General features: G+C 41.6%; 3 protein-coding genes across 5 annotated transcripts; 2 read left to right on the plus strand and 1 right to left on the minus strand.

The window, feature by feature from the left end:
• Nucleotides 1-13,866: 13,866 nt before the first annotated feature.
• ATP23 (ATP23 metallopeptidase and ATP synthase assembly factor homolog) lies at nt 13,867-30,891 on the minus strand. Its single transcript, XM_077833798.1, has 6 exons — nt 30,563-30,891; nt 27,952-27,997; nt 27,305-27,386; nt 23,313-23,450; nt 21,181-21,264; nt 13,867-18,423 (listed from the first exon to the last, which is right to left on the minus strand). Exons 1-6 carry the CDS (start codon nt 30,729-30,731, stop codon nt 18,220-18,222), a joined length of 723 nt encoding a protein of 240 aa, XP_077689924.1. The 5' UTR covers nt 30,732-30,891; the 3' UTR covers nt 13,867-18,219.
• Nucleotides 30,874-80,467, plus strand: RPAP3 (RNA polymerase II associated protein 3). Of its 3 annotated transcripts, none has more exons than XM_077833778.1 (17): nt 30,874-30,910; nt 41,592-41,750; nt 46,237-46,377; nt 49,482-49,604; nt 53,504-53,631; nt 55,816-55,937; nt 56,379-56,449; nt 57,809-57,943; nt 62,903-63,030; nt 65,240-65,361; nt 68,375-68,445; nt 68,574-68,690; nt 70,573-70,784; nt 73,868-74,063; nt 74,865-74,962; nt 76,634-76,734; nt 79,251-80,467. In XM_077833778.1, the coding sequence occupies exons 2-17, from the start codon at nt 41,598-41,600 to the stop codon at nt 79,340-79,342; spliced, it is 2,010 nt and encodes a 669-aa protein (XP_077689904.1). In that variant the 5' UTR covers nt 30,874-30,910; nt 41,592-41,597; the 3' UTR covers nt 79,343-80,467. The 3 variants fall into 3 exon arrangements, with proteins under 3 accessions (XP_077689904.1, XP_077689897.1, XP_077689911.1); XM_077833771.1 differs by lacking the exon at nt 30,874-30,910 and adding an exon at nt 30,940-31,081; XM_077833785.1 differs by lacking the exon at nt 30,874-30,910 and adding an exon at nt 32,151-32,311.
• LOC144259508 (zinc finger MYM-type protein 1-like) lies at nt 34,102-36,042 on the plus strand. Its single transcript, XM_077807759.1, has one exon. It carries the CDS (start codon nt 34,280-34,282, stop codon nt 35,633-35,635), a length of 1,356 nt encoding a protein of 451 aa, XP_077663885.1. The 5' UTR covers nt 34,102-34,279; the 3' UTR covers nt 35,636-36,042.
• Nucleotides 80,468-144,179: the final 63,712 nt, after the last annotated feature.

Raw genomic sequence — 144,179 nt, forward strand, 5'->3', positions numbered from 1 at the left:
AAATTAAACAATTGTGAATATTTAACCATTGGACTGCTAGGACTTCTTTTAAAAAGGAAAATATTATGTTTCCAATACTTAGACAGCTTAAGAACAAAGAATATGGACTTCCATGTAAGGCTTATCTGTATTTTAAACTATACTGAGTAACAGCAAATGTGTTTTTCCAAAGAGTATAAAGTATTCAGTCTGTTTTTAGGATACAGTGGGCCAGATTCTTGCATTCCCAAGCATCCAAAAACCTGCTTTAACTGAGCAAGCAAGGATTATCCCTGACACAAGGAATACTCAGATGGTGTAAGTCTATTCCACTGACTATTCTCCATCTAGGGGGTGTTTCAGGAGCAGGGAGAGGGCATCAAGGGCAGGAGAGGAGGTGTGGACCTCTTGATGCTCCACTAGAGCCTTGATCTTCTGGGACCACTTCAGAGCTGGTGTAATTTAGAGCAGACATTGCAGGGGACTGTGTGCGTTTCAATGTAGAATCAAAGTCAAACGGTGAGCTTCAATGGTGAACAGCCAGTATGTTAAAGGGTAAGTAGTGTTAAACCTAGTTCAGTGAATTGTTCATAAGTGATAAACGATTTACTTGGCAAACAATTGCCATTTTTAAGAATTATGTTTGCTGTTTGAAATTGTTCAAGGAATGTATTTTGCAAACAAAATTTCAGCCTCTGAGTTGCTCATGAACTATTCCCTACAAATATTCCTGTAAGTGTTTGTTTGATATTTATGATTCAATATCTGAACTGTGTGATTGGTCACCTAAATCACATTGTATTACTTTCCTTCCCTTATTGGATGACCTAACCTTCCAACACTGCTTCTACCCAAAATGTGTCTTGTTTCACAGTGTTACAGGCCTGAAATTCACTTTCCACAGACTATATGAATAAAATATTGTTTGCAAAAAGAGTACAAAAGGGAGTGTGAACACAGTCAAAGCAAAAATCTGTTTAGAAATCACCAAAATGTCTGCAAATATCTTTTCTTACTATTGGCCCAGCTCTTGTCATTCTACTGATTTTTTAAAATATATTCTACAGTCTAAAATTCACATATCTATCATTTTTGTAACTATGGATCTTTGGGAAATGTCCATTATTTTAAGATACCCAAAGCATAAATCAGTAATTAGCACAATGAGAAGGTAACCATTCTTAATAATGCCTGTGTTATTCCTTCCACTGAGTTTAGATTTAAACTGTTATACTGAAATCGGCTTCAGAAAAGTTGACTTAGGCTAACTTATTTATAGTCATGATGTGGAAAACACAATTTGCTATCAGTAGCCTATTATTTCCTCTTCTGCTCAGTAATTTCTGACCTGAATGAATAAAGCCTATAGCTTTAATAGGATGAGGAAGTTACTAAGATTTGTGAGAGCAGTGAGACTATCACTATTTCTCCTTCCAAGTAGATAAGTAACAATGATGATCTTACATTTATACAGTAGCTTTCATGCCAAAGGATCCCAAGTGCTTTACAAATGTAACAAATTTGCAGTGATCTTTTCATCCAGTACGGAAATTCAGCAACCTCTGTTGTGAATCAGTATTTAACAGTTTTCAGAGTAGCAGCCGTGTTAGTCGGTATTCGCAAAAAGAAAAGTAGTACTTGCCCTTGAATGCATCCGATGAGGTGAGCTGTAGCTCATGAAAGCTTATGCTCAAATCAATTGGTTAGTCTCTAAGGTGCCACAAGTCCTCCTTTTCTTTTTGCGAGTATTTAACAGTGTACAGCAAAACTCTGCGTCTCTTTAGGACAGGAAATGAATTCCTCCTCCAAAACGCAGGGAGAATATCAGAAAGCAGATTAACTATTCAAATGGGAATTCAGCAGGACATGAGGATTAACACCCCTCTTCTGAGAAAGTGCGTCACGGGATATTTAATGATGCTGCTTTTATGCTTCATCACAAGGACAGAGAGGTCAATAGTTCAGTGCAATGACTGCTATCTCCTAAAGCACTTAGGGTTCAGTCCTACATGGTGCTGAGCATTCCAGCTCTGATCCAGCAAAGCTCTGGAAAGTCATTCTAATGAGGTGCATAAACTTAAGCATGTGGTTAAGATCTCAGCCAGAGTACTTGAAACCTTGCAAATTCAAGCCTCATGCCCATGACCAATGGAAATATAACAGATTGTCCTAAAATAAGAGCCTTTTATCTTTTAAGACTTATAACTCCTCCTCCTCGTAGCAGTGGCTTAACAACTACCTCTCTAGAGCTGGGAGCTCCAGTCAGAGTAGGAGGCACTGACAAAGACCACAGGGGAGTTTGGTCTGAGTGGGAGTTTGCGGGAGAGAAAAGGCAACTTAATTAGTTGAATATAGCTCGTAAAAAATATGGTAAATTACAGCAACACCTAAGATACCATAGATTCTAACTTAAAGGGAAACATAGTACAGCCTAATAGGCAATCAATGAGATAAAAACCTGTTGCACTACACAGAAAGTCAGGAGATTAATTTGGTGGAGAATACCCTATTTACTGCACAAAGTGCAGAATGTGCAGCTACTTATGCACCTGATGAAAACTTCTTGTGCAGCTTATAGCGACCTAATTATTCCAGTGTCTACACTACAGCCTTTCTCCCGCCAACGTCAGTGCCCTACTACACTGACATACTAACTTCACCTCCGCAACAGACGTAAGGCTTATGTCAGTGTAGTTAGGGCAACGCAGTGTCCGTGTAGACACAGTGTCCCTTACGTGTACTGTTGACGGTCTTGTCAGTTTTCATGGCAGGACCATGACCAATCCTCCAACAGAGGTGGAGGAGGTAACTCCGTCCTCCCCCTTTAATCAGGTCATGCCACAAGATGGGGTTACAGTTGTGAAATGTAGAAAACTGTGCTCATAGGAGATTTGGTCATTGGAGAAATTGATAGCTGAGTAAGCTGTGAAAGTGAGAATCATTGGGTTATTTGCAAAGGTTGCAGGATCTCATGAATATGTTTTTAGACAATTTTCTAGTGAGTTTTGTGGAGGAGTCCGTAATCATGGTACATATTAATATAAATGATATAGAGAGCACCTGGAAGTTATATTTATATGACTAGCTAAAGGCTTAGGTCTAAGGCCAAGGTAGCTTTCTTGGAGATGGTTTTAGTTCCATGTGCAGAGCCAGCTAGACAGTAGGAACTTCAGTCTCAATGCATTGATGAGAAGATGGTGTAAAGAAAGGATATTTAAATATATTAAGCACTGGGGACCTTCTGGGGAAAGGGAGAGCAAATACATAAGGGATGAGGTAAATTCCAGAAAAAAGTAGGAGGGTGTCAGACAAAAGAGTAAAATAAAAATTGCCACATAGCAAAACATAAACCTATAAATGGCTATATACAAATATGAGAATGGTAAAAGCAAAAATAGAATGTCTGACAATGAAATAGGACTTTGCATAATAGATATTACTGGAATATGCTGGAGTGACATTAATATGATGCTATAACATCTGCTTGTAAACTATACAGGTAGGCCAAATTGGATGTGGGGAAGTAGCACTGTTTTTAAAAGATTCCACGGAGTCTAATGAGATATTTCTGAGTGGAGAGGTCTAGACAGTAGAATCTGTATGGGTACAAATCCCAAGTCATAAAAATATAAATGTACTAAAAGGATTATGCTACCGGGCTCCTCATGAGGAAAGGATATTGAGTGCACAACGTTGAGGCACAGGAAAGCATTAGCAAAGTCTAACAACAGTAATTACAGCTTATTTCTACTATTCACATCTAATTGATGTTTGTGTTGGTGCTGTAGCCATGTTGGTCCTGGGATATTACAGAGACAAGGTGGGTGAGGTAATATCTTTTATCGGTTTGTCTCTCTCACCAACAGAATTTGGTCCAGTGAAAGATATTACCTCACCCCCTTATCTCTTTAGTCACATCTAAATTAGTCAAACATCAAAATGGGACGCGGTTTAGAGAAGTAATTTATTGACACTTTAAATTACTTTCTGGGTCAGCTAGTTGTAGAAGAGAAGCTATTTTCTGCTTAGTCCTAAGTAACATACAGGAGTTGGTCTAGAAATAACTGTAGTTGAGCCACTAAGTAAGAATGACCACAGTATACTTACATTTCACATATCCAGAGGTGAAGGAGGAAATCATATAAAAAACTAGCACCATGACACTAAAATTCAGAAAGGGGAATTATTAAAAAAAACAAAAAGGAAGCTAGTCAAAAAGATCCTGAAATCCAAGTGAGGAAAATTAAAATCCTTAGCCCCAGCATGGAGGCTACTTAAGCTTGCCATGATGGATTCACAGGAGGCATGTGTATCACTAAACATCATAAAAGGTTAAATGGCAAAGCCCAGGAAGTTTCAGCCAAGCAGGTAGGTATCCTTCAGAAAACAGAAATCCAACCACAGTGAGGCAGGTAGAAAGGAGCACGTAATGTGGATTCAAATCACAGCAGAAGTAGAGAGAGCTTGGAGCTAAAACACCCCCCACAAGCAGGAGCTTCTGATGCCTTATGCATTTCCCACCATCAGCATTTGCACAGAACCAGCTGTGCTGGCCAGTGCAAGATGGGATATCCCCAACCACTCTCTGGGAAAGCTAGTGCCAGCAGCAACACTAGCTTGAGGCAATCATTGCACTCAGGGAAGGGCAATGTGTGCTTAGTTTCTGCCTGGGTTCATTAGGTGGGGAAGCACCAGGGGTGCTCTGCTTCCATTGTGCTTCTCACAGAAACAGACATAATCAAGTCCTTTAACCTTGAGTAACCTCAAGTAACTTACCAAAGTGCAATAAAGTAGGGGGGGCGGGACATAGTCCACTTGAACAAACACTGCCATTAATATTCAAGTGTCTTCTAAAAAAAATCATTTTTAGTATTTTTTGTTTGCAATTGACTTTAGTTACTTACACTTGCAGTCACTCTCTTCTATAAAATAATTGTGGGGACCCCCCACCCCCAAACCTCCTTATGGTATCTCTGACATGTCCCCATGCAACTGAGAAGCGAATAACAAGAAACCCTCCAGTAGTACATTTTTGCAAGAAAAATGTCAGTGAGCTATATGTCAGATCACTCCTTTACAAAGCAACACAAAACTGCTCAAAAATTATTCTTTAGATCCCTGGCTATTTGAACAAATACTCTCTCAAGACATCCTTTCTTTTTGTTCACCTAGCAAGTGAATGAATGAAATAGCACGTGCAAGTGTGTCTCAAAAAGAAGAATGCCTGTTTCCCCAGGACAGAGATGTAGGAGGTTCATATGCTTTTACACAGAGTTTAGTCCTAATAAAATCCATATATGCTTGAAACTTTTTATCCCAAAATCCTGAATCATTCAAAAATGAGAGGAAAAAGTATTACTGTAATTGCATTTTAGTCATGACGAATAAGGGATTAAGTAATATGTGACATGAACTCATAGATTGATGATTCTCAGCAAAAGATCTTTGTAACCAGAGGGCTTCGTACTGCAATTCGCACCCCAGCAGTTTCCCTACTTTTTTCACTGCCCCCTCAAACACATTCACACTTCAAAATGCTACAGATGGCAAAATATATTCCATTTTCATCCTCCACACGATTCGGGGAAAGTAAATATTCCATTTTGAACCATATAGGAGCTGAACAATGTAAGGGAAATGTGTTTAATTTCTCATCTATTTTAACATTAGAGTTATGTAAATTTGATTAAAATAGAGATTTAAATAAAAATGGAATTGCACAATGAACTACATATCATCTTCACCATTCTACTTCTATCTGCCTGTGCAGATCAGCAATACTCCAGCTCCCTCTGCTGTTTAGTTGATTGCCTTAATATTTCAGATTTGCAATGTTTTTTACTGTATTTTTAATCATCTCTGTGTTTTGCTGAGAAAAAATGATGCAGATTAAAATTGCACCTTAAGCAATGAAATGATTGATTGAATTGATAAACAGAGTGTGCAAAGTTTCGTATAATTACTGTCCCTTGTCTTTTCAGGGACTAGCAAAAAGCCCTAGTCTTCTGATTGCTTTTCAATGACTTTGCAGTGCATATTTTGTCATTATATTTTGAGTCTGATTTGGAGTAACAGGAATTTATCAGTAGCTTAGGCTGGCACCACATTACCTTGTTATGCAAATTCTCACTGATTATTTTTAATAATTGTTCCTTCCTGTACTTTGTACTATTTTATTCCCAAGTGTCACTTTTGGCTGTATCTCTGGAATACTTTACCTCTTAATGCTTTACAGTGTTCAGCCACGAAACATGCTAAATAAAATCCAATGAGCAGTTTGCATACCTGTCTGTCATTGTTTCTGCATTTCTAAATAGGTTCTACAGCTTCCCTTTTACCAGCCCCCCCGTCAGAATACAGCAGTAGACACTCAAAACAGTGTATGTTGCTGTCAAAGTGCAATATTAAAATATACTTATCACAACAGAACTATGTTAAATAAGGTGTAAAATGAAGGGAAGGAATTACTGGAATAAATACATGTTATATGCAATATGAAAAATGCAGCATCACACTGAGTAAAATAGGGATTTGAAAAAGAAGCAAAGGTTAAGGGAGTATTAGCACACAAGATTATGCTGTTCCAAGGCATCTGTGATCCACAGGGGATTTTAGAAAATGCAGAAGGTCTAGTTAGATTACATCAAAGAAGGAAAGCTTAGAATTCAATGTGTAATTTTCTCCATAGGAGTATAGGCATTATGTCCTTTCTTTAACCATTTTATTCTGCTGGATATTCAGCCACTATGCAACCTGTGGCTATGCAACAGCAAGTCACTGATAGAATTACTCAAAGAAAATAAGATTAGTAGCTCTCCATATGAAATTCTGAAAAATTATTGAAAACACAGGTTTTGGGGAGCCTTGGACTAGATGATACCGTCTCCAAGAGAGCTAGGATGTGATCGCAAAAGGACTGCATTAATGGGCAACCCCAGCAGCAATGTTACCAACTAACCAAGTATGCGGCCTTTGAGAATGTAGGGCAGCTTCTCATCACACTTGTACAGACCAAAAACTTAAATAAAACCTCTTTGACATTCCAATGCCATTTTAACCTGCTCCATTGTTCCTCTGGGGCAGCACTGACCATGTCTGTGGCCCACAGTCTCTGAATTCTGCCCTCCAAACGCTTTGTTGCTCAGGTTAAAAAAAAAAAAAAGGCCTAGATGGTACAGAATCTGCTCCTGCTAACTGGTGAAGTTGCTATCTTCTCTAAATGCTTATTACTGCAACCTGTTCTCACACTAAGTAATACTTACTTGTGGGAGTAGTCCCACTGAAGTTGATGGGACTACTCACACAAGTGAATGTTACTCAATGTAAAAGTTGTAGAATTAGTCCATAAGTGATTAACTGGATGATTAATGATGAACTTTCTAAGTTGAAGTGAATTGGGATCTGTAGCACAGATTTGATTCTTAGCAGTTAATCTGAAGAGTTTTCTGTGGAAAACACATTTGACCAACTGGTCAATAGCCTTGCATCCTGCATCAGTCAGGAGACTGATTCTCCACTGCCTTGCCCCTGTGTAGTCATTTACACTTATGAAGTGCATGCAAAACAGGCATCAAACACTACTAAGACCTCTACTTTGCATAAGTGTAAATGACTAAACTGATTGGAAGGCAGTTGGGAATCAGGCTCAAGCAGTGGTGAGCTGGAGCCGGTTCGCACCAGTTCATGCGAACCGGTTGTTAAATTTTGAAGCCAGTTTAGAACCGGTTGTTAAAGGGGTGGGGAAGCTCAGGCGGGACAGACAGGATGTGGCCCGCGGGACCAGCCTGTCCGAGCTCTCGGCTGGGGAGGCTCCCATGTGAATTTTTACTGACCCGGCGGCACTCCGAGCCTTCGGCGGCACTTCGGTGGCGGGTCCTTCACTCGCTCCGGGTCTTCGGCGGTATTTCGGCGGCGGGGCCTTGAGTGCCGCCGAAGACCCGGAGCGAGTGAAGGAACCAGTTCTTGAGCTTCTGGCAGCTCATCACTGGGCTCAAGGTATGATGGTCCACATAGACTACAGTGATGGCATCTCTCTTGTGGTTGAAAAAAAATGCTATCTTTAAATTTAAGAGGTTATTACTTTGTGTGTGTGTCATATTTACTGCAAGAAAACTAGTTTGCAGAGATGTTTTCAATTTAGTTTTAAATACTGTGAAGCCTGTGGTTTTTTTCACATCTTGTGACAGAAAGTTCCATGGCTAGGTCCAGATCCTGCGAAAATTCTGTAGCTGCTGCTCACAGGTCTCCTACTATCAAGCAATAGTGCCACTAGCTATGGGAGTACAGAGAAGTGATCTTTCAGGCCCTGATTCAGGACAGCACTTAAACATATGCTTGACTTCCATTGATGCTTTCCTGAATTGAGGTCTTACGTAGTCTGAGCTTATCCCACACAGGCCTTGAAAGCCAGGAAGAAGACCTAACAGATCACAATTGGCCAGTGGCCCAAAGGGAGTAAATACAACACCCCCTTCTAATGGTTAAGGCCCCAAAATTGAGAGTTATTACTACTTAAGAACTGCCTTGGAATCAAGGCTTATAGAAAAGACAGGACAGGGAGCTCAGAGAATAAAAAAAAGCAACTCTTAATGGCAAGGTTTCTTCACTTTCCAAATAGCATAAGGAAACTCATAGTTTCAGCAGCCTTTCACAAGTGTACTGTTGACATAGCTAACGAGACTTCTTTCCCCCCCGCCCCCATGTGTGAAATAATGAATTAGAATATAGCTATTGTGACAAAGTTCCTCCTCTACCTTGGTGGGTCTTGCGCTTATTGGCAGATTTGCTCGCCTTGGAGCTTTACGGCAGCCCTCAGCTTGGCCGTTTTTCTGAAACCACCACAGTCCAGGTCGACTCCTCCTGTGTCTGACCAGGAGTTGGGAGGATTTGGGGGGAACCCGGGCCCGCCCTCTACTCCGGGTTCCAGCCCAGGGGCCTGTGGAATGCAGCTGTCTAGAGTGCCTCCTGGAACAGTTGTGCGACAGCTACAACTCCCTGGGCTTCTTCCCCATGGCCTCCTCCCAACACCTTCTTTATTCTCACTGTAGGACCTTCCTCCTGGTGTCTGATAATGCTTGTACTCCTCAGTCCTCCAACAGTCCGCGTTCTCACTCTCAGCTCCTAGTGCCTCTTGTTCCTAGCTCCTCACACACATACCACAAACTGAAGTGAACTCCTTTTTAAACCCAGGTGCCCTGATTAGCCTGCCTTATTTGATTCTAGCAGCTTCTTGATTGGCTGTAGGTGTTCTAATCAGCCTGTCTTAGAATCATAGAATATCAGGGTTGGAAGGGACCTCAGGAGGTCATCTAGTCCAACCCTCTTCTCAAAGCAGGACCGATCCCCAATTAAATCATCCCAGCCAGGGCTTTGTCAAGCCTGACCTTAAAAACTTCTAAGGAAGGAGATTCCACCACCTCCCTAGGTAACGCATTCCAGTGTTTCACCACCCTCCTAGTGAAAAAGTTTTTCCTAATATCCAACCTAAACCTTCCCCACTGCAACTTGAGACCACTACTCCTTGTTCTGTCATCTGCTACCACTGAGAACAGTCTAGAGCCATCCTCTTTGGAACCCCCTTTCAGGTAGTTGAAAGCAGCTATCAAATCCCCCCTCATTCTTCTCTTCCGCAGACTAAACAATCCCAGTTCCCTCAGCCTCTCCTCATAAGTCATGTGTTCCAGTCCCCTAATCATTTTTGTTGCCCTCTGCTGGACTCTTTCCGATTTTTCCACATCCTTCTTGTAGTGTGGGGCCCAAAACTGGACACAGTACTCCAGATGAGGTCTCACCAGTGTCGAATAGAGGGGAACGATCACGTCCCTCGATCTGCTGGCAATGCCCCTACTTATACATCCCAAAATGCCATTGGCCTTCTTGGCAACAAGGGCACACTGTTGACTCATATCCAACTTCTCGTCCACTGTAACCCCTAGGTCCTTTTCTGCAGAACTGCTGCCGAGCCATTCGGTCCCTAGTCTGTAGCGGTGCATTGGATTCTTCCGTCCTAAGTGCAGGACTCTGCACTTGTCCTTGTTGAACCTCATCAGATTTCTTTTGGCCCAATCCTCCAATTTGTCTAGGGCCCTCTGTGTCCTATCCCTACACTCCAGCGTATCTACCTCTCCTTCCAGTTTAGTGTCATCCGCAAACTTGCTGAGGGTGGAATCCACACCATCCTCCAGATCATTTATGAAGATATTGAACAGAACCGGCCCCAGGACCGACCCTTGGGGCACTCCACTTGATACCAGCTGCCAACTAGACATGGAGCCATTGATCACTACCCGTTGAGCCCGACAATCTAGCCAGCTTTCTATCCACCTTATAGTCCATTCATCCAGCCCATACTTCTTTAACTTGCTGGCAAGAATACTGTGGGAGACCATGTCAAAAGCTTTGCTAAAGTCAAGGAACAACACGTCCACTGCTTTCCCTTCATCCACAGAGTCAGTTATCTCGTCATAGAAGGCAATTAGATTAGTCAGGCATGACTTGCCCTTGGTGAATACATGCTGACTGTTCCTGATCACTTTCCTCTCCTCTAAGTGCTTCAGAATTGATTCCTTGAGGACCTGCTCCATGATTTTTCCAGGGACTGAGGTGAGACTGAATGGCCTGTAGTTCCCAGGTTCCTCCTCCTTCCCTTTTTAAAAGATGGGCACTACATTAGCCTTTTTCCAGTCGTCCGGGACTTCCCCCGATCGCCATGAGTTTTCAAAGATAATGGACAATGGCTCTGCAATCACATCCGCCAACTCCTTTAGCACTCTCGGATGCAGTGATCCGGCCCCATCCGACCTTCTTAATTGTCTCCGGAAGGTTCCTGATTGTTCTGGAACCTTCCCTGTTACCTTACCCAGGGAAAAGCGACCTACTTAACCTGGAGCTAATATATCTGCCTTCTATTACTCTCCTGTAGCTCCGTGTGCAGGTGGCGGAGTTCCGCTCGGTGCGCCAGAGCTTGATCCTGGCAGAAGTCACGAGAGTCGGAGACCTCCTGGACTACGAGCGGGGAGACTGGCTGGATCCCCTGACGCTCACTCGGCGCATGGGGCTCTCCAGACCTCGCACCCCCCGGCGCGTACTTCAGGAGGTGAAGGCTGCTTTGCCGCCCGCTGCTCGAGCTTACCTCGACCGGGTCCTGCTCGAGGGCACGCCCCGCCCACCCTCTACCCCAGGCCCGCCGGACCTTTTAATTGGACCCCTGCCCCGTAGACCCAATCAACCCTCTCACCTCTTTACTGCGAGCCGGCTGCAATATGCTTCCAAACCGCTCCAAGGAAACATCTATACACGCTCGTGCTCCATACCCTTCACGCCCTCACCCTAGTGTCCCGCCCCGACACAAAGTGGCGAGATCTTCTGCCACCTTTAGAGGGTGAGCAGCCCCGGTGGGCCAGCCTATATTCCACCTTGGTTCTGAGGCCCGTCAGGGACATCAGTTGGCGGCTCCTTCACGGAGCTGTGAGCATGGGCATGTACTGGGTGCGGCTCACCCCCATCCCAGATACTTGTCCCTTTTGCGGTGTGAGGGAAACCCTGGCGCACGTATATTTGGAGTGCGCCAGGCTGCAGCCCCTGTTCCAGCTCCTCACAAATCTTCTATTACGTTTCTGGTTGCATTTTTCCCCTCACATTTTATTTATGCACTCCCCATCCATGGCCTCACAAAGTCGCGGGATCTCCTAGTTAACCTCCTTCTGGCCCTGGCTAAAACGGCCATCTATAAAACCGGAGAGAGGAGGTTGGCCGATGGAGTTTCCTGTGACTGTGGGGCCGTTTTCCGATCCTTGGTCTGTTCACGTATCCGGGTGAAGTTCCTCTGGGCGGCGTCCACCGACTCCCTTGATTCTTTTGAGGAGCGGTGGGCGCTGTCCGAGGTTCTCTGCTCAGTGTCCCTGTCCGGGTCCCTTTGTTTGACCCTTTGATTGGGGGAGAGAGTAAGGGACCCCAGCCCCAGCTATTGCTGCTGTGGACACCACCTTAGACGGGTCCTTTCACACGTGGGCGCACGTGCCCCCCCCCCCCCGATTGTCCATCCCACAGCCTGCCCCTTTTGTTGGGTGCTTTCAAAGGAGGGAATTGTTGGTGACACTGGGCGTGGCGCCAGGTAACTCGAGGGGGTGGCAGACTTGAGAGTCGATGAAGCCCCCTCGCTCTGGGCCACCAGGTAACTTGGAAGGGTGGAAGACCACAAGAGTCGAGGAAGCCCCCTGCTCTGGGCCCAGGCAAGCTTGAACACTTCCCTCGCCTGAAGTTAATGAGAAAACAATTGTGATTGGTTGCTGTGTTACACATTGCATATGCTGTTGTTTTTGCTTTGTAAGTGTGTTATGCAAATAAAAACACCTTTTTTGCTTCAAAAAAAATTTACTCTCCTGTAGCTCCGTGTGCAGGTGGTGGAGTCCCGCTCGGTGTGCCAGAGCTTGATCCTGGCAGAACTCACGAGAGTCGGAGACCTCTTGGACTACGACCGGGGAGACTGGCTGGATCCCGTGACACTCGCTCGGCGCATGGGGCTCTCCAGACCTCGCACCCCCGGTGTGTACTTCAGGAGGTGAAGGCCGCTTTGCCGCCCGCTGCTCGAGCTTACCTCGACCGGGTCCTGCTCGAGGGCATGCCCCGCCCACCCTCTACCCCAGGCCCACCGGACCTTTTAATTGGGCCCCTACCCCGTGGACCCAACCGACCCTCTCACCCCTTTACTGTGAGCTGGCTGCACAAGATGCAGCCAGTCTGCTTCCAAACCGCGCCAAGGAAACATCTATACACGCTCGTGCTCCACACCCTTCACGCCTTCACCCTTGTGTCCCGCCCCGATACAAAATGGCAGGACCTCCTGCCACCTTTGGAGGGTGAGGAGCCCCAGTGGGCCAGCCTCTATTCTACCTTGGTCCCGAGGCCCGCTGGGGATATCAGTTGGCGGCTCCTTCACAGAGCCGTGAGCACGGGCGTGTTCTTGGCGCGGTTCACCTCCATCCCAGACACCTGCCCCTTTTGCGGCGTGAGGGAAACCCTGGCACACATATATTGGGAGTGTGCCAGGCTGCAGCCCCTATTCCGGCTCCTCACAAATATTTTATTACGTTTTTGGTTGCACTTTTCCCCTCACCTTCTTATTTATGCACTCCCTATCCGTGGCCCCACAAAGTCACAGGATCTCCTGGTCAACCTCCTCCTGGCCCTACCTAAAATGGCCATCTATAAAACCAGAGTGAGGAGGTTGGCCAATGGAGTCTCCTGTGACTGTGGGGCCTATTTCTTATCCTCGGTTCGTTCACGTATCCGGGCAGAGTTCCTCTGGGCAGTATCCACTGATTCCCTTGATGCCTTTGAGGAGCAGTGGGCGCTGTCTGGGGTTCTCTGCTCGGTGTCCCCATCCTGTTCCCTTCGTTTGACCCTTTGACCACACTCCCATCCCTGTTATTTCATTAGTTGTCCCCCGGATTTATTTGGTATCCAGGTCCTGTGGATCCCCCTCTTAGGCTGGGGGAGGATTCTTTAGCAGTGGACGGGCTTCGCCCGCCCACTTCCCAGATCCCAATAGGATTACTCTCCTGTAGCCATCCAGCCTGTCACACTATCAAATATTAAGATACTATATTATATTGCCAGATAAAATAGTGGGGACAGGTGAATAGGGAACCAGATTGAATCAACTATTGTGATTAAATAAAAGTTATGTTTTAAAATGGAAGTTGGCTACAAGTGATAGAATGTAGGGCAGCTTCTTATCACACTCGTACAGAACAAAAAACAGGTTGGGGCAAAATATTGCGAACTTTAATGACAGGGTTTACCTCTTGGGCAATCCTGTTAAGGAAAGTAGCAGGTTGCATTCATATTGAGTTATTTTAGTGTAGCGATAAAGTGAAGAAGCAACGCTAATATTTGCAATCAAGCATGTTTATGCTATAAATTGGTGAAATACACATGTGCTGAAAAAAGCAATAAATAAAAAGGACTGAAACCAAATAGCATCTTATAAGGACACAATGAGAGTGGAATAATCAAAAATATTTGGTCAATAATGTAGAGATCCAGCTCAGTTATGCATAAAAAGGTTCCTAGAATTATTAAAACAAGGAGCACAGAAATGGAAGATTTATACACCTGTTCCAGCCTGCTGGAGAACAGCAGTTCTTGAAGTGACTTTGCATTGCATAATGGACTGTTTAAAACAAGTTTAAAAAGCATCAAAGAATGCACTGGAACTTTATAAATTATATGAACTTTAAACTTCACATTTCACCAGCTAGTAGAGTGCTGATGGAGAAACTGCACCTTGAACAAGCATAGCCTACGAAGCTGGCCAAGGGACGCACCACAGCAAAGCGAATTGCAGAAATAAATTACTGACTAGCGCAACCCAGCCCATGCTCAATGTTTATCCCAAGATGGTTGTACCACCAGCTATGGCCTAACTGGTCTTATACAAGCTGGTATGACAAGATGTTTTGTATGAAGAGACTGGGAAATTTTCAGCCCCAGTTGCAAAAGCTCAAAGGTGATGCCTACATTCCCTGATTAGACAGTGAGAGGACAACTCTCATTTTGACTGAATATTTCAAATCTTTGGCAGAAGTATGAGTTATCATCTAATTGGTCCACAGCAGCACTCCAACCAGAGGAGCCAAGCTGGACCACTCAACTGGAATGGGATAAAACAGCTCCTTCAACGCATCACTTCCTGAAAGCTGAAGACACCTGGAAGGGAGAAGACTGAGCTGGCCACCTAAGTACTCAATGTCATCGGCTATCTTGGATAGACGCATTTAACTGTCTTATTTTCCAGGAATTCAGATTGCCTGCTAGCACATCAGGACAAGACTATAGTCAGGTCCATCCTTTGCTCTGCCTGTATTTGCAGCATCAACTCCTGCTGTGAACAGTGACTGAGCTGAAAACTGACAGCTGAGCAAAGGTCTGTTGATAAGTAACACACACTTTCTCTTGGTGACAACCCAAATTACTCAACTGACTACTTCCTGAAACTGGGTACTTAATTAAGGGCACATCCATGCTTGTGAACGTGCTTTAAAGACGGTCACAGAGTTAGGCTTTGTCTACTCTGGCAATTGAACAACAAAACTTTTGTCTTTCAGAGGTGTTATCCTGAACGACAGAAGTTTTGCCGCAAGAAGTGCCAGTGTAAACAGCACACTGTCGGCAGGGAAAACACAAACAGTGCTCATTGGGAGTGGAAGTTTTTTGTTGACAGGAGAGCCGACAAACAGCAGCTACACTGCACAACTTTTAGCGGCACGGCAGTATGTGTCCTTGTTTTGTAACAGTATGAGGTTCCAACCAAAATTGTTGTAAAATTGAACAAGTTTGAAATTGAACAAGTTACTGTTTCTGACTAAGATTGTGAAGCAGTCTGCATGTGTCTATTATAGTTAGGTTTGAAAAGGATTAGATTTGTATTGGTAAATGTCAATAAATGTTGATTTCATCATACTTGCACAAACTGACAATATTTCCATTGATGACTGAATTTACAGAAAGGCCAAGAAAGAAAATTCTGCTTGAAATTATTAGAGTTTGATTTAAGACTATTTACTTTGTATGTTTTGACATATGATGTTGACATTTGTTTTAATCGTTACAAAGCTTTAATTTTTTAAATCTCAGTGTCACCAAATAAGTGTGACCCACCCACAATTTTCTGCAATTGTGAAAATTTAAATAAAAAACAGAAAAAAAAATTAACCCAATTTCCCACAGCTGTGAAAATTTAAATTGATAAAAATAAAAAAATGCTTAACAAGCATGTTATCCATCAAAATTATAAAAATAAAATAAAAATTGAATTTAGCCAAGCCTAACTTCAGTTAATGATTTCACACTGGCTTTCAAGTTCTAAGTGTATACAAATGTAAAAGAAGATCACATATGAAAGTAGGAGTTTTAGTCAGGAGTGTTAATAAGATCCTGGGGCTAATATAATTTATGTGGAAGCAGGTTAAGAGCTGACTACTATAGATCTGTTGGGAAGGAGACCTGGGCAGAGGAGGGGAGTAGGGTGCAAGTAATTGACCAAACTGTCTTGTTTTAACTTGGGTGGTGGTTCCTCTGTGGTAAGACCTCCCAGTTGATAACCAATTGGCAAAAGCGAGTTCGTATTCTGAGGGACTGAGTCAAACTCTAACCAAAGTCACCTTCCCAAGACAGTGATTGAGTATCATTGTTGTTTTTCATTGTGGTTGCGTTGATTCTGAAAACCTGGATGTACTGTATTAATCAATCAATTTTCTAGCCCGTGTTAGCAAAATCATAGTCCATTACTACTTTTACCTTATATCCTATGCTATTAGTTGATGTTGTTAAGGATAGTTAATAAAACTCTAAAGAAAAACCAACTCAGGGTTTTTTTTTATAGTTAAGCAATTGAAATTCAAATAATGCTAAGAAAAGCAGTACAGGTAACCAGTTTACTTAATATTTGTTTTAGACCTTATCTTTCTGACACCCTTTACATGATGCTGTTTGTGACTTAAGGCTTAGCTATGTCGACAAGGCAGAGCCTGTAGCAGCGCAACTATGCCACCAGAACCCCCTAGCGCAGAAGCAGCACACAGTGAGAGGAGGAGTTTTTCTGCTGGTGCAGGAACATCTTGTCCCCCAATGATGTTAGCTCTTCCAACAGAAACAATCTTCTGTTGGCATTGCAGTGTCTACATTGGTGGTTTTGCTGGCATAGCTATGTCTCTAGGGGATATGGGGGTTTTCATACCCCTGACTGACACAGTTATGCCATAAGAAGTTTTAAAAGTGTACGACAACCTTTAGGTTACGATTCAGTAATTTAATATGGGCAGATGTAGGTGTTTATCTGAGAAGAGCCCCACAAGTCACGGCATGGAGCACCCTGCATGGGAGAAGGGCCAAAACTGTATATTTGTAAGTAGCCACCTTAGATGAAAGGGTATCTCACTGTCCCTCTTTAAACATTCAAAAGAAAAAGTCACTATTTTTAAACAACCACTAACAGCATAAAACAGACTGGCTAAGATTTTTAGAAGTGGGTGCCTTAGCTTAAGTTAAATACATGGTTAAATGTGCAAAAACTGAATGCCTAGAAGTTCCCACTGAAGTCAAGGGGAGCTTCTGTGCTCATTTGAAAATCTAGTCATTTATTTAGGGCTTGGATCGTCAAAGGAGTTTAAGGGTTTGTCTACATGGCACATTATTGCCCACCAGCTAGGGTGTAAATTCTAGCATGCACAAGTGAGTTGTGTACTAACTGATGCATGTGGACCCTGCTGCGTGTTGACATAGTCATGTTTCAAGTAGGACTCTGTCAGTGTGCTCTAGGTAACTTTTAGTGCACGCAGCAGGGTCCAGACTGTGTGCAACATGCTGGTACACACTAGAATTTACACGCTTTCTGGTTCTACACTAACGTACCATGTAGACAAGCCCGAAAGGGAAGATTCACAAAGGAGACTTAGGCTCCGTGTTTCAGCACCTAACTCGGTGGAATCACACCACCACTACTGTTTTGTATGGAGCCTAATCTGGTAGGCATCGCCTAAGGTGGCCTCTGAGCACTACCACTGCATCAGCGAGTTAGGCAGGGGAATGCCTAATTTGTGAATCCTGCCAGGGCTTAGGTGTTGAGTGTCAAAATTTGGGGATAGACACTGCTGCCTACCAGCAAAAATGTAGGTGCCTAGGAAATGTAGTCACCTACAGGGTTTGGCAGCAGCTCAACAGAGGTTTTGAGGATCTAAATATTGGACTTAGGCACCTGAAGCAGCATTAAGCACCTAAATCCTTTGTGGACCTAGCCTTAAGTGCCCATATGTGGATTTAAGATCCTGACTTTAGGTACCCACTTTGAAAAAGGAATGCTCAGTTTTCAATATCCTATACAGACATATCTACACAACACATAATTTGTAAAAATCTGAACATCTTAAATCACTTTATTCAGGAAAGATAAAAGACATTTTGAAAATAATTCTTAATTGGACTGAGCAGATTTACACATTAATTGAAACGAGTGGATTAAACATCTGATATGTCAAAAGAAACACTGAAAAACAGGTAAGGAAATACATGGTTTACAGCTCTTGTTCATTTACTCAGATTATTTCTAACTCATCAGTGGAATTTGGCTTTTATGTAAGCTTTCCATACAAAATTGTAGTTTACTTGTCAGAATTTCCTCTCTCCACCAGCACCCTCCTAAGTTTTCAGTTTGACAGTACTGCTAATGATTAACAGTCACCTTTACAAATTTGCATAATATCGATCCCGGTTCTGAAAGTTTCTGTAAGCATACTTGGCATCTGATCTACTGTGTGGGACTCTTCCGAATGGTTCATGATCATTAAAACAGGAGTCAAAAACTCCATCCACAGCTTTTTCTGCTGTTTCTTTGCTTACTTTTCTAACAGCCAAAATGGAGCGAATGGCTCGGTCTCGTACACAGGTCTGAAAGAAATGGGGGGAAAAAATTGTAGCTACGATTTGAGGTCACAAGTTACAAACCATTTTGTACAGATCTATCTAAATGTTAGTTCCTATTGCATGTGCGTCAACATTAAGGTTACAGTTAATTATGTATCACAGAAAACTGACACCATTCCAAATAGACAGATCTCAAAAACAAACTTGTGATCATTTAAATGTATTTTTCTTTAATCTAAAATTAACTATTTAATTTTCATTATGCACCTAAATCTTCATGTAATAAGAAGAAATGCTATTTTTCTTTGAGTAGCAATAATTCAAATGCAGTTTAAAACTCTGGCTTTATGTAAAAAAAAAAAAGTGTACAACTTAGACATTCACACAAGAGAAAACCTGCTCCAAGTTGAACAGCCATGTGTCAGTTAGCCTTTTTCAACTATCATCAAATAGAAGATCTAGAGGGCTTGACTCCTCTGCCATCACTCTCCCCTCCTGTGGTTACTTTCCCTGATCCCACCTTTCTGTAGCAACTGCTACCTATTGGGCTTTTCCTCTAAAAAGAAGAAAAGGATACACAAGATCCCCAAGCCACTGTCAGTAATTGCTGCTCTAGATCAGCCAGGAATAGATTTATTCAAGTTCAGTCCTGTGATCTGTACTTAAGTAAAAGTCCCACTGAAGTCTTGGGGAGCCTTTCCTGACTAAGGGGCTGCATGTCTGACTCTATACTAAATTTATATTCTGAACTGGCTTTTGAGTCTTTCCATACATAGGAAACAAAAATTAAAGCTTCAGAAAAAATCCAATTCAGAAGACACTTCTGGTCAACCCTAGTCACTCTTATTCTGTTCTTACTGACTACCCATTGTAATTAATTTATTAAGCAGTAGTTCGAGCTGGAAAAACCACAAGCTCCTAATTTAGCTTTTTTTAAAAAATGCATTGATTCTACCAATGCAAAAATCTTATTTTTTGCGGGAATTTTTCTTCTAAAAAAAAATGTAACCCTTTGGAAAGTGTCTTAAAAGATATGTTAAGCTTGATCTTGAAGGTTCTTCTCCTTTCAGTTTTATCCTTCATTTAGAGCCCTTCCATCTTCAATGGCACAGCTCTGGAATCTGTTTTCAGGGCCAGATGCTCCCTACCCAAATTAGAATGATAGAGGAAAACAAATGCTGGTAGAAAATGGACAGAGAAGATGCAAAGGTAGCTGAGGGAAGGGAGCAAATCCCTGGTATGTTCTCAACCTCTGAGCAAGAGAAGCTTCTTGCACAATCACTGGGTGGTCAGGACTCCATGGCTCAGGGCATTCCAGGGACTGGAGTAGAGACCCAGTAGCATTCCACACCAATGGCCAGTGAATGTAAAATGATACCAAATGAGAATGATATAACTTTGCACAGGTGTGCATGACTAGGCAAAGAGTGGGACAACAGAATCCAGGCTTAATTATAGGGACAACCTGTCTCTGGCAGCTTTCAAGGTAGGGTGGAGGGAATCAACAACGTATTTGTCTCCTGAACATTTGGCTGGCTAGAAAGGGAAGGAGCAAGGATAGCAGAAGGGAGAGAACAGACAGGCTGCTGCTTCGTGAAGCAGCATTCAGCCAGCTCTCCTCTTCCTGCCAGCTGCCATTTAGCTCCTGCACAGAGTAGGAGTCTCACTGGAGCCTACTGCCAGAAGGAGCCGTTTTATCCTTCTGACAAGGCAGGAGAGGCTGCAGCCAGCTCAGCTCCATCCCGGCCCACCTATGCCCCTCCCCTGAAAGGGCCTGGGAGCAATAGAAGCAGGGGGACAAAGAGGAGTCACTACCAAATCAGGTTACCATCCAGCAGCAGGTTCTTCTCTCCCTCCTCCTTAGGAGACAGATATAAGGGAGGAGAGGAGCCAGGTACAAGGAGAAACTGTGAAGAGGGCAATGGAGTGAGGAGACACTGGGGGCATGTCTGTATTAAAAACTTAAGTCAACCTATGTTAGGTTGACTTACAGCCACCGCAGTAACTATTGTGATGGTTAATGTCCACACAATCCTCCTTCTGTCAGCGGTGTGCATTCTCACAAGGAGCGCTTCCATTTACTTTAGAAGGGCAGTGTGTGTGGGGGGGCGGGGGAGGAGGCACAAGAGCCCAGACTCTCAGCTCCACATGCAGCTCCCCACCAAGAGCCTGGCTGCCCCCCCCCCCCCCCATCAGCTACCAGCTCCCCACCTGGGCTATCAGCTCCCTGCGCTCTTGACTCCCCACCAGGAGCCCGGTGCGCCCCCCTCCCCACAGCTCTCAGCTCCCCACTCGTTGGTGCAGGAGCCCCGACTCACCCTGGCTTCAGTTCCAGATGGAACCATGAAATTGACAAGAATGACAGCCAACACCTCAGATACAGGGGTGAGCGGAGGGAGATGGGTGGGAGAGCTGGGGAGTGTGGGGCAGTGGTATGGAGGCAATTTAGAAAAACAGAGAGGTAGGGATGACTTGAGGAAGGGGAAGCTAGGAGAGGCAGAAAGGAAAAGGACTGAAGGTGAGAGAGCTAGAGGGGAAAATTTAGGTTTTGGGAAGTGGCAGGCGAAAGTCAGATATGGATGGGTAGGTGGGCAATATAAAATTATACAAAATTTACAATGATTTCCCATCATCTACTGTTTTTCCTGTGGTAAGATTGTGGCTAGGAATTTAATGGGAGTTGGTGTATTGCTTGATGGACTACGATAATAAAGTCCAAAGCCATACTGTACTGTTCCTTAACATAAGTAAGCATTATTTACAAGGCACAGTCTTCTTTACCTGATGGTGCTGTTTTAATCCAAATTTAAATCTGGTCATTTCATTTATGAGTGAGCAGTCTCCACTGAGATTAGCAGCTCGAATCTATCATGAAAACAAAAGACCACAGAAAATAAATGGAAAAGTCAGAGCATTACAGTAAGTCTTAATATAATGAAGTAGTTTCCAGTATTTTTCTGGTGGATTCTCCCTCTTTGTGCTTAACTGGGGAACACTGAACCCTTCTTTGCCTTCTTGGTGTCAGCTATGCCAGGGCATGGTTCATTGACCACCATCTTTTCCCCTGATTTTGCTCTTTCCTGTACTTTTGCTTTTTTCTTTTCATAGTACCTCCCCGCTCCTATATAAAGGCTACATATTGTTCTGGAGGGAATATCCATTGGTGACTCCGGAGGGCCAAGTCATACATGTTCTTGCAGATGAAATGAGTGATCAGGGAGTAGAGAAGAAAAAATTAGATCTCTGAGCCACTGCTTGAACTTGAAAACCCTGTGAGATGCTCCTGTTGCCATCTGCATTAGGGACTACTGTAAGAGCAAGGAAGGCAGGCAAGTAGCTTTCAAAGAACCACCTGCTGCATTTTCCACAGTAGCAGGAACACAGCTTCATTAAGAGAAGTACAGACAGAGTCATGCACATTTCTCTTCCTCTTCCTTGCACTTTCTCTCCCTCCTCCAGACTAGTCTGGGGCTTCCTTGGTATAGCCTACCTTCTGGGATGGGAAACACTGCTCCAGTAGTTTATTAAAAAAAAAAAAAAATTAAAATCATGTGTAGAAAAAAAAAAATCATTGTTTCATAAGAGGAAGCTAGTATTTGTACTGATGAATTTAAAAGATTGAAAGGGCAAAAGTTGTTTAGACACAAAAAACGGGCCAAAAAGTACAAGCAAGCAATTCCCAGAAAAGTTTGAGCCCAATCTTGTGTTAAATCTTAAGTTCTAATTTTTTACATTCAGCACAATGGCACCCTATTACTCCTTTAGAGACAAAAAGCAGGTAGGTAGATAATGAAATTTCTGAATTCCAGAGGGGCTTTAATGATATTGTATATGTGGCTACTAGATACTAAACCAAATTCATTTCTAAGAAGAATTACAAAGAAATCACAGCTGACTTCCACTTAAAGTGCATCTTCTCCAGGTAAAACAAATGCAAACATGATATACAATTTCATGTACCTGTATAAAATCTGACCTTTTGGTAGCAAATTCATTAGATTACTTCTCTCATTAGGACAGAATACTGAATCTGCAGTTTTACAATGAAACCTGTAAGTTTCTGCTATCAACTCCAGATATCATTCTTTACAGTTCTTGAAAAGTACTCCTAAATGTTTTAAACTAAAATGACACAGACACCATTTAACTCTATATATTTACATTATCTTTATTGGCATAGAATAATTTTTTTTGTTACGGTGAGGAAATTTTCTACTTTATCAAAATGAGAAAGATGACATTTACATGGAAATATATTCATATAATTCTGGTTCATATTCCAAAATGAACTATTAGTAACCTGTGTAAGTAGCTTAGTTTCGTTTCATAATCCATCAAGTTCTCCATGCTACACAAGCAGCTATGTGCCACTCAATCTGGTAATAACCACTCTCCAGGAAAGGATTAGAGTGTCATGAACAGAGGTTTATGATTATTAAGGCTACAGTCAATGAAATAATAAGTAAATATTTTTACAGGAAAAGTCACTTCTGTTATTAACCTTACTTTTGAACTCTAATATACTACTATGAAGATTATACAAAATATCAGTATTTGTAGAAAAAGGAACTTTATAAATACTGTACTATCATCTACATGTTTTTATTCTGTAGCTATTGAAACATGATAATATTCACTTCATTACATATCAGAAGCAGATAAATATGTATGATGTATTACATTTGTTTGTTAAACTCCAAAACATAGTATTTCAACTTGTACTTTGAACAAATCTGGTCTCTAGATTGAACCAACAAAAGGTGGGTGGGGGAGGAGGATGAAGAAGGAGTTATACTGAATTATGTTTGGATAGAACAGAATGTTTGGCTCAGCACCAAAACCTCTAATAGCCACCAGTAACACTCAGACTCAAGTAAGAAGCCTACTTGTGTGTGACAAGCACATTGACTTACCTCTGAACAGGCTAAATGTTTGACATTGCTGAACCAGTCAACATGTGCACGACAGTGATCAAAAGCATGAATCAGTTCATGTGTAACTACTCGGTTCATATGGGATTGTTGATGAATATTGTTCTGGCATAGAACAATCTGTAGAACAAAAATATAGGAAGTCTTTAGCAGAAAGTTAAAGGAATTTTCCTTGCAAGAGTATACTAGCTTTGAACAGTATTACTGGCTTTACTCCCGATCCTGTTGGAATTATTTACGCAATCACTACAATACTAATTTAACCATAATTCCTTTATTAAATTCAAAGGTCAAATAGTATTTATACAATTGCTCTAAACATACCTAAAAGCCTAACTAATAAGCCCTTTACTACATCCCCACAGTAAAAAAAAAAAAAACAAAAAACAACATTTTACAAGCATTTGATCAAGATACTTTCAAATGGGCTAAACCCAGGGGTTCTTAGACCCATAATCATTAAATCATACATGTGTATGACTGGAAGAGACCTCAGTAGATTTAGTCCAGTCCCCTATACTTAAAGCAGGACTAAGTAAAAACTAGATCATTCCTGACAGATATTCATCTAACCTGTTCTTAAAAACCTACAATGATGGATATTGCATAACCTTCCTAGGCAATTTGTTCCAGTGCTTAACTATCCTGACAGTTAGGAACAACCTTTTATGTACTTGAAAACTGTTATCATAACCACCGCCCCCAGACTGCTCTTCTCCAGACTAAACAAACAGTTTTTTCATTCTTCATTCATAGGTCATATTTTCTAGACCTTTAATCATTTTTGTTGTGCTCCTCTGGAGGTTCTCCAATTTGTCCACATCTTTCCTGAAATGTGACATCAGAACTGGACACAACACTCCAGTTGAGGCCTTATCAGCACAGAATAGAGTGGAAGAATTACTTCTCATGTCTTGCTTAAAATACTCTTGCTGACAAATCCCAGAATGATGTTTTCTTCTTTTGCAACAGTGTTACACTTTTGACTCATATTTAATCCACTTTTCTGCAGTACTCCTTCCTAGACAGTCATTTCCCATTTCTTATGTGTCGAACTGACTGTTCCTTCTTAAGTGGAATACCCTAAACTTTATAAGTGTACTCTCTACGTCATTATCTAAATCATTTATGAAGATATTGAACAGAGGCAGACCCAGGAACAATCCCTGTGGGACTGCACTCGATATGCCCTTCCAGCTTGACTGCGAAACACTGCTAACTACTGTCTTGGAACTGTTTTCCAACCAGTTATGCACCCACCTTATAATAGCTCCACCTAGGTCGGGGTGGGCAAACTACGGCCCGCGGGCCACATCCAACCTGCCAGCCAATTTCATCTTGCCCTCAAGCTCCTGCTGGCGAGCGGGGTCTGGGGCTTGCCCCACACCCGCGCACCAGACGGAGATGGGGTCCGTTCTGCGCATGCGTGTCGCAGCGTTCTGCGCAAGTGTGTCCCGGAAGCAGCAGCATGTCCCTCCTCCAGCTCCTACATTTGGGGCAGCCAGGGAGCTCTGCACACTTCCCCTGCGCCAAGCACCGCCCCTGTAGTTCCCATTGGCCGGGAACTGCAGCCAATGGGAGCTGCAGGACGGCACCTGAGGACAGGGCAGTGTGCAGAGCCACCCTGCCGTTCCTCTGCGTAGGAGCTGGAGAGGGGACATGCCGCTGCTTCCAGGAGATGTTTGAGATAAGCACCTCCCAGAGCCCGCACCCTTGAGCCCCTCCCACACCCCAAGCCCATGCTCTGATCCCCCTCCTGCCCTCAGAACCCCTCGATCCCAGCCCAGAGCCCCCTCCTGCATCCCAAACCCCTTATCCTCTGCTCCACCCCAGATCCTACACCCCCAGCCGGAGCCCTCACCCCCTCTGCCCCAGCCTGGAGCCCCCTCCCGCACCCTGAACTCCTTATTTATGGCCCCATCCCAGAGCCCTAACCCCTCTCCCCCATGTCCCAACCCCAGTCCTGATCCCCCTCCTGCCCTCCGAACCCCTCGGTCCCAGCCTGGAGCACCCTCCTGCACCTCAAATCCCTCAACCCCACCCCAGAGCCCGCACCTCCAGCCAGAGCCACCACCCCTGTTTCCCCCCACCCAACCCCCTACCCCAGCCAGGAGCTGCCCCGTCCTGTACCCTGAACTCCTCATTTCTGGCCCCAGCTCAGAGTCCACACCCCCAGCCAGAGTCCTCACCCCTTTCTGCACCCCAATTCCAATTTTGTGAGCATTCATGGCCTGCCATACAATTTCCATACCCAAATGTGGCCCTCGGGCCACAAAGTTTGCCCGCCCGATCTAGGTTGTATTTCCCTAGTTTGTTTATGAGGTCACACGGGACAGTATCAAAAGCATTATAAAGTCAGGGTATACCGCATCTACCGCTTCCCCACTACTCACCCTGTCAAAGAAAGCTATTAGGTTGGTTTGACACAATTTGTTCTTGACAAACCCATGTTGATTGTTACTCATCATCTTATCATCGTTTAGGTATTTGCATATTGATTACTTGATTTGCTCCATTATCTTTCCGAGTACTGAACTTAAGCTGACTAGTCTGTAATTCCCCATGTTGTCCTTATTTTCCTTTGTATAGATTGGCACTACAATAGAATCTCAGAGTTACAAACTGACCAGTCACCCACACACCTCACTGGGAACTGGAAGTACACAATCAGGCAGCAGCAGAGACCAAAAAACCAAAATACAAACATAGAAATCAAATACAGTACAGTACTGTAAACGTAAACTACTAAAAAAAAAAGGAAAGTTTAAAAAAAGATTTAGCAAGGTAAAGAAACTTTGTGCTTGTTTCATTTAAATTAAGATGGTTAAAAGCGGCATTTTTCTTCTGCATAGTAAAGTTTCTAAGTTGTATTAAGTAATGTTCAGTTGTAAACTTTTGAAAGAACAACCATAACATTTTGTTCAGAGTTACGAACAACCTCTATTCCCAAGGTGTTCGTAACTCTGAGGTTCTACTGTGTATTTGCCCCCTTCCAGTCCTCTAGAATCTCTTCCATTTTTTTTCTAATGGCTCAGATATCGCCTCTGTCAGCTCCTTGAATATTGGATGTATTCCATCATATTGGTTGGCTCCAACATGGTCAGGCAAGTATTAGCATTGAACCCTTTAAGAGTTTACATTTTATACCCTTTAACAATCAAGAGATGTCATTGCCAATTACTGACATCAGCTAAAAAACAACTTGAGATTGTGCACCCTTATTCCCAGTCTTAATCCAGATAAGATTTACAATCTCTTCCCCTCCTTCTTGCTGACCAAATGGGTTTTCCTTTGCATCTGGGTTTACATAGGCCCTAATTTTTAGGTAACACTGGTACGTGGGGTTGTTAGGGCCGTGCTGGCTCATTTTAAGACAGATTCTCTTTCTTATTTAAAACTAATCTGCAGTCACCCCGTTGATCAGAGGCCTTCTTTTCAGAAGCTCTCTTTTATTTTATTATTCTTTGAATCAGACATCCTCCCTTAGTTCATTTCTTCTGGCCTGTAACTCATTATTTTCAAGGCCTTCCTTCTACTTGCTAGTATGGGCCTTTCTTTACAACACATATATTTCCTTAAACAAATTTAAGATAACCCTAATTCTTTCATTTTATAGTTATCCTACAATCCCTCAAAGATCCCAGGCAGGTCATCTGCATCACTGAGAACTTTGAGGATCCCACTATTTTTCTCCATTAACCATGACTTCAACCTGCTGTGTACTAAGATTAGTGATGTTATCTCCAAATAATAACGCGTACATAATGCTTTTCATTAACACAGCTCAAAGCACTTTACAAAGAAGCGTCAGTAGCTAAGGATAAGCATGGATCTACCAAATTTTAAAGTTAACTTTCTTTTATGTATTTAAATCAAACTTCCAACATTTAAAAATCTGATTTTGATTATAAATACATTTTCTTGTAATCTTTTTCACTTTGTAGGATATTAAAATAGTCAACATCAACGCCCACCTGTGATGTTGCGGCATCAAAACCTCCACTGACACACCCATCACAGTCTTCACAGGCAAAGTGCCGATCTTTATGAACAGTGCTGAAAGGTCAAGAAGTATGATGTTAGAGGGAAATTTTAAATAAGATTGCTAAGGAAAATCCATTCACTATAGATTCATAGACTTTAAGGTCAGAAGGGACCATTATGATCATCTAGTCTGACCTCCTGCACAACGCAGGTCACAGAATCTCACCCACCCACTCCTGTAACAAACCCCTAACCTATGTCTGAGCTATCGAGGTCCTCAAATCATGGTTTAAAGACTTCAAAGTGCAGAGAATCCTCCAGCAAGTGACCCGTGTCCCACGCTGTAGAGGAAGGCAAAAAACCCCCAGGGCTTCTACCAATCTGCCCTGGAGGAAATTTCCTTCCCAATCCCAAATATGGCGATCAGCTAAACCCTGAGCATGTGGGCAAGATTCACCAGCCAGACGCCCAGGAAAGAATTCTCTGTAGTAACTCAGATCCCACTCCATCTAACATCCCATCACAGGCCATTGGGAATATTTACTGCTTATAGTCAAAGACCAATTAATTGCCAAAATTAGGCTATCCCATCATACCAGAAGTCAATATAGAACGCACAAGTCAGAGGTTGACCTACCAGCCAGACTGCTTCATAGCATCAAGAAGAAGTTGAGCATAAGGACCTAGAAAAACAATGCTGCAATCAATTTCTCTATACAAAATTTTGTACAGCAAGTAAAGTTCAGTTATTTATTACATAAAAGATAATTACGAAGTGAGATTTATGCAATTATCATTATATGGTGATGAATTGACACTGCATCTTAAAGTAAGAGCAGCATGACTTTCTTTGGAAAAGCACTGGATGAGAAGTCAATTTACAATTGTCCTAGTTCAGATTAATTAAAAATGACATTCAAAGCCACACAATGCTCAATTCACTGCAGGGCACACAGCCATAGTTTAAATAGCAAATGCTTGTGTAGAGGCCACTTCTGAATTCTGTACAGAACTTAGCGTAATGTAGTGTCAGGCCAGACCTCCACCTAAAACTTTGGTCAACCCAGCTGTGGCCTCTCAGAGAGGTGGATTTACTACGACAATAAGAAAAGTCCCTTTCTGATACTGTTAATGTAGTGTACACCCAGCCTCAGTGTATAATAATGGAGACTAAGTGTAGAATTAGTATTTGCCCTCAATCTACAGAAAAGGGCCTTCTGGGTAAAAAGAACATATAGCAGCCACTTCTGGAAGGTTATTTTCTTAATTAATTAACCAGAATTAGTGCAGATATGGAAGATGAACAAGGAAAGTTACATAGCAAGACAAAAGCCCAAGAACAATGAAGGGGCTTTTTAGAGGTGGTCACTTTAACAGAAACATCCAGTTACTCACAATTAAACCAATTCCTACAGTATCTTCACAGATGCCAAAAGCTCCAAATATCCCCCTCCCCCCCCCCCCCCGCTGCACTGCCCGCTGCACTGCCAAAATCAATACAGTAAAAGCTCTTTTATCCAGCACTTCGCCAACCAGCAGCAAGCTCTGTAAACCGGCATATCTGATCTGCACGGAAAGTCCGATTTATAGTGCGGTTGGTGTGGGGCCAGCAGGGGGCTGGAGCGTGGGAGGGGCTATGGGGCACACTCTGGGAGGGAGTTTGGGGCAAGGAGTTGGGGTGCAGGGTTCCAGATGGGGGGCTCCCCTCCGGCAGCTCCCTGTCCCTGCTATTGCTGGCGGAGGCACGGCCAGGCAGTTCTCCAGGCACGCTGCCTCCGTCCCCCGACCCCGAGTACTGACTCTGTGGCTCCCAGCCCATGGCCAGGAACTGCGGCCAATGGGAGCTGCAGCAGGTGGTGCCTTCAGACAGAGACAGCCTGGCACATGCCTGCTTGCAGAGCTGCCTGGCCACGCCTCCGCCAGGAGCAGCAGGGATGGGGAGCCACCTGAGGTGAGCACCCCCCCCGCCCTGCCCCCTGATGTGGTACCCCGAGGCCTGGCCACACCTCTGGTAAGAGCTGGAGGAGGGATATGCCACTGCTTCTAGAAGCTAGTTGAGAGAAGCATTGCCCGGAGCCTGTACCTTTGAGCCCCTCCCGCGTCCCAAGCTCCTGCCCTGATCCCCCTCCCGCCCTCCAAACTCCTCGATCCCAGCCCGGAGCCCCCTCTGCACCCCAAACCCCTCATCGCCAGCCCCAGCCGGAGCCCTTAACTCCCCTGCCCCAGCCCAGCCCCTCCCACACTCTGAACTCCTCATTTATGGCCCCACCCCACAGCTTGCAGCCCCAGCCAGAGCCCTAACCCCCCCCCACCCCCCCCGTGTCCCAGTCCCCACCCTGATCCCCCTCCTGCCCTCCAAACCCCTCGGTCTCAGCCTGGAGCCAACCCTCCTACACCTCAAATCCCTCATCCCCAGTCCCACCCCAGAGCCCGCATCTCCAGCCAGAGCCCTCACCCTGTCCATCCCCCCCCGCATCCCAACCCCCTGTCCCAGCCTGGAGACTCCCGTCCTATACCCTGAACTCCTCATTTCTGGCCCCACCCCAGAGTCCGCACCCCCAGCCAGAGCCCTCACCCCCTCCTGCACCCAACCCAATTTTGTGAGCATTTATGGCTTGCCATACAATTTCCATTCCCAGATGTGGCCCTCGGGCCAAAAAGTTTGCCCATCCCTGTCTTAGCACTTCATCGTTTACCTTTGTAAGTGTGCAAATGCCTGTCACTGTGATATTTAATGTATATTTTAAGAACAAATGCTCATTCAAAATATGTATAAGTACATGCTAATACCTTTAGCAAGGACATCTGTGTTTCACTTGCTATGTTGTGCTAGCACAGTAAATGAAGCCGCAAAACACAAGATGTTTAAATGACCTCACCCCCATTAAGAAGTAATGGACACTTATGGACACCAGGCAGGGTCCTCTGGAAGCTGAAGACTTTGTTTCCATCCCACACCACGGTCAAGTTTTAGCAAATTCGGACAAGTCAGCAAATAAGAACAGCCTTACGGATCCGTAACAGCCACTGGCCCCAGTTCGCTACCCCCGGCCCCCTGGCAGATTAGGTCAGCGAGCAGCTCTAATATCAGTAACTGCTACTGGCAGCACCGGGCAGCCGCTTCTCACACGACACCCGGCCCCTGGGCGAGAAGCTCTGCGCCCCCGGCCTGGCAGGCCCCTCAAACCCCGCGCTCAGAGCCGACCCCGCCGCGCCCCCAGGGCTCGGGAGCCCCCCTCGGTGCCTACTTGTGTCCAGGGCGATCTTCAGCATCACCCGGCACTTGTGGTTGAAGGTGAAGAGGCTGGTGGCCAGGAAGCTGCGCGGCGGCTTGGCCTCGCTGCGCCGCTCCGGGAAGAGCCGGTAACCGAAATCCTCCCCCTCGGCCACCTCCGGCGGCGGCTCGCTCCGATCCATGGGCCCGGCTCCCCGGGCGCTCACAGGCGGCTTGGAGACAAGACCCCGGCAGCGGCGGTTCCCGGGCAAAGGTCAACTCCGGCCCCGCCCCGCCAATCACCGGGGCGGCTGCGCCCCACGTGCTGCGAGCCGAGGGGCGGCGCTGGCAGCCATGACAGCAGCGCGAACGGTCGCTCGGGGTGAGTGGTCGCGGAGCGGCGCTGCGCGGGCCGGGCGGCAGCTGGGCCAAGGCCCCGTCAGGCGGAGCGCGGGTGACTCTGTTTCCAGCCCCAGCCGCGGTGCACTCTGGGAAGCGCCGGCCGCGGTTGGCGGCGCTAGCGGCGGCAGGAGGAGGCGGGAACCGGCTTAAGGTGGGGTCTGGAGAGCGCGGGGCGGCGGTTTCAACCTGTCCGGGGGCGGGGCGGCTGGGTCCCTGGTCTCCTGGCCGGGGGAGAGGGGGCACCTGTCGCGGGATGAGCCCGAGCAGTCACGTTTGCTTCCGCACCGCCAGAGAGCGGCTGCAACGGCTGGGGGCATGTGAGGCGCCAGGGACCCTGGCCTGACCCGCCTCTGCCTGTCCCTTTCCCCGTCCTCCTCAGGGCAGCGCCTGAGCCCCTGGGGGCACCAATGGGCTGTGAACAGCGCTGCTGGCCCAGTCCGTAGATGGGGAACTGAGGCCGGGAGAGAGTAAGGCCTGGGGTCAACAAAGGCACTTACGCGCATGGCTGGTGCAACCACTAGGCAAACTAGGCAGCTGCCTAGGGGGCCAAGATTTGGGGGTGCCAAAAGTAGGACCGTATATCAATCAAGAGGCTGGCAGCAGATTGCAGACGGTAGGAAGGACGTAAAAGAACCACGCTCCCAGTGAATTGCTCTCTTGCCTTTTAGAAAGCCAGTGGTTAGTGAAGTCCTTTGGTTAGATTTGCAGACTGTAGGCAGGTGATAAAAACCATGTTCCCAATGAATTGATCTCCGACTGCTGCCATTTAGAAATCCCGTGAAGTCCTTTGATTGTGAATCGATAATTCTAAAGATTGCTGTGTTGGTAGATACATTATCCTGCCTGCCCCACGCCCCTGCTGCCGGAGCAAGAGCCCAGCATTCAACTCCTCAGCCAGGGCACAGGACGGACTTGTGAAGGCAAAGCAGGCGACGCGCTCCCATTGCCCTGTTGCAAGTGCACTTGGCCCGCTGCTGCATGTCAGGGACTGGAAAGGAGAGCGCCCATTTCACCTTATGGCTCTTTGAATCCTACGCCGCCCCCCAGCCAAACCCAGATTGCACCCTATCCTCCCTCCCCAGCCAAACCCGATTCTCCAGGTGACCAAACCCAGTCTACTCCCCTTGCACTCCCCAGCCAAACCCGAACCCCCACTGACCGAACCCAGTCTGCTTCCCTTCCCCGCCTAACCTGATACCCCACTGACTCAACCTGGTCTGCTTCCCTTTCGCTCCCTAGCCAAACCCAATCCCCCGCTGACCCAAACCCATTCTGCTTCCCTTCTCCTCCTGGCCAAACTCGAACCATCACTGACTGAACCCAGGGTGCTTCTCTTCCCCACCTAACCCGTTGATGAAATTCAAAGAGTGACTCATAGTTGGTAAGTGACATGTTCTCTATCCTTTACTTTTAACAGTGAACAAGCAAAAGAACTGATAGGAATAAAATTTCATTTTTTTCAGTTTCAGTTGATACAGCCTCATGGCAGATAGAGAAAAATTGTCTGGGGCACAGTTTTGTAAGCAGAAGGCTGATAAGCAAAAAGAAGAAAGAAAGCAAGAAGGTTCGTTTCTGAGGTATCAACGTCCACTGGCCAGAGATGAAGGTAGTCCAATGCCAAAGGATCAAGCAGAGATGGAGGTCGGGATGACAGTTTCACAAGTTAAAGAAGAGTTTGAAGAACATAATCTGAATATTGAAGACGAATCATATGAAACACATGAGGATCAAAACTTGGAAGAACGTGAAAGCAAAAATGTCACTTGTTTGAATTTGAGCTTTAGAGATCCTGCTACTTGGGCCAAATGCGATGATCAAGTCAGACAAATTTTGGTGGAACATGAGCTGGAACAAGTTCAGCAGTTCGATTTCCCAAAGATAGTAAGCAAAGAAAATTCTCGACAATTAATTTCAAACGTAGGCTTGTTAATGGAGAAGAAATGCACCATCAGTGGCTGCAGTATTCCACATCAAATGATTCTGCTTTTGCTTCTGCTGCAAGTTGTTTGCCAGTTGTACTATTGGCACATCATCTCTTTCTGGAAAAGGCTCAAGGGATTGGAAAAACATGTCTGCAATTCTTTCAGAGCACAAGAAAAGCAGTCAATATTTGATAAATGTTTAAACATGGAAGGAACCTGAACTGTGATTGAAATATGAGAGAACAATTGATGAAGAACATTTGTGCTTCTTTAAGCAAGAAGAAAAGTATTGGCAGCAAATACTAAAACATCTGATTGCTTTGGTCAGAGTTCTTGGTATATAAAACCTGGCCTTTCAGGGAACACAAAACAACCTGCACACTTGTGGTAATGGGAACGTCCTCAAATTTGTGGAATATCTAGCTTTGTTTGACCCGCTTCATAGAATCATAGAATATCAAGGTTGGAAGGGACCTCAGGAGGTCATCTAGTCCAACCCCCTGCTCAAAGCAGGACCAATCCCCAATTAAATCATCCCAGCCAGGGCTTTGTCAAGCCTGACCTTAAAAACTTCTAAGGAAGGAGATTCTACCACCTCCCTAGGTAACGTATTCCAGTGTTTCACCACCCTCCTAGTGAAAAAGTTTTTCCTAATATCCAACCTAAACCTCCCCCACTGCAACTTGAGACCATTACTCCTTGTCCTGTCCTCTTCTACCACTGAGAATAGTCTAGAACCACCTCTCAGGTAGTTGAAAGCAGCTATCAAATCCCCCCTCATTCTTCTCTTCTGCAGGCTAAACAATCCCAGTTCCCTCAGCCTCTCCTCATAAGTCATGTGTTCCAGACCCCTAATCATTTTTGTTGCCCTTCGCTGGACTCTCCAATTTTTCCACATCCTTCTTGTAGTGTGGGGCCCAAAACTGGACACAGTACTCCAGATGAGGCCTCACCAATGCCGAATAGAGGGAGACGATCACGTCCCTCGATCTGCTCGCTATGCCCCTACTTGTACATCCCAAAATGCCATTGGCTTTCTTGGCAACAAGGGCGCACTGCTGACTCATATCCAGCTTCTCGTCCACTGTCTCTCCTAGGTCCTTTTCCGCAGAACTGCTGCCTAGCCATTCGGTCCCTAGTCTGTAGCGGTGCATTGGGTTCTTCCGTCCTAAGTGCAGGACCCTGCACTTATCCTTATTGAACCTCATCAGATTTCTTTTGGCCCAATCCTCCAATTTGTCTAGGTCCCTCTGTATCCTATCCCTGCCCTTCAGCTTATCTACCACTCCTCCTAGTTTAGTATCATCCGCAAATTTGCTGAGAGTGCAATCCACACTATCCTCCAGATCATTTATGAAGATATTGAACAAAACCGGCCCCAGGACTGACCCCTGGATGAGCGTCTTCGCAGGATTAAGGACAAGGAGATGCATGTACATTACCTAGGGAAAGGCATACAGAATGAACTTATTCAGCTTCTATCCAATGCCATCAAACAAAAAATCCTAGCATCTGCTCGTGCTGCAAAATACTTTTCAATCATTCTAGATTGTACACCAGATGCAGGCCATGTTGAACAAATGACCATGAACGTTCGGTTTGTGGATAGGCCTACTTCAGAGACAGAGAATGAGACTGAATCAGTATGCATAAAGGAACACTTCTTGGGATTGGTGTCGCTTACGGAGACAACTGGAGCTGGTATGACAGAAACTATTCTTCATCAGTTAGAAGAGATGTCACTGCCTATAGAAAACTTGCGTGGTCAAGGCTACGACAATGGGAGCAATATGAAAGGGAAAGAAAATGGTGTCCAACAAATAATTTTGGATATTAATCCACGAGCCTTTTTCATTCCTTGCAGTGCACATTCATTGAATGTGGTTGTTAGTGATGCTGCAAAGTGTTGTTTGGAGGCAACCGCCTTCTTTGATTTAGTACAACATGTTTATGTGTATTCCTCTGCTTCTACACATCACTGGGAAGTTCTAACACACCACGTATCTAATCTCACAGTTAAACCATTGAGTGAAACAAGATGGGAAAGTCGAATTGATGCCTTGAAACCTCTTCGCTATCAGCTTGGTGACATCTATGATGCTCTGCTAGAGATCTATGATAACACTACTCTAACTGGATCATCTGGCAATATGTCACAAGTTGATGCAAAGGATCTTGCAAAAGCCATTTCTAGTTTCAAGTTTCTTGTTTCTCTTGTTGTGTGGTATGACATATTGTTTGAGATCAACATGATTAGCAAACAACTTCAGGCGAAAGAATTTGACATAAGTGATGCCATTAATCAACTTGGAGAAATCAAGAAGTTTCTTGTAGGCCACAGAATTGACATAGACTTTGAGAAAACATTGGTAGATGCAGGTGAACTTGCGGAGGAGTTGGATGTACTGGCACTTTTTGAACCAGATACAATCTGTATTAGAAAAAAGAGGAAGCAGTTCACATATGAAGCAGATGACAAACCTATTTATAATCCAAAAGAAAAATTCAAAGTGAACTTTTACTTTGCAGTCATCGACACAACAATACATTCGGTTGAAGAAAGATTAACATTGATGCAGCAAATTAGTTCAGTATTTGGCTTCCTATATGATGTTTACAGTTTGCAAAATACAAGACCAAAGCAAATTATGGAACATTGCTTGAATCTGGAGCAAGCTTTGCAACATGGTGAATCCAAAGGTATTGATGCCTTTGACTTGTGCAATGAATTGCAAGCTATTACAAGACAAGTCCAAAAAGTGCATCACCACAACATGTATTGAACTTCCTTTGGAAAAATAAGCTGACAGATAGTGTCCCCAACACAGTTACTGCTCTTCGCATCCTCTTGACTCTCCCAGTTTCTGTGGCCAGTGGTGAGCGAAGCTTCTCGAAGCTCAAGTTGGTAAAAACATATGTGAGAACGTCAGTGTTGCAACAAAGACTTGTTGGGCTATCTACCTTGTCAATAGAACATGACATTGCTTGCAGCATTGACTTGGAGGAACTTGTTTCTAAATTTGCTAAACTGAAAGCGTGGAAAAATAAATTCTAAATTATAACGTGTTAGTCTGTGACAGTATATTGTGTTTAATGTATGTGATTTATTTTAAGATCCATGCTATTTTGTGCAAAGTGAAAACAATAATAATGTCAACACTGTCAGGTTATTCATTTATTTTGATTAAATATGTAGACTAAATAGTGAAATTAATAAATTTTCAAGCCGAGCGTGTATTAATTCTAATGAACAATGCCACATTATGCAGTATTCATTTTTGAAAGATTTTAATAAGCGATGCTCTGGGGGGGCGTGGGGCGCAAGGTGGAAGTTTCGCCTAGGGCGCAAAATATCCTTGCACCAGCCCTGCTTAGGCGTTGCAACGCCGAGCATCCTGGGAACAACCCTGGGATCCACTGAGCCTGAGTCAGCTGCTGAGATGCCGCTACCATGCATGGGAGAGTTAGGCACCTTAAACTGTGATCTACACCAGTGCTTGTCAACCAGGGGTACATGTACCTGCCAGGGTATGCAGAGGTCTTCCATGGGGTTACATCAGCTCATCTAGAGATTTGACTATTTTTTCAAGAGGCTACATAAAAAGCACTAGTGATGTAACTACAAAGTAAATGACTTGTTTATACTGCTCTGTATACTATGCACTGAAATATAAGTATTATATTTATATTCCAGTTGATTTATTTTATAATTATATGATAAAAATGAGAAAGTATGCAATTTTTCAGTAGTAGCGTGCTGTGACAGTTTTGTATTTTTCTGTCTGATTTTGTAAGCAAGTAGTTTTTAAGTGAGTTGAAACTTGGGGTATACAAGACAAATCAGACTCCTGAAGGGGGTACGGTTGTTTAGAAAAAGTTGAGAGCCACTGAGCTACAAAGCCAGCATGCTAGGAAGGTGAAGCTTGCATAAAATAGCCAGGGGTGTGTGTGTCCTAAGCTCAGTTGTTCTCAAAGGGGTAGGTGCCTCAGTTTGGGCAGTGAGGAGGCACCTGTCTCTGTTAGCGATCTATAGTCAGGAACCCATCTCTTGGAGTAATCAGAGGAGTGCTCTTAGTCTTCTCTGTTGATGCTGCTCCACTTCGAATCAATGCTTAAATAGCCATTGGGCCACAGAGAAAATGAACTGACTCTGTAAACTGGTGGTTAGGGCACCCCAGGAGACCTCAGGTCCAGCCTCCCTGCTCCAAATGATTATTTAAGTATTTATCCAAAGCTGAGCAACTACCACAGGGCAGATTGAGGGTGCTTTATGTGACCCGGGGTGCCTATGGTAGTCCTCACTGAAAATGCCAAAGTTGGGGCAGGCTGCGAAAAGGAGAGCAGATGCTCTCAGAACTGGTGGTTAACACTGACATTAGACTCTCCAATCAAAGTGTTCTGATTCCCCACACTGGTTATCAAGAAGCTGAGAAAAGAAATCACACAGCTCCCTTTATTGCATTCCAGTAAGATGAGGAGTTATTTTAAAAAACTGCTCACTATACAAAATGTTCTTCTGAATCGCAAAGGGCCATTACCAGACCAATTTTAGTTTGGATCTTACCCACAATACCATGTTGCCAGGCAATCTTTTAGTATCTAAAACTAAAGGTTTATTAGAAAAGAAAAGGAAAAAAACAAGAAGAGAGTTGCTAAATGGTCCAAGTAGTCAGATACATACTTAAGAATTCATAGTCCATATATCAGGTTCTTAGCAATATTGGTAAGTTTGCTGGCTTGAAAGACCCTGTGGAACTATGGATGTAAAATATTAAACTGTTAAACGGTATACCAATACGTATTAGTCTTACCGTTCATCCACCTCCTTCCGATCAGCTGGTAGAAGTCCTTGCTGAGGGCAGGGCCTGTGTGCAGATCTCCAACAGGTTCTTCTGCAGTAGAGATGCCATTTTGGGATACTGCAAGAGGTGAATTATGGCACCAGGAAGAGATCACTGGGAGCCCAGCCCCTTCTTAAAGGGGCCGAGTCGATATTAACGATATTAAAAAAAGGTCCCTCCAGCCCCACAGACCTGAGAAGAAATACTTGCACAGACCCAGGGGTGACGACCCTGGCGGAAGGATACTACTCGCTAGGCCAGGAAATGCCTGGCAGCGCAGGGAGGCAGGATGAGCAAACTACCAGTCCTGGGGCTTCGCAGGGAATGGCCAGCCAGGCAGGGGGAGCACATTTAGGGTGGGGGCGCAGGGGCTGCAGGCCCCGTTGGGGGATAAAGTAGTCCCTGGCCTCCCGCCTGTGCCACTGGAAGGGGTTTGGCTGCGGAGGGGATGGCGCGCTGGTTGGTGCTGCAGTTTCAGCTGATTATTGAAGGGAAAGGAAGCTGCTGCTGGGGTGGTATGGAGCATCTGTGGAGGCCACGTCAGCACAAACTAAGTACCTGGGGCTCCTCTTCCTTTTCCTGGGTACTGAGGGTGCAAGTGGGTGCTGGGCCCTCTCTACTGCCTTAAGCTCTCCTGGCTATGCCTGTTGTGTCACCCCTGGTATGAGCTCAGCTGTCCTTCCCCATCTGTCTAGGACAAGGGAGAGGGGAGACGTGCCATTGTAAGCATTGTGAGGTCCCAATTGGTTAACTGGTTAAATGATACAATTTTTATTATTTAAACGGGTACTTTTTAAAATGATATTTACATTCCTGCCTGGAACACATCCAAAGCTTGGCTGTGTCATTCAGTCCTTTGTTCAGAACTTCAGTTTGCATAGAACTTACTCCAGAGGCAAGAAGCAGGATTGAAGATAAAATGGAGACAATACAGCTGCCTTTTATATCCTTTAGTATGTGGCTTGCATACAGCATCACACCTCACATCAAAATATCCCATTGCTCAGTGATTAGAGCCCTTTCGTGAGATTTCAAATCCTTCCTGCCCATCAGGCAGAGGGGGGAATTGAACCTGAATCGTCCACGTCCCAGGTGACCACTGCGCTAAATATTGGAAGACAACTCCTCCTTTGAGCAGATTTTGAATGGGACCTGATCTGATAGGTACCCACAGTCCACCTACCAGATTGGGCTCTGCACACAAGATAGGCAAATGAATACCTATCTTCTCCCAGTTTGTGCATCACTCTGGCGTTAGGCATCCAGATGCCTGGAGTGAGGCAGCAGTGTAAGTGCCCAGAGGCAGGAATTAAAATGCAGAGGTAACCTGTAAACTTACGCACCAAGTAAGTTTAGGTGCCTGTGGGGTTTGGTGGGAGTTTTGTGAATCATGGTGCAGTTTAAAACTGGGTTTTAGGTGCCTAAAGCTGAATTTTAAGTGCCTGAATTTAGGTTTAGGCACTCAAGTGCCTTTGTGGATCGGGGTGTAAGTGAATTGCCCAAGATTGCACAGGAAGTCTGTGGCAGAGCTGTGAATTGAATCTAGGTGTCCTGACTAGATAACGGAGGGAGAGGAGTTATTTTAATTAAGGGCCAATGTGGACACAAGAACAAATGGATATAAACTCGCCATCAACAAGTTTAGGCTTGAAATTAGGCACAGGTTTCTAACCATCAGAGGATTGAAGTTCTGGAACAGCCTTCCAAGGGGAGCACTGAGGGAAAAAAACCTAACTGATTTCAAGACTGAGCTTGATAAGTTTATGGAGGGGCTGGTATGAGAGGACTGCCTACAATGGTGTGTGGCCAATGGGCAACTGCTAATAGCAAAAATCCCCAATGGCTGGAGATGGGACACTAGATGAGGTGGGCTCTGAGTTACTACAGATAATTCTTTCCAGGTATCTGCATGATGGGTCTTGCCAATATGCTCAGAGTCTAACTGATTGCCATATTTGAGGTTGGGAATTTTCCCCTGGCTCATCTGCAGCATGGGGTACAGGTCAGTTGCAGGTTTGAACTAGTGTAAATGGTGAACTCTCTGTAACTTCAAGTCTTTAAACCATGATTTGAGAATTTCAGTAACTCAGCCAGAGTAACTCAGTAGATGGGTGAGGTTCTGTGACCTGCAATGTGCAGGAGGTCAGACTGAAGATCAGGATGGTCCCTTCTGACGTTAAAGTCTATGACACTCCCAATCCAGTGATTGGTCTACCATAGACCATCCTTTCCTCCCCACTTTCCTTATGTATGTAACTGTATATGTTAATTTTAGCAGCATGTCTTTTTATCACATGCTTGTGGAATCCTATGCCAAAATATCATAATTTGTTCAGAAAGGATCCTTACCTTGTTCACCTGGTTAAAGGCTTCCCTAATTAATATCTCTTATTGTCCTCCACAGGTTGAGAGGTATGAATAGAGAGACTTTAGTATGCAATGGAATTCCAAGGTCTTTGCTTAGGTCCCTATCCTCCAAACTCTTAAACATGCAGTTTACAGGGTTCTAAATTATCAGGATCAGTGCTGGAAAGGGACCTGAGCATTGGTGTGCTCAACTCAATGAAGACCTCTGCTCATTTGCAAAAAAACAAACAAGATGTTCGGAAGCATAAGGAACAGGCTATAGAATAGCAAGAATATGAGAAACAGAAGAGAGCCAAATTCAATACTAATATTTTTTTCAAATAACACATAATTAGATTATAGAACTCATTGTAACAGGATGTCAGTGAGGCCAAGAAATTAGCAGGATTCAAAGACATTTATATAGATAGTAAGAATAGCCAGAGTTATAATAGTTAATGGTTACCAAAAAAATAAGTAGGGATATAAAACTTCATTTGTAAAGGTTTGAAACAATCTCTAATTTTTACAGATTAGGATGAGACCTTCATGGAAGACATATTATCCCACATCTGTCTATTACTGGGTTTCTTGCAGTTCCTCTGAAGCATCTGTTGCCAGCCACTTTGGAGGCAGGATACGAGACCACTGGTCTGATCCAATGCTGCAATTCCTACGTTCTAAATTCATTGCAACAATTTAGTAAAATGACCATGGCATCATTCAGGATAGTTCAAGGAGAGCATCTGTTCAGTGTGCAGCAGTAGTCAAAAACAAGCAAAAAGTTACACTGTATAAAGAATGTGGGTTAGTGATCATGAAAATATTATCTTTATTTTAGGTAAGGCTATCTAATGTTAAATTCTGGTCATCCTGTCTCAAAACAGATATACAAGAAATAGGAGTCTAGGACTCTGAAAACTTTAAGGTGTGGCAAGAGTAAAGAGATTAGTAGTATCTAATTGAGAAAGTATAAAAATAACAGGGGACATAATGGTAATATACAAAATAGTGACTGGAATAGTGGAGAGAGGCCCCATCCGCAGGCCCCATCCCTGCATCTCCCACTGGCTATAGAATGAGTACTTTTTATAGTTGCAGATTTTTTGTTAAATGTTAACTTTAAGAAGCCAATTTCCTTGTTTTTTCACACAAGATTGTGTGATTACAACATTTTGAAAAATTATTGAAGCATATTTCCTTTAATACAAGATCACATAGTTGTCACCTTCTGGATACTTCCTTGACTTGCTCCTTAAAGAGGTGATACACCTTAGCCACAATAACGAAAAACAAGACTTGTTTCTTTTCAGATGTTTCAGTATGTCAGAAAAGTTATAACTTTCCTTCATTTTAGTAACCTGTTCTCTTCTCATCTCCTTACTTTTTCCTACGATGTCTTTGCTCATACTGGTGGGAAGATTCAGTCATCCATGCAAAGTAATTCAGTCGAGTTCAGGCATGATTTTTTTTTTCATTTTGCAGAAACTAGTTTTCTTCAATAATTGCTTTTGATTCTCATCAAAAACCTGTTTTTCTCCAAATTCAACAGGTAACAATGACTTCACCGAATAAAGCACTAGAGCTACAGCTGCAAATGAAGCAAAATGCTGAAGAGCTGCATGATTTTGTGAGAGAATTAGAAAGCTGGGAAAAAGATATTAAGCAGATGGATTCTGAATTGATGAAACAGAGTGGTGCCCCAGAAGAGGTAAATTCAAGAGTCCAATCTCAATATTAACACAGCTATTAATAAAAAATGGTGGTATTTGTTTAATAATTTATCATTTAATTTTGTTTTTCTTTGCACAGATTAAGATCCAAAGTGATTCTCATTTTAATGTTCTAGGGATACATTACTGCTGCTCCTCAAGGATATTTCATAAAGACTAAGGATCAGTATCTCCTAAACCCCCCCTTTTTTTTTTCCTCACCAGCAACATGTATGATCAAAGTACATGCAATGCTACCCTGCTGTATGTTTAAAGAATTTATTTACGCTGGGCCAAATTCTACCTTGCACTACAGGCTGTCCGTGGCCCCACTAAGTCACGGGACCCTGGTCAGCCCCCTCCTGGCCCTGGCTAAAGTGGCCATCTATAAAACCAGGGTGAGGAGGTTGGCCAATGGAGTCTCCTGTGACTGTGGGGCCTATTTCCAATCCTCTGTCCATTCACATTTCCGGGCAGAGTTCCTCTGGGCAGCGTCCACTGACTCCCTTGATGCCTTTGAGGAGCAGTGGGCGCTGTCCGTGGTTCTCTGCTCGGTGTCCCCGTCCGGTTCCCTTCGTTTGACCCTTTGACCGCACTCCTGTCCCTGTTGTTCATTAGTTGTCCCCCGTAATTATTTGGTTTTCCAGGTCCTGTGGACCCCCCCTTATGCTGGGGGGATCCTTTAGCAGTGGGCGGGCAAAGCCCGCCCACTTCCTGGATCCCAATATGGCTACTCTGCTGTACCCAACTGGCCTAGGTCTATCACAGTGTGCGTGCGTGTGTGTGTGTGTGTGTATATATATAATCTTCTTACTATATGTTCCATTCTATGCATCCAATGAAGTGGGCTACAGCCCACGAAAGCTTATGCTCTAATAAATTTGTTAGTGTCTAAGGTGTCACAAAAAACTACAGACGGAGTTAGAGAGAGTACCATGTCACGACCTAACTATCATCACGGGAGACCTGAATGGCAAGGTCAGTAAGGACAATACAAACAATGACAGAGCAATGGGAAGACATGGGTATGGCACCATGAATGAAAACAGAGAAAGGCTTGTTGATTTCTGTAATATGAATGAACTGTTTGAACCTATTTGAACATCATGAAATTCACAAGCTGACATGGTGTTCTCCAAATGGCAGAGATAAGAACCAGATTGACCATATCATGATCAGTGGCAAATGGGGACGCTCACTGACAGATGTGAAAGTGAGAAGGAGTGCATATGTTGGCAGCGACCATCACCTTGTGACAGCCTCCATCAAGCTAAAACTGAGAAGTGTGGGTCCACCGAACAAGGGACATAGACATTATGATATTGACAAGCTAAAGTCCCTGAAGCACAGAAAGCCTCCATTCTGCAGTTAAAGTACAGGTTTCAAGCACTTGCAGACCTTAATAAAGAGGAGGGGAATGCAGATGAGGAGATCAGCAAGAAGAGGGACAAAGTTATAGCAATTTATAAACAGAGTAGTGATGCCTGTCTAGGCTACAGGCAGAAGAGAAGGAAGGAGTGGATTTTACCCAGCACGTGGAATGTCATAGAAACCAGATGAGCCCTGAAGAAAAAAGTTTTAGACACAAACTCCCAGAAGCTAAAGGACAAATACCACAAGCAGTATAGCAAGGTACACTGGAAGGTCAATTTGTGAAAGCAGACAAATAGCATTATATTGATAATCTGGCAACAGAAGCAGAGGATGCAGCTGCTTGTGGTGAAAAAGGAACCATCTGCAAAATGACGTGGCTTATCAGTGGTAAATGGCAGCCACCAACAAACACTCTTATCAGGAACAAAAAAGGACACCTACTCACAACTGAAAAAGAACAAGAAATACGCTGGACAGAGCATTTCAAAGAATTGATGAACAGGGAGCCACCTAAAGAGGAAGCAAACATCCAGGAGGCAGAAGATCTTGATATCAACACAGACACCCCAACTAAGGAAGAGATCATTCAAGCCATCAAATCCTTAAAAAATGGGAAAGCTCCTGGCAAGGATAACTTGAATGCAGAATTGTCCAACGTAAATCCTAAATAAGCAGCATGTATCCTGGCTCCTCTATTTACATCAGTGTGGGAAAGGGAAAAAGTGCCAAATGAGTGGAGCAATGGGGTTATAGTGAAGATACGAAAGAAAGGAACTCTCAGTGATTGTAATAACTGGCGTGGTATCACACTTTTATCTGTACCAAGCAAAGTATTGTGGAAGATTATAGTCCAGCGAATATCAGAGGCAATTGATAGTGTTTTCAGAAAAGAGCAAGCTGGTTTTCGGAAAGGGCATAGATGCACAGACTAGATCTTCACTCTACAAAACATAATAGAACAGTGCTTAGAATGGCAACGGCAACTCTGCATAAATTTCATAGACTTTGAGAAGGCTTTTGATAGCATTTACAGGACCAGCCTATGGCGCATTCTGCGGGCATACGGAATCCTTTCCGTACAATCAACATCATCAAAAGCTTCTATTTCAACTTTACGTGCAGTGCTGATCACAGGGAGCTCAGTTTTGAAGTCAAAACAGGAGTACGTCAGGGGTGTGTCATGTCTGCAATCCCCTTCCACATTGCTATCAATTGGGTAATGCGGCCTACAACAGAAGACATTCCAAGAGGCATTAAATGGACACTTCTCATCCCTTGAAGACCTGAACTTCACAGATGATGTCGCTCTCCTGTCACATACTCAACACTATATACAAGAAAAAACCACTCAACTCAATGCATTCAGCCAGCAAATTGGACTGAAAATCTACTGCAATAAGACAGATATCATGACCTTTAATATTGCCTCACCATTACCTATATGGATAGAGGATTATGTTCTCACCAATGTAGAAACATTCACATACTTTGGCAGCACCATCAGCCAGGATGTTGGAACAAGCCAGGATATCCGGAACAAAATCAGTAAAGCCAGGAACACCTTCAGGAGCTTAAATACTGTCTGCAAATCATCAAAATACAACACCAAAACCAACCTTAAGATTTATCAGAGCTGCGTACTTTCAACACTACTTTATAGTGCAGAATGCTGGAGAATGAGAAAGTATGACATGTCCAAACTGTCTTCATTCCATACAACCAGCCTCAGAAAAGTCCTACATATCTTTTCGTCCAGTACAATCTCAAACCAAGATCTGTTGACACAGTGCAGCCAAGAGGATCTGAGCACCATCATTGCCAGGAGGTGCTGGAGATGGATTAGTCATGTGCTTTGGATGGAAACTGATTCTATCACCAGAATAGCAATAAGATGGACACCTGAAGGCAAGCAAAAACGAGTCCTCCTGAAAAAAACATGGAACAACATGGAAGCCGACTTGAAAAACCTGGGGCACAGCTGGGGAACCGTTGAAAGACTTGCCAGAAACAGACAGGAGGAGCTTCATCACTGCTCTAAACACCAGAGGTGTAATAGGAACATGATGATAATGAAATCCTCTTTGATGTACTCTTCTGAGAAGTCCTGTTGATATCACAGGGCTCCCTGCATAAGTAAGGCAAATAGGATTTGGCCCTCTACAAGTAAACTGATGCTTCAGTATAAAACTGTAAAAGAATTTAACAGCCACTACAATATGTGGAGGTGTATGGTTTCTTTCTGTGCAGTGTAACTTTGTGTAGAATCCTGGATCCATTGAAATAAATGGCATAACTCCCATTGATGTCAGTGAGGACAGTTTCACCCTCTGCACTCAAATGGATAATTAATATTCGTATGAAATGTGCCACTGGCTTTTAAAATGTTTTGTGTTTCAGAGGAAAGAAAACACATGGAGACTTACAGAATCAGCACGTTTCCCAGTCAAACATGCATGTTACAGATTTTTTTGCTCTTCTTTCCTTTTTATCCAAAATATTATACATCTATTTATGTCTGAAATTCAAATCCAAAAAATTAACTGAATCTTGTTTTACATAATCATAAAGAGGTTCAACCATGGTAAACATCTTAATGTTTGTATTTTTTATATTGCATTTAAAACTTCCTGTTAGATTTATATTATCCATAAGGAAAATCTTTGTCAGCTTGTGGAGCAGCATCAGCGTGAACATTATTTGAGTGGACCTACAAAGCCGGGTGACAAACAGTTTTCTTCAAAATGTTTTGGATTTAGGGAAACCTAATCTAAAACAAAACTTGAGCCTATCTTACCTCAGAATTGTGACACTATAAGGTCTTATGCACTTTCATTTACATTTATTTACAAAGATTTTCATTTTCCAAAATACTTGTGAGCATTAAAGTTTACAGACTCTCAGAAGAGAACGCCAGTCATGTGTTGATAGTAACAAAAGCTGTACTGCCTTAAATCTGCCTTCATCTTTAAGACATGCAGTTTTCAATCATCCTTTGTTTTAAAAATTAAAAGTATTTTACTGTAAATGTTATCCTATCTCATCTGAAAAAAAAAATCTCATAACTATTTCTCTAAGTTAAAACTACACTGAAATAACTGTTGTTCTACCTAGAATTTACCACCAATTCGAAATGAGGCATATAGGAAAAAGAAGAAGAGCAAAGCTAAAGTACCTTCTAAGAAAACAACTGAGGAAAACAAAAAAAACAAGATAAAATCTTATGACTATGAAGCATGGGGAAAGCTTGATGTGGTACGTTATTCCAGTTATATGGTATACTTATCTCATGTGTCATGCCTAATTGATACTATTGCTTAATGTTATATTTCATTAGTGCCTAGAGTCCTGCTAGGTTGGTTCCCAATTGCACTAGGTATTGAAAAACAGAAAATAACACCCCTGCCCCAAACAGCTTACATTTTGGTCCTTGAAAAGATGTGAAATAGGATACTATAATTTATTTTAAATACATTAGGTGTGAATTATTCCACAGTAATTACGCCCTGCTCTGGCTCATATCATAAATTTTTGGCATTAAGAAAAAATGGTTTTAAAAATAGTGTTTTATTTTAAATGTAAAATAATTCTGCAAGTAGTAGTTCAGAGTTGTCATAAATGTAAAGGGAAGGGTAAACCCCTTTAAAATCCCTCCTAGCCAGAGGAAAAATCCTCTCACCTGTAAAGGGTTAAGAAGCTAAAGATAACCTCGCTGGCACCTGACCAAAATGACCAATGAGGAGACAAGATACTTTCAAAAGCTGGGAGGAGGGAGAGAAACAAAGGGTCTGTGTCTGTTGGTATGCTGCTTTGCCGGGGACAGAACAGGAATGGAGTCTTAGAACTTTTAGTAAGTAATCTAGCTAGGTATGCATTTAGATTATGATTTCTTTAAATGGCTGAGAAAAGAATTGTGCTGAATAGAATGACTATTTCTGTCTGTGTGTCTTTTTTGTAACTTAAGGTTTTGCCTAGAGGGATTCTCTGTTTTGAAGTTAATTACCCTGTAAGGTACCTACCATCCTGATTTTACAGGGGTGATTCCTTTACTCCTATTTACTTCTATTTCTATTAAAAGTCTTCTTGTAAGAAAACTGACTGCTTTTTCATTGTTCTCAGATCCAAGGGTTTGGGTCTGTGGTCACCTATGCAAATTGGTGAGGATTTTTACCAAATCTTTCCCAGGAAGTGGGGTGCAAGGGTTGGGAGGATTTTGGGGGGAAAGACGTGTCCAAACTACGTTTCCCAGTAAACGCAGTTAGAGTTGGTGGTGGCAGTGGATATTCCAAGGACAAAGGATAAAATTAATTTGTACCTTGGGGAAGTTTTAACCTAAGCTGGTAAAAGTAAGCTTAGGAGGTTTTCATGCAGGTCCCCACATCTGTACCCTAGAGTTCAGAGTGGGGGAGGAACCTTGACAAGAGTAGAAGGAGAAGAGCATGTGAGGTGAATATTTAACATTTTTATTGTAAGTTTTTATGGAGGTATTGGTTAAAGAAGGTGGTATACATATTTTTAAAACATTTTTGGCATCCCAGTTTATTACTATTATGTGTGAATAAGCTTTGTGATTAACATGTTTTTAAAACAAAATATTCGGAAAATAGTTTCTTAAAGTACCTGCCAAACACTGAGTTCATGAGCTCATGCTGCTTCTGCTGCTATTGACATTGTAAGCATCCAGACCAATGCAAGAATTGTATTGAATTAAGCTGTTGTGTAAAGGCTGCATACATTCTGTTAATTATTTGGAATCAAACACATTTAACCTGTGAAAGTTTTGGAGCTGAAGTCTTACTAGTGTAGTGTCTCTTAACTAGGTTCCTGAAGTGAAAGCAGCATCGTGTTTAAAAGGAATGGAAACCTTCAGGATACCAATAGGATGCCTCTTATGAATTTTAGTCTCAGGTTTCTCATTGGATATGTCTGACTAATGCTACACAGTTAGGTTTACCCAAGGAGGTAACAGCTTACAGAAACTGGAGATTTGAGGATGGCTATTTTTAAAAATTAACTTTGATTACAATTTTTTAATGTTTCTGTAGCTTTGAGGTAGATATATGCTTAAATTATATTTAAATATAACTGATTAACTTTCGTCTGATGGGAGTCCAGTATTTAAGGTCTTTTAAAACTTTGATCTGATCTGAAAACTAAAATACTCAGTAGAATGAGTATTAAAATACTAAGCGCATCCCACTTTTATTGACATTTCAGAAAAGGGTAGAATCTATGTGAGGTTTAGCATGTTATCAGCGATTAAAATGTTTGAATAAGCATTGGGTGTGGAGCGGGCTTTTGGGATGACAAATATTTCCCTGTAAGAGTGAACTTTTTCTTTGCTGTGTGGTGCGTTTAGCATGGCTGTACAGATACTAAATGAAACATGGTAAGTGCAGAGAGACCTCTTGTTTGTATATGAATAAATTTTTCCAAGTACAAAATTGTAAACTGAGATAAACTAAAACTGGGTGCAGTGAATACACTGTAATACTGTGAAACAAATCACGATTTTGTAATCAAAACTGCGTGTGAAAGCTTTTCATTTAATCATGACTTATTGTGCCACATACACATTTTTAAAAATGATAATGAAAAAACGATAACCACTGTTAATTTTAAATGTTACGGTTTGGATTACGGATTACAAATTGAGTGGTCTCCAAACATACATTGCAATCCCTGTTGCAAATTCATTTCACAATTCATTAAGGCCTGAATTCAGGAAAGCACTAAAGCATGTGCTTAAATTCTTTCTTGATTTAGAGAAACCTGAATAGGAATCTAAAATGCCTGATGTAGAGTGGACATTCAGATAGTTCAGGGTTTTTTGTGAACTTCATGGAGTATGGCTGTGTTCTAGTCACAGAAAATAGTTCTGTATTTCAAACATTTTATGGTGTATATTTTCAAATTTATGCAATTTTATATTGCATGTACAGCTGTTACTAAGCACCAACCATAGCACCATTATCAGTGTTTAAATTTCTGTAATAACAATGAGCATTTTATAAGAACCCAAATAGAATAACTTAGTTTTACTATTTTTAGTGTGTTGTTTTGTTTTATTACCTTTGTGAATATTTCAAAATCAGTTTACAAAATTACAAGTCTATACGTTCTTAGGCCTCAATGCTGTATAGAGATCTGCACAAGTGAACCCCTGTGGCTGAGCAAGATCGCAACCTTAGTTAAATAAAGACAAAACAAAGTACTGCCAGTAGTACTTGTAATAATTGAAAGATGTATTTTTAAAAATCCTGTGTCTAGTTTGTCCTTTATCGATATCTAGTTATAATTTGTATGGAGTCGTGGATTATAATGAACATTATACACGTGAATTTATTTTGTGTTTTTAGGACAAAATACTTGAAGAACTGGACAAAGAAGATAGTACCCATGATTCCTTATCTCCAGAATCGGACTCCGAAGAAGATGGAATTCATATAGATGCAGAAAAAGCTCTTGCTGAGAAAGAAAAGGTTATTGCAGCATTAAATGACCCTTAAAAAAAAAAAATGATGCAGACATTTGAACATTGGCTGTTGCTTCAAGTCATTGTCCACATGGATTCCACTTCTGGTGAGCATGTGCCCATAACAGATTCTTTTAGACAGCAGTGTCCGTTGGGACCATGCTCATACCCTACATACACTTGAACTGCACCACCCTCTCCACACTCATACTCCCTTGCCCCCGGAAAGGACATAAAGGGAGCAATGGGCCCAGTTATCCCTCACTTCTTTCTTACTGCTCCTGACAGCAAGAGAGAACTGTTGCAGTGTCCACATACTCCGTGCACTGACCTGTTAGTTGTCAGGATAATTAGCATTGTTTATTAGTGTAGTTAGTTAATAGTTACTTTGTTACACCATTTGGCTTAAAAAAAAATTAGATTAGATTTGGAGTTTACCTGGTACTTAGTTGATATGGCTAAAACTAAATCCCTGGGATTTAAAACTCGTCCTTCTTGAAAGGCAGCTATGTTGTTTAATGATGGACAGTCTTGGTGTTTCTTCTGCCTTGGTGAGGGACAGAATCCTGATAAGTGTTCAGTCTGTTCCTATTCCAAGAGCATGCACAAAGCCACTGAGGCTCATCTGAAGCTCTACTTTTAGAGCACTAATGAGGGCCTCTTCACAGCCCAAGGCTAAAAAGTCCTGCTTCCTCGGTCTATTTGAATGAGCACTCTGCTGAGCTGTGGCTCTACACCAAGCTCCTAGGCACTTTCTTAATCTAAAATTACCGAGTCTGACAGGACAGAGAAGAACTCCTCTACCCAGTCATTGTCTGAAAGCGGTTGGAAGCAGTGCCGCTCCAGGATCAAGCACACATATGGTCACCCATCCTGGTGCCCAATAAAGACAGACAAAAGACTTACCATGACTCAAGATATGATGCCCCTCAGGCAAAAGGCAGTTGGTAACCCAGACTGGGTTCCTCTGATGCCTTGGTACAGTTAGTCACCAGGAACTCATGGCACCATCTGAAACCATGGTCTTCATTTCCCTCAGTACTGCCATTGAAACATCTACACTTGAGCCTCGGTGCCCATGACTAAGACTTCATCTCCACAGTGCAGATGTTCCCAGCAGTGACGTTTTAGGTACCCATTTGTCTAATGGTCACCAGGCTACTGGAGTCACCCCTGCTATCTGCATCATTTAGCAGAGGTGCTTCTGCCTCAGTGCCGACTTCTGATGTGGCTATGGTAGTGATGAACTCACCTGTTAAATTCTGTCACTTGGTTGTGGGGGACCCTAGAACACCTGACAAGATAGCTTCCCCCATTAAAGGAAGCATATTCATTTTCTTCTTGCCCTTCAGAGTATAGCAGGAAGATATTTCCACATACACCTCACTCTTCCTCGTATAAACCTTACTGGTCAGATAGATTCTAGAGAGTGCCATTATAGGCATAGACATCAGGAAACTTGAGGAGAACATTCTTTGTGGCTTCACCCCCATGGCCTCCACTCCTGTGTAATTCCAGGACACCTTGTGCTGCCCTTATCCTCACTCTTCTCCTGCTCTGTAGTTATATCTCTCTCTCCTACAAGACCCCATAGATTTACTCAGCAGGGTCAGTTAGTACAGTCTCACAGTCTGCGACAACAAGACCATGACAATGAAGAATAGCAGCTGGAGAAGGAAGAACACTTATTCTAAACAGCAATTCCTTCTCTTCACTTCTTCTCCTAGATAGATAGATGATTTCAGGATCTTCTGAGAGCTTTTAAGGCACACAGCAGATATGTTAGAAATTCTGGTAGAGGTAGTATAGGAAAATCCACACAAACTACTAGGTATCCTGTACTCTTTCATGTCTTCAAGTAGCCTTACCATGCCCATTAATGAAGGCTTGTTAGAACAGTTAAAATCTTGTAGTAGACCCAAGCACCAATGGCACCTAATTCCAAAAAAGCTGACAAGCAATATCAAGTTTCCTTTTAGGGATCATTGAGCCCATTCTGCCTTTTGATGTCCTTGGGTGGGTGGGAACATCACAAAGGTATCTAAGGCACAGATATGGTCCCAATGGATGCGGCTGAAAGGATCTGATCTCACATGCATGGGACACATGCACACCAGAAGCAGAATCTGAGTGGACAACACAGTCTCAAAGAACCACAGTTGCTGTAGGTTAAGTAACCATTCTTTTCTCTCTCCCCTCCAATTTCAGCTAGGATGTATGTCGTCTTCATTTTGCCAAGGCCCACGATTCCTTATATTCTTCTGAGTGAGAAGATTCCCTTCTGATCTTTGCACAGCATTTAAGTCAACTTTCTGCTTGTTAAAGGGGCTAGGTTGTTGAGACTGAACCTCCCTATCTTAGATATAGCACAGCTATAGAAATACTGTTCTGTCTCCCCTTCCTCCACCACCTTGCCAGCAATTCTCATCCTGGACCTAAAGTAGCTAAATCTAGGAGTGAGAGAGTAGTTCAATCTTTGTCCATAGGTTTTATCTTCTGTTGACTTCGAAGAAGGGTGCCAGTTCTGATGGGAATCTTTTTTTTTCTCCATTTGTTTATCTGCTCCTCAGGATTTGAGGTGGGAACACCAACTCACTATATATGACTGCACAGAATTCAGGTGGTACTAACTCTTTGTCACTATCAACCTTGGCTGGACTTGAAAGTCTTCATATCCTGTTGTCGATCTTCTGACCTTTCCGTTTCTTTTATGAAGTATAAGTTTTTGATTCACTGTCTCTCAATTCTGAGCTTCCAGCTTACCTGTATGAGTCTGGTGCCTCGTACAGCAACTGATCCCTGGGCTCTGTAGCTTGCAGATTTGGTAATCTTGTGAGGCGGCAGCAGGCTGTTAAGAGTAAAAAAGTGTGATGGGTCTGTTGTCTTCCTTCCTAGAGATTGTGTTCCCACAACTGTCCTAGATCCAACCATCTGAAAAAATAAGAACCATTACTTCTGAATTTCTCTTATACACTGTCCTGTATTATCTTAGTCTCTCTCATTTATAAGTTAACCTTATGATCACTGTTTTTATTTGCGGGACACTTTGTTCTCCCATTATAGATTGGGACAGTTCATCTTGACTGATGGACTGGACAAATATTCATCACAAGATTTTACATTGGCTTATTTCCTGTACTACTATTATTTTTGTAGCAAATTTTGTTTTAACATGATACGTAAATTATTATTGGAGTATTTTTGGCAGAAAACACATTAATGTAGAAAATATTACCTCTCAGGGTGCGTCTGCATTCAAAGTGGTGTCAATTGTGTCTTAAATGTTGCTTTAAAATCTAACCCAGACTGACTTTTCTGAATGCAAATAGAAAGCTGCTTCCATAACCGTGGAAACAATTCCAAAACAATAAGTTCCTTTTCCCCATCTCTTTTCCAAATTATACTTGGGCAAGCCAATATTCTGACCTCAGAATAACTTGTAACATAAAAGGAAAATACAAAAGGTACTATGGCATGATATCATAAACCTTCTTGGAAAGCTAAAATACTGTGATATTTGATTGGATTTTCACTGGTAACCTATGAAGATATTTTAATAATTACGGAAATTCAAGCAGCAGTGGTCTGTATTAAATTTAGTCTTAACAAGCTGGATGACCTTGAAATAATAGTTTAGGACAAAATAAACAATTTTTATTACAAGGATAATAAAAATTATTGACTGTAGGAAGGTGAGAAACATTTTATACATGTTTTGTAAGTAATAGACTAATGATAGCAGTGCTTGGAGACTTTAAGCTGGAATGTTTAACCCAAAGTATAAAATGCTTGTTCTCTTTGCACCACCAAATTAAGAGACTGAAGTGAGTACAAAATGTTACTTCAGCAAAACACTGTACTGTGACAAATTGACAACAAGCTGCTGGTGTTTTTGTTTTTAAACAGGGCAATATGTACTTTCAGCAAGGAAAGTATGATGAAGCAATAAAATGCTACACAAAGGGGATGAATGCTGATCCGTACAATCCTGTCCTCCCCACAAATAGAGCATCTGCTTTCTTTAGAATTAAAAAGTAAGACTTGTTATCCAATTTTTTTCTTTGGAATACTATTTTGCTTTGAATTGTAGTCATAAATATATTGCTTGTCATGCTAAGATCCACAGGTCTGTTTATGTGCATTTTCAGCCAGCTTGCAGCTTTGGAGGTAGAATTTGATTTGCCAGGATTGAAAGTGTCTTTTTCTGAAGTTATCAGTTTCAATCTGCCTCCACAGCTTCAGACTGGAAGTCCCAACCTCCCTGTTGTAGAGTATTTGAGTGAAGACACTTTTTTGCCCTCTAATATAGCCCCAAATTTTCACAGTGCTTCCAAGGCTTCCCATTTTTGGCAGAGGGAGATTGCTTTTCGCCCTACTGCTGAGGCACTGTGGTGTCTAGAGACCCTGCACACCTATTATATTGGAGTGCATCGTAAAAAAGAAAAGGAAAAAATATTTGTTTCTTAGGGATCATGTATACAAACACTTAGATGGCAGCAAGCTGGGGTGTAACTAGCCTGCCGCACACCAAGTGTCCATGTGGACCCTGGTGCTGCACATTAGCGGTTTCCTAGTATGCTTTAATCTGCCCTGTTTGGGAATAGATTAAAGCGCACATGGTAATTTCTAGTATGTGGCAGCATACACGCTAAATTCCCTAGCACAGTGCTTCTCAAACTGTCTGATGTGGCAGACCAGCAATTCTTCTTCCAGTGTGCCAGGGACCAATACCATATTTGCCAGGGACTGGTACCATATTTGTGCCATATTATTATCGTATTCGCATAGGCATGTAGCACATCAGATCAGAAAAACTGCCATTCCAATTAATACAGTGAAGAATGTTAGTGTGGCGTACTCACAGAGATGTTCCTATTTAAATACATTGAAGACCGACTGAAAGGCTGTGCGTCTGTGTGGATCATATAAAATGACTATTATTCATTTACGATCCAAGAAAATATTATTTGAACATTTGCAGTAATATTAATTTATATCGGAAACAATATAATGAATATAATAAAAGTTGGCAGACATTTTTTAGGGGGCTTATCCACTCCCACCTGACAACCTGCTGCAGTGTCTTTTTCCTCCACCAGCTCCGCTGATCAGTGCAGATGCTGTCAGATTTCACAGAGCAACACCACCAACAATAATAATTAATCCTCCTCTCCCCAAACCTGCGCTCAACTGTCTTCCAGCATCAAGGGGCTACTTTTTTTTTTTTTTGGAGTGGGTGGAGGGGTGAGGAAAGAGAGGGGATGGCAGCCAAGCCCCAGAAATTGCCAGAGATGAATGAGTCTTCTCCTCATTAGTGTGTCCGTGGGCTTTGTCTGCTCGGGGCTGGTTGGAGGGGCAGCATGAATGGATGGCATAACATGCAGGAAACACACACCTACATTACACACACTGCAGCTCGTGCAGCGCCTCTCCCTCTCCGCGGCAGGGGGCAATGGCAACAGCCGCAGCAGAATCGCTGGCATCTGCTGCTGCAACAGCTAGGGTTGAGCCAGCATGAGTCGGGGCAGTGCGTGGGGAGCGGAGCGGAGCCGGTGCGAGCAGAATGCGCTGCCTCGGGTCCCAGGCACCACGGACCGTCAGCCAATGGGTCGCGGTCCGGCACCAGTCCGTGGACCACCACTTTGAGTAGCGCTGCCCTAGCGTACTTCAGTCTGCTCCCATTTCAAAGCAGGCTAGGTTAAAGCTCACTAGGCAACATTTAGTGCACAGCAGCAGTGTCTGCACGGACACTTAGTGCACAACAGTTTAGTCTGGGGTTGATTTACACCCCAGCTTGTTGTGAACTAAGTGTTCATGAAGACAAGCCCTTAATGCTCCTTTTATCAAGTACCTCAACTGAGATCTAAACCTCATTTCTGGGCATGATCCAGGCAGTTTATTGGGAATTCAGTCTGGGCAGCAGGTATTGCTCTAGCCTCCTCCAGATGTCAGGAAAAGTCCCAGTTGTTTGTTGTTTGCCCTTTTACTCCCAAAGGGGATTACCATCAGAATAGTGCTGAAAATACTTTGAGGAAGAGTCAGAGTTCCTGTCAACAACTAATGCCAAATACCACCCCTCTAGCATCATCTTTATTTAGCGGGTTAATGTCACTGAATCCCCCCAAAATGGACTCTCTAATGTTTTGTCATACTTTGGGTAAATGTTTCTCTTTAATCTAAATTGTATTCAAAATAAATAATTTCCAGTATTGTTATAGGTTTTCTGTTGCCGAATCTGACTGCAATTTAGCACTTGCACTAAATAAGAATTATATAAAGGCTTATTCCAGGAGAGGAGCGGCTCGCTTTGCTTTGCAAAATCTTGAGGGGGCCAAAGAAGGTTAGTCGTTTTGGTTTTTTAAACAATTCTTATTGTACATGCAAACTATTTTATACACTTACTACACTAAAGCTTCTTTTTGTAGATATTTGTTTTGTTTTTATCCCTGTTGATAAAGGACTCTTGATTTCCATTTTCAAGAAGAAATCAAATGGGATGCCAGATTGAGTTTATCTGGCAAGTTGAAAAGGGATAGTAAGTCTAAATAAGAAGAGTAGCTACAAGTAGTATATGAAATAATAGGATTTTTAATGGCTTAGAATAGTAAACTGTGTGACATCTTAAGCCAGCTAGCTAGGTTTTTTTGTAGTACCACAAAATGACTTGATAGAAGCTGTTAGTTCACATTTTGGTAATACTTAAATATGCTAGTTTCTAATTTCTCACCTGTAATGTTGTTATATAAAAATATGTAATTTTGATGTCCTGTCTACTGTTTAGATTATGAAAAGGTTTTAGAACTGGATCCAGATAACTTTGAAGGAAAAAATGAACTCCAGAAAATCGATCAGGTAAGAGAGATGAATCGTTGCTAGAAGTCTAATAAACACTTTTTTTATATTTAACTTGATTCATGATGTCAAAAAACCGTTTGTTAATTTTATATTTATGGTTTTAGTACATGGCATATTTCCCCCCAGGATTTTAAGGAAGTTTTTAGTCTACTTCTTGCAAATTTATAAGCATTGATCAATGAAATGGTAGCTCATTGACCTACAGTGGACTAACCCATATAAATCTTGATGGAAAAAATAGAGGATACCAATATTCTGACTATGTCATGTTTATAACCTGTTTTTGATATCTTTCTTTTTGTGTTTTTTGTTGGTTTGGTTTTTTTTTTTTAAATATTTCTGATCAGTCCAGCACAAGTCACATAGTAGCACTGTATATAAGTGGATGAACTTTACATGTTCTGTTAGCTACAGAGTAATTCTGGCTGAACGTATGCTTGAGTGCACTCTACTTATGCCTCAGACTAATTTTTGTAGTTTGGAAGCGTGGTGAGTGGGTGTAATCATGGCAGGAGATCAAAAATCTGTGGATTAAAGTCTATGGTAGATCCACCACGCAAGCAGTATACTGAGAGAATGTACATTATAATGAGTTGTGATAAATACAAGTTTCTCGGAGTCCAAAAATATACACCTGTTATTTTGGAAGCATTTGGAAAAGTTACTTTTAAAACCAATCTTCACCCTTTAAACATTGTAATGAACTTGAAAATGATTTGCCAGATGGAGCTGATGTTGTACAGACAGTGCTGGGAATAAGCTACAACTGTGCTTCAGAAACTGGAACATCAGAATAGGAATTTTACTGCTCTCTGCTAAATATTTTAACAAAAATCAAAGTTGTGCTTCACAGAGATGCTGTGATGGAAGCATGTGGTAGGTAGACACTTCAACACAATGAAGAGCTCTAGTCCCTTTTAAAGAGCTAGTCCCTTTTAAATGTTTTTATTTCTAACAGTGAGAAATTGTATGCAACCAAGTTATAACAAAGTAGCTTCCTTAAAAATAAATAAAATGCTTTCCAAGATAGTTTTGATTAGACTACAAATTGTGATGTGTTCCAGTTGAAGAAGATTTTGTGTGTGTCTGTAGACTTGTCTACATGGTGCCTTAGTCCACACCAGAAGGGACGTAAATTCTAATGCGTGCCAGCATGTTGCACACTAAATGGCCTGTGTGCATCCTGCTGGCATACACTGAAAGATACCTAGTCAACTTAGTGAGTGACATGTTAGTGCACATTAGAATTTACACTCCTGACTGGTGTGGACAAAGCCACCATGTAGACAAGGTGTGTGTGAGAGAGAGAGAGCGAGAAAATGAATTGAATAATGTTGCTGATGCTATATATCCCAGGCTCTAACATCAAAAGAAAATTCACAACAAAACGAAGCTGAAGAAGTCGGAAAGAAGCTTGAATTAACAGAAGAAGAAAAAAAGCAAATAGAAGAGCAGCAGCTCAAGCAGAAGGCTATTGCGGAGAAAGATTTGGTAAATCACATAACCTTTACACATGAGCGGAAAATGAACAAAACATTTACTCAAGATATGTAACAGTATACTATAATTTTACTGTGCAAGTATGAACAACAAAAGTACATAGTATCTTTTTTTATCTTTGTACTTCATTCCTTTGTTCATCTGTACGAAGTGTGTATTTTTTAAGGGTGTGACGTGGGATTTTATCTGGCTAGTGCCCATTGTTTATTATGGTTGAGTGGCTTTTGTATTAAAGTAGCACCAGAAGACCCCAAATGGGATAGATGTCATTAAGCTTTATGTGAGGCAATATACTAATACATAGTAAAAGTGTATTCCCGCTCCAAAAACCTTACAATCTAAGAACCTGATTCTGCGATGTATTACACATAGGTTGACCCCAGTGTGCCCAAGTGGAGTCCCCATTGCAAATTTGGGGCCTAAGATGAAATGAGGCAAAGTGGTTACAACAAACAGGGAATGCGGGAGGTTGTGGGTAACCCTGACAGGAACATGTGGTGCCCAGTTAGTTGATTGTGATAAACAAAGAAATAAAATAGATTCAAATAAACTGTAGGGGCCACCTACCTACCTATTTATTATAAGTTTGCATTTTCTTATTGACAAGACACACTAACTGGGTCTTGATGTGGGATTTGGAGGACAGAGTAGTAGTTTTCTGGACTAGTTTGGGGAAGGTCCTCCACGCTTGAAGGGGTGATTTGGAAGAAGGTGTTGCGGGAGTTAATAATTAGGTTATTAAGGATGGGATCATTGAAGGGGCAGTGCGTTATGCAATAATGTACAAGAGCAGATAAATAAAAAGGGATGGAAATCTGAGGATTGTGAGGACAAGAAACTTTAAATGTGAGGACAAGAAACTTTAATCTGATGATGCTTGAAGAAGGAGTTAGTGGAGACAGGGCTGGATTAGGGCATATTCACTCTGGACATGACCCTAGGGACATGGCTCCTGGAGTCCCACAATAATGTCTGAATTGTAGCCTTGACTTAAAAAAAAAAACAAACCCTGCTTCTAGCCCTCAAGGTTATTAAGAAAGCCTTGTGAATGTAAACATTGTGGTGTTGATGGAGTGATGTCTGCCTGAGTTTGCCTGCAGTCTGAAATGATAGTTCCAAGAGCTGTGAATTTACCCATTCATCTTACAGGGTGGTTAATACTGAAACCTGCTGCTTTGAGGGGCCTCACCTTCACCACCTCATCAGGGGACTCTGTGAATTGCTGAGGGATTTGTAGGCATGGTTCCATCATGTGCTAGACTGGTGTTGGAAGGGGGCTGACTCCTCATTCATTCAGGGCAGAGCCATTCTGCCTGAACACGGGGACGAGGGTCATCAAAGGTAGTAGTGGCAGGGGCTTCTTGTGTGGAAGGCCCATCCCACCACAAGCAGGAGTTTTGGGTGGCATGAGGGCATAACTACAGCATGAGGGGGGGGATGAGCAGGGGGTTCTCCATGTGGATGGGCCCTGGATTGCCTGAGAGGAGATAGTCAAAGAGGGAAGGGAGACGTAATTGGAATGGACCAGGAGGAAGATTTTAGAGCATCATTTCAAATGGAGTGGCTGCATTGGATGCTGGGAAGCTCAGCAAGAAGAAGATGGCAGTAGGGAAGATAGGTGCCAAGGTTCCAAGAAGAGGGTTCTAGTAGTGTGGAGAACAAGAAAAAGCCAGATCTTGGAAATAGTATGGGAGGAAGAAAATTTGGACGTGACCAGGCTTTGTGAGGGCTAGAGAGAGGGCAGAGTTGAAGATGGCGCCAAGGTTCTGGGCCTACATAACTCTCAGGATCATGGTGATGTCAACAGTGACAGAGTGAAGAGGGTTTAGAGGGAAGATAAGTTTCATTTTGCTCAAGTTGAGTTTAAGTTGATAGTAGACTTCCATGAAGAGATGTCAAAGAAAGGGACTGAGTGGCAAGGGTGGATGGAGACAGAAGTGTAAATGTACACTTGTTACTAATTGACATAAATAGCATAGGTGAAATCATATGAGCGCTTAAAATATCCAGACAGAGAATGCAGAGGAAGAAGAGAAATGGTCAAAGAGTGGATCTTTGTAGCAGGAGGAATGAGGTGTTTCCACCAAAGGAGATGCTAAAGGAAGGCAAGGAATAACACTTTCATGAAGCAGGATATGATCAGCTGTTAAAAAAGCAGCCAACTGATCAAGGAGGATGAAGATGGAGTAGAGGTCCTTCAACTACTGTTATGAGTTCTTTAGAAACTTTGATAATTGTATGGAGGTAGATTGGAGAGAGAACTAGGATGGAGTTGAAAGAGAGGAACTTAAAGCAATGAGTTTAGAAGCTGAGGGCTAATGGTAAGTGGAAAGATAGGTTAGGGTCAAGAGTGAGTGTTTTAGGATGAGGGAGACCATAGCAGGCTTATGCTTGTGAGGGGAAGGAACCTGAGGAAAGAGAGAGATTGAGGAGAATGGTAGAGGAGGAAGTCAGAGTGGGGATCAGGCGATAAAAGATGGGGTCACTGGTGCAGATGGAAGAGTTGGAGAAAAACAGCGTGTGTGAACCTTTGAAGTTTTGATCTTGAAATTGAGGAACTGAAGTAAGATGTAAGAGAGCTGGGTTCAGTCCCTGGCTCTGCCACAGAATGCCTTTGGACAAGTCACTTAATTTTACTGTGACTCCGTTCCCTATCTGTAAAATGGAGTTAATACTTCCGTAACTTATAGGGGAATTGTGAGGATGAATCAATAAATACAAGGGAAACACATGGATATTCAGGCAATTTGGGGAGTGATTAAGGGTGAGGTGAAACATTAAAGTACATAGACTAGGAGGCAGCTGCAGATTTGGCCCTGGAATAGAACTTGGCTTTTTTTTGTTTGCTGGGTTGTAAAGTACTAAAGATGTGCCTCCTTGCTGCCATTTTCAGGGTCTCCAAGAAGGAAAATGGAGAATATCTTCTTTGGAGCCATCTAGAAAAAATCTCCACAATGACTCCCTTATCCACTGTACTATCCTCTCCTTCCAGCAAGAAGGCAGAATTGGATAAAAACAAAGGCAGTAATTGCCTGTCTTCTATCTCTTGCAGCAAATGCTGCCTTTCTTGTGTTGCTGGAGTCATACACAGAAATGAGGCTCTTAACTTTCTTTTCTTCTAGGTTTTTCTTCTAGGTTTATTGTGGGGTGAGAGGGTGGAAGGAGGATTGTCTCTGAATAAAATAATTAGGAGCCTTTTTTAAAATGGCCTCTTTTTCATCATTTTTCAAGGCAACAGTGGTGCCAGGTATATTTTTTTCAGAATAGCCATAATAACTAGAGATACAGACTTCTATAGTCAGGGGGAGGAATTGTGCATTGACAAAGCATTTTGTGATCTGAAGATGATGAGTTAGAGGGCCTACATAGAGAAAGAGGATCTTTTGGCTTTTCTTACAGCTAAGTCATAGACCAGGGTGGGCAACCTGAGCCTGAGAAGGAGCCAGAATTTACCAGTGTGCATTGCCAAAGGGCCACAGTAACATATCCACAGCCCCCCGTCAGCTCCCCCTACTACCTCCAGTGTCTCCCACCCGCCAGCAGCAGAGCCAATCAGCACCTAACCCTCCATCCCTGCGCCTCCCACCTGCCACGATCAGCTATTTTGTGGTGTGCAGGAGGCTCGGGGGGGCGGTGGAGGAAGAGGAGCAAGGGTGCAGCAGACTCAGGGGAAGGGGCGGGAGCCTTGGGGGAAGGAGTGGAGTGTGGCTGGGGGCTGGGGCAGAGCTAGGGTTTGAGCAGTGAGCACCCTGTAGCACATTGGAAAGTTAGCACCTGTAGCTCCAGCCCCAGAGTTGGCACCCATGCAAGGAGCCTCATATTAATCTCTGAAGAAGCTGCATATGGCTCCGGAGCCACAGGTTGGCCACCCCGTCATAGACTATTTTTAAGGATTCCTTACTCTGAAATCTGTGTACTTTTGTTTTTCCTCTGTGCTTATAAGTTTTCTTCCTTCTCACTTATTCTGGAACAGGTGGTACTATAGGTTATAGTTGGGTCATATGGAGTCATATAATCTTGAAGTAACTCCGTAAGCTTTTCTATAGCTGATGTCCTATAACTATCTGGAAAAAAAAAAAAGCATCATAGATGTAGATTTCTACCATAATGCATTAGAATGTTTTGCCACATGCATTATTTGTGATTCTAGATTTTATTTTATTCCTAAATTATTATCTTCTAGTCTTCTTCCAAAGAGCAGGGATCTGATGAATAAACTGCACACCGCTACCCTTATCTGAGCAATGATTGAGTCCTTTTTTTAATAGGGCTGAGTCAGTGGAATCTCCCATCAGACATTTAAAAAAGAAAAAGTTTATACTCTTTTTAAATAACTTTCTATATGAAACATAATGAAAAACATTTTTTTTTAAATTCTGCAAGTTATAATACTTATTTTTCATCAGTATTTTTGTCACATTTTCTAAATAAAGCTGCATCAATTTATTTTTCATATAGAGTTAGTGATAAATTTTATCAACAATTGACATTTGGTCTTTTTATCACATTCTCATATATACACACACACACATATATATATACACACACGTATAAACAATAGAAAAATAAATATATTTTTCTATTGTTTATATATATGTGTGAGTGTGTGTGTGTGTATTCTGTTAAATATAATCATCTCACACAATGGCGCTGGTCTGTTGTGAGAAATTAATTTTGTGAAGAATATTTGAGTAATGGTAAGGTTAAAAAGTTAATCCATGTTTGACAGTTTTTCCAGTGTGTTATTTCTCAATATGAAAACTAAGTAGACATCTGGCTACAAAATGTCTCCCATTTAATGTAGTAAAGTACTTCTCAAACCTAGCAAACTTTAAAGCGCATCACTTATTAATGTGACTCACCTTGTTAGTATTTTTAAATGCTCACCAGTGTATAGTGTTTGTCAGAACTTCCTTAATATTATACAATTTTTCCATTCAAATGTATCAGGGAAATGGATATTTCAAAGAGGGAAAATATGAAGCAGCAATTGAATGTTATACACGTGGTATAGCAGCAGATGGCACCAATGCACTTCTGCCAGCTAACAGAGCTATGGCCTATCTAAAGATTCAAAAGTAAGTGGAGTTAAGTGTATACTTCTCTATTCTTTGTAAATTGGGAACAAAAAATGATACATCCGTTTCATTTAAATTCAAACCATTACTGCCATTCATTCTATCTTCTTCTTAGAATTCAGTGTAAAATATATTCAAACAAATGTTCAGTTGTTCTTTTCAATGTCTCCGTTAATATATGCATATGTCGTCTTGTGATTAATTTTTAATGAAAACATTTTGAAAGAGAGAAAAATGGGGTTTGGTTGAAACCACAATGAAACTTGAATCATTGTCTCACAATTTGACCAGTCCTATTTTTCTTACTTTTAAAGTTCTGTGCAACTGTACTCACCTCTTCAAAGGACCGGGATCAATACTGTTTATGTATGACAAAAAGATAGAAAGGTTTCAGAGTAACAGCCGTGTTAGTCTGTATTCGCAAAAAGAAAAAGAGTACTTGTGGCACCTTAGAGACTAACCAATTTATTTAAGCGTAAGCTTTCGCGAGCTACAGCTCACTTCATCGGATGCATACTGTGGAAACTGCAGAAGACATTATATACACAGAGACCATGAAACAATACCTCTTTCCACCCCACTCTCCTGCTGGTAATAGCTTATCTAAAGTGATCACTCTCCTTACAATGTGTATGATAATCAAGTTGGGCCATTTCCAGCACAAATCCAGGTTTTCTCACCCTCCGCCCCCTCCCCCCCCCACACACACAAACTCACTCTCCTGCTGGTAATAGCCCATCCAAAGTGACCACTCTCTTTACAATGTGTATGATAATTGCTTTAAGATTAAACTCGATAAGTTTATGGAGGAGATGGTATGATGGGATAACATGGTTTTGGTAATTAAATATTCATGGTAAATAGGCCCAATGGCCTGTGATGGGTTTTAGATGGGGTAAGATCCAAGTTACCTGGGAAAGAATTTTCTGTAGTATCTGGCTGATGAATCTTGCCCATATGCTCAGGGTTTAGCTGATCGCCATATTTGGGGTCGGGAAGGAATTTTCCTCCAGGGCAGATTGGAAGAGGCCCTGGAGGTTTTTCGCCTTCCTCTGTAGCATGGGGCACGGGTCACTTGCTGGAGGATTCTCTGCTCCTTGAGGTCTTTAAACTACAATTTGAGGACTTCAATAGCACAGATATAGGTGTGAGGTTTTTTTTGTAGGAGTGGTGGGTGAAATTCTGTGGCTTGCGTTGTGCAGGAGGTCAGACTAGATGATCATAATGGTCCCTTCTGACCTAAATATCTATGAATCTATGAATAATCAAGGTGGGCCATTTCCAGCACAAATCCAGGTTTTCTCACCCTCACTCTCCTGCTGGTAATAGTGATGAATAGTGGTGAAAGTTGCTAGATGTCTCATATAGGATGTAAGAGAGCTAATTTTGCTAAAGAAATTGATTCAAATTTCAAACTTCTGAAGGAATGGTTATAAGCAGTCTATAAAACAAATATTTTTAATTATATAAACTCTTTTCAGTTATGGATGTAGGAAGGTAGTTGGGTTTTTGTTTTTGCTGTTTGAGTAAACCAAAAAGTCCCAGTAACAATAGATGCACATGCTTGTCTCTGGAATTTAGTTTTACAATCAAATGAGACAAATGTTTCTACCATTTGTAAAGGCTTTTTCCATGTAGTATGTGTTCTTCTGTGTGGCTGTCACAAAATTCAGGTATACAACCAATATATTAAAGTATATAATATAGAAAATTTTAATAAATCTGCTAGATTACACTTATTTGGAAAAATATTGCTTTCTAAAAACTCTGTAGTTTGTTGTGTGTTTATAAAAAAAAAAAAAAAAGTCTAGAAATAAATGTAGACAGAAGCTGGGAATTTAGATCTGTGATATCACTGGATGTAAGAAAAACTAAGGCTAAAATTTTCAAACCTAGGTGCCTAAAGTTTAAACCCTTAGATTGAAAGTCAGGCCTCTTTTATTGAGTGATTAAGTATCAAAGGTGTACTGAGCTCCTGAGCCTCCCATTGACTTAATGGGAGCTGGGGATGCTCAACACTTCTGAAAACTAGGCCACTTCTATTTGTGACTAAATATGGATTTAAGGATTTAATTTTAGGCATCCGGATATTAAGCCTTTGGTCCAAATGTTTATACCTTGGAGAAACTATTTTTTTTTTTTAATATTGAAACTGTGTTTTCATTACATGATTAGTATAATAATCTTTTAAAATTTATTTTCTGCTGAGATATGAAGAGGCAGAAACAGACTGCACACAAGCTGTACTACTAGATGTTTCCTATTCTAAAGCTTTTGCCAGAAGAGGGACTGCCAGATCAGCACTAGGAAAGCTAAAAGAAGCTATGCAAGGTGAGACTTTGAATTAAGTAAATGTTTGTGATGGGTTAGGTACCATATGTAGATTTATTTAGTCCTGATTCTTTAAACACCCAATAAACAATTAAACCAATTTATTGGCATTTCCAGTATATTGGGGCACGACTTCTAGGAAGACCAATTTTTTGGTACCATGAATGTCAAATCTCTAATTTTTTGTGTTGGTAGGCCAAATTGAAGATTTATTTCACCTACCACCCCTTATTCATTTGAACAGATAATTTTATCTCGCTAAAGATTGCAATGGAATGTATTATTTAAAGAGTGTTGTAGAAGGGTTCTAGGTTTGGATTTATATGAAACATAATGAAAAACATTTTTTTTTATATTCTGCAAGTTATAATACTTATTTTTCATCAGTATTTTTGTCGTCACATTTTCTAAATGAAGCTGCATCAATTTATTTTTCATATAGAGTTAGTGATAAATTTTATCAACAATTGACATTTGGTCTTTTTATCACATTCTCATTTACACACACACACATATATACACACACGTATAAACATTACGTGCAAGGAACTAGGACTCAACAGCATGGGACATGAATATTGGAAGAGTGGGAGAGATGAAGACTGATACAGTAATGGTCATTAAACCAACCTAATTTTTAAGCTTCAGCATGTATTTTTAGTATTATCTCTAACCAGAAACTACATTAAGATGGAGTCTAGTTTGAGAATAGTAATTTAGGGAAAAATACGTCACAGGAAAAGTGTAACTGTTACAGAAAGAAACATGATAAAACTAGGAAATTCAGATTAAGATTAAATTTAAAAGAAATCCAGACATGTTAAAGGTATGGAAATGCAGAGTTAAGGCACCTAAACAACCTTAACCCTCTGTACTGACACCGTGCAATAACCACATAGTTATAATTAAAGCATTTTAGTGTTTATAGTTCCATTTTAGGTAAAAATTAATTTTTTTAAAGACACGGGTTTTTTTTCTCAGCCCTGCTGCCTTGTGGTATCACTACAGGAGAGAGTTATGGCTGTTTGGGTGCCCTAATTATATATTTGTAGTTCCTATTTAAATGTAACTTGCCAATCAATATTAAATATGGAACTGTGACTGGTGCTTTCATAATAAGTCTTATTTTAACATAAAATGTGTTTTTCCCACCTAGTTATAAAACATTTCTTATATTATATATTATTAGCTACTAGGAAATAGTCTAGCTTTATATTTTTCCAAGTTAAATGGAGTTAATTTTTATATTTTATTTTAGGGCTGTTGATCGATCACAGTTAACTCACGTGATAAACTCAAAAAAGTTAATCGCGATTAATTACACTGTTAAACAATAGGATGCCAACTGAAATGTATTAAATATTTTTGGATGTTTTTCTACATTTTCAAATTTATTCATTTCTATTACAACATAGAATATGAAATGTGCAGTGCTTACTTTATATTATTTTTTATCACAAATATTTGCTCTGTAAAAATGATAAACAAAAGAAAGTGTTTTTCAGTTCACCTCGTATAAATACTGTAGTGCAATCTCTTTATCGTGAAAGTGTAACTTACAAATATAGATTTATTTTTTTTGTTACATAATTGCACTCAAAAACAAAACAGTATAAAACTTTAGAGCCTACAAGTCCACTCAGTCCTCCTCCTTGTTCATCCAGTCGCTAAGAGAAGCAAGTTTGTTTACATTTACGGGAGATAATGCTGCCTGCTTCTTATTTACAATATTACCTGAAAGTGACAACAGGCATTCGCATGGCACTTTTGTAGCTGGCATTGCAAGGTATTTATGTGCCAGATATTCTAAACATTTGTATGCCCCTCCATGCTTCAGCTACCATTCCAGAAGACATGCTTCCATGCTGATAAGGCTCGTTAAAAAAATCTGTTAATTAAATTTGTGACACAATTCTCCCCCAAGGAGTTCTGTGTCTCCTGTTCTGTTTTACCTGCATTCTGCCATATATTTCATATTATAGCAGTCTTGGATGGTGACTCACCACATGTTGTTTTAAGAACATTTTAACAGTAGATTTGACAAAACACAAAGAAGGTACCGATGTGAGATTTCTAAAAATAGCTACAGCACTCCACCCAAGGTTTAAGATTCTGAAGTGCCGTCTGCAATCTGAGGCGGATGAAGTGTGGAGCATGGCTTCAGAAGTCTTAAAAGAGCGACGCTCAGATGCGGAAACTACAGAACCTGAACCACCAAAAAAGAAAATCAGTCTTCTGCTGGTGGCAACTGACTCAGATGATGAGAATGAGCATGCGTTCTGCTCTGCTTTGGTTCGTTATCAAGCTGAACCCATCATCAGCATGGACACATGCCCTCTGGAATGGTGGTTGAAGCATGAAAGGACATATGAATCTTTAACACATCTGGCACGTAAATATCTTGCAACGCAGGCTACAACAGTGCCAGGCGAATGCCTATTCTCACTTTCAGGTGACATTGTAAGCAAGAAGCGAGCCGCATCGTCTCCAGCCAATCGCTCAGAAAAACACGTTTGCAGAAGTAGAACTCAGTGGACTTGTATGCTCTAAAGTTTTACATTGTTTTATTTTTGAATGCAGTTATTTTTTTGTACATAATTCTACCTTTGTAAGTTCAACTTGCGTGATAAAGAGATTGCACTACAGTACTTGTATTAGGTGAATTAAAAAATACTATTTTGGTTTTTACATTGCAAATGTTTATAATGAAAATAAAGTGAGCGAGGTACACTTTGTATCATGTTGTAATTGAAATCAATGTATTCGAAAATATAGAAAACATCCAAAAATATTTAAATAAATAGTAGTCTATTATTGTTTAACAGTGCGATTAATCAAGATTAATTTCTTTTTAATCGCCTGACAGCCCTAATTTACTTGTAAACTAATTATTTTGGAGGCAGTTACCTTTGGAAAAAACAGATAGTTTAATTAAAAAAAAGAAAGAAAAAGACCAGAAATGCTTCAACTTGAAACTTATACATTTTTTTTCTCATATTTTTTATTCACTTAGATTTTGAAACAGTTTTGAAGTTGGAACCTGGCAATAAACAAGCAATAAATGAACTAACCAAAATACAGAATGTATGTATGTTTGTGACTATATGTTGCAGTTTATTAACAGAATATTTCTGTGCTTAGATTAGATGTATAAATGTAATGAATTTCATAACTAACCTTTAATTTTAATTATCTGAACAATTATCTTTAAGGAATTAGTTGAGAAAGGGCTGTGGACTTACCAGGAATGTCCTGAACCATCCGCAGAAGAAACAGAAATACGAAACCTGGTGCAGCCCATTGATAAACCCTTACATCTTAGATCAACTGTAAGTGGGGGAGAAGGGGGAAACATTTTGAAAATATAGAGGGGCGTGGAGTTAAACATTTAATTCCTTTCTTACCTGTTGTGTTGTAAATGTAAACTGATATTTGACATGCACACTTTTAGTGTAAAAATGCCTTATTTAAATATATGTTAAGATAATAAATGCAGTTTGCAGATACAGATTTCTGCATGCATTAGACTTACACTATTCATCATTTTAATTTTTTTCTGTTCCTTATAACTATAAGGTAAATTCCCTGGGACACAGAGTATTTACTGTGTTTTGTACAGTGCAAAGCACACTAATGTTTGACAAATACATTTTTTCTTAATTTAATTAACTTCCAAACCGTTTTGTTTCTTGATTCCTTTCATTGTAGTATTAAACCAAAATTGGTAACAGACTAAAGTTAGGTAGAAAATAATGTCTTTTACTTTAAATTTTAAAAATAAGTATTGGATTTATTTCATCCAATTAATAGATATTGTATAATACAAATGTAATAGAATATATCCTCTATAATGTTAAATTACACTTGGTTATATCAGCTGTAGCATTCTTGACATGCTAATTTTCAGCTTAAAAGCTGCACTAACTGGAGATACTAAATATAGATTCATTTGTCCTTCATGGTTCTATTAAGGTTAGGCATTTACTGACACTTACAAATTTACTGTCCTACTCTGCTCCCTTTTCATTGATCTTGCAGTACAAAGAGAACAGAAACCACTTGTATCTCCCCAGTGGAGACCCTATGCCTCTCCTGACACAAGACAGGATGGGTTGTGTCCATAATTGATTGCACTCTGCCTACCCCAAGATAGAGGACTGTTCTTTGGAGATTGTTGCTAGTTAGCATAGCTGTTAGAGCAACTCGCACTGTTCTAACCTAAGGTGGGGCTGGGCCAGAGCTGGGGACTGGTAAGTCATAACTGGTTCCCTGAAGGCCTCTTCACTGTGTTAAGTAGATCTCAGTCACGACAGAGAATCTACCCCAGAATCTTTTGCATTCTTCTGTTCTTCCCTTTAACAGATTAATTAGCTGTTTGAACTTCAGAGTCCCATTACTAATAATTGTATATAGCCTTGCAAATATACATAACACACTCTTCTCCCAAAAGATTACATTCAGTGGATGGAATTCACCCTTCATTTGGGTGGTTGGTAAAAGACCCTGAGATCCTGTGGAGGGCCTGTAATATGATGTCTGCAATTGCTGGAGATCAGGCAGGGATCAAAGTAATTATTAGCAAAACTGGAACAAATGAAACAAATTATTTCAGTAACAATGGGTAGGCACACTATGGAATTCACTGCTTCAGGATGTCATTTAGTGAATAGTATGGCTGGATTTTAAATTCTGTGACCACAGACCTATTTGTAGTTATTTATGCAAAATAAAGCTAGTCAAATCTCATTGCATGTCTTTCTTTGGATACAAAATTTGGTTGACCAGTGACTGGCCAAATATCATAGATCCTAAATTGAAAGATTAAAGAGCCTCTCAGAAGAAGTATTTTTTTGTGGGGGGGGAGAGGAGGGTTGTTTGTTTTGTTTGTTTTTTACTTGTCTGGGAAAACAAAATATAGAAATGGAATGACTTTGAGGTGAGAATGCCCCATAATACATACGAATAAAGTAAAATGGTAGCAGGGAAAAGAGGCAAATGAAAGAGAATATTTTTAATTTTATGATGAATTTTGAAGTCACAAATTTATAATAAATATGTAAACCGTCTGTATATTTTTATTGTAAAATATCTGCACTGGACACCAGCACACACTAACATAGTGGCTCTGGGGTTCTAGTCCATTGTAAACAATAGTCTTTACAAAGAATAAAGTAGAGTATCCCACTAACCTTAGTGGTTTGTTCTATTTAGAAGCCTTTGAGAAGAATATTCATTGAAGAAGTTGGTGATGAGATGCAGAATGTTGATGTGCCTAATACTACTACTCTAGTCAGTAATTGGATTAATTCTACAAGTGTAGAAACAACTAAGAATCTAAATCAAGATGACCTCTTAACTACATCTGATACTCCTAGAGCAAAACAGTTGAAAATAGAAGAAATCAGTGATATACCAGCCTTCCAGTGAGTATAATAAACTCTTTGGTGTTCTCAGATTTGATAGGCAAACGTGACTGGGTATATAATCCTTCTCAGATTATTACGTGCTTTGAATATTGCACCAAAAAACCTTGCTTAAATGTAGTTGTAATTGAAATTTGAAAACTTAACTACTGTATTGTTTTTATTAAATAGTCTTTTAGCTATATACACCTTGTTTGAAGATTTACTTTGGAAACACAGGTTCACAGAATGTGTGTGTGTGTGAGAAGGAGAGAAACTTCTGAAACAAATATGAGCCTTTTAGAAACAGGTGGACAAGTTGTTAACTTAGATTGTTTTGCTCAGGTATTCCAAATATCTGAGGGAAGTTATGTAATTTTGATGTATAAAATATGCTACATTTCCTATGCATTACATCTTACCTCAATTATAGAAAGTCAGTTGGGAATTTTAGTGCAAGATTCTCAGGTTCTCAGGAGTGCTAGAGGTCTGCTCTGGACACCTGGGGATGGGAAGCAACAAAGATGGTATTAAAGGATTTTGCCACCGCTTCTCCAGTTGTGGAGGCAGCCAGGAGCCTCATGTCTGCTCCAAGTTCTGTTGACTGGTAAGAGCTCCCAAGGAGCCTGTGGCAGGGTCAGAATCCACCTTACCCCCCTTTTGGCCCACCACGGCACTATTCACCATGTCTCAGTTTTCTCCCAAGGAGTAGTCTCCATCAGCCCCACCCAGCAAGGTACTGGTAACGAATTTAAACAGTAATCCCAAGTGCAACATAAACAGAAAGGTACTGGGGGAGCCGTTTGGATCCACAAAAACAACAAGGAGTCCGGTGGCACCTTAAAGACTAACATAAAAACCCCACTTCTTCAGATGCATGGAGTGAAAATTACAGATGCAGACATAAATACACTGACACATGAAGAGAAGGAAGTTACCTCACAAGTGGAGAGCCAGTGTTGACAGGCCAAATTGATCAGGGTGGATGCAGTCCACCCCCAATAATAGATAAGGAGGTGTCAGTTCCAGGAGTGGAAAAGCTGCTTTTGTAATGAGCCAGCCCCTCCCAGTCCCTATTCAAGCCCAAATTAATGGTGTTAAATTTGCAAATGAATTTTAGTTCTGCTGTTTCTCATTGAGGGGCATTGCTGGCATATGATGGCATATATAACATTAGTAGACGTGCAGGTGAATGAGCCTCTGATGGTGTGGCTGATGTGGTTGGGTCCTCTGATGGTGTTGCCAGAGTAGATATGGGGACAGAGTAGGCAACGAGGTTTGCTATAGGGATTGATTCCTGGGTTAGTACATTGGCCAAACTGTACAGTCCTTATGTAAAAGAATAAATGGACACAAATCGGACATCAAGAATGGCAACATACAAAAGCTAGTAGGAGAACACTTCAATCTTCCTGGACAGTCTATAGCAGATTTGAAAGTAGCTATACTTGAACAAAAAAAACTTCAGAAACGGACTTCAAAGAGAAACAGTAGAACCAAAATTCATTTGCAAATTTAACACCATTAATTTGGGCTTGAATAGGGACTCGGGGTGGCTGGCTCATTATAAAAGAAGCTTTGCCTCTCCTGGAATTGACATCTCCTCATCTATTATTGGGAGTGGGCTACATCCACCCTGATCAAATTGGCCCTGTCAACACTGGTTCTCCACTTGTGAGGTAACTCCCTTCCTTTCATGCGTCAGTATATTTATGTCTGCATCTTGTAATTTTCTCTCCATGCATCTGAAGAAGTGGGGCTTTTACCCACAAAAGCTTATGCCCAAATAAATCTGTTAGTCTTTAATGTGCCACCAGACTCCTTGTTGTTTTTATAAACAGAAAGGTTTTTCACCCTTCTTGGCCTAAGCTCTCAGGCCTTTCCCACTCTCCACAGAGCACTGACTCTCAGGGCATTTCCCCTCTGGGAGCCGCCTTCCTCCCAGGGTCAGTCATAGGAGCCAGTCTCCTTCCTGAAACCCTCAGTCCACCAGGCTGTTTGTCTGGGAGCTACCCTTCTCCAGAGCCTACTAGCGGAATCAACCTGCCTCCCCCAACCAAGCTCTCGCAACCCTTTGAGGTCATCCCATAACCCTTCCCAGTTGGGACTAATAATTAAACAGGGCCATCTGCTCCCTAGCTGATCAGGATCAGCTGGAGGAAGAGGGTAGCTGACCTTTCCCGACTAGGCTGAGCCCAACTCCCCTTAAAAGGCCAGCGAGCCTGTGATAGGGTTATTATATTGGCTGGAATCATCCCTGGGATGACTCCTAAACTGGGTGAGTGCTGGGCTGGGTGATCTGGAACCAATGGAGATAGCTCCCTACACCCAGGTGCTGGGGATCCTTGATTGGCTGTTTAAGCCAATTTCCCAGGCTCTTTGAACTGTTGGAGAATATTAATATGGTATTCCTTGCCTTTTTTAACATATTTTTACTAACTGGAAAATGGTCTGGAAAAATTTAGTTCTTTTTTTCCTCCCCTGAACAGCTGAATGGATTCAATTTATAGTGTTTTTAGGGCAAAAGTACATTTTTACCGCCATGTTCTAACCACTAAAAATATACTGATTGAAATGACAAATAAATTATAGGAGAACAAATGGCTGCACTGTAATCAGTGTTGAAAATGTTTTCACATTTGACATGCTTATTGTTTTGCATTATGAAATTCCAAAGAAAACTTATTTTCTTATTCTTGCAGCTGTGGAGGAAAGAATTTATGTAATGCTGATATATATTGAATGGTAGAAGCATTTCGTGCACTAAAAACAGTTATTTATGGAAATATAATAAATATGTAGCACATACTTCTTTACAGGACTGGAAAATCATTTACATTGACCAGTCAAATCATATTTTAACAAACATTTAATTAGCTCAATTTAAATATGTTCTTTTGCTTTTATTTCAAAGCTTAGGAATATTTTTGTCTGAAGAAAATAATTGCTTTTTATACAAACTATTACTAAAATCTTGAAAGTGAGGATATTTATTAAGGCTCAGATTTGCAAAAGAGATGGTACCCAATAGCTCCAACTAAGACTCCTTTATGAAATGGACAGAATTTTTATTTTAAAATGTACAATTAAACAAATATTTGTAGATCCCCTACCAATATGAAAGAGATGCCATCAGCTACACTTCAATCATCCAGTCTGAAAAATCATCTAGAACAAGAAAAAACATTACTTCCTGTGTCTACATCTGATGTTCCTGCAATCCCTGCAAATTCATTTCAGCTTGAATCTGATTTCAGAAAATTGAAAGGCTGCCCAGATAAGATGTACATGTACCTAAAGGTAAGAGTAGTATTCTGTGACTACAACTGTGCTTAAAGAAATAGTGTCCTTTTATGGTGGTGGATTGGGAAATTTAGTGTCTAGAATGATTTAACAGTTCACAAATGGCAGTATCTTTATTTTCATTTAAACCCCTTTCCCATGATATCAAGGAGCTTTGACTCCATGTGAAAATAATTTTCATTCTGTGCTCGATTTTGTTTTATTTGACATTTACAGTATAAGTCTATGAATGGTGTCCTCATTTTTTTTAATCCCTTCCTTCTAATTTAGGCCCAAATTATGTAAACACACATTTTGTATCCACATTGAACTCCAGTTACTCACGTGCTTTTTACCGGATTGGAGCTGTAGCATTGAAGAATACCAGCATTCTTATCCCTTTATAGGCTGTATAGGTATTTTAAAGTGCCTCAACCTAATTTAATCAATATTTTAATTCAATAGTTTTGAAGGAAAAAAGGTAATTTTAGTTCCTCCCTTGTTACCAAGGTTAATGTACATTTTTTAAAAAACCTTTAACAATCACTTGCAAAAATGTACAAGTAAATAAAATAAAATGAGGAGCTCTAAGAAGAAAAATATATTTCCTTGTAACTACAGCTATCTTTTCAACAGAATGTAGAAGGCTATATGCATAATAGGCCAAAACCTATTCTTGTAGCTTTTTTTAACTTATTTCCTAAAAATATGTGGAAGGGAATGGATCCTGCTAGGAGAACTTAAAATGATTAGTTTCAGTTTTCACAATTGAATAATATTTTTTGTCTGTAAATAACAGTGTTTTTTATTCTTCCAAAGCAAATAGAGCCTTCGCTTTATCCAAAGCTGTTCCAAAAATCCTTAGATCCAGATGTATTTAACCAGATTTTGAAAATTCTGCAAGACTTTTACATTGAGTAAGTTCAGTTCCTCACTAATTATCCTAGGGTTTTATATTGTTTGCATCCAACAGAGGCTTTTTCTGTTTAGTATACCGAATATGTAGTCTATAGTATATAACACTGGCTTATCAGGATGTAGTTATTTAAATGTATTCCTCAAGAAATTAATTTTCAGAAAAGAAGAGTATTTCAGAAGGACCAGCTAGGAGAAAATTGGTAATGAAATAAAAAGCCTTTTGCGTTAAGGCATTGGTTTAAATTCAGATTGTGTCATTACTGGCCACTGATTGACTACTTGATGGCCTATGTGAAGTGATCTGTTTCTATTGGAAAGATAGCACATTCCTTGAGCTCAGAATTCATTTTTAAAACAATAAAATGTAGGTCAAAGACGAGCAAAGAACTAAGAAATTCCATTATTTTATGCTATCTTCATTGTGATGCCTTCAGTGTCTTGGTTTTTATTTTTCCCCCTTTAATTATATGCTTGTATTCTGTAACAGAACACTGAAAAGTAGCGAGCATGTGTATGGGAATAGAAGTCTTAATATTAAGAAAATAAAAAGCACTTGGCAGTTATTTTTGAGATATTTCAGCGCTGCATTACTTGAGGCTAAAAAGTTCATTCTGCTCATTATGAACAATGTGCCACTCCTCTAAATTAATCTGAGCTCTAAAAATATGTTATATTTTTTTTATGATGCAGAGTAGCAAGTGTAAATTAAAGGGGCCAGGTATAGGCCAGAAGCAAGTATTGTCCCAACAGGAACAAATCATGAGGGTGAATCACCACACCTGAAGAGGCATATCCTTCATTCCGTGTTACTACTTGCATGGCTGCTAGAGAGTGAATTTGTTGAGAGCAGAAAGTTAAAACCAGTTTTTAAAAGGAGGGGAACTTGAGGTATAAATCAAAAAGATAATTTGTAGTCATTGGTAGTGAAAGAGGAAGGAAGGTGGTCAAATATGCTCTCATTGTCAAAAAAAAAAAAAAAAAAAAAAAAGAGATTTTTCCATACTGCTGAAAATGACAGCAACCATACAATCTGATGTCTGTACATCCTCACAATCAAATTACTACCCATTAAAATCTCTCCTTATTTTCCTCCTGAAACCCTCTGGATTTGCATACACTAATCAATAGATCATGATCTGTAGATGTCTAAAGTGGCAGATCAAATGGATTTCTTAGTACTAAGGCATTTTAGTTGACATAGTTTGTATGAGCATGTGTTTCCTTAGGAAAGCCAGAGATGGTGTTTTTAAGTGATATTATCTGTTGCTTCCATTTTTGGTTGAAAACGAGGAATATGATTTCTCTCTCCATTATCATGAGCTAAGAATAACAACTCAGAAAGGTGCTGTGGTTATGGAAAGGTTCAAAAAGAAACATGCACCGTAAGCACCAACCTTTTGGGCACTGAAAAGTATGATTTGATATTTAGAATAGCAATAACTAGTGCATGTTTTAATGTCGCCTTGTCAACTTTCCTCCTTCTTTCTGTATATTTTTTTTACCTTTGTTCGCTAGTACTAAAAATATTTGCATACAAACTGTTTGTTTGTTTGATTTCATCTGTTCCTGTAGCTTGAATTTCCTGAATTCCGTAATCCTGCTTGTATCTATTGGATCTTTCTAATCAGAGGTAGTTATTTTCATATATATTTAATAATTTGCTATTTTAGGAAAGAGAAACCATCACTCATCCTTGAAATTCTCCAGAGGCTATCTGAATTAAAAAGATTTGACATGGCAGTCATGTTTATGTCAGACTTGGAGAAAAAAAGTAAGTAGAAAGTAATGCCAAATCTTTTTTTTTTTTCAAACTTGGATCTTGGTATACGTCTCATTTCAGTCAGATACTTCAGTATCCATTCAGTTTACAGCCAATATTTATTTACACTTCAGAGGCTGCTTTAACTACATGTTTCTAAAAAGGTTTCCAGTTTGATTCTTTTTTGAGAGGTTGATGGGGAGTGGAGGGGAAGATATGTGGATCAGTCTAAAAGCAGTGAACTCAACCACTCTGAGAAGGTAAATTTTCCACCACTTTGTAGTGACCATTCTTGCCTGAGCAGTTGTGGATCTGACAGGTTTCAGGCAAATCATATCGTTCTTGGCTGGGAGATCAGTTTATATAGGGCTTTTGTAAGTGGGGAAAATAAAGGAAGAAATGGGGACAAATCCTTGGGGTACTGTGCGGGGCGTGAAGGACCCTCCCTGAAACAAATTATTCTTCATAGATTTTAAGCCCAGAAGGAACCACTGTGATCATCTAGTCTGACCTTCAGTATAACACAGGCCATGAAACTTCCCCAAAATAATTCCTAAAGCATATATTTTAGAACAACATTTTGATTGTCTTTGAAATGTAAATGATTTGTTATAGATTACTTGAAATTCCATCTAGATGATTTTAAATGACATATGAATGCTTGATCAAATCAGCTGTTTTAAATGTGCTTCTCAGAAACTTTCAGTTTTTAGGATCTTCTTAAAACTCAAACTAACAGCCAAAAAAGACATGCTGGTTATAACTACCTTTTTTAATAGCAATGTTGTGTACAAACGCTAGTAGCTGCAGTTGTAATTGAGCACAATGTAGTACCAAAATGCATGATGTCATTTATATCTGATTCTCACGAAATCAAATTTGGGAAGAAAATGTTCAAAATGTTGTAGAGTCAAACTCAGGCTCCAATTGCAGTACTGGGTTCTGCCACCTTTGCATTTTACCCATCACTGTAATATCAAGGCACTAAAGGCTTGATTCTGTCTTGGCACAGGAGAAGTTTGGTGGGCTGAAACAGCTCCCTGATTTGCATGGTTGGCCCCAGCTCTGATACAACTTAGAGCTGCTTCGTGGCAGTTTTAACTTGTGCCATTGGAAAAGAGTCACTAATATATTATACCCTGCCAATGGATAATTGCCATGATAGAGCTCCTCCCTGCCCCTGACGCATCTCTGTTCCCCACCATTTTAGTCCCTCTAGGTTCTGCGGTGGGATGTGTGGCGCAGGGCCTGTGAAAGCACACATACTCCAACAGAGTTCCTGTACTTCTGAAACATCTCTGCTGGGCATTTGCAGCTACATTATGATTCCTCTGCACCACTTGAGTTGTGTAAAAGGCTTTAACCCACCTTGAGAATTTTGCCCTAATACTCTTGTTAGTAAATTTTTTTTTTAATATTGGTTTTCACACTTGTTACGTGAATCAGATTCTGTTGGATCCCTCTTAGCATCTTTTGATCATTAGTCTACATTGTAATTGTTTTCTGACTTCTATTTTTTTTAGTTGATTTTATTTTTAATTAGTGTTCATGTATGTGCTAGTCAGTCTCTAGGAGTGAGAAATCATCTTCTGTTTAGCCACAGAACACATTTAAGCAGAGACAGTGCAAGCTTCTCAAAATTGTTCTGCCTGTATGCGTCAGCACTGTTCTTGAAGGACCACCACAGTTAGTTCACAGGAGTTTTACTCTTTGTGCCTTGACCCTCCTTTCATTCAGCCCATTGAGGTGTGTGTTTGTCATTTGAATATTTGTCTATTTCAGACCTAGACTGAGACCACCAGTTGTGTGCACACAAGCCATTTGGTGCCCTATGACATCTACTGCTGATAAATGGACATTTTAAAAAATCAATTTGGAAATTACTGAACATAGCTGAGCTTCACTACACCTACCACTCTTTCATTATAATAGAAAACAAACCTGAGCCTCTTGGACAAATAGTTTCCTTGTAAAAGTCATTTTCATGTTTTGAAACTATTAACTTTTTCAGCTTTTTTACTTCAGTATATTTTTCTTCATTACAGCTTATAAATTTGAATAAACAACTTTATTTTTATGCCAATTTTGTCTGACATCTGGCACAAACTTTTTACCTTCTGTTTTTAATAGCATAAGACAAGATAGCTTATGTCTTGTTTGTTTTTCTGTTTTTGTCATCAGGAATATGCACCTGTTTGAGGAATTATGGGTTTTTTTGCCTAACCACTTGCTGTAAAAGGACCTTTATTCATTGTATAAAGCACCAAAACAAAAATGCTGGCTGTTGCCATTTGTGGATTTTTGTTTTGTTTTCAGTTTCTTATAGACAGAATATTGAGTTTTAACTAATTACTATTGAGATTTCTTCTTCTATCGAATCCAAATGACATATTAAATGTATTGACAGTTTTCAGATAGGACATATTTGTTCTATAACAGTTTGTCACCTTAAAATCACACATTTAAAAAAATAGTGTGTCTGAAAGTCTAAAAATGGAAGGTCATGTTAATTTTTATCTCTCTTACAGCTGCACATGTATTGTTCAGTCACATGAACCAGTCCAGATTGGAGGATAATTCTGTTGAAGAGCTGAAGAAGAGATATGGTGTTCAGTATTAATGGATTACTGATGTTACATATTTGTATGTGTAAACTAGTCTGATTCCGCACCTCTTCTCTGAGCTACTTGTACTGAAATCAGTGGATGAGTTAAATCCATAAAGTTGCATTTATGTAGGTAATGAAATCCTTATACCAGATAAAACCAAATGGCAAGTGCCTAGAAAGGATAATGGCCTATGCCCCAATTCTGCAATTGTGCCCATTATTTAAGAGCCCTGTGGTTCCAGGAGGACTCTCTCCAGGTTTAAGAGTCCGCTTGAGTAGATTGAGTTGCAGGATTAAGGCTGACAGTTATTCAGAAATAAAGTTAATTATTTATAAACATGTGGGTTTTGGTAACTTGATGATTATTAAAAGATCAGCGTGAATTTTATTTTGGGAAATAAACTTAACAGTGTTTAATTCAAAATTGGCTGGTATATTTTATTTTAACATAAAATGTACTACTTAATGAACTTACATTTCTCAGATAAGCTAAATTGTTATTTATCTTTAAATAGATGCCACACAGGACAACATGAAAACTTCATCTGATGCTCTGCAAACTTGGGGTGTGAAGGCCAGTAAATTCCAAATTTCTTTAGGTGAGATTGCCCTAAAGCTGAGTTCTAGGCACTGACAGCTGAGATGCCCATTGCAGTAGTACAAAAGGAATCTCTCTTAAATAACTAGGTTCCAGACAATGTAAGATTTTTAAAATAGTCACTAAGACCCTGAATTTCACCTATGGCTGAATGAAAATATAAAAAAAAATATGAATGAATATTGCACCACACAGAGAGCACAATTCTTTACAGTCCTATCAATCTATCCCCTTTACAAGCTGGTAGCTATGCAGTATTTCTTTTGATCCTTGTTCGATGGATGGCCCCAGGTCTTATTTGCCAGGCACTTTCAATGGGACTTGTGCTCTTAAGTCACTTAGATGTTTCTGAAAATCCCATCCTTTATCCTAATGCCTACACACAAGAGGGCCACATTCAGGTTGTACAGGCAAACTTAATTCTGGCAATTTCTAACTTTTGAGCGCTTGATTTTTCAACCTCAGTCTGTTTTAAGTTACTTTTTGTATAAATCCAGAACAGCTAACAAACCAATAAAACCTAAGTAGAACAAGATGGATATAGCTGAGATACGGAGTTTTGCTTGTGGGTTGTTGTTGTTTTGTGGGTTATTTTTTTTTTCATTTTTGCTGCATTCTTTCTATCTACTAGGTATTCAGGTTATAGCAATAGATCAAAATCATTAACTGGAATCTGTCACACCAATATCTTTATGGTGTACTGTAGCTATACAACCCTTTAACTTTACAAGGAGACCTGTTGCCACGGTTGGTCAAGCTTTGGCAAATGTGTTTTTCATTTTGTGAAAGAAATGTACCATGCTAGATTATGGGCTTGTCTATTGTGAAATAAGCTAGAGTATGAATTTAAAACACAGTGGCTATTCCTCAACTCCCCGTGTGGACACTCTCTTATTTGTCACTAAAATGGATTCAGTTAAGTTGCACAAAGGCTTTCTTAGAGCAGAATAAGAGGGTCCCTATGAGGAGCTATTGTGGAATATCTATTCAAGGCCATTTTCCCCCTATAGACAAGCCCTGTGGGAAATAATAATGCTGTATTCTGTGTAAGAAATGCTGGACAATGTATCAGTATGTAGTATAATGCACTAGAGATAGACTAGCAGGTAACAGCTGGGGTATGGTGGTGTGGTGAAATATTTACACATGTATTTTTCACTCATCACCACAGATCTTTATTTCCTCTGGGAACTTTAATAGGGTGAAAATATCTAAAATGTTCTAACCTCACAGATTTGGGCCAGTGGGGTCCTAGTCTTGTAGAACACCTCTTTACCGTGAACACCAACAAGTGTGGGTATTGTGTCTTTGTAGCAGGCTGACCTCTTCTAGACACAAGATGACACACTTCACACTGAGGAGAAAAAACCCTAGCTCTGTGTCAGAAGATTGCCTTGCTGGGTCTTAACTGGAGGTATAGGTGCTCTCTCTTCTTTCTGGCTTAGTTCAATTTCTGAGCTATATGACATCATTAAAATTTCATCCCTGACTGAATGACATCATTCAGCCTGGAAAGACTTCAATCCCATGTTGAGACCACTAGGTGGCTACTTCTAAAGGCGAAGTTCCCTGCTGAAATTGCAAGAAGCCTCTGTAGCTGCATAGGCTACAACACTCATGCACCTTCCTTAAATCAGCAACCATGAAGACAATTTGGGGCTGGATAAAGGCTATTTAATTAGCCCTGGGATAGTCATGCTGTTACCTGGGGTCTTCAGAACCCCCAAGAGGGGCAATTTAACTATTTCATCCCAGGTGGTGTTAGTAATAAATCAACAGGAACACAGCAATTCTGTCTGATAAGATCATGCATGTAAGTATGCTCTATCTAAAACTGCAGTTTATTAGATTTAAGCACACAAAAGCAATAGGTTTAGAACATCCCAGATAGTTACCTAACATCTGGAAAGGTATTGAGTAACAGCAGGTTCTCAGTGGCGAGTTGCTCACCCACTGGGGAGAAAGGGTGTCAGGAAAAACGTCTCAAGTTGGCTTCTGAGGACTGTTCCGAAGTACTCTCTATGAGCTAATCTTTTGTAACTAACTTATACAAAACACATAGGTCATAATACTCCCTACTATATCATCATCACTTTTCTAACTTTCAGTAAACTTTTAATATCAAAGGCCTCTAGACTCAAGGTTTTCCAGCCACCAAGGTTTTCAGTCTCAGTTGTTTTTCTTGTCTGTCACTTCCTCCCATTCTGATTAGCAGAAAACTGCCAGCTAGATACGATCTTGCTTCTGAAGGCCTGTCTCCAAGTTAACCTTTAACTATGTGGTGTTTTATTTCATTATTTTAGCATGGCTGAATGCATGTAATAAGTTTACAATTAGCTTGATCACATTCTGGGGTATATACACCCCTCAAATACAGTGCAACATTCCCCTCCTTAAAGGCCACATTTTTAATAAAGGCCTTTAGATACATATATAAAAAAAAAAAGTTCAGTGGGTTACTTTTGAAGGTCCAGCATTAGTCTCAAGGCTCTTGACCGAGACACAATCTTCTCGCTGGCACTCTCCGGTTTCACTCCTGACTTGCCTTGTTAAGGACCAGACTTCATGTACATGGTCTATAGAACCGCTGGTTTTGCAACCGATCAATCTTCCTCCAAATCCAGCATATCCATACTAGAAGCACAACAACCAATGCCACCTGAAACATTAGAACCTCACCACAATTAAATGTAAGGCCAAATTAAATCCCCAGTTCTGTGGGGGATCATCTCAATAACATCTCCCACTAATTTTGTTCCAAATCGCTGCTAACCCTCTCAGTCTCTTAATCTAATTAGAAGCGTGGTGGATGGTAACCATGACCGTGCGTGCCTCCTGCCTAGCAACTTACCAATAATTCCTTAAATAGTAATGCTGAGTTAACATTTTACAACAATCAAATTCATTTCAATAAATACAGGCATATTCTCTCTATTGTAAACATACATCTTGTACCTGCAAGGTATTTGTGCTACATTCATATTCAATCCCAAATTCTTCTAAGCAGGTTCCTAATTTCCAATGTTGTGTATCCCACTCATACCATCTCAAATCATGTTCTTTACATGTCAGTAACCTACATCTGCATTTGCATGCATGTCAGAGCTAAGGAAACATTACTGTGGAGGGCACCAACAGCTTGCAAGAGGTGGTCCTTTTCTTGGGATTGCGCCCATTTCTCTAAAACCTGTGTCACCCATCCTGTATGCAGCTTAGCTGATCTAAAAATACCCTCGGGGCATTGCTAAATCTTTTAGGTATTGAGCCATTGCATTCATATTATTCACAACCACCTCCTCATTCATACTGTTTCATTGTCTACTGTACATCCACACACCATAATTCACCTTACTGTTTACCTTCGTCTCTATATGCGTCTTCCCATTGATTTCAACCAGACATGCTCCAATCAAATCAATTCAGGTGGTTACAGAATTCACACTTCTATACCTTTTAATCATTTTACCAAAACACCATTTAACCATGCTATTATCCAGACATCCTTTATCCCTTTTATAAATTTCCTGAGGACCTAGGGCCTCCCAAGTGCAAGGCAAAAGAGCTTCCCATTCCCCTCCTGGTATCCTTATCTGTAATCTTGCCTCCCCCCAAACTTTTCTACCCAATGTTTGGCTATAAAAGGGAGTGTTTCAGCCTAAAATGAATTGTCTCTTCCCCTGATGATGTCCAGTTGGGGATATCAACTCATAAATGAACACAACGGGGTTTACAGGTGGAAAAAAACTAAAATTTAAACTAACATTTGTCACCAATTTACAGTCCCAAAGCAGTATTGCTTTTTTTTTTTTTTCTGTCCTCCAAAGCAGATAGCCCTTCATTATGGATCTGGAGAGGAGTCATGGGTGGGATCACTTCTGTCCCACTGACATCTGACCACTTCCAGGAGGCATTGACAGCACTGCTTGAGACTTTTCTGGTCACCGGGGTGACATCAATTTCCACTGCATCATTCACTTTGCACGGCACGGTCATCCACAGGAAGTTTTCCTATGCTGCGGGCACACCATGTTCTGGATTCATACCAATCAAGGCGTAGCCCTGCGATCCAAATGCCAGCCAAAACAGCACACAGGAATGCATCATCTCCAAGGTCTTCCAGCATCCACATAATTAATATTCTAAAACAAAGCAAAACAAAACGTCTGCCCTCCCTCTATAGAGAGAGGTATACATTTAAACAGAACTTAAACAGTTAACTAACTTATTAACCTGGACTTAGGCCATTTGGGCCTAAGTCCCTCTTTCGCCTTGCTCTTTTCCCTTGGGAGGGGCTCTAACTCTTAACTGTACTCTGAGCACCTGCTTGGGGCTCAGCAAATTCATCAGCTCTAATTTGCTTAAGGCTTGCTGGGGCTAAAGATATGACCATTACTAATCTTGCCAGTACTCACATATATAACTGAGGAGTAGGCAGTTTTCAGTAACAAAGGGCACAATCCCGCCAGATATTCCCAGTGCTGCAAAACCCAAACTAGTGCCAAAACTTCCTTTTTCACAGGGAGTAAACCCCCTCTCTGTTTCATTTATAATTTCGGAGGCTTAAACCACAGGACCAAGGCCTGTTCCATGGTTCTGATTTAGCACCGCTCCCAATCTCCTTTCTGTAGTTGCCAGCAGTAGCACAAATGGTGGTCACACCTGGGTACTAAAGCTGGAGCCTAAACTAAGGTCTGCTTTAACTTGATCATGGCTTCCTGCTGCAGAGGGCCCCAGTTCAATTCCACCCCCTCTTTAACAATTCATGCAGTGGGGCTGTCATCTTTAAAAATCCTTGGGAGAAATTAACCATTCCCAGAAAGCTGTAACATCTGTGGGAGCTGGTAATTTAGGAACCAGCACCACTCTGTTGATCAGGAGAATGCCCTTTCTGGACCAAAATCACTCCAAAATAATTTACCTGCTGGGAACACAACTGGGCTTTCTTTGGGCTTACTTTAAACCCAGTTTTCTGAATCTTTTGTAATACCCTATCCAAAACTTCCAAACTCTCACCTCTGGTCTAAATACAAATTAGGATGTTATCCATATAAAAAAATCACAGTCACTTTCATGCATCCCATCCCACATCTTGATTACAGGTGGACGCTGGCAAAACACAACTGCTTCATTTGAAAGGTAAAGCAAATTTGTAATAGCTGTCCTGATGTAAAGGGATAGCAAAGAAAGCATTGGCCAAATCAAAAACTGAAAACCACTGTGCCCCCTGCCCGCCCTCCTCCCCCCAGTGGAGGCCATCACCACCTAATACTTAGCCACTGTGGGGGCCATCAGTGGTATCACCTGATCAAGGGGGTGAAAATTAACTATCAGCCTCCAGGTTTTGCCATCACTTTTTAGGACTGGCCAGAGAGCAGCATTATTGGGTCTTGACTAAAACCCCTTGGCTTAAAAGCCTATCAGTTGTTTCTTTCAGACTGGCTTCTGCCTCCTTCGGATACTCATACTGCTTCTGGGGTGGGGGGTCAGGGCCAGTAATAAATGAAGGGGGGGGGGGATAGCTCCCTTTTATGAACACCCAGTTGTTCTCTATTTGCTTTACCTGTAAAGGGTTAAAAAGTGTCCCTACATAGGTAAAAGGAAGGGAGTGGGCACCTAACCAAAAAAGCCAATGGGAAGGCTAAAACTTTTAAAAATTGGGTAAAAACTTCCCCTTTGTCTTTCAGTGCTCTCGGGGAGAGAGGGAACAGGGCAGAACTATACTGTAGAAAGCTTGGGCCAGGTATGAAAAATCATCAAATCATACCTAAAAAGGACTCATTTAAAACCCCAAATATGTAAGTAAATCAGGAAATGTCTAGAAAAACACTATTAGGTTTATTTCTTTTATTTCTTTATGGCTTGTAAATTCCTCTGTGATAACCCCAAATGTTTTTGCTTGTAACCTTTAAACTGAACCTCAAAAAAGTTATTTTAATGCTTAATCCTTGTAAGTGGTTCTTTTTAAAATATAGTAATGGTCTAAGTTTTCTAATGTATTTTCTTTCATTTTGTTTTAATAAAATTTACCTTTTTTAAAAAACAATTAAATTTTTTGTGTCCTAAAAGATTTATGCACATGTTGTTTAATTAGCTGGTGGCAACATCTGATTTCCTTTGTTTTTCTTTCTCAGCTCTTCCCTGGAGGGGGGGTGAAAGGGCTTGAGGGTACCCCACAGGAAGAAATTCCCAAGTGCGTCTTCCTGGGTTCTCAAAGGGGTTTTTGCACTTGGGTGGTGGCAGCATCTACCCATCCAAGGTTTAAAAAAAAAAAAAAATAAGCTGTAGCCTTGGAAGTTGAATACAAGCCTGGAGTGTCCAGTATTCATTTTTAAAATCCTTGTGGGGCCCCACCTTCTGCACTCAAAGTGCCAGAGTGGGGACTCAGCCTTAACCAGGCCTGTAACTAGGATTTCTGCCTCAATTTTATCACATTCTATTTTATTCTTGGCCCACACCTCGTGGTGTTTCTCTGAAATTGCAAAAGTTTCTGGAGTACACATGGGCCACTCCAATTCTTCAGATGCCTTAAGGGCTGCTATCTGGTAGCTTGCTAAAATCTCCACTGGTTCCTAGGATATGCCAGGAGGCATTTCCCATAGAACCCTGTTAGCAAAATCCGCTAACACTCTGAATTCTCTTAAAACATCATTTCCCAAAATTCCCTCTCCTCCCAAATTTATTAAGCCAAATTGCTCTTTATTTCTCCTCTTCCACACCTAATACAAAATATTTCTGCAAAAGGGAACACTTTGTTTTATTTGTTTTGGCCAGAGGGCCAAACAGGTTCTTACTCTCGATGCTCATCAAGGAGTAAGTGGCACCTGTATCTAAAACAAATTCTGTCTGAATGTCCTTCCTTCAAACATAAACCCCGAATCTCCCCCACCCATCAGTGTCCAAATGTGCCACTGCTGGGGGAGTTGGGGGCAATAGGTAAATATCTGGGATATAAAGTTCTAAACCTAACATCTGGAATGGTATTGAGTAATTAACAGCAGGTTCGCAGTGCCCAGTTGCTCACCGACTGGGGAGAAAGGGTGTCAGGAAAAACCTCTCTCAAGTTGGCTTTCAAGGACTGCTCCAAAGCATACTGTAGCTAATCTTTTATAACTAACTTCTACAAAACAAGTCATAATACTCCCTACTATATCATCACTTTTCTAACTTTCAGTAAACCTTTAATATCAAAGGCCTCTAGACTGAAGGTTTTCCAACCACCAAGATTTTCAGTCTGAGTTGTTTACTTGCCTGTCCCCTCCTCCCATTCTGATTAGCAGAAACTGCAACTAGATATGACCTTGCTTCTGAAAGCCTATCTCCAAATTAACCCTTAACTACCTGGTGTTCTATTTCATTACTTCAGGATGGCTGAATGCACATAATGTGCTTGCAATTAGCTCGATCACATTCTGGGGTATGCACACCCTTCAAATCCAGGGCAACAATGCACTTTTCTGAATGATGCACTTTGTCATTTCATATGCTGTTATTAACTGTATCAACCTCAAGCAAGCCAGGTTGCAGGAGACACTTTTCTTTTCTTAGAAGCTACTGTTCTGGAAGCGGACTTTGAGGAACAGCTCTACAGCAGAGATAGTGTTAATGCGGTGGTGGTGGTGTGGCTTCTAAACACCCTCTCCCTCATTCCAGTCTTGCTGTTTACTGGTGCCCCGCAAGTCTTGAAGGATAGCGGTTAGGGCACCAGTAGTAGAAATCACAAGCTCCACTCGATCATTTGCAATAGCATTTTTAAGCCTTTCACCATAACTGTGGTAGATGCAAATAAAGGTTGATTCTCCACCACAGCTTCTGTGTTGTTTCAGTGCCCTTATAGTTGGTAGACAACCAAGTGAATCTAGCGTTTAGCAATGGTAAAGGGGGTTTACTTTCTGTGGTACAGATGGAATTAGATACGATTTGGACAAGACTATGTTAGCAGATGCATAGCCAAATGAAACAAACATGCCTACTTGTCTGGTTAAATTTCAGCCAGTTTGTAACTGGTTATAGAGGAAAAGTGCATTACCAAACTACCTTACTGTTTCTTTTCATTTCAGCACCATTATATCTTTATTGCTTTCTAAAAGCAAGAAAGAGTAAGGCTTATTCTTCTAATACAAATTATTGGGAGATAAATTATAGGCCAGTGGTTCTCAACCAGGGGTACACATACCCCCTGTGCGCAGAGGTCTTCCAGGGGGTAAATCAATTCATCTAGATATTTGCCTAATTTTACAACAGGCTACATAAAAAGCACTAGTGAAGTCAGTATAAACTAAAATTTCATACAGACAATGATTTGTTTATACTGCTGTATATACTATACACTAAAATGCAAGTACAATATTTATTTTCTAATTGATTTAATTTATAATTATATGGTAAAAATAAGAAAGTGCAATTTTTCAGTAATAGCGTGCTGTGACACTTGTGTATTTTTATGTCTGATTTTGTAAGCAAGTAGTTTTTAAGGGAGGAGAAACTTGGGGGTACGCAAGACAAATCAGACTCCTGAAAGGGATACAGTAGTCTAGAAAGGTTGAGCCGCCACTACAGGCAGAGTAATAATTCAAAGAGCTGCAGGTTTAGTTTCTTCCAGGAGATGGCAGTATTTTTCCTTCTTCTGAATTACAGCTTCTCTCTCTCTCTCTCCCTCTCCCCCCCCCCCCAATTAAGATCTTGATGTACCGTGGGGAAACTTGTTATGCCTCCTGGTACTGCAGTAAAATTCACCATACAGTAACAAATTCATTTGCATTAAGTACAAATTTTAAATTTGAAACAATGGACCAGATCCTTCACCATGACAAAATAGTAAACTTGGATAATTGGTGGGGTGAGAGGTAGCACAACGCAGAGAGGTGAATAACGGGGTTTCCCAAGGATCTGTACCATTCAACATAGTCATAAATGATCTGGACAAGGGGCTGAATAGTGAGGAAGCAAAATTTACAGACAATACAAAATTACTCCAAATAGTCAAGTCCAAAGCTGATTATGAAGAATTACAGCGGGCTCTCACTAAAGTGGATGACTAGGCAACAAAATGGCAGATTAAAGTCAATGTTGAGAAGTGAAAAGTATAGCACATTGGAAAAAATAATTCCAATTATTCATACAAAATGATGGAGTCTAAATTAGCTGTTACCAAATGAAAAGAGAAATAGAAAGAGATCTTGGTGTCATTGTGGATTGTTCACTGTAAACATGCTCTCAGTGTTCCATGGCCCACACTTGGAATATTGCATGCAGTTCTGGTCACCCCACCTCAAAAAAATATATTAGAATTTGAAAAGAGCAACAAAAATTATTAATGGAACAGCTTCCATAGGAGGAATGATTAAAAAGACTGGGACTATTCAATTGAGGAAAAAAATTAGGGAGGATATGAAAGACTATAAAATAATGAATGGTGTGGAGAAAGTGAATAGGGAAGTGGTATTTGGCCCTTCACATAACACAGGAACTAGCAGTCACCTGATCACATTAATAAGCAGCAGGTTTAAAACGAACAAAAGGAAGTACTTCACACAACACGCAGTCACCGTGTTACCAGTGGATGTTACGAAGGCCAAAAGTATAACTGGGGTCAAAAAGAATTAGATAAGTTCATGGTGGATAGGTGCACCAATGGCTATTAGCCAAGCTGGTCAAGGATGCTACTGGGTGTCCCTAACCCTCTGATTGCCAGAAGCTGGATGACAGAGGGATGGATCATTCATAATTTCCCTGTTCTGTTCACTTCCTCGGAAGCATCTGGCACCAGCCATTGTCAAAACAGGATACGAGGCTAGATGGACCATTGATCTGACCTAGTATGGCCTTTCTTATGTTCTTATAAAGATAATTTTTGCATGACCATCATCCTGGGGCTGCTCTATGCAGAATGGTCCCCAGGCATAAGATAGAGGAACTTGAATGCAGCTCTAATTTGCACCACCGGTAATATCCCTAAGAGGCTAAAATAGCAGAATTTGGTGTATTGTAGGGATATTCCACCTATTCCCGTTTCTTCCATCCACACATGCTGGCAACAGCGAAGGGGTGCTGCATAGGAGCTTCTGTGCCACTTCTGCTCCACCAGAATCTCCTCCTTATGTTGGGTTGATCAGCTAGTTTCATAGCCAGAATGCCCCAGCAGTGTGGCACAGAACACCTTCAACCACACCAGGGGAGCTAGCCTACAAAATTCATTTTTTCCATTTAGTAAATATCATTAAAGTGCCTTTCTGTCCTAGGAAGGGCCTCTATTAGAAGGGCATTGTGGGGCTCCATCTGATGAAGTGAGCTGTAGCTCACGAAAGCTCATGCTCAAATAAACTGGTTAGTCTCTAAGGTGCCACAAGTACTCCTTTTCTTTTTGCGAATACAGACTAACACGGCTGTTACTCTGAAACATATTCGTTGTGTGATTCCCATGCTAACCTTGCTCCATTTGTAAGTAGTATGTGTTATATGTCCTGCTTCTTCCTCCACTCCACTCCCCTCCTTCCCTGAGATCTGACAGTCAAGCTGGATTCTGTTTAACTCAGTTCATCACCAAGTTTAGAAATTCTGCAGGCCAAATTATGCCCCCATCTACACCTATGCAACTCCACTGTCTTTAGATTATGCCTTCAGTAATGCCTTCCTAACCTCAATATCTTTCCGTTCCAAGGTTTACACAAATGCCTCTGAGAGCAAAATTTGACCTGCAGAATCATTTTTTGCTGTTGATGATCCAGGAGACAGAGAACCCACTCTGACTCCTCTTCTCCAAGAGTTGATGTTTGATACTGCAGGACAAATTTAACCTCAATGTAAGCAGGTGTCATTCTGCTGAAGACAATGGAGTTGCACCAGGGATGAATTTGGCCTTATGTCTAGTACTTAGTTGCTGCTTAGGCCTATGGAAATGAAGGTCTTAGAATTCAGGGATAAATTTAATTATACTTTTCGTTTTCTTCTCGCCCCTAATCATTCGTTTCAACTTGATTGCAGTAGTGAATTGCTCTTTTTTCTCCTTTTCTTTATTATTCTCCCTTGCTTCCTCACAGTATTTCTCATGCAATCATTTGCACCAGATCTCTCTTGTCATTTCTGTCACCTTGAGTTGGACCCCTCCTTTGATTTTCTCTCTCATTGTGCCCTTTCTACCTTCTGTCAAGTTCAAAACACTTTTTCTTTTCCAGTGTATTCCCTCTACTCTAACCAATACTGTGGAGCTGAGCCTCTAAAAGTGTAATTTGAAGGCTCTTCTTTGTTTTTCTAAAGGTATTTTCTCAAGGCTTTTTTATGTTTTCTAAAAGCAGCTTTCAAGGACTGTCTTTAAGGCTCCAGTTTACAGCTATCTTTATTTTCCTCAAGCAGCTTGATTTAGAAACAGAAGCAAACAAACGTATCTGCTGGGGGATTCTTTTTCTTGCCTGCTGTTAAGATGGTTGCCAAATTCCCTAGTGGATGGATACCCTCATGGGAATCTATTCCTTTCCAAACAGTAGCATCAAGCAATGATTCCTTTCCAGCCATCTTCAGTTTTCAGGCCTTCTCTTGCCACTTACACCAGTAGTTTAGTTAATGGTGTTTATCTGAATTAGATTAAAAAGTGAAAAGAAAAGGAGTACTTGTGGCACCTTAGAGACTAACCAATTTATTTGAGCATGAGCTTTCGTGAGCTACAGCTCACTTCATCAGATGCATACCGTGGAAACTGCAGCAGACTTTATATATACACAGAGAATATGAAACAATACCTCCTCCCACCCCACTGTCCTGCTGGTAATAGCTTATCTAAAGTAATCTTCAGGTTAGGCCATTTCCAGCACAAATCCAGGTTTTCTCACCCTCCACCCCCCCACACAAATTCACTCTCCTGCTGGTGATAGCCCATCCAAAGTGACAACTCTTTACACAATGTGCATGATAATGAAGTTAGGCCATTTCCTGCACAAATCCAGGTTCAAGATTACTTTAGATAAGCTATTACCAGCAGGACAGTGGGGTGGGAGGAGGTATTGTTTCATATTCTCTGTGTATATATAAAGTCTGCTGCAGTTTCCACGGTATGCATCTGATGAAGTGAGCTGTAGCTCACGAAAGCTCATGCTCAAATAAATTGGTTAGTCTCTAAGGTGCCACAAGTACTCCTTTTCTTTTTGCGAATACAGACTAACACGGCTGTTACTCTGAAACCTGTCATTAAAAAGTGAGTCTGATTCCCTACTGCTTATACCAATGAAACACCACTGAAGTTGCCATAACAGAGCAAGGAATCTGGCCCAAATACTGGTAAATTGACAAACACCCAACTAAGGCAAAGCCTCACCGATTTGTACTAATGTCTGGAAGTCTCATTACACGTCATTGTGGTTTGTAAATGGTCAAATAAGGGCCCATCTTGCAAACGGAGCCACATGAGGTCTGTTCACATGGCTCTGATCAGGACTGAAGTGAACAAACACACACAAATACATCAGACTGCATGCCAGAAATGCTCTTTCTTATTTGTATTACATTAGGGCCCATTTGTCCTAGGCATTGTTCAGACAGATAGTAAAAGACGGTCCCTGCCCTAAAGAGTTTAAAGTCTAAATAAGTAAGACTGACAAAGAGCAGGAGAGTAAACAGAGCCACACTGACTTACCCAGGTCATACAGCAGCTCAGTGGCAGAGAGGGCAATAGACATCTTCTGAGTCTCAGGCTGGGTCCTATCTACTGGATCACCCTGACTATTTATTTTTACAAGTGAAATTTAATGTATTAACTAATAAATGCATGGCCACCTATTTTGGATCCATGGTAGAAAGGGAGGATACAATGGAAGCTAGAATCAACATTTAAAACTGGAACTGTCACATAAAAGTATTTAGCTTCCTTAGATCAAAGATAGGATGAAAACCCACCATCTTTTGTACAAAGAAGTATCTTGAATAAACCACTGACCCCACAAATCTCTGAGAACCTGCTCTCTGGATATAGCAGGAGTAAAGACTGAACCTCTGATATTAAAACTCTCTTCTGGGAGGGGCCACTGATTAGGGAAGGTGGGGAGGTATTTGAAGAGGGTAAACTCTCAGATTGGATTGAATACCCCTTGTCTATAATTTCAAGAATCTGTTTATCTGACGCTATCAACTTCCAGTTGCTGGCAAATTGAACCAGCCTGTCTCCAAACAACAGGTAGGAAAGATTATGCCAATTCCATGAGGGTGAGTAACCTGAGTCTATCTCAAAGAGCTCAAGTTACAAGTAACCTCCATTTATTTATTCACTAGTAAATGTATTGCCGTCTATGTTGTACTGATACTTAACCATCTAACTGCACAACATTATTCTATAAAATCTTTGCTGAGAAGTGAGGTAAGGCCACTATTTTTACTAAAATTATTGAGTATGCTCATTAGCAAAGTAAGAATCAGTTAAATTCCACTTTAAATTTTTTGATTGCCTCATATTTAAAACAAACTCATATGGACTTCTGTTGCTCCATTCCTATTTTTCTTCACATTTGGTGAGTGAATTTCAGTGCATGTGAAAATTACATTGGTTATCTCTGGTTTATCACTTTGAAACGACTAAAAAAATCACTATATAGTATTGGATTAATTTAACTGCAATAGGAAAACGATCTCACTTGCTAGGGGAAAGCTTTGTTACAGACTTTCCATTTCTTCTACACTTTATAGTCATTCTAATCTCAATGGAAGGTCTATAATGAATTCCTTTAAAACCTAATGTGAAGTTTATGCGAGATTTTCTCCAATTCCATGTCTTCTTCTAATGGAAAAGTTGCTTAATAGGTTGGGAAAATTGGGTGGAGGGACTATTGGTAATTTGCAGCTCAATAGCACCTTTTAACCAAAAATCTCAGTGACTTATAAATACTAATTCAGCTTCATGAGGGTTTTATGAAGAATCTAAATTGGTAAAACAAAGAAGTATAAGCTGATGTTTGCAATGCAGTGCAGGGACTTTGGCCACACCCATCTTCCATTAAAATGACACCCCCAGATCTTTAAAATTAATGCAAGCTATGTGTGTGAGGAGTGGGGGAGGAGGAGGTGACTAAAGCTCCTACACTGCTTTGAAACTGTCAGCCTTAGGCAAATTCCTACAGACACTCATGGCCCTGCTCCCACAGAGTGCCACTTGGAGCATAGGTGCCAAACAAGCAGAAGGTCTGCCAACATGGAATAGCTTACAGGATGGGGCCCCAGTGACTTGCTCAAGGTCATACAATAAGACAGTGAAAAAGCCACATCTTAGCTTTAACAATTCGACTACTCTTCTTTTCAAATTCTAAACAAATATTCCACACAACAGAGTATAAAGTGAAAATGTTTGAAGGCTCAAATTGCAAAAAGTAGTCAGAGTATAAAGTGAAAATGTTTGAAGGCTCAAATTGCAAGCATTTGAATCCAGAGTTCTAATACACTAAAGTTAAGGGGAAGAGATCCTTGGGTTTGGCTCAGACTCATCTCAGATGTCAAGTATAAAAGCATAGTTTGTATACTCTCTTTAATGACCTGACTTAAGCCACACAAAACCTGAAGCACAAGCCCTCACGAAAGGAGCTACAGAAGACTGGTACAGAAGATCTGCACATTTGTCCATGTATGTAGCCTGGCTTGAAAATTGCAGCTATTCTTCCCTAACCCATTATTTGTATTCCTAGTGAGGTGGAGAGTGCTAAGGGATCAGAATACACATGCACCACCTTAGCTCTGCTTTGGAAGCATGTGTGGGCACCGATTTTGTGGGACAGTTATGGATGAGCTCCACCCTGACATCTGGTGATGAGGAGTGGCAAGTTGTGGAAAAGAACTTCAGGGGCTGATCTCATTTGCAAAGGCACACCCACCCCGCCTAGCATGAGCCCATAGCTGCCCAAATGGTCACTTTGGCTGCTGGGGACCCCCAGTTTCTCTGTTATTGGGGCAGGAAGAATAAATTGTTATTATCCTGATTATGTGAATCAAGGACAGTGGAACTGTACTTGGCCTTTTGTTATGATGGAGGGACTCGCCATCAACTAAGTAGTACTCGCTAGGCAAGGGACATGGGTTCCAAAACTCAGTGAATGGAGAGAGAGGCTGTGAATAGGTATTGATATCTGGGGGTATGGGCCCCCTGGTGTGGGCCTTACATGCTAATTGCACTTTCTTTTCTCACTACTGTGGAATATCAGAGCTAATTTTGATTCTATTAGCAGTCAAGTTGCAGGTTGCTGAGTTGAATTCACTTTGGGCCAATGGTGTACCAGTACTGGGGCTCCCCTACTACAAGCTGAAATCAGAAAAGAGCTAAACTTACCAAGAGTTGAAATCACTGAGTGTTGTGTTAAGTAGTGGGGGAGCCTGAAGATATATTGCGGAGCAGTTTGTGGGTCGGCTGGAGTGGCTCATGGGATGGCGAGCAGAGCAGAGTGGCTCTTGGAGCAGAGCAGTTTGTGGGACAGCTGGAGCAGCTCATGGGGGCGGCTGGCAGAGCAGAACGATTTGTGGGATGGCTGGCGGAGCCACGGAGAGGTGGGGTAATTGGCTTTGGACCATGTAAGGTGCCCTTTAACCCCCCACCCTCACATCTCCACCCAGGTTGGGAGCTAAAACTGTGCAGATAAACTTTCGAACTCTGGTGCTGCACTGACCAGGGACAGAGACTTTTGGGTTGTTGGACTTTTGGGACTTTGGGTGACTCTGTGGGACTCAAGAACCAAATTTGCTTGGGGTGGGTTTTTTGCTCATGGGTTGTGTTATGAATCCTGTTGGTGGTGTTTCCCCAACATAATGCCATAATGCTCTCTGTTATTAAAAGGCTTTTGCTACACTCAGACTGTGTTATTAAAAGGCTTTTGCTACACTGTGCTTGCGAGAGGGGAAGTATTGCCTCTTGGAGGCACCCAGCAGGGGTGGTATATATTTGTCCCAGGTCACTGGGTGGGGGCTCGAGCCGGTTTTGCATTGTGTTATTGGAATGGAACCCCTAGATACTGAACCCGGCCCTTGTTGCTGCCAAGTCTGATAGGCAGAAGGGTTACATGAAGGAAAGCAGAACTTGATCATAGTATCTACTGCTAATTGAATAAAGCAGGAGAGAGTGAGTCAAAATACTATCACACAACTGAGAACAGTAGAGGATGTTTAAGGAGGATGTCAGGAGAAGAACAAAACAATGAAGTTATTACTTTGTGAGTTTGCTGAATGTAAGGCTCTGACTGAACAGGTATGTGACTGTACTGTGTGACCCCACTTCTTTCAGTGCTGCCTTCATGTCCTTCAAAATCTAAAATTTAATTTAAAAAAGTCTCGAGTTGTTATAGTTACTGAGATATAGTTGTGACAGGTTTTAAAGGCTAACTGATGCAGAGATGTCTGCCTGCGTTTGCAGAACCTGAAAGAGTATCCCTAAGAAGGGAGATCACATTTCATTTCAATGGATGCTAACGCAGATGCCAATGATAACTTTAAAAGTCAATGTTGTTAACACATGCTTCGAGCTGTGAAAGTAAGGAGCCGGAGGATCGTGGTATGAAGATATGCAAGCAACTGCTAGTGATGGCTCATTTTGGCACCAACAATGAGTGTAACAGGGCTATGGAGCCATTTTTTCTACCCTCGGTCAAGAAGGAGTAAAGCCCAACAAGCCTGGCTGGGAATCTGAACACCTTCCAATGGGAACCAAGTTCATGGTACACAGGCCTCACTGATGAGGAAACCAAGCACAAGTTGCCCAGAGACCATGCATGATCATATTCTGAACACCTGCACATTCTACAGCGAATGGTGTCTCATGTATGTGAGCCTTACTTGGTGGACAGAGCTTCCTTCCCCCTTCCATTCTCCCCAAATAAGACCCCTGGACTGAATGAAAAAACACTTTAATCCCTGGAGTGACTACTTGCTTACTGCTTTCATAATGCAACCATATAGTGCATCTTGAAATCACTACAACGTGAATGCCAAGCCATCATAACCCCTCAGACTACTATTATTTCTAATTTGCATTCCAGTAACACCAAGTGACCCTAGCTGAGACTGAAAACCCAGAGTACTAGAATCAGTTCAGACATAAAGTAAGTATCTTCCTCAAGGAGCTTCTAATCTTAATAGACAGCACAGATAAATGAAGTATTATTATCTCCATTTTTAGGGGTGAGGAACTGAGGCAACTCATATCCAAAGTATAACACATGAAGTAAAGTGGTTGAAAAACAGGGAAGTAATTTTGTAAAATCTTTGAAATGTCAAAGTTGTTTCCATTCCATGGGGTTAGAAATCTTTTTTTGTTTTTGTTTTTTTAGGCTTTTTTGGTTTTGCAATATTTGTAATCACTGCTTTTATTAAATTTTTACTCAGCTATGTTAAAATCATTAGATGTTTTCTGTTAATCGAAATAACTTCTGAAAACAACACTGATAAAAATGTAAATAGTGATAAAAATGTCACTGAAAATTTGGCAAAAAATGAAAATTTTAAAAAGTTTGACAAGTTTGAAGTTTTATTATTAAAAATGCCATTTTTGACCAAATGTGTGAAAATTTTCAACTGGTTCTAATGGAAAAGCTGTGGTAGAGCCAGAGATTCAACACAAATCCCTCTGAGTTCCAGTTCAATGCCTTTAACTATCCTTTTCCTCCCTGGGTAGGGCAAACATAGGCGCCGACTCCATGGGTGCTCTGGGGCTGGAGCACCCACAGGGAAAAAATGGTGGGTGCTGAGCACCCATCGGCAGCCTCCCTATCAGCTCCTCCTCCAGTGCCTCCCACCTGCCAGAAGGCCCTGCAGATCAGCGCCTCCCACACCGCCTGCCCATAGCAATCAGATGTTTTGTAGCATGCTGAAAGGGAGGTGGGAGGAGCAAGGATGTGGTGTGGTTGGGAGAGAGGGCAGAACTGGGTGGAAAGAGGCAGGGCATGGATAGAGCAGGGGGTGGGAAGAGGTGGGGCAGCGGTGGGGCCTTGGGGTAAGGAATGGAGTTGGGGCCTGGGGCAGAGCTTGGGGTCAACCCCCCCAGCACTTTGGAAAGTTGGCGCCTGTGACGGCAAACAACCACCACCCACAAAAGCCACAAGAAGGGGTTGAAGAACCCTTGTGGTCACAATCAGCCCCAACCCACTGCACCTGTGTAGCTTGTCACATCTGGGGCAGGCCCTTAAAAGGGAGGCGCTCAGGCCAATTGGCTGAGCTGGTACTCTGAAACAAGCAGAGCCAGAATGTCCAGAAGAATGGCTTGAGAGAACCACCTGAGAAAAAATGGGCTGGTTTGTTTATTTTCTTGAAACTCCCAGGAGTAAGTCTTGGCTTGGTGGGAGCTGAGAGTTCCTGGGGAATCTGAAAGACAGATTCCTCTCCTTTGCATGGGGGGCGGTGGTTCAGCCTGGCCCCTTTCAGGCTATGAAACTATCTTTCTGTTTTTTTGCTTGGACTGTTATTCACACGGACTGTTCACACTGGGGTGGATTTGTTAAGAGGTGCAGCTGATTGTATACCCCAGGTTTGGACCACAGGGCTGATGTGGCCCAGAGAATCACATATGAGGTAAGTAAGGCACCTCCCTTTACCCAACCTTGAGATATGCCCTTATGTTTCAGGTGCATGCCCATGACAAGTTGGCAGTGCATTGAGATGGAGGTGTTAGGGATTCCTGTGCGCACTGCTTCTGTTGTTGTTGTTGTTAGGGGGCTTATTCCTTCACCCACTTACTTCCCCGGTCCTTCTCGCATGAACAGAGAGCAACAATACCCAAAGTCCAAAGGTGCAAACAATTTGATGTTTATTGGGGTGAACTTCCAGCAAGCATGATTCTAGTTTCCTTCTTTAGTGTCCCCCTTCCCAGCTCTGACACCACAGAGCCTTACACCTGTGTCCCTGTTCCCATTCCTGCCCTTAGCCAAATATGATTCCAATTTCCTTACCCCCATTCCCTGTTCCCATTTCCCCCTTTAGCCAAACATGATTCCAATTTCCCCATCTCTGTTCCCATTCCCTCACCCACACACTTCCTGATTGACTGCAGACTATATAGTAAAACTTGAGTTCTGCCTAGCTATACCTTAACCAATCATTTTCCTGAAATTTAACTAACCAATCCTAACATATTGTAACATGATTATGTAACCAATTATATCCCACCACCTTAATTAGTTTACACCCAGCAAAATTAATTATACAGCAGACAGAAACAATCACAGAACCAGACAGAGATTATACAGACAAACAATAGCAAAGTGGGAACTATAATGACAAAACAATACAGAAGTGAGGATTTCACATCCCGGCTATTGATAAGTGAGTTCTTGCCAGACAGGATGCTATCAAACTAAGTTTCCTTTTACATCTTCTAGGCACTTCCCTTTCTCTGGAGGTGATAGGCATTATCAGGACAGGATTGTATTCCTAACAGCCCAATAGCACCTTATTTCAAAGTGACTAGTTTGGAATGTGAGGATTTGACCGTTCCTTTCCCAGCTTATGGCTGCCTCTGCTGCTTAACCAAAGGCCTTAGCCTAGGAACAGGGCCTCAAACTGTCACAGTAAGAGAAGGCTCTTACACTGGCAGACAGTGATTTTGATTCTTTCTTTTATACCTCTATAACTAGCCAAGTGATAAGAACACACCTAAATTCTTAGCGTCTAGGCCTTTACAGACAGGCCTGAATATCTATATCCTAACAGTTGTTGTTAGATTCTGTCAGAATAACTTTGTTCTTTGAGTGCTTGTGTAACCAACACACCTCGTGGGTGTGGTGTTCTGTCCCATCTAGTGGCACCAAGACCACTTAGAGAGAGAGTTTAATGAGTTTGCTCTACAGCCTTAGCTAACAGCCAGCTGGCTTTTAGCTCATGCTGTAGAGGCTCATGTACTAAGCTCCAGAGGCCCCCTGTTCGATCTTACCCACCGACAACCAGGGTCTGTTGACGTTACACTTGCACATGTCCATTCCCCTAGTGGTATTTGTTGGGATGGCTCCAGCGCCCTTTGGTGCCACATACTCATAGTACCAGTATAAAGGGGCCTGCTGACCCCACAGTCCTTCAGTTCCTTCTTACTGCCCATGATGGTGGCTGAAACTTCTCTTGTTGCTCAATCTTCCCAGTGAGTTTTTTTTTTTTTAATCAATGTGTAATGAAATAGAGTGGTCTCCCTCCGGACTGTAGCATGAGGGACCAATATACTCCCTCTGATGGACGGAGCTGAACCCGCCCTGTCCCCCTCTCCAAAAGTACCGGTGGGGACAGAAAGTATAAAGGGAGGACTTTGCAGCTGAGTTGAGGAGGAGCCAGGGAAGGAGAACAACGCCTCCACTGTGCTACGGCACCTTGGAGCTGAATCTGGGCTCTGCAGCACCCTACCCCAGAGGAGACTGGCCCTGAAAAGGAGTTGCCAGGACTGCCATCTGCTGTGTATCCAGAGGGCCTGTGGATCATAGAGGTACCAAACCCCAGGGAGGTAGGAAGTAGCCCAGGGGCAGCCGACGACTGTCCAGCTACTTCGCTAACTGACTCTAGGTCAGTGTTTTGCAGCTGGATCCCCTGCTGACCCAGTGGCGGATCACTCCACCACCTTTAGGGCCCTGGGGTGGGATGCGGTGGAGTCGGGTGGGCTCACATTCCCCTACCCCTGGGGTGGCAGACTCCCCATCTAGGCCAGGAGGCCTGTGTGAGTCTACCGTCCATCAAGCTAGACTCTGTTGGTGCTCACCCCTGCTGAAGCCCCTAGATTGTGGTGGTGCTCCCCCCTACCTGAACCCCTAGACTGCATGTTTGCTGACTGCCTTAGCCTACAAACTGAGGCTAAAGCTTGCTCCCTGCTCTGCCCCGGCCCAGGGACTAGGGCTGTAGACTACATGTGTTTGATGGCTGCCTTAGCCAGGAGGCTTAGGCTACAGCCCGCTCTGCCTCACCCAAAGGGTTAGAGCCCCAGACTGTGTGTGTTTGCCAGTCCCTCCTTTTTAGTGGGAGCTGTAGAAGAGCTTCTGCATCACTTAAGAGGAAAGGGGTTCTAGTCCTGTTTCTTCCTAAAAGCTAAGGGTGGTCTCATAACTATCCTAGACCTGCATCATCTCAACCCCTATCTGAAGAACTTAATGTTCCCCATGGTCTCCTTGGCTTCCATCATTCCCTCCTTGGATCCAGGGGATTGGTATGCCTCCCTCAATTTTAAAGGACACATCCTTCTACATATTGATTTCTCCCTCCCACACACACACACCTCCCAAGGCAACAGAAAGTTCCTAAGATTTTTCCTGAACCAAGTAATTACCAGTTCACAGTGCTTCTGTTTGGCCTATCAGTGACCCCACCGTCTTTTACCAAATGTATGGCTGTGGTGGAGGCTTTCCTCAGAAAAAGGGGAGTTCATCTTCCCATACCTTGACAACTGGCTAGTCAGAGGTCGGTCCAGAGCTCAGCTGGAATCCAACATCCACATCATCCAATCGACCTTCTGGGCACCAGTCCTACTGATAAACACCCAGAAATCCATCGTTATCCCAGTGCAAAGGATAGAGTTTATCAGGGCAGTTCTTGACTCCATACAGGCAAGGGCCTTGCTTCTGGAAGATCAGTTTTGAGCAATCACGGTCCTGATAAGGTCCCTCTAGACCCATCCGGACGCAACAGCTCAGAAATGTCTGAGTCTTCTGGGCCACGTGGCATCATGCACTTATGTAGTGCAACAGGTAAGGCTACATCTCAGACCTCTCCAAGCCTGGCTGGCCATGGTATACTCACCTTTGCAGCATCATCTGGACTTGGTGTTCATGATTCCCGCTCAAGTCCTGGGTTCACTGATGTGGTGGCTGAACCACCAGGTGGTCTGAGCAGGAGTACCCCTTGCACAGCCCTTTTTTTACATCAACAGGCAGAGCAGAGCTCACCCCGCCACCATGTCAGGAAGCAATCCAACTGTGGGAGTTCTGCATAACACATTCAAACCATCTAGAAGCATCATACCTCCAGGGAGTACATAACCAGCTGGCGGATCGCCTCAGCAGGTCTTTTTCCTCTCACCACGAGTGATGCCTTCAACCGGACATCACAATAGTCATTTTCCAACAGTGGGGGACTCCCCTTATAGATCTGTTTTCTCCCGCAACAACAGAAAATGTCACCATTTCTGCTCCCTGCAAGGGGTCACAGCCCAGGGTCTCTTATAGACTTCTTCCCGCTATCATGGACAAATCACCTGTATTACGCCTTTCCACATATCCCAATGATACACAAGGTCCTGATGAAGATCAAGGAGGACCGGGCAGGGGTCATTCTTGTAGTCCCGGCATGGCCCAGGCAACATCGGTTCGTCACCTTCTTCCATCTCTCAATGGATACCCTGCTCCTGCTTCTGCTACACCCAGATCTGATCACCTGAGACCATGGTTGGCTGCTCCACCCAAACCTCAGCTCTCTTCATCTGATGGCCTGGAAGCTCCATGGCTGAATCCTGAGGAGCAAGCTGCTTGGATCAAGTCCATAAAATCCTGCTAGGCAGTAGAAAACCCTCCACCAGGATCACTTACCTTGCAAAATGGAAACAGTTTTCCATCTGGTCCTCCCAATGTGGAATTCCACCTATGCAGTCCTCATTGCAACTCATATTGGAGTACCTTCTGCTTTTTGAAACAACAGCCCTTTCTTCAGTCAAGGTCTATCTAGCGACAATTTCGGCCTTCCATCCCAAGGTCGACAACCAGTCTGTCTTTTCACATGAGATGGTTATCCGTTTTCTTAAAGGTCTGGAGAGGTTATACCCCCAAGTAAGAGACCCAATTCCTCCCTGGGATCTAAACCTGATCCTGTCAAAGTTTACAGGTCCCCCGTTTGAGCCACTAGCAATGTGCTCATTGGTTCACCTCTCCTGGAAAATGGCTTTCTTAGTGACCATCACCTTAGCCAGAAGGGTTTTGGAGATCCATTCCCTCACATAGGAGCCCCCATATATGATTTTCTTCAAGAATAAGCTGCGTCCATACCCGGCGTTCCTCCCAAAAGTGGTTTAGCAATTCCACTGCAGCCAGGAATCTTTCTGCCAGTATTCTCCCCAAAACAGCATGTGAACCAAGAGGGGCAGTGTCTACGTTCCTTCAGTGTTCGACACACCCTAACTTTCTATATACAAAGAACCAAACCATATTGCAGATCAACCCAGCTGTTCAGAGCGATAGCAGAGAGGATGAAAGGCCTTCCCATCTCTGCCCAGAGGATTTTGTCCTGGATTACAGCATGCATCCAGACATGTTATGAATTTGCTAGTATCCCACCTCCAGCTAACCTGACTACTCATTCCACAAGATTGCAGTCCTCTTCAGACACTTACCTAGCACAAATCCCTATTCGGGACATCTGTGGTGCAGTAACCTGGTTGTTGGTGCACGCATTTGCAACACACTATGCCATCACCTAGTGGGCGAGAGACGATGCCAATTTTAGCCATGCAGTCTTGTACTCTGATCCCACTTCCTGTTCAACTGCTTGGGAGTCACCTATATTGGAAAAGACAAGTGCAAGCACTTGAAGGAAAAAACAAAACAGTTACTAACCTTTCTGTAACTGTTGTGGTTCAAGATGTGTTGCACATGTCCATTCCAAAACCCACCCTCTGTCCCCTCTGTCAGAGGGTAAGAAGAAACTAAAGGAGCATGGGGTCGGCAGGACCCTTTATACTGGCATTATGAGCTGACCTCACAAATACCACTAAGGGGAAAAATTCCAGCAACTGTGGTCAGGGCGTGCACACACCTACATTGGAATGGACATGTGCAACACATCTTGAAGAACAACAGTTACAGAAAGGCTAGTAACTGTTTCTTCCTGTGTAGTATGTTCAGTAGAAGCGTAGAAATCCAGCTGGCTGGAGATACCCAGACTCAGGAAGTCTTCAGCCACTGTTCCTACATGTTCTGAATTAAAGCCTAGCAGAAACAGATGACCACACAGACAGACAGAAGTGAGTTCACAGCCATTAAGTACTGGTCCCATCCTGTCCAACCCCCCCGCCCCACACCCAATATAATTCAAGTAGCACCGGTGCTAGATAATGTTGTGCAGATACCTTGGAAAAACCGCAGAAATCAGAAAATGACCAGTGGCCTAGTTCCTTCCCATCGGTCTGCCGATAATAATCCAAGGCTCTACCTCCAAACCTCTTAAGCGTTAGAGCAGTGAAGACAAGTATGCCTGTGCTCAGTTCTGTTTGAGCAACTGGAGATGATGGAGTGATTTCAAGCATCTTCTCCTTTCAACCAAATGAAACTTCATAATCTCTCCATCTCTCCTGTAGCCTCCCCTGCTGAGCTCTGAAACCTGCCTCGCCTCCCTCCAGGCTGATACCCTCACAGTGGCTGCCTGCCTCCTCTCTCCTCCCCTGCTGCCTCTTACCCATCTCTGGCCTCCACAGAACCCTGCATCCTTATTAGTTTTAGACACAAGGCAGTTAGAAACTGATGGAAGAGGAGGTGGTTTAAATCACAACAGTAGGATTTTGCTAATAGATTAGAGTTGATTTAAACAGTTGGGACTCTTTGAGGATCTATCCCCACATGTCGCACTTCCCAGCATCGAGAAACCTTCAGTCCTCCCTGCCACAGCACCACCTACTGATTCATATAAAGCTGCTATGACATTGGGTGTCCTCAAGCTGATAGACATCTGGGGAGAGATTGTGAAAGACACTAAGAGCAGCTCCCATTGACTTTCAAGAGGAAATGGGCAGCTAACTGCCTTTAGTGTGTGTGAAAGTCTGCCCCATGTGGAGTAGTCATTGTCCTGAAAAATAATGGTTTCCTTCTCTTTGTTTGTTACGTTATCTGCAAGGTGCAGCTATGCTGCGTTTCTTTTCAATGGCTACACTCTCTTGTTTCAGTACTTATAATTAGCTTATTTATAAAAGAGCAAAGTCGGTTTTACAATATTACTGTTTTAAAAGATCACTCAAAAGCTTTTGACGTTTTAAAGAAAAACACAAAAGGTCTAGCCTTTAATGGGAGTTGCCCTTTGCCTTTCTAACAGTATATTTAAATTTATCCACAAAGCATAAAATTTCTTTCAACTTTACAAATGGGAAGTTGTAGTAGCTTCTATTTTTAAACAACTTCGCTATGCTATCTCATGCAGTGCAAGAATTCAATGTAGGAAATTCCATGCATCAGCTCTGACTGTGCAAAGACTGAGTGTTTCTCCACAAAACATCAGGCACTATCAAGGAACTCTGCTTGAAGATCAATTGATCTGAGAAGGATTTTTTTCTTCTTCTATATTCTCATAAATACTATCTTAAGAGAACTGTCCTGGGAAAGTAAGTGAGATGTGTATCTTTGCCATGGATTCCCGCTCCTCCTCCCCTCAGTTAAAGAGCATGTGAGGCTGTGATATGGGTGCTACATACAAGTGGTGGCAGAAGACAACTAAACTTTTTTTCCTGACCCACATCACTTGACTTGGTCAGATTATAAAGGTTAATACCCTATTACATGACAGAGATCAGACCCCAGTGGTTATTGTTATTTAGCACATTATTCAAATTAAAAATGGTAGGCAATGTATGGCCTGACTGTGTGTGACATTTTCTTTTGTCTCATGAAGGTCACTTTCCTGCCACAACTATTTCAATCTACTCTGATTTCCTCATTATCTCTAGATCGATAACCTTAAATAACAATGTTCTTCAATTACTGATATTCACAACTGTCTGAAGCATCAGAACTGATAATCAGTATTATCAACCCCAAGCTTTCAAAAAATCATGTCAGTCCTCAAAATATATAGATATTTTCTTTTTATTGGTCTTCTGGGTTTTTCTTTTGTTTTTTAGCCTTTAGCATTCAGGTTATTTTGGAACTTTTCTCTGTAACCAAATGAGTTACAAATGTACTTTTTAAAAAATGAAAGGTGATTACATGAGAATCACTTGACTCAAGGAGCTGGGGCTTTAAGAAAAATATCATGAGACTCATGATAAAATCTTGAGCTGGCAACACTGCATTACCATAAGCTGAGTGAAACACATTGTTCATTGCCCATCTCCAAATGGTGGAATCAGGTGGGAGTGAGAAGAGTGATGAAGGGTGGAAAGAAGCAAAAAAGCATAGAGAAATTAGACTATGGGGACCAATAAGGTATAAGAATAGTATAGATGATGTGACAGGAAGCAGGTGGGGGGGGGCAGAGAGTGATACCTGTCAGTCAACTAAAGCCCTGACTCTGCTCCATATATGAAACCCTATTGATTTCTATATGAGTTCTAAGTTGAGTGGCTAGAAAACTTAACCCTAACGAAAACAATGAAAAATAAACAAAACCACATATTTTAAAAAAATTGGAAGAAAGGAGGAAAGAAAGTAAAGATTATTAAATTTTCTTTTCTCAGTTAGCTGCTTTCCTAGCTGAACTTCTATGTATACATCTTTATAAATCTACAGAACACTGTGAAGCAAAGGTTTGACATTCCAAACTTCAGGCACATTCAGCTCCTTGCTTTGGCATCTTTGTCCTGCTCCCTTCAAAGAATTGTATTCCATATAGGTTTTTGTACCACCATCCTCACAGTATTGCATTAAATCATATGATTAATATCAGTCACATGTGGTGTGTTCTTTCTGATATCTTCTCCTCAGGGGGAGAATTGTGTGTGCAATGTAGGGCTTTGTTTGGTGGGATTTATCTTTTGACTTTAAAAAAAATGTACATGTTGCTGCTGTATGTTTGTTAGAGAAGGCAAGGTCAAAGTGCACCTTGAACTTTGCGAGTGGAAGGTGGTGTGGTTTGTGATGGCCCTGTAGGAGTTTGTTCCACACTCTGGGACTGGCCCCAAGAAAGCTCTGTCTCCTGCACAGACAGGCTTTACCCTTATAGTAGTGACTTAGAACATAAGAACAGCCATACTGGGTCAGACCAAAGGTCCATGTAGCCCAGTATCCTGTCTTCTGACAGTGGCCAATGCCAGGTGCCCCAGAGGGAATGAACAGAACAGGTAATCCATTCCCTGTCGCTCATTCCCAGCTTCTGGACACCATCCCTGCCCATCCTGGCTAATAGCGATTGATGGACCTATCCTCCATGAATTTATGTAGTTCTATTTTGAACTCTGTTATAGTCTTGGCCTTCACTACATCCTCTGGCAAAGAGTTCCACAGGTTGACTGTGTGTTGTGTGAAGAAATACTTCCAGACCAATGATACAACACTGCCATGTAGTCAAGATCTAACTCAGGAACTCTTGAGTTTTCTCCTCCCCGATTTTCCTGGGCCATCTGTACCTCTCATATAAGCTTTGCCAGAGGAAAGTGTGATGTGACCCATTATTCCTATGGCTTTATGGACTCTGTGGTTTTACAGAGGCATAATTTGCCAGAGAATCAACTTGTTGCCACAACATATTTAAAGCCTTTATTTTCAAAAGTTCCCTTGCTAGCCCTCCTGGTTTTTCCAAACATCCAAACTGATGCAGTGATGTCTGCCATCAGCCTGAAAAAATAGCCTTGAGAAATCCCTGCCCTGACTTCCTTTGTGATGAATGGTAGAAGCTGTCAACCATAGTCTTCATCCCAGAGCTTTAGGTGATCTTTTAGGTATGCTGGGCCAAGGCCACTGAGCACCTTGAAGGGCAGAGACCTTGAACTTGATTCAGTATCCTATGTGAGCACAGGTTTGATGTGCCCATGGTAGTCTTTGTTGCTGAGGAGACGTGCCGCAATGTTCTATATTAAAGCATTTAGACAATGAGCTAGGTCCCCTTCATAGGCCTATAGGGCTAGAATCACAAAGCAATTAAGACACCTGTTATTTTAGGTACCTAAATCCAAAATTTAGATTCTCAAAACACCTGCTCAGCTGCTGCCTAACCCTGTAGGTGCCTAAACTCCCTAAGTGCCTACATTTCTGCCAGTTAAGTCCCTTCAGCCCTTAAAAATCTACCACTGTGCATGAGCACAGATGGTTCAATCATGGTGCCTGGGCACCTGACTCAAACCTAAGCCCCAACAGGATCCTTAAATTGAGCATACCCTCACCTGTGGAACTCAATCCAGCAGGTGTGCTCAGAGACAATCTAACAGATTTGGAGCCCTGTACAAAATACCATCATTGGGCTAGTGAGAGTTAGAATGATTCTATAGACTAGTGTTTAGGGGACTCACAAGGGATATGGGAGACTCAAATTCAGGTCCAGTCTTCTACTGGAGAGATTGAGAGATCCCCACAATACACTATCCTATAGTCCAGAGGTTGGGGCATTCTCCAGACATGTGGAGCAACAATTTGAACCCACATCAGGCAGGAGAGGTCTCCCACATCCCACGTAAGTGCTCTAACCAGTGGGTTAAAAGTTATAAGGGAAAGTTTATGAGAAAGGCTTAAGTGCCTAACTCCAGGAGACGGTTGAAGGCTGTGACTGAAAAGCAGAGAGGTGTGCCTCCCTCTGTCCTGGCTATAGGTGCCTAAGCCCCTTTAAAGGGTTGGCCTTAGGCCCCACCCATCTTCTTGGCATTTCCTGTTGGCTAGCCATGGTGGCTTACCCCCCAGTGTGCTGGATTTTGTAGATCCCATTCTTAGGTGCCTTACTCTGCCCATGCATTGTGCAGTAACTCTGGGCACCTAACCCGGGGCCATGGCTTCCATTGGGCAGCAGGATGCCTAACATTAGGCATTGAAATTCTGATTTTAAACCCCCTTTGTGGATCTAGCTTGTACCTTCTAACATTTGGGAAAAAAAACACCCTCAAACCCTTTTCCAAATCAGTTTTTCAATATTGAATTGATGGGATATTTCTGTCATGTATCTCTAACGACACTGTTCTCTCTCCACTGTTGCCTGAAATATAAATTTATAGGAGCTAAGCCAAATTGAAATGCAGTGGTAGGAATGGAGTCATTATTGCACGCACACAAAAGTTATCACCTAAATCAATCAGGGTTAATTCAAAAGTATTTCCCCTTGTCAGAGTCCAATGGCACAGACGGACTCTCTTCAGTGGCTGGCAGGAAAAGGTTAACACTTTCCCTCTGAGCAAAATAGCCATTAGGGAAAATGGCCATGAAGGGAATTTGAGTGGGCTTATCTGGAGGGCATTACATTAGTGTGGGAAGTACAAGAGAACTGAGCTTGGGAGGAGAGAAAAGAATCATTCTTGGAGTCTGACTAATGCCAATGGAGTGATCTCATTGTATAATTTCCTCAGTGGTCGTGCTGTTACTTGCTGTTTATAGTTGTCTACCGGTTATAGAGCTGAGCTGATAATGTGAATATTCACAAACATATACTATGCATTTTGTGAGGAGAGGGATATAAAATATATTTGCCTATTTTTTTTAAAAAAAAAAAACAACTTATTTTCATAAGCTTCAAAGCGGTGGCAATTTAGGGGGACAGAAAAATGCGGGCAGAGAGAGAGAGCAAGCAATTTGTCTTCACTAATTTATTCTGGTGGGAAAGAAACCCCTTTCATCTTCCATTTATTTCAATCCAAGCCCTATGTTTCCTTCCTATGTTTTTTTTTTCTCCCCTTCAGTTTAATTCTAAAAAAGTAGAAGCTTGATTTCTCTGCTTACTCTGACAGCCCTAGCAGCAAGCCACATTTTGTTAGGAAGTTTTGGACTTGAGTGGATAGGAAGGCTTTTCCCAACTAAAATTGAGTAGGTTGCTCAGAAAATGTATGTATCACAACAGCAGAATAGATGGAATTTGCTCTGTGCCTTTCTGAGCTTAATCTTAATACACAATTGAACACAAAAAATGTAAACAGAACAGTAAGGTTGCAAACTCAAGCATTCAAAAGTTAGGAAATGCCAACGGCTGCCTGGGCAACCTTAGTTTGGCCATAATACCTTGTGCATATGTATTATGATAGTCTTTAAGTACATGATCACATACTGTTTTTACATTCTTGCAGCAAGGCCTTATGTGTCTTCATCGTCATTCACTAAATGGATTCTTGAATGACTATATTTCTCGCAGAGAAGAATTAAAGCACTTACACCTAGTAGTGTACATGGAGACCTGTAGTCGTAGGCAAAAATTGTACTGTATCAAATTCTTGTCATACTGTCCTGATGAAGCATGGCAGCAAATCTAAGTGACTCTCAAGTGGGAACTAGGGAAATGGTGGGGTTTTTTTAAAAAAAATTCCTGAGAGCAACCATGAAAGCCCCTCACGCCCTGCTCTCTGTGGGTGATTTGAAATAATCTGTCTTCTACTGGCTACTTCGCAAACACAAACTGAAACACCTGTGTGCTTAACATGCACATTTTGCATGTGTGCTGTGGCTCTGCGGATGCAGCTGCAGCACACGCCAGATGGCATTTGCTTTTCATTGGGCAGGCTGGGAGAGAATATCATTAAGAAGTCTCCAGCATAATTAAACACTTCTTTCTCACTGCTTTGCTCTTGTGGCCTTTCCTTCTCCAGTTAATTTGTTGTTACTGCAGCTCTAATTTCTCTCCCTACTTTTAATTTATTCATCAACATTAGTTAATTGTGCTTGTGAGCTGTAATAGCTTTTATTAGTGAGCTCACTCACCATGTGGGTTTTCCAAATCTACCTCTACAGCTATGTTCATAGATTCATAGATATTAATGTCAGAAGGGACCATTATGATCATCTAGTCTGACCTCCTGCACAATGCAGACCACAGAATCTCACCCACCCACTCCTGCGATAAACCTCTCGCCTATGTATGAGCTTACTGAAGTCCTCAAATCATGGTTTAAAGACTTCAAGGAGCAGAGAATCCTCCAGCAAGAGCCCCATGCTACAGAGGAAGGCGAAAAACCTCCAGGGCCACTTCCAATCTGCCCTGGAGGAAAATGTTTTTGCATTTAGAACTGATTTATTAAACAAAGCAAGTATTATCTGTAGTTAGTGAATTGAACTGATTGTTTATAGTCACCATGTCGTTCAAGATAGTCATGGAACTGAACTAGCTGAATAAACTAAAATGAAGAAAGATTGTATGCAGTGGTGTTGTAGCTGTGCTGGTCCCAGGATATTAAAGACACAAGGCAGGTGAGGTGATATCTTTTATTACCTAAGCTCGAAAGCTTGTCTCTCCCACTAACAGACGTTGGTCCAATAAATGATATTACCTCACCCACCTTGTCTCAGTAAAGATATGCAAAGAGCTGCTGCTGCCTGACGCAAAGCCAGCACATCTTACTAGCTTAGTCAGGGAGAGGCTCGGGTGCTGGAATTGTTGCTGCCTCTGGACTTAATAAGAGACCTAGAATCTCAACTGACTTAAATTTCAACATTAGCTGCAAAGCTCTCCTAGTAACTGTGAGTGTTCTCTACAAAATGCTGCTTTTCTAGCTAACAAAATTGGTGAGACCACCTAAATAATGAGAGGGACTTATGACCTCACACTGTGACATTCTCCTGGTGTTAGCTGGACCAGTGATCGGCTAGGCCACTCCAATCCTCAACTCTGGGAGCCAGCCTGACCCTGCTCTGCTGTGAGAACCCCCACTCCTGGGCTGTTCACACACAGCCTCTGGCATGTAAGCTGCTCCTTGGATTGTGCAACCGAATGACTCTGTCTTGCAGTATCCAGTTATGCCTGCTGGACACTGCAAGCTTATATGAGTTTGTCAATTTAACAAAGAAACTGATATGTCCTAGGCTTGTTACCCCAAGGGGAGTCTCTGACATGCTTCAAACCAAACACACTGCTTCAGGTAGAATAAACAAACAAATTTAATAACTACAAGTTAGATTTTAAGTGATAGGCAAAAGTCAGAGTGGTTACCAAAATTAAATAAAATATAAGCATGCAGTCTAAACTCTTAACCCTATTAGACTGGGCAACATCTATATTAAGCAGTTTTTCTCACCCCACTGGATATTACAGTCCTTAATATACAGGTTTGTTCCTTAAACGTGGGCCAATCTCCTCTGTTAGAGTCCTGTCTTCTTCTCAGTGTCTTAGTTGCTTGCAGTGAAGGTGAGGGGCAGGAGAAGGGACCAGTGTGTGTCCACTCTGACTGTTTTATACCCTCTGTCCATGTGCTTGGGGAGCACAAGTTCAGGCATGTCTGAGGGGCATTGCTGAGTCTCTCCAAGGGAGGCAGAGCAATTCCCCTGGTGTGGCCTCATGCAAGTGAGTCATTGCATTGAAGCTCCCTTGCTGGACAATGACTGTTGATGGGTTGTTTGATACCCCACCTGGGCGTTGGTTACTTTCCTTGCTGTTGCCTCTGGGGAGCTAATATCTGGCTGATTCCCCAACTTACACATGTTTTAGTGACCACCATACAACACAATTCTCATAACTTCATATGCATTAATGATACACATATATGGATAGAGAAATGACCTTCAGCAGATCATAACCTTTCCCCTGACACCTTACAAGGCTGCTTTATATGTAAGATCTTGACTATATGAACATGAGGAATATGGGGGTTACAGTATGCTCCCCCAATGTATAGAATGTCACACACACAAACTGTGTGGTTTTGGATTTCTCATTATGTTTGGATAGTATGTGAAAAGTTACTCTGAACTCTGAGTTTCAGAGAGAGAAAATGAGCTAGTTTCCTTGTTTCCTGTTTAGACCCCCTCCTCATATTATTTGTTCATTACATGAAACAAAAGTGAGTCAAAGCAATGTTGTATACTCTTTTTAAAAATCTCTGAACACAGAGGAAAAAAGCAGCAATAAAAATGTCTGACTGGATAGTCTCAAACAAAGGTTTCTCTCTTCTCCCCCCCCCAAAGAAAGAGTTTAAAAAAGCATTGCTCTATACCAAAATGTGTGCTACTTTATTACACACAATAGCTTGATTGGTAGGTCATGCTTTAATAAGTCTGCATGAAATTGTTTAGACTCAGATCTGATCATAAATAAATATACACTGAAGAGCATCTAGCCCGAGGAACATGACTGCTGGTTTCATCATTACATTTATGACCTGTAGGGAATTTTTCTAAATACTGTACACCTCCATTCCCAAAGAATCCTGAAGGATAAAAAACACATGAATATGTAAAACTGAAGGAAAGTGAACATAGATTATTAGTCATAACAAAAAGCAAATCAAAGCTTAAAAACAAAGTGTGGATTTTTAGCCTTCACCCTGTAGAATGCTTGGCTACTTTTTACTTGTATGCCTTGTACTTGAAGACATTGAGTTCTCACAGCTCACTCTTTTTTTTTCCATCTTTGTTTAACAAGACTCTATATCCAAAGGCATTAAAATTCCAATATTCATGCTGCAGTCTCAATGTTATTTTAATACTTCTCTGGTTTAATTACTGAAATAATTAAAATGTACACTCAGTAAGTGCTGTAGTGTGATATTGATTTAGTGTGTGCGTGTGTGTGTGTTTTCTGAGTACTGGAGGAATCATAAACAGTCATCAGTCATGTTACATCTGCTGCCCTATCACAGAAAATAACACTCAGGAGAGAGATTTTCAGAGGCAGTGTCTTTCTCTTCTCTTTACTCATCTTCTTCAGACACTAATGAAGACAGGCAGTAGCGAGCCAAATGCTAGAGTATTGATACATTTAAACATGATATGTGCCATTTTTTGGTGGACATATGGGGTGAAACCTTGCATCTTTGGGGTTTTGCCACTGAATTCAGTGAGGTCAGGTTTCCACTCACTCACTCACTGTAGAAGTGATAACACAGAAGCAAAAACTCCGTAGAACGATTGAAGTGTTATTTAATTTAAAATGTTGTAAATTCAGCTTTGTATTAACTTCATAATAGTGCTTCTAGAGCTGTCTTCATTTTCAAGTGTATAAATATTACCTAATTAACCCACAAGGGGCTGTAGGGAAGGGAAACTGTCCCATCTCATAGAAGAATACAGAGGATGGGACCTACGGGGGGGAATAGGTATGTGTCCCCAAATTGGCTGTAGTGTAATAAGTTGTGGGCACTATGAATCCCAGTTGCAGGTGGCTCTGTATCCATTTTCAAAACCGTAAGATTTATCTGCCAAGCTGGCCAGAGGTGTGAACTTTGCAAAACTGTATATGACCTAAGCCTGTCAAGACTAAGTGTTAGAATCAGATTCAAAACATGCCATACTGTGCACACTCACAAAGAGCTGTGCAAGTCTGGAACATTCCTCTGTGGTATTGCTAAAATGCTTGCAGAATTTCAGCAAATAAAGCATCAGTTGCTCCAGGAGATAAAAGATGGAATGCCTGTTTTTAAAATGTTGGCTATGTTTTGATTAAAGTGTACTTTTTTGAGAGAGCCCAATCACATAGCAAATGAGAGTCTTTGTCCTTATTTATCTAGACATATGTTGCTGTAAGTAGAGAATTATTGTTTACCATGAGGTAAAGAGGTCATACCCAAATTTTTTACAGACAAGAGTGTTGGTTGGAATACATGAATGGTATCAAAGCACAATGAAAAGTGTGGCAGGAAGTTATTTTTGGTGGCCATATGTAAATCCGGACAAAGAAATGGAACATCCATCACTCTTAATTACTTGGTAACCACAAAAACTTGCCACAAGCCGCTCTTTGTCATCCATGAAAATGGGCCATTAGTCTGATGGTTGTCAGGGTACCCAGGACTGTGAGTCACCTTGTTACCCGCTGCCTGTAACAAGAGGGAGTCTTTCTTGTAGTAGCTGACTGTCAGCTCCCTGACACCGCCACCCCTTCAAGCATTCTCTTCTGGGCTCTGCCAGCCCTAACTTTGCCTCGCAGGTTAGCAGTAGGGGCACCCCATTCCCCACGTCCCTTTGAATCATACTCCTGTGATATCCAGCCCCTGACACTAGCTACTAACAGAATTTCCAGATCCTCTGCGCCCAAAGGTGCAAGATACCCCAATTTGCCAATTTTACCATATACAACAGCTCTTGTCAGCCACACAGCACTTGTGAGCACTTACAATAAAACAAAATAAGGCTTATTAAAGTAAGAACAAAAGATATTTCTAGAAATGAGAGAGTGGTGGAAACAAGTGGTTACAACACAAAAGAAAATCATTAGGGCAGTCAAGCGATTAAAAAATTAATCATGGATTAAAAAAGTTAATTGTGATTAATCTTGCGGTTAATCGCACTGTTAAACAATAATAGAAAGCCATTTATTTAAATATTTTGAATGTTTTCCACATTTTCAAATATATTGATTTCAATTATAAAATACAAAGTATACAGTGCTCACTGCATATTATTTTGATTACAAATATTTGCACTGTAAAAAAAGAAACAAAAGAAATAGTATTTTTCAATTCATCACATACAAGTACTGTAGTGCAATCTTTTTATCATGAAAGTTGAACTCAGAAATGTAGAATTATGTACAAAAAATAAGTGTATTCAAAAATAAAACAATGTAAAACTTTAGAGCCTACAAGTCCACTCAGTCCTATTTCTTGTTCAACTAATCGCTCAGATAAACAAATTTGTTTACATTTGCAGGAGATAATGCTGGCCTCTTCTTGTTCACAATGTCACCTGAAATTAAGAACAGGTATTCGCATGGCACTGTTGTAGTTAGTGTTGCAAGAAATTTACATGCCAGATGTGCTAAAGAGTCATATGTCCCTTCATGCTTCAATCACCATTCCAAAAGACATGCGTCCATGCTGATGATGGGTTCTGCTCGATAACAATCCAAAGCAGTTGGACCAATGCATGTTCATTTTCATCATCTGAGTCAAATGCCACCAGCAGAAGGTTTTGGTGGTTCAGGTTCTGTAGTTTTTGCATCGGAGTGTTGCTCTTTTAAGACTTCTGAAAGCATGCTTCATACTTCATCCCTCTCAGATTTTGGAAGGCACTTCAGATTCTTAAACCTTGGATTGAGTGCTATAGCTATCTTTAGAAATCTCACATTGGTACCTTCTTTTTGCATTTTGTCCAATCTGCAGCGAAAGCATTCTTAAAATGAACACCATATACTGAGCCATCATTCAAGACTACTATAACATGAAACATATGTCAGAATGCAGGTAAATTGGAACTGGAGACATACAATTCTCCCCCAAAGAATTCAGTCGCAAATTTAATTAACACATTATTTTTTTAATGAGCATCATCAGCATGGAAGCATGTCCTCTGGAATGGTGACTGAAGCATGAAGGGGCATAGGAATGTTTAGCATATCTGGCACATAGATACCTTGCAATGCCAGTTACAAAAATCCCATGTGAATGCCTGTGCTCGCTTTCTGGTCACGTTGTAAATAAGAAGTGGGCAGCATTATCTCCTGTAAATGTAAATTCACTTGTTTGTCTTAGAGATTGGCTGAACAAGAAGTAGAACTGAGTGGACTTGTAGGCTCTTAAGTTTTGCCTGCTTGGATGGGTCATCCCTCTTGGTGATTAATTTCTACTCCAAGTCCATAAAGCAGTTTTTCAATAAAAACACATTATTCCTTAAATATTACCCTTATGTACATCTCACAATGATTGAGTCTTGACAAGTTTTGAGCTTTCTTCAGACACCTCACATGATATCCCTTATGGATAAATACCCTGCAAGATGTGTTTGGTGTAATGAGTTTGTCATGTCTGAAGTGAGAGCTGTCTACAAAGAACAGGGGGCCCTTTGCCAAGGAGTCTCTTTGTCATAACTATACCACTGATTCTGCAGAAATTTTTAGAAAATGTACATAGTTGTGGTTGATATTTCTGGACAGTTTGGAATAGGTAAGAACCATAAGCAGTACTTCTGCTGCTGAGAGTATTGAGCACTGCCTACAGATTAACTGAAGAGATCATATCAGATAGAAGTTATCATTCTAATGTAAGAGAATCCAATGGGGATGTTTTTAGTGGAGTCCTGTAGGGATCTATTCTTAGCCCAATGCTATTCAATATCTTCATCAATGATCTGGAAGAAAACATACATTTATTGCTGGTAACTATTTGCCGTTAATGCAAAAATTGAGGAACAGTAAATAGTGATTGGGACAGCTCAGTTATATAAACTATTCTGGATCACTTTGTAAGGTGGGCTTGTGTAAGCAATACGTGTGACACTGAAAAGGGTTTAGGAGCTTGTCATAGATAACCAGTTGCATATGAGTTCCTTGTGTGATATTGTAGCTACAAGGGCTAACATAATCTGGGATGTATAAGCAGGGGGAATAACAAGTAGGGGTAGGGACATGACATTACCTCTGTATATGGCTGTGGCAGGGTGGACTAGGTCCAGAGGCCCCCTGCTGGAGGTCTCATGGCCCTGTGTCACCCTGCCCCATAATAGAGCATCGAGAAGTCCTCCAGATAGCCTAGGGTGCCTGCAGAGGGAGAAGCCAATCAGAGCGGCTGCTGGAGCAACCAATAGGGGCCAGAAGGGCCAGATAAAAGGCAAGCAGCAAAACAGAATCTTCAGTTGCTGTGTGGAGCTCAATGAAGGACACCTGGGTGTCTGGCTGGTAAGATGAGCAGCAGGTCTGCAGACAGCTCACTGCAGAGCTCTCACCAGGAAAAGCTGCCAAAGATCAGCTGGCTGGATGAGCAGCAGGAGCATCAAAAGGGCAGCGAGGGCAGGCTGAGCCCAGGGGACTGAGCACAGAACCTGGCCAGACCAGGTGAGGGTATTGAGATGGGCCCTGCTGGTCTGGTTGCAAACTGAGCTCAGGGATGCCTGCTGAAACACCACCAGCTGCAGGTACCAAGATGGGCCCCAGCTGGGTGGTGGAAGAAGGCAGTGCCTCTGGGAAGAAGCCTAAGAACTACAGCCCCATACCAGGGCTGTGATAAGAACTTGGGACTGTATACCCTGGAAGGGGGGATAGTGTATGCAGCTAGAGGGCTGAGTTGCTGAAGACCAGCTGAGAGAACCAGCGGCCGGGGGGTTGCCTGCAAGAGGCAGCTGCCACTCCATTGAAAGAACAAAAACTAAAAGCAAGCTCACACCCAACCAACCAAGGAGGGGCTGCCAATGAAAGGTGGATGCCACCTCGTGAAAAGACTATAATTGCAGGCATATTGGCCAGAGAAAGGGGGCACTCATGAGAGGTGGGAGCTGACCCTGTTACAATGGCATTAGTGAGACCATAACTGGAATACTGTGTGTAGTTCTGTTGCCACTAATTCCTAAAGCCAGTTGAAATACTGGAAGAGGTTCAGAAAAGAGCTACAAGAATGAGACGGTCTGGAAAACATGCCTTACAGTGAGAAACTAAAGGTGCCTCATCCATTTAACTTACCAAGAGATTAGGAGGAGGCTTGATCACAATTTACATCTACCGGCCTGGGGAAGAGGGTCCGATATAATAGTCAACTCTTTAATCTAGTAGAAAAGGGCATAATGATCTAATGGTTGGAAGCTGAAGCTAGACAATTTCAAACTAAAAGTAAGGTGCAAGTTTTTATCAGGTGAGGTAATTAATCATTAGAACAACTTCCCTAGGAATAGGTTGAGTTCTCCATCACTTGAAGCTTTTAAATCACGACTGGATGCTAAATCAACACTAGCTCAAACAGAAGTTATGGACTTGATTGAGAAATTACTTGCCTTAATCTTTTGGCCTTAAATTATGGCCCAGATCTACAAATTTTACTTAAGTGTTGTAACACTGAGCATTGCAAAACCTAACTTTGAAGTGCCTAGAAAATCACAGAAACACTCTGATTCATTAAGTCTGAACTAGGCATCTAGACTTCCTCTACAATGAATGGGGAGAGACAGGTACCTTAGAATGTGATCCACAAAGCCAGAATGCTAGGCAAGGAGCTACCTACACTAGCCAATGTCTGCTTAAACTACAACACTGATACTCAATTTTTGGAGACTTCAGTCACTGTTTATTTATACTGGTATTACCAATGTAAATCCATTTAATGCAATAGAATTACTCCTGTTTTACACTATTCTGAGAGGACATGCAGGCCTTTGATTTTCTACATCAAATCCCTTAAATAAAAATTTCAAACAGATGCTAGTGGATATTCTAGTAGTCTCCATTATAATCTTGGGGTGAAATCCTGGCCCCACTGGTGTCAATGGGAGTTTGTCATTGATCTCAGTGGAGTCAGGACTTCTCCATTAGTCTCTTTGTTTGATGACTCTTGTAGGACCAGGAGTCCCAGAAACCAGTAGACTAAACAACTTTTGTTTCTTTCTTAAAACCTAATTGACCATCTGAAATCAGGTAAAAATTCTCAACCAGAATTTCTACCATGGGAGCAAACAGAGAAAGAATTTCCATTAAAATAAATGGGGGGGGGGAAGCTGAAAGTACAGCATATCAGGAAACTCAGATAACGGACAGATGTTTCCTTCTAAGTATATTCTAAGTCTTCAGTGCTGTGTTCTAATCTCTTTTATTCTGGTTTTACACTTATTATTTTAATGTGTTTATATTTATTCTGTTTACACTTAACTATAATGTATTATTTATATGACAATAACACCTAACAGCCTACATCAAGCCTGGGCCTCATTGGACGAGGCACTATAAAGACAGAATAAAAGGCAGTCCTTGCTTTAAGAGGTTAATCAAAACAAACTTTACTGCTGTTTCTTCAGATTTGCATTGGTGTAAGTGAGGTCAGAATCAGGCTCTTAAACTTTATCGTTTTCAAGTAAACCCATATCTTAAACGTTCACTCCGGCAAGAGAACTTTAAACTGCCTGGTTTCCATCCACAATAAAAACTTCAATTTGTGCCAATATTTTAGTACAGGCAAAACAGGTAGAAATTGTGCCTCAAAAGGAAGGACACAATAAACTAATTTTAGTAAATTAAAAAAAAGACAAAGGGATAATTCCATTAATCAACACAACTAATATCTCTTGAAGAGTTATTCATACAAGAAAGCAGCAAAACAAGGTCACTAAAGGATAGTTTTTCTTTCAAACCACTTTTAAGTTACAAAAATTTACACTCTCAAATATTTAACAAAACAATGCAAATAAACTGAACCAGGGAAAAGACTCCAGGAAAGAAGTCCTGAAGATCAGTAACTTGGAAAGAAGTCCTTGGAAAAAGCTCTGTAGAGCCTGGGAGAGGGTGGAGAACCTGGTGGGGACTGAGCTAAGAAAGGGTGGAAGAGTTTGTTCTTTTAATTTTAGTGTGCAGTTTGAGTAACCCAGAAGGGGTGTGTGTCCAAGGAGGAGAGCAAGGCAAAGAGGCTATAATGCTGTGTCTTCCCACATGGGGTGATTCAAGATAAGATTATCACAATAATTTAAAATATTAGATTTAACATATATTAAAAGTAGACATTACAAAATGAGATTGAACGATTGATTTACTTTTCCCCCCAATGACTGTTGGAAATCTATTTCAGTTTTGTATCCTACCATACATACCGACTCTGAAAGATTTGCCTTCACTCACAATTCTGACACTTTCCGACCACAGGAATGCTCATCTCCTTGTTTTGTTCTGCTGTGATTTATTTTGACTTCCTTGTGTCAGTGTTAAATGAAACTCTTAACACTTTTGGATAAGTGGAGATGTAATGAAGAGAATGCCAGCTTTTCCCTAATAAGCTGTCATTAACTAAATAACTGCACACGTTTTGTGCATATTACTTTCAGGCAGCTTAAGATGTCTCCACTGTGGACATTATTCCTCTTTGTGGTTAGTAAGTTCTCCAACTAGCTTTAATAATGGCATGCCCCAGATTACAGTTTATGAACTCCATTCAGTATGAATTATATACCCAACTCATTATACTTTTTTAAACTTCTTTTAATTTAGACTGTACAAACATGCCTGAAGTTTTGCTAATTTACAAGTTACTGGTCTGCACACTGAGGCCAGTGGATTCACTTAATTTTCATATGTAAGTCTTGAGACTGTATGAAAATCAATCCTTTTACACCTTCCTCTTCAACTTTGTCTCATGCAATATTTATTAGCTTTTTTAAATGGAATCAGCCTCCCAACAACGCCTCCTTACAGGACCAAAAATGTGTGTGTTGGTTTTTTTGTTCTATTTTAAAGTGTATTTATAGCGGGAATCTCTCACAAAAATACCGGGCTAGATTTTCAGCTGGTGAAAATCTGTTTAGCTCTACATAAGTCACTGGGGTGACACAAATGTATATAGGCTGATGATCTGGCCTCTTGAATAGGAAATGCACCTTAGAAGTGCATATTATAAAATAACAATACAGAACAATTACTACTAAACATACTAAAAAGAAAAGGAGTACTTGTGGCACCTTAGAGACTAACCAATTTATTTGAGCATGAGCTTTCGTGAGCTACAGCTCACTTCATCAGATGCATACCGTGGAAACTGCAGCAGACTTTATATATACACAGAGAATATGAAACAATACCTCCTCCCACCCCACTGTCCTAAAACTGCTTCCAAGCATAGACAAAGTTGCAGATACTACTTACACTGCCATAAAAATGGTGTAAGCAATAACTAAGCTGGGCTAGATCCTCAGCTGCTATAAAACAAACTCCACTTATGTTATGCTGGCCCATGGCTCAACAGAGATACACAGGCATTGAACTGGAATAACACATACTTTCAGTAGTGAACCAAGCCCAAAAAGAGGATCATGAACATCTGTTTTTCCTCGCTATCTGAAGACCACATAACTAGCTCTATGACATGTATGGCATCATTCCAGTATTTCAGCAAAAACTGATAAATTGTGTTAACTTTTTTATCCCTTGAGTCTTTGCACATATCATAGGCCTGTATTCCAGTCAGCAACAAAACTATCTGAAGTGATAACAAAGGGCCATATTTTTAAATGGAACTCAGGCCAGTCTCCCTTTTGAGTTTGCAGTTTTGTAGCTGTGACTAATTATTGATGCAGACGTCAGCATCTAGGTGGCTAAGTACAGTACTTGACTTGCAGGAGCAATGAGGTATCTAGCTACCTGTATGCTGGCATTTGAACCCAAAGTTATTTGTGGGGACAAAAATAAGACTGTTTTTCCCCCGCTAAAATCAAGCACAGAGTCCCTGGATTACACAGGTGCTGTCTGAACTGAAATGCAATGGGCCCCTGTAATCCTAATGGCATCCCAATGCAAGAAGGCAAGGGGCTCACTGATATCTGGCTGTGAGTTTCAGCCTGCCTGATGAGTTCAGTGTACCCCAACTCACTAACATCACAGGATGTAGGTTGTCATGTAAGAGATCAATAGAAAGCTAATAGCATGCTGATCAGTTATATTATTGTTGGTGTATATATGGAGGACAAATTCAAAATTACAAATGTATAGGGTGGCACGGGGCTTAGGCACTCAGCCCCAGTCCCAGCTGTGAGCAACATTGGGCTCAGGTGCTCAGCCCCAGCCCCAGCTGCGGGGGGCACAGAGCTCAGGTAAGCCCCAGCCCCAGGCAGCACGGATCTCAGTGGGGATCAGCCCCAGCCCCGGACAGCACGGGGCTCAGGTGCTCAGCCCCAGACATGAGCAGTGTGGAGGTTGGGGCGGGGGGTCATTCCCAGTTGTGGGCAGCACAGGGTTTTGGGGGTCAGCCCCAGCCATGGGCAGTGCCGGCCAGGGAGGGTGATCATCTCTGATGAGCCCTGCAGGCAGGGAGAGTGGCTTAGGATAGCCCCGAGCCTTCCCATTTTTACTTTAGGAAATATGGTCACCCTGTTTGCTGTGCTTGCATGTTTGTGGACTATCTGCATAATCTATTTAGGTTTTATATAAGCAGCTGAATGCTTTGTAAACATGAGTAAGATTCAGAAGTCTAGCCAACTAAAATAGTGGGGTGACTTGTTTTTCCTCCTGCTGTACAATCCTGCCTGTAGAGTTCAGTATTCACTATCATTTCGTTTCAGCTCAACGATATGAAAACCCGAGTAGATGGAAATTTTCACTTGTTGAAATGAATCTCTGCATTAGAAAGCTATCTATAATTCCTTCTACGTTCTTCTCAAAGCATTTGAAGTGATAACATGAAATATGAACTATGGAAAGAGGGTTTCCAGTCTTGCAGAATTAGAATTGTCAGTACAAAAATATAAATGACTAAATACTGAACTATTTCTTTAAAATGCCAGTAATTTTGAGAAACATTAACTAATCTACTACTTCTTCCCCATGTTATCAAAATAAGCAGTTAAAGGCTAACTGGTCCGAAAGGAACACTTTTTAGATAAAACATGATATGAATGGAATAAAGTGTTACTGAAAGAAGTATGCTAAAAATGTAAGTTTTAGTTTTGGGTTTTCTTTCAACATTTAAAACACCAGTTGGAATGGTTTCTGAGCACTCAATCCAAAGCCAACTGAAGTTAATGGAAATGCTTCCTCTGATTTCAGTGGGCACTGGATGAGCTATATCTTTCTCTGCTAATACTCTTTGTGCCATCCTATCCTATTAAGTTGGAGAGAGCAGAGCATTTGGTCTTGGGGTGCGTGTACAGGAGTAGGAATGTTATAGTTTATAATGTCTTTGTCTTTGTAGCCTGGGTTTTTGAAATTCCCTTCTTAGGTGCACGCTTAAATTGTGGATCTTACCTAATTTAAAAGGTGCACAATGACTTTTTCACTTGGTAATGTTTTATTCTTTACAAATAGGGAATATAGTGCTCATGCAACATGCCAAATTGGCAGCCCTGGAGTCCTCTCTTTATTCACATAGTGGGCAAGACCAGAGCAGATTCTTTGCCAGCACTACTCTTTCTTAGCCTAAAAGGACCAAATCTATAGGGATGTTTGGACCATTCCATTTTGATGTTCCATGAATCCTTGGCCTCCCTGCTGAGTTGAACTGGTAAGAAAATTTTCATGAAAATTTACAAAAATATTTGTCACTTTATATTCTCCATTTTCTAACCAGGTCTATTGCTGAGACTGCTGACAAGGGCATGCCATTTAGTGCTAATGTGGTAGTCACCTACGTGTTATGGTATACTAGGAACTGGAGAGAAGACAAATTCATTTCACACTGTCCATCAAAGGGCCATCAGATGGTAACAATCCTTGAGTAGTGGGCAGTAGGTGGGATGAGGTGGGGGACAGGTTGAGGAGCAGGTGAGATGGAATGGGGATGGAGGTACACCATCTCTCCTCCAGTTCATGGAGATAGAGCAAGAGGCTACATTAAATTTGCTGAGAAGCTCCTCCCCCAACCACAGGCCCATGTGGCAGCAGCAACCAAGATACAGTCACTGGTAAAACCCCCTCCTTTGGAGCCACACTGCCAGGGACCTAGTGGGAGGAGAGTCACCAGGGGTTAAAACTTGTGCAAAAGTACCTAAGCCTTGATGCAGTTGGTTTAGGCGTATTATTGATCCCTGGAGATCTTCCAGGGATGGGGGCAGACCCCAAGGCTCTCTCCATGATAGTGCAAACTTTGCCTCCTCAATGGAATAACTGGAGGGGGACACAACAATGGGGATATTTGTGGAGATTTCTTTCTCTCCGACCCCCTTCTGTGTGGGTTTTACCATGGAGTAAGAGGGGCAGGTGTGGTACAATACAGTAAGGGCATAGATTTGCAAAAAGAAAAGGAGTACTTGTGGTACCTTAGAGACTAACCAATTTATTTGAGCATAAGCTTTCGTGAGCTACAGCTCACTTCATCGGATGCATACTGTGGAAAGTGTAGAAGATCTTTTTATACACACAAAGCATGACAAAATACCTCCCCCCACCCCACTCTCCTGCTCGTAATAACTTATCTAAAGTGATCACTCTCCTTACAATGTGTATGATAATCAAGGTGGGCCATTTCCAGCACAAATCCAAGGTTTAACAAGAACGTCTGGGGGGGGGGGGGAGGAAGGAAAAAACAAGGGGAAATAGGTTACCTTGCATAATGACTTAGCCACTCCCAGGCTCTATTCAAGCCTAAGTTAATTATATCCAATTTGCAAATGAATTCCGATTCAACAGTTTCTCGCTGGAGTCTGGATTTGAAGTTTTTTTTGTTGTAATATCTGCAACTTTCATGTCTGTAATCGCGTGACCAGAGAGATTGAAGTGTTCTCCAACTGGTTTATGAATGTTATAATTCTTGACATCTGATTTGTGTCCATTTATTCTTTTACGTAGAGACTGTCCAGTTTGACCAATGTACATGGCAGAGGGGCATTGCTGGCACATGATGGCATATATCACATTGGTGGATGTGCAGGTGAACGAGCCTCTGATAGTGTGGCTGATGTTATTAGGCCCTGTGATGGTGTCCCCTGAATAGATATGTGGGCACAGTTGGCAACGGGCTTTGTTGCAAGGATAGGTTCCTGGGTTAGTGGTTCTGTTGTGTGGTATGTGGTTGCTGGTGAGTATTTGCTTCAGGTTGGGGGGCTGTCTGTAGGCAAGGACTGGCCTGTCTCCCAAGATTTGTGAGAGTGTTGGGTCATCCTTCAGGATAGGTTGTAGATCCTTAATAATGCGTTGGAGGGGTTTTAGTTGGGGACTGAAGGTGACGGCTAGTGGCGTTCTGTTATTTTCTTTGTTAGGCCTGTCCTGTAGTAGATGACTTCTGGGAACTCTTCTGGCTCTATCAATCTGTTTCTTCACTTCCGCAGGTGGGTATTGTAGTTGTAAGAATGCTTGATAGAGATCTTATAGGTGTTTGTCTCTGTCTGAGGGGTTGGAGCAAATGCGGTTGTATCGTAGAGCTTGGCTGTAGATGATGGATCGTGTGGTGTGGTCAGGGTGAAAGCTGGAGGCATGTAGGTAGGAATAGCGGTCGGTAGGTTTCCGGTATAGGGTGGTGTTTATGTGACCATCGTTTATTAGCACTGTAGTGTCCAGGAAGAGGATCTCTTGTGTGGACTGGACCAGGCTGAGGTTGATGGTGGGATGGAAATTGTTGAAATCATGGTGGAATTCCTCAAGGGCTTCTTTTCCATGGGTCCAGATGATGATGATGTCATCAATATAGCGCAAGTAGAGTAGGGGTGTTAGGGGACGAGAGCTGAGGAAGTGTTGTTCTAAGTCAGCCATAAAAATGTTGGCATACTGTGGGGCCATGCAGGTACCCATAGCAGTGCCGCTGATCTGAAGGTATACATTGTCCCCAAATGTAAAATAGTTATGGGTAAGGATAAAGTCACAAAGTTCAGCTACCAGGTTAGCCGTGACATTATCGGGGATAGTGTTCTTGACAGCTTGTAGTCCATCTTTGTGTGGAATGTTGGTGTAGAGGGCTTCTACATCCATAGTGGCCAGGATGGTGTTATCAGGAAGATCACCGATGGATTGTAGTTTCCTCAGGAAGTCAGTGGTGTCTCGAAGGTAGCTGGGAGTGCTGGTAGCGTAGGGCCTGAAGAGGGAGTCTACATAGCCAGACAATCCTGCTGTCAGGGTGCCAATGCCTGAGATGATGGGGCGCCCAGGATTTCCAGGTTTATGGATCTTGGGTAGTAGATAGAATATCCCAGTTCGGGGTTCCAGGGGTGTGTCTGTGGGGATTTGATCTTGTGCTTTTTCATGGAGTTTCTTGAGCAAATGCTGTAGTTTCTTTTGGTAACTCTCAGTGGGATCAGAGGGTAATGGCTTGTAGAAAGTGGTGTTGGAGAGCTGCCAAGCAGCCTCTTGTTCATATTCCGACCTATTCACGATGACAACAGCACCTCCTTTGTCAGCCTTTTTTATGATGTCAGAGTTGTTTCTGAGGCTGTGGATGGCATTGTGTTCCGCACGGCTGAGGTTATGGGGCAAGTGATGCTGCTTTTCCACAATTTCAGCCCCTGCACGTCGGCGGAAGCACTCTATGTAGAAGTCCAATCTGCTGTCTCGACCTTCAGGAGGAGTCCACCTAGAATCCTTCTTTTTGTAGTGTTGATAGGGAGGTCTCTGTGGATTAGTATGTTGTTCAGAGGTATGTTGGAAATATTCCTTGAGTCGGAGACATCGAAAATAGGATTCTAGGTCACCACAGAACTGTATCATGTTCATGGGGGTGGAGGGGCAGAAGGAGAGGCCCCGAGATAGGACAGCTGCTTCTGCTGGGCTGAGAGTATAGTTGGATAGGTTAACAATATTGCTGGGTGGGTTGAGGGAACCATTGCTGTGGCCCCTTGTGGCATGTAGTAGTTTAGAAAGTTTAGTGTCCTTTTTCTTTTGTAGAGAAGCAAAGTGTGTATTGTAAATGGCTTGTCTAGTTTTAGTAAAGTCCAGCCACGAGGAAGTTTGTGTGGAAGGTTGGTTTTTTATGAGAGTGTCCATTTTTGAGAGCTCATTCTTAATCTTTCCCTGTTTGCTGTAGAGGATGTTGATCAGGTGATTCCGCAGTTTCTTTGAGAGCGTGTGGCAAGCTGTCAGCATAGTCTGTGTGGTATGTAGATTGTAATGGATTTTTTACCTTCAGTCCTATTACCAGCAGGAGAGTGGGGTGCGGGGAGGTATTTTTTCATGCTTTGTGTGTATAAAAGGATCTACACTTTCCACAGTATGCATCCGACGAAGTGAGCTGTAGCTCACGAAAGCTTATGCTCAAATAAATTGGTTAGTCTCTAAGGTGCCACAAGTACTCCTTTTCTTTTTGCGAATACAGACTAACACGGCTATTGCTCTGAAACCTGGCATAGATTTGGCATCTTTTGGCTCCCCTATGTAGCCATCCATTCACAAAACCTCAAGTATCAATGCTGTGGTGGAGCAGAGCTACAAAAAGAGAACCTTAAGTAGTGGTGAGTCAGAACTGGGGATTAGGAGAGAGAGAAGACACAACAGGAGAAAGAGAAAAGGGTGAGGGACAGAGACGGGAAACAGATTTTCTAGGTCAGAAAGCAGTGCAGTAAGGGGAACAGATGGGAAGTCATTCATGTGAGGAGAGATTAGCAGAATGCCCTTGCTAGGAAATTCCTTTCCTGACCACAGTCGAGCATTAACTCTTGAGTGTTGTAACCCCCCTTTCCTTCCCTGGTTAGTCAGGAGCAGGCAACACTCACCTGTGTGCCAGGTATCTGAAGTTGTTGACAGTAAAGGAGATCCTGAGTACCCCGGTAGTGATGTTGGATAGGTGGGAAAGCTCTATTGACCCCTCTGCTGCAGTCCTTTTACTTATAAGGACATTAAACTTAGCGGTGCCTCTACCTGGTTGAGCCTTGTGCACATACAAAGTAGTGTGCCATGGGAGCCTCCAGGAATCAACCCAAGCTGATGGATGCAATGTGTCTAACCCAGAAGTACCACTTATAAACGCTGTACAGACAATACACTCGGAGCAGGCGACCTAGGTGACCACTTGGGGTGCCAGGCTTGGGGAGCCCAGGGCTCACAGATTTACAGATCCTAGCATGCAAATTTATCGTATTATATGACAGGGTTAAATCATGCATGCAAATTGTGCATCAAAGTCGTGAAATGGGCTACAAATGCAATAAAAATAAGGCATTAACAAATGGAAGGTGGGGCGCCAAAGACACTTCTTGTATGGGGCGCCATTTGGTCTAGGGCTGGCCCTGAATACACTGTTAGACTAAAATTAACACAACTTTACTTAACAAATTAGAAAGAAATGAGAATAATTAAAATGTCACAACCACTGTAAGTCAGCAGGGGGCACTTAATAAATGCAGTTTATAGTGGTAAATAAGACTTTTATACTGCCACCAGTTATTCCATCCCTGAGCATGTGCTCCTCTTATAACTTGAAGATCTTGAAGCCAGGGACAGCACTCAATTGGTCCAGTAATACAGACCAGCCAAGGCAGCAAGGGGCGGAGCGATTCTAACTTGGGATCATTGCAAGCTGCTGAAGACGGGAGTTATAATCCGAGGTAAGTAACTCTGTCTCTGAATCCTGGTTGGATAGTAAGACTACTTATCTTCTTAGACTCAAGGAGAATCCTTCAAGTCTCTTCACTATCCCCTGCAGGGACTCTCCCTAACAAAGTTGTGCTCACTCACACAGACTTCACTGCATGCCAGCCAAGGAGGCCAGAACCTTTGTAGAAGTGTCTGTGAGGGGGGGAACACCAGTGCTGGAACCGGGGAGGCTGGGGACCATGCCCCTGACTTTTTGACTTGGGCATAGTTTGGGAAGTAGGGGGCAGCGTTAGCCCCCCCAAACTGCAAGCCTCGGGCAGGTGCAGAGCGGCGCTGGCAGGGGCTGCGCTTTGCGACTGGGGAGCTGACGCTGGTGCCGCACCTGCCTGAGGCTTGCAGTTTGGGGGGCAATGCTGGCCTCTTCCCCCCACCTCAACTATGCCCAGATTAAAAAGTTGGGGTGCGGGGCATGGCTTCCTGGTCCCCCTGGTTCCTGCACCATTGGTCACAGCAACAGTCTCTGCCCTGGCTCCAGTGAAGCCCAGCAATAGCCTCTGTGACTCCCCGCTTGGTCAAATAACAAGTTTCTCTGCAGCTTCTGGTTTTCTAGTAGCAGGGCTCCAAAAGGCAATCTTCCCTCCCCTGACCAGGAGACCGATAACAGTCTCAGCCGAATGCATGCTGCCTCTGCATCCAAACCCAGAATCCCCTCACTCCTGGGAGCAGACGTCTTTCTTCCCCAAGGCTGTAGCAGTCTTCAAGGCTGGATTGCAGCACTGAAGAGCGTCCCGACCAAAACACCCCCAATTAAGTTCAGAGGCCCCTCTAATAGAGAGTGCCTACACAATGTTTCAGTGCTCCTGGTACCACTGTGCCAAACTAACAGATCTGTCTATAAACAAAAACGTTAACCTAAAGAGTTCCTGATACTTACACGATTTTTTAAAGAATCCATAACCTTTAATCTGCAGGCTACCTTTTTGCAGAAGGACTGTGGAGGAGGTGTGATAAAGTGTGTGTATGTGAAATATAATGAGGAAACTTCAGAAGGTTCCTTCCACCAGGAATCACAACTGCTATGTACTCTTCCAGATCTGCTTTTGCTAATTTTAATAATTGGTATTGTGACTCAAGCAATGTATATAGCTTTGGATATGTCTACACATAAAACGCTACAGCAGTGCAGTTGCACCGGAGCAGCTGCCCCGCTGTCGCACTTCAGTGTAGACGCTACCTATGCTAATGAGAGAGAGTCTCTTGTTGTCATAGGTAATCCGCCTCCCCAAGAAGTGATAGGGTAAGTCAACAGAAGAATTTTTCTATCTACTTAGTGCTGTCTATTCTGGGGATTAGGTCTATACAGCTACGTCTCTCAGAGGTGTGGATTTTTCATACCCCTCAGAGTGTAGATGACAGAACGAGGAGTAATGGTCTCAAGTTGCAGTGGGGGAGGTTTAGGTTGGATATTAGGAAAAACTTTTTCACTAGGAGGGTGGTGAAGCGCTGGAATGGGTTACCTAGGGAGGTGATGGAATCTCCTTCCTTAGAAGTTTTTAAGGTCAGGCTTGACAAAGCCCTGGCTGGGATGATTTAATTGGGGATTGGTCCTGCTTTGAGCAGGGGGTTGGACTAGATGACCTCCTGAGGTCCCTTCCAACCCTGATATTCTATGAATTCCTAGTGCAGACCAGACCTTTGTGTTGTAGTTTATGGTACTATGTGGATACCGAGCAATATGCTTTAAATGTAGCTATCTGCAAATAGGACGGCTAGTGATGTACAAACCCCAAAAATTCAGATTTGGTTTGGATGCTTATCTGTACCTGTGAGTCTGTGATGGCTCTCATGAGGTCATGCTTTCCTGAGGTTTTCCCAGTTCATTCCAGAATTAATGCAATAACAACCTCTTTTGCAGTATTTCAGCACTTTCAGTTGTGGGCAAAACCATGGAATACAGAGGAATATAAAATTAACTTATGTAGCCATTGGTTTAACGTCAAAAGTAGTCTGTGTGAGTTCTGTTATCTGGATCAATTTGCCCATCCTAATTAATAAGATCAAAAAACTTTAAGGAAACAAAAAGTGCTGCTTCTGGGAACTTCATTGTTATTGTCACAACATTTAAAGCACTAGCTGTTCATTTATTAGGCTGGTATTTATTTGTTTATTTTTGCAGTATATATAAAATGACTGCTTTGTTCCTCCTATTGTATTTCCTGTTTTAGACCATAGTTTCAACTGTTGGCAACCAGTGAACAGTAACCACTTATTACACGCTATCCATTGCTTTTGCAAGGAAAATTGTTTTCAGTTGAGTTCCTTGAATTTAAAAAACAAACAAACACTTACCTATCAAGAAATCCACTTACCTATTGGTCATGACACATGGTCACTACCGGGCTGATATGAAAAGGTCAGTCATGTTTGACATTTACGTATCATAAGCTGTTGATTTGTGTATGGTGCAGATTGGGCAAGAACAAAAACAATTTCTGGATAGATCACACAAAGTGGAATATTTTAAAAAGGTCATTCTTGATAACATGATATAATCAAGGACTGGGATATTCTGCTAATTGCTGCTGATAAAGTGCTGCATAACTCTGTCACTCTTATTCACTAAAATCAATGGGGATGTTCTGCTTAATATGAATGGAGGTTACAGAATCTGGCCCAAACTCAAAACATGAGGTGCTTTATTCATGCAAGTCTGGCTTCAGTGTTGCTTTTATTTGTGGTTAAGAGAATTTAAAATCACACCCCCATAATGAATTCCTGATGATTATTTTAAGATAAATGTAAATGTGCTTTTAATTTAGTTTTTATAACAGACTAGTTATCAAGGTCACTTAACAATGAAACAATTAATGTATTTATTTTCCTTGAATGAAGACGGCAAAATGAACCAAAAATGCACCAGGAAATAAATCACTATCTGGATAAACATGCTGACTACATGTATCTCACTACGAGCAGCAGATGTGAAAAAGACAAAAGACTAATTGTCAGCAGTAGTGTTGCTAAATAAATGTTTGACTTATTGATTATAATGAAATGCTACTGCTAGTGGGAGTTTTGTGCAAATGGCTTGTCTTGAAGTATTGCTCCTCACCGAAAAGCTTTTCCAGTGGAAAATTTGATATGCAATTATGCTCTTTTGCTATTAGTATGCAGCTCATTTTCCCACAAGAAAATGTCTCTCAATGCAAGGATGCTGTAGAGAAAGAAGTGGTTCGGGACTATTTAGAAAAGCTGGACGAGCACAAGTCTATAGGGCCGGATGCGCTGCATCTGAGAGTGCTAAAGGAGTTGGTGGATGTGATTGCAGAGCCATTGGCCATTATCTTTGAAAACTCATGGCGATCCGGGGAAGTCCCTGTCGACTGGAAAAAGGCGAATGTAGTGCCCATCTTTAAAAAAGGGAAGAAGGAGTATCCTAGGAACTACAGGCCAGTCAGCCTCACCTCAGTCCCTGGAAAAATCATGGAGCAGGTCCTCAAGGAATCAATTCTGAAGCACTTAGAGGAGAGGAAAGTGATCAGGAACAGTCAGCATGGATTCACCAAGGGAAAGTCATGCCTGACTAATCTAATTGCCTTCTATGACGAGATAACTGGCTCTGTGGATGAGGGGAAAGTGGTGGACGTGTTGTTCCTTGACTTTAGCAAAGCTTTTGACATGGTCTCCCACAGAATTCTTGCCAGCAAGTTAAAGAAGTATGGGATGGATGAATGGACTACAAGGTGGATAGAAAGTTGGCTAGACTGTCGGGCTCAAAGGGTAGTGATCAATGGCTCCATGTCTAGTTGGCAGCCAGTATCAAGTGGAATGCTCCAAGGGTCGGTCCTGGGGCCGGTTTTGTTCAATATCTTCATAAATGATCTGGAGGATGGTGTGCATTGCACCCTCAGCAAGTTTGCAGGTGACACTAAACTGGGAGGAGAGGTAGATACGCTGGAGGGTAGGGATAGGATACAGACGGCCCTAGACAAATTGGAGGATTGGGCCAAAAGAAATCTGATGAGGTTCAACAAGGACAAGTGCAGAGTCCTGCACTTAGGACAGAAGAATCCCATACACCGTTACAGACTAGGGACCGAATGGCTCAGCAGCAGTTCTGCAGAAAAGGACCTAGGGGTTACAGTGGACAAGAAGCTGGATATGAGTCAACAGTGTGCCCTTGTAGCCAAGAAGGCCAATGGCATTTTGGAATGAATATGTAGGGGCATTGCCAGCAGATCGAGAGACGTGATCATTCCCCTCTATTCGACACTGGTGAGGCCTCATCTGGAGTACTGTGTCCAGTTTTGAGTCCCACACTACAAGAAGGATGTGGAAAAATTGGAAAGAGTCCAGCGGAGGGCAACAAAAATGATTAGGGGACTGGAACATATGACTTATGAAGAGAGGCTGAAGGAACTGGGATTGTTTAGTCTGTGGAAGAGAAGAATGAGGGGGGATTTGATAGCTGCTTTCAACTACCTGAAAGGGGGTTCCAAAGAGGATGGATCTAGACTGTTCTCAGTGGTAGCTGATGACAGAACAAGGAGTAATGGTCTCAAGTTGCAGTGGGGGAGGTTTACGTTGGATATTAGGAAAAACTTTTTCACTAGGAGGGTGGTGAAACACTGGAATGCGTTACAAAGCCCTGGCTGTGATGATTTAGTTGGGGATTGTTCCTGCTTTGAGCAGGGGGTTGGACTAGATGACTTCCTGAGGTCCCTTCCATCCGTGATATTCTATGATTCTTCCCCCCAATTTGCAATATATATGTCAGTCCCCTGTAAGCAAAATATATTAGTCTAATATTAGCGGTTTTTAATTTTTAAGCTGTCCACAAGGTTGTACTTTTCTCCATTAGTCATCGTTCTTTGATAGACATACATTCTTAAACTGAGCATTAAGCTGCTTCTGGATGTCATTTGTGATCTCACAGGGCTCAATAAAGTACAACTAGGGCTTCTGATTTTAGGTTTTAATCAATAGAACACCCCTGACTAAAAAAAAATGTATTGAATAAACACCAGAAATGGTTACTCATTCATATTGATTTCTTACCTTTCCCAGTGTACTTTGTTTGTTTAGGCAATGTATCTTGTCTCTGGTTCGTATCTAAGGCTTGTCTACATGGAGTAGTAATATGGACTACAGGGGTGTGATTTCTAAAGCATATATTGGGGCTTTTCTACATGTTCAGAGCTGCAGCTGCACCACTGTGCCAATGGCAGAGCTTCTCCTGTGAGTGTCATTAATCCACCTCCCTGAGAGGCGGTAGCTACGTCAATGAGAGAGCTCTCCCGTTGACATAGCACTGTCTACACAGGGTGTGAGGTCCATATAACTAGTTGCTCAGGGCTGTGGATTTTTCATACCCCTGAGCAACACAGTTATACTCACATGGGTCTGTGGTACAGATCTAGACCTAATGGGTCTGGGTAAACCCTGCTGGTCTATATTAAAGGCTCCCTATAGTATTCTAACATAGTGCTGTTTCAAACAGCACAAATGTATCTACAAAAAGAGATCTGAAAACCATTGAGTTTTTTTGACATCTAAGTAGAACTCACGAATTGCTAAACATTAACCCTGAAAAATGAAATTAATCAACCCTGAAAAACAGAAGTCTGAAGTGTAACATAGACAACATACATGCAAGCCATGAAAGCTTCAGAAGGTGCGAGAGGTTTGCTCAATGGGCTACTAGCATGTTCAAACACCTGGCCTGCCCTAGAAACCTTTAACATGACAAAACTGAAATAGCTGAGGATCTGTGGCTAGGAAGTGGAAAACTCTGTTATTCTCCGACAGCCAGCAATTTCTGGTTTTAAAGACCTTTTCAAACCTCTATTTGAGGTCCTGCTAATATGTTAATTTAGGTAGATTTAAGCAGCGGCATTCTCCTTTCCTGACTTTCAAGCTAGTGCCCTATCTGTTGGACTATGCTTCCTCTCTTATTCATGTATATTTTGTGCCATGATCTCTTCCATTGCCAAGATGCCCATAATAAATGAAGTCAGACTTTCTAGTGTGGTATCTCCTAGTCCATCTGAATTGCCAATATGCATATCTCTTCTAATTTAAGTAGGAACAATAGGGCCTGGTCTTTATTTCTTGATATATTTTCTTATATATTTGTAATACCTAAGATATGGGAGATGCAAAGATATTATAATTTCCAATAAGTTTATTTTACTCCATTTCTGACTTGAAATTTTCCCCTTAAGCCCCCTGTTGGGCAAATAAACCTCTGTTAAGTGTTTATTCTTTACAAGGCTCAGCTAAGTGAAAAATCCTTTCCTCATAAAACAGTTATGCTGTATGAGTTTGATAGGGTCTTAACGATCTAAATTGAGTGGTGGTCCTTCTTGCAGTGCTCTGCAAGCCCATTTTACTTAAGTTTGCAAGAGCTAATTAAACTAATTGAAGACAGGAAAGACAATTCCGAAAAGAAAAGAAAGGTACAACTATTCACAGAAGAGAAAAAATATATATATAATTTTCTCGGCCAAACTGCAGTGATATTCAGATTGGGGTTTTGATTCAAGGCCTCTTGAGAAAGAATGGATCTTGGCCAGAATGCCTCATTGCCTGAATACTGATGGAGTTAGTTGAAATAGGTATAATGTGTTGCATTTCAACTCTTTTATGCTGAGCAGTATACAAACCAAATATACTACAGTATTGCATTGATAGTAGGGCGATCTCTCTTTATTATGTCCAACTCCCTAGAACCAACCATGCTGCTGATAGTGGTCACTTCACTCTAACTATGCTTCCATTTTCTGATCCCACCCTTCTTTTCTGATGTATCAACAATTAATTTCCATCAAGAACAGTCTACACCCTTAAAAGTGTTTCAGTTGCCATTGGTAACCAAATGCCATTACCTCAAAATTTGCACTATTGTCTATAGTACAGCCCTTGTAAGTCAATAGGAGCTGTTGACATCCTTGGGCTTAGAATCAGGTCCCTTAGTGGATGATTAATACTGTGAGTATAGAATCTTCGCTCTCCTATAATTTTACAGCTTCCCATATTTTCACTCAACAATGAATGACATGTCCTAAACAATACGCTTGAGGGACTTACCCTAGAATACTTCATTCAATCACACTAAAAGCAAGGAACATGCAAGTGGCCATATTCACAAACTCTCAGGAACCTCTTTGTTTGATGTATACAGGATATGTGTAGGAAATGAGTGATTCCGCTGTTCTTTCAAACTGTTAAAGATGCCACAGTCCTTACAATGCCAACTTAATTCCCATTTATTTTGTACTCTTGTGTACAGCAAACAGTAAACTTACATGATGAGTGGGTGGACAGAGGGTGTTTGGAATCCACTCCAGACAGCTTTATATGACTGACATAAATTGCTGTGATTAGCCCCTGAACACCAGAAACATACACATTACCCAAACACTTGTGTGGTTATGAAACACACAGAACCAAGTTCACTGGGGTCATTTTTCTAGAGAATTTAAAAAAAAAATTTTTTTTTCATGAAAGGCACTGTTCAGTAAGCTCATGAGATCCATAAGAATAGTTTTGATCAGACTAGCATCTTGAAATAAATCAGATATGGATAATAAGCCAGTAAAGAGTGCGGCTTGATAGGGAGATTGTGCCCTCTACTTAGGAGGTAGGCTCCTACAGCTTCTAGATCAGGGGTGGCCAACCTGTGGCTCTGGAGCCACATCTGGCTCTTCAGAAGTTAAGATGCAGCTCCTTGTATAGGCACCGACTCTGGGGCTGGAGCTACAGGTGCCAACTTTCCAATGTGCCAGGGGATGCAGAGCCTCCTGCACCCATGAAACAGCTGATTGGGAGGTGCGGGGAGAGAGAAGGAGGCGCTGATCGGCGGGGCTGCCGGTGGGCGGAAGGTCCTAGGAGCGGGATGGGGTGAGCTGATGGAGGGCTGCTGACATATTACTGTGGCTCTTTGGCAATGTACATTGGTAAATTTCTGGCTCCTTCTCAGGCTCAGGTTGGCCACCACTGTTCTAGATGGTGGTGTGTCAGGTAACCAGGTCTCAAAGCATTCGCATGTTCTAGATAATAGTTATCTCTAAGTGCACCCATAAACTAGGAATTATCCCAGATTACAGATGTAATCTGCTTCTTGCAGACTGCGTTACTAAACAAGTGAGACATTAAATAATGATTTGAAGGAACTTGTGTTTCCTACTGCTTAAGTGAGCATCATAACCACCACACCGTAGAGCCATTTTTCGCTCCCTTACCCTGGCCCAAAGATTAATCCTTGTCATTATGAATGACTATGATTTACCACTAGGAATGACTACTTCATTATTGTAACAAAGTGGAAAGGCTTCAACAGGGCTGAGAGAGCCCCTTCCCCACCCCAAATATCCCCTAGCCCAGGAGCTAAGATATTTTCTTCCAGTGTGGGAGATCCAAGTTCACCTTCTGTCTCCACATCAGCCAGAGGAGGAAACTGAATGTGAATCTCTCACTGCCTCTAGCCTAAAAGTTAAAAGAAGGGCTGCTCCTCCTGCATCCATTTTGTGAATCTAGCCCTTTACATCTGCTCCAAAAAAAAATCAATTTCAAGTTCATGGATTTCCCCCTCCCATTATAGCTTTTTGCAATTTTATTTGTGAGAAAAAATGTGGCCACCATTCTTGCAAATAAAAGGCTGAAATGTTCTTATAAATGACAGTCTGGTTCATATTTTTTCCTGTTCCCATTAGAAATAAAATGTCATTAAAATTTGAAAAGGTTAAAGGCTTTCTTCCCTGATGTAGTTTATCTGGTAAAACTATGGTAATGAAGCAAGAAGTGTTTTTTAACAATCAAAACACTTTTCTGAAGCAGTCTATTCTATCTGTGAATCTCTTATCCATCATATGTTATGTGAGTGGAGTCATATTTGGTTAGATATGATTAAAGCTATCATTTGGTTATTTTGGTCCCAAACAGAGAGAGAAGAATGACTCTTTCATTTTGAAAAAAATAGACTGTATGGGCTAAATCGTGCTTGAGTTCCTCGTACAATTAATCCCATTGAATGCTTCACCCCATTGAAGTCAGCAGGACTATTTTTCTGAATATGATAAGCCGGAATTTACCCTGTGCCTCAGTGCAGTTTGAGATTTAGCCATTTCAGTTGGTGAGCTTTTGCTACCTTTGAATTTTGCTTTGAGTTTCATGTTGAACTGAATCACACACCTCAGAACAAAACTCATCTGAAAACAGCTGTGGTTCAGTTGGTTTTAGTCTGATCTCTTATTTTCATTTGTTTCCCCCTCAAAATATAAATCAGAGAAATATCACTGGAATCTCAATACAGGTTCACTGAATGATGTGTTGTTCTTAGCAACTTTGCTAGCAGCCCTGCCCTGAATTTCAATTTCTATCTGAGGTATTCCTGTGCACACCCCCCATTACCATAGTATCTGGGCACATCTCAGTTTTAATGCATTTATCTTTAATTTAATGTATTTTAAGTCCCTTTTGATCTGAGCAGCTACCCAAAATTCAGGGTCTAGTGAATTGTTTCAGTTAGAAGGTGAAATTGATAATGGAGCAAGGTATCTTTGTACATTCTTCCTAAATAAACAAGATTGCAGCAATGTCCTGTCTCCTGAACGCAGCAGGAGAGAGTTTCTTTGCTCATAGCTCCAAGCCACTTTGTAGCTAATACTCTGCCCAAAAGCTCTCTTAGCTTTTTCTCAAGAATAAGCTACCAGTGATTCTGTGGGTGTGTCAAGTGTTTCCTTGCATCCTTCTCGCTGGTCTTTCTGCCTCACTGTCACAGACACACAAACCATCACCAAAAAACATCTATAGAAACTTCTCCACACATTTCAGAGTAGCAGCCATGTTAGTCTGTATTCGCAAAAAGAAAAGGAGTACTTGTGGCACTTTAAGGTTCTTTCTCCACACATGTGCCTGTGTTTTGGGTGGAAGCTACTATTGCTTCAGCTATCTGTCTCTATAAAAGCACTTAGCTGTTTCTTACATTTATCCCAAATGAAGGGTGGTGGTTAAGCCCACCAGTTTCAATGAGGTTGAATCCTACCCAAAGCGGTATTTATTTTTAATTTACTAAAGAAACCTAAAATCAGGTCACAGTTTTGTAATGGAGGCTTAACAAGCACTTATCAGGCTATGGAAATGAAAAAAGAAAGTTATTTGAATTACTCACAAGGCAGTATCTAGTTTAAATAAAGGTTATGTCACAACAATTTAGAAATCTGTCATGGAAGAAAAGAATAGAGTAAAACTCATTATTACCTCAGCCTTTTCTAAAACATGCCTTAAGTGCAGGGGACAGGACTAGATGACCTCTCAAGGTCCCTTCTAGACCTACACTTCTATTATTTTATTCTATGATGTCCCATATTTTATATCTAATATGTTCTTAAGCCTGCAATCTTTAATTTGTGTATTATGCTAAGAATAAAATAATGCTTTGTACTTTACTAGTATTTCAGTTATTTGTTAGTAATAGAAAATACAAATGTGGTAAAATATCCAGGAGGACTTGAACAGCTATGAAAGTAATAAAGTTAAAATAGTATCCCTTATGATTTGTGAGCCCACAGACTATTCATTTTGAGTTACTCTTTTCAGTCTGACACGTCAGAATTTTGAAAATCATATCAGTTCAAAATTCTCATATTCATTCACGTTTCTCAGCATCTCATATTTTGTACATGATGTTATTTTACATAATCAAGCACACCATGTCAACAAATGGAAGCTCCAGTAATTTTTGTCTAAAAGGTGATTACAAGTAATTTTGAAAATAAAATTTCCTGTTTTATGAGAGAGAGAATCTAGGCAGTAGGGTTCACAAATTGTTTTAATTTTTAATCGTATGGTACTAAGAACAAAATGTGCTGCTAGTCAGGAAGATTTAGCAGGAACATCATGCTAGCTGGCCTGAGAAAAGTACAAACTCCTCCCCGCCACCACATTGTTCTAAACTTGACACCCTTGGGTGCGATGGAATGTGCCTGCAGCACTTACTCTTAAAGTAGTGGGTCTACAGGACCTTGCATCGCCTGCCGCTTAGGGACATTAGCGCCTAGTCCAATTGCTTATATAACGCCTCTTGTTCTGCATACATTAAGCATGCCATTAATCACACATCCACCTAGCTCTCTGTTAATTCTTCCAGTCACTAACTCTCCCAGTCACCATGCTGTGGAATTTATTGCAATATAATAAATATTTATTGTTGAGTTAAGCTTTGTGATTGCTAGTTAAAGACTAAGGGGTGATCCTGAGCTGGTGTCAACCAATGCAGCCACTTTCAAGTCAGTGGGGCTGTACAGATCGTCACCAGCTGAGGATCTGGCCAACAGTATATATTTGTAAAGAAACTAAATTGGTGAGGATGCTATTTTATCACTGTCATAAATATAAAGGGAAGGGTAACCACCTTTCTGTATACAGAACTATAAAATCCCTCCTGGCCAGAGGCAAAACTCTTTCACCTGTAAAAGGTTAAGAAGCTAGGATAACCTTGCTGGCACCTGACCAAAATGACCAATGAGGAGACAAGATACTTTCAAAGTTGGAGGGTGGGGGGAAACAAAGGGTCTGTCTGTCTGTGTGATGCTTTTGCCGGGAACAGAAAAGGAAGGGAGTCTTAGAACTTAGTAAGTACTCTAGCTAGATATGCGTTAGATTTCTGTTTTGTTTAAATGGCTGGTAAAATAGCTGTGCTGAATGGAATGTATATTCCTATTTTTGTGTCTGTTTGTAACTTAAGATTTTGCCTAGAGGGATTCTCTATGTTCTGAATCTGATTACCCTGTAAGGTATTTAACATCCTGATTTTACAGAGGTGATTCTTTTACTTTTTCTTTAATTAAAATTCTTCTTTTAAGAACATGACTGTTTTTTATTGTTCTTAAGATCCAAGGGTTTGGGTCTGTGTTCACCTATGCAAATTGGTGAGGATTTTTATCAAGCCTTCCCCAGGAAAGGGGGTATAGGGTTTGGAAGGATTTTGTGGGGGGAAAGACGTTTCCAAGCAGGCTCTTTCCCTGTTCTTTGTTTAACACGCTTGGTGGTGGCAGCATAGGGTTCAAGAACAAGGCAAAGTTTGTACCTTGAGGAAGTTTTTAACCTAAGTTGGTAAGAATAATCTTAGGGGGTCTTTCATGCAGGTCCCCACATCTGTACCCTAGAGTTCAGAGTGGGGAAGGAACCTTGACAATCACATAATCCAGATTAAACTTCATTCTTAAAGTCTCCCATTCATCAGCTTCTGAGTTGTCAACAACCTTTTTGTAAAAAAACAATCCCATAATGAAAGGCCTACTTTGCATGCGATTTTTTCTTTAAATCTTATTTTCAGATCTGTTAAATACAGTAGGTGTGATCCTGTTTCACCGAAGCCATTTTAAGTTTTGACATTTTTCCATGGGAGCAGCATCTAGCACAGCAGGTGTAAGCTACTGAGTTTTGAAAGGGGTTTTATCCTTTATCATCTTTTTCACTGCCAGGATCCTGCAGAGTACCACAGGACAATTACAGCATCAAAGATGAAAGATGAGTACACTGCAATCATAGCCACATCGTTGGTATTAGTCTAGAGCTGTGTTTGAAATAAAAACTTGTTTCACAAAAACACTCAGAGAATAGATATTCCTTGCTAATTTTATTGGATAATTTATTTGTGCAATGGCTGGTTTGTATATAAGGATAGAATAAAAATAAATCCTCCATTTCTGGGCTCCATTCAGTTCAAATCCATACTATTCTATCTTCTGAAGCTACCATGTAAGTTCCATAACCCCCATGACGACCTCGACCAGCCTAGAAAGCATTTTTGTAGAACAGCTGTATATCGTCCACCTCAAGCCCTGGGAATAAATAGTTGTTTTGACAGGCGAGGCAGCGATGCTGAGAGGCTAAGAACTACTTTCCACATCATTAAGCACAACCTCTCCCCTTACTCACAACCGTAGTTGATAAAAAGGTGCAGGCTACTTTTTACTATGACAGTTTCTCAATAGCTCATTTTGTAGGGTATTCATCAAGAATGGCTTTTCACCTTTTGATAAAATCATGTTTGCCTGCATAATGGGCTAGGTTTTATGTCTGCCAACCTGGCAAATTTTTAATCTGAGAGCTCCAGCACTTAGCTGAATTATTGCATGTGAGTGCAGCTGAGAATAAGTGGACTGACTTTCATAAACCTCCAACTGGTTCAAAACACAGCAACTCTCCTCCTAAGCAACATCAATAGCTGAGATAAGTGTACGCCACTGCTCCACTCTCTACCTTGGCTTCCCATAGTATACTGGATTAATTTCAAGATATTTGTCCTCATTGTTAAGATCAGCTACGGCACGGGAACAAGCTATCCAAGAGAGTCAGGGGCCACAACCTCCCTTGCCAATTACATTCCACAGGAATGATGAAATGGTCAAGCAAATTCATGAGAGCAGGGGATGGAGCTTTCTCAGCAATCGGCTCAAGACTAGGGAACTGGACTAGGTGATCTATTGAGGTCCCTTCCAGTCCTGGACTTCTATGAATCTTGACTCTCTGAAGGATGTAAGAGTGACCACAGACCTCCACATCTTCAGGATCAAGAGCAAAATTCCCTTCCAGATTCCCACACTGGATGGTACAATTCAAGTATATGCTACTGTGAAGTACTGTGCTTGGTTAGGCTCACAGTTGGAACTGGTCAAGAATCATAGAATATCATAGAATATCAGGGTTGGAAGGGACCCCAGAAGGTCATCTAGTCCAACCCCCATCCAAATATTTTTCTATTGGAAAGTGCCAGTTTGCCAAAACAGAAATGTTTAGCAGGAAAGGATTTCTTTTGCTACATTTTTCAAGTCAAAAAACTTTTGAAAAGAGATTCAGAATTATTGAAGCATTTTGTTCTGACATTTTCTAAATCACAAAATAAATTTTTCAGCTTGAAACTTTTCTTCTTGAAATTTAACTTAATTATAGTAAAAAAAAAGTTGAAATCAAAATGAAACATTTTGGCTGATCCACACTGAAAATTTTGGGGAGATTTTTTTGGTTTGTGAAAATATTTGAGATTTTGACATTTTGTCCTTATTCAGGATAGAAAAATTTCAAAATATTGACAGTTTTCTTGGATGAGAATACTGGTTCCTGTCCCACTCTACTCACAATAGCATTTCCTAAAACCCACAACAGCCCAATCCCATTTTAATGAATGAGAAACATCCCACAGCATAAAGGGACTCTTTTCTTCATGATTACAACCCCAAATACCTCCCATGATGACTCCTAGCTTTCTGCTTCCCTCTTCTATTTCCTTCATGCACTACAAAGAAGGAAATTCCCTCCCTTTCTAATTTTAAAGGCAAAATACCTACTATTTTTAATCTATGACAGATCTACACAAAACAGAAAAGTGACTAATAACAATGGGATTATTTCCAAATATCAGTGTTTGGATGCCCACTGGTAGGACGTATTTTGTCCAGCAATTTATTGTACCTTTGAATTTTGAGGCACTAAGTGCTACCATATTCTGATGTCTTTACTATGGCACGTTCCAAGAAAGCATTACTTCACTATTTAATGGTATTATAGTATTAGACAATGCTTGGATGACATGCAATGACTACATGGACATTATGGGACATTATCAGACTGTAGGAGCTCTATAATCTACATGTGCATGGGTACACTGGCATCAGTGCTGAGGACACCATCGCATAGGTGAGCATTGTTGAGGCTAGCAACTTACAACTTTGGGGGACCTAAAAAGAAAAAAAAAAAGTAAACTTTTAAGGTCTAATTTAAACTTCACTATTCTAGTTTTATGCTGGTGTAAATCAACTGTGTGCAGTGGAGTTATACCAATCCAACATTACATTACAGGTTCTCAATCTAGGGGTTACAATCCCTAGGGGGTTGTGAACAGGTTTCAGAAGGTCAGACCCACTCCCTCTTTCATATGGCTAGATTATTTCTGTTGTAATATGGGGATAGAGTGTAGAAAAGTTTGAGACCCACTAACCCACCGAAATGCAGTGGCAAATCAGGCCTCAGAATGTTCCAATTAATTTATGAATGGAGCCCCCCACTAACTATTGCTGACGTTAGTAAACCTACCGTCAACTGTCAAAGCGTGAATATCTGATCAATACAACTTTGGTCTGGCCTGAAGCCACACTGTTCCTCACCTACTACTTCCTCTAAACTTGCCTTATTGTGTTGACACTTACTTTCATCATGATTTTTCCTAGTATTGACAATAAGCTTATACCCCTTTAATTATTCGGATCAGCAGAATCTTTCAAGATTGGTACAACTGTTGCCTTTAGCTAGCCATCTGGTACCTCCTCTTACTCCCATACCTTAGAATTTTGATAGCACTTGTCCTGCCAGCTTTTAGCAGCTCACCCGTTGCATTGCTATTTCTGCAATTCTCTAATTTTTGGCTGCTTCGCTGTTCTTTCTATTTCTTCTTCTGATGGTGGTTCAGTGTTGATATCCATTCTGCCTTGCAAGCTGCTTTGTTCATCTAGTATGTGTAGAGTGCTTGCATCTGGATGAACTGCAAGGTTTCTGCACTCTATCAAAATGGTCTTTTCATACTTCAAGCACTTCATTGACATTTGTTGTCATTTCACTGGTAGCCTTTTTTACTGCTTGCATCATTGGCCGGATTGGGTTTCCATGCAACTTAACCTTTTTGTGAATAAT

The sequence above is a fragment of the Eretmochelys imbricata genome, chromosome 1, assembly GCF_965152235.1.
Source record: "Eretmochelys imbricata isolate rEreImb1 chromosome 1, rEreImb1.hap1, whole genome shotgun sequence".
Classification (NCBI taxonomy): Eukaryota; Metazoa; Chordata; order Testudines; family Cheloniidae; genus Eretmochelys; species Eretmochelys imbricata.

What these genes read in the sequence shown, in the direction of transcription:
- LOC144259508 (XM_077807759.1), top strand. Translation starts at nt 34,280, where the DNA reads ATGCATGTACATTACCTAGGGAAAGGCATACAGAATGAACTTATTCAG.
- RPAP3 (XM_077833778.1), top strand. Translation starts at nt 41,598, where the DNA reads ATGACTTCACCGAATAAAGCACTAGAGCTACAGCTGCAAATGAAGCAA. An exon ending in CCTTACATCTTAGATCAACT is followed by an intron (nt 68,691 to 70,572) that starts GTAAGTGGGGGA and finishes TGTTCTATTTAG; the next exon opens with AAGCCTTTGAGAAGAATATT. An exon ending in CTGCAAGACTTTTACATTGA is followed by an intron (nt 74,963 to 76,633) that starts GTAAGTTCAGTT and finishes TTGCTATTTTAG; the next exon opens with GAAAGAGAAACCATCACTCA.
- ATP23 (XM_077833798.1), bottom strand. Translation starts at nt 30,731, where the DNA reads ATGGATCGGAGCGAGCCGCCGCCGGAGGTGGCCGAGGGGGAGGATTTC. An exon ending in GCTATGAAGCAGTCTGGCTG is followed by an intron (nt 27,387 to 27,951) that starts GTAGGTCAACCT and finishes TTGACCTTTCAG; the next exon opens with CACTGTTCATAAAGATCGGC. An exon ending in TTGATGCCGCAACATCACAG is followed by an intron (nt 23,451 to 27,304) that starts GTGGGCGTTGAT and finishes TTTGTTCTACAG; the next exon opens with ATTGTTCTATGCCAGAACAA.